The sequence below is a fragment of the Dendrobates tinctorius genome, unplaced genomic scaffold (genome assembly GCF_039654945.1).
Source record: "Dendrobates tinctorius isolate UK_male_01 unplaced genomic scaffold, ASM3965494v1 ptg000028l, whole genome shotgun sequence".
NCBI classification, from domain to species: Eukaryota; Metazoa; Chordata; class Amphibia; order Anura; family Dendrobatidae; genus Dendrobates; species Dendrobates tinctorius.
Window position 1 is genome coordinate 63585787 of NW_027361696.1, and position 144179 is coordinate 63729965.

Below are 144179 nucleotides of genomic sequence, written 5' to 3' on the forward strand. Positions count from 1 at the left end.
CTCGACACTGTCTCCTCATCATTCTTCGCTGCTTGACCATCAGCGAACGTCTCCTGGGCCTAGAGCGGAAAGGACTGTTCCTCGGCTCTTGACAAGCAACTTCTGGTCTTTGAGCCGTGACTGGTGTAAGACGCAGATCCTGGTCTTGACCGGCTTAGTTGGAACTCTAGGTCTTCCTGGACCCTTGTCAAGCAGTGACCGGCACCCTGGTGATGCAGACTTCCCACTGAGGCCTGTCACGCTGGATGGTCTGCTCCTCTCTCTGTCGTTTGGCATGCAGGGCCTTTATATTACAGAACTCTGTCCTGCGAGTCACTTGACCAAGTCCAGTACATGAAGGTGCTCCCCATGCAATTCTTCCAGTATAGATTGGTTCCACCTAATTGCGCCATGCCAACAGATGGCAGTCTTTCCTCACTATGGTTACATCCTTCAAGGGCTCTTTAGGGGTATCACTGCTTTCTCTTACATATACTGTAGATCACATAAAAAATGGAGATCGCCTGCTGTAAGGGACCCTTGTAGATCAATCATTCATCCGACAGCTATCTCTCTCAACTTCCAATACACAGGAATGCAAAACTGATCTGAGTGCTCCTGAGCTCTCTGCGAGAGAGACTCCTCCGGAGACATCTTATCTTCAGAAAAACAAAAAGAATCGCTGTAGAAATTTCAACAACTGGATCCCTCTCTTTCCCAAATCATGAGATGCCAACAAAATTGGTGGCTTTGGACAACTTTTGCTAAGTGTATGAGCGCTTTTAAGATAGACCATCAATATCAGATTGGTGGGAGTCCGATTCTCTGCAACCGTTGAGGTTGCCTATTTGACGGGGTTGCAGCTGGTGGAGACCTCATTATACCGCCATCATTTGCCTCTAACAGCAGCGACTAGAGATGGCTCTGATCACTGTTGTGTAACCACCTGATTCCACTATTAATTTTTTTTTTTTTATAAAGAAACTTTTATATGACTCCAATGTGAATGCATGCATAATATATTACTAACATGATTACAGGTTCAAGTCCCCTACGTAGACTAAAAATATAAGTGAAAGTTTATTAAAAAAAAGTTTGAAAAATAATGTATAAAAGTTTGAATCCCAATCCAAAAATAAATTAAAAATGAACATATTTGGTAATGCCGCATTTGAAAATATGAACTTGGTGGGTGGGAATTGGCGGTTTTTCTATCATTTTGCATCCCACTCCCAAAAAAATCTGAATAATTAGAGATGAAAATGTTTTACGTGCCCCGAAATGGAACTGATTAAAATCACAGCTCGCCATACAAAAAAAAAAGTGCAGAATAGTTATGAAAATAGAGACACAAACCAAATTATATTTATTCATTTTTTTTTACAAAGTTTAGATTCTTTTCCAATTTTTCAGCACGTTTTATGGGGCAATGAATGGTGTCATTCAAAACTAAAACTCGTCCTGCAAAAAAACAAAAACAAGCTCTCGTACAGCTATTTCGATGGAAGAATGAAAAAGTGATGGCTCTTGGATGATGGGAAGTAAAGAAAATAATAGTGCAGTTTCACCCGAAAATTCATTCAGTCATTAAGAGTTATTGAGCCTTGCAGTATGGTCAGGGATATAAACCAAAGTAAAGTGTCCTCAAAATAAAATTGGTAAAGCCGTGGATTACATATTTGCATGTCATAAAAATACATACTGTATCTACTATGCTTTTGTCCAGTTTGACTCTTACAGCAAAATTGTAAGAAATCGGTTGGGTTTCCTCCTTGTGCTTATTCAGGTGGGGCAGAGATTTCACATCCTTTAGTGCAGTGACAAGTGTCGGGAGTGGCATATATAACCTGGTGTAAGTTAGATTTCTGTTACTCCACATCACACCAGTATGGCTGCTGAAGAATGGATTTGACTTTGGGAACAACAACATTCATTTCACTGTTGAGCAGCACCTTTCCGGGACAGTAAAGCTGAGACTTGTGGGTTTCAGGGTGGGGTCACTTTCTTTTTTAATGTTAGATCAAAGCAGAGTGGTGCAAACATCACTAAACATAGCTAGATAGAAAATTATTCTATGACTTGCACATACATTCTAATTTTTGTAAAATTTGTAATCTTCAAATAAACTATATAGACAAAAGTATGGAGACACCACACATTACACCTACAGGAGTTTCCCTGACCTCTCATTTGAAATCCGTAGACATTAATATATAGCTGGTTCCCGCTTTACAGGTATAAGGCTCCCACTCTTCTGGGAGAGTTTCTACAAGATTTTGGAGTCTGTGGGAATTTTTGCCCCTTCATCCAGATGAGCATTTGTGAGGTCAGACCCTGATGCTGGTGAGAGGCCAGGCTCACAGTCTCCGGCCTAGGTGTAGAATGGGGTTTTGGTTCGGACTCTGTACGGTGGTCATATTCTTTGACCAAACTCCTCCAACCATGTCTGTATGGACCTTTTGCACTGAGCTCAGTCATGAGGAACAGAAAAGGGTCTTCACCAAACAGCTTACACAAAGCTACAATTGTCTACTATGTCTTGTGCTCAAGTATTAAGATTTCCCTTCACTGAAACTAAGGCGCCTCGGCCAACCTCTGATAACAACCCATAGCATTATCCTCCTCCACAATCTATACAGGAGCATAATGCAGTCAGGGGTAACGTTCTACTGGTGTTTACTAAACTCAGACTCCTTCATCAGATCGAGAAGTGTGATCGTCACTTGACAGAACACATCTTCCAGAGGCCAGTGGTGGCAGCCTTAAGGGGGCTTTACACATAGCAATATCGCTAGCAATATCGCTAAAGCGTCACCGATTTTGTGACGCAGCAGCGATATTGCTAGCGATATCGCTACATGTGATACTTACCTCCGACCGGCTCCCCCGCTGGCTATCGCTGATCGCGCGAGATCGGCCTGGTCCATTTCTCGTCGTCGGCTTCCTGCTGGTGCCGACGAGCGAGCCATGGACGCGGGCGGAAGACGGACACCCTCGCCGCGTCTGAAAGGTAAGTATCAACCGCCGACTGCTGCTATGTCGCTGGTGAGTTCTGCCTGTTTGGCAGCTCACTAGCGACCATTTAGCGATGCACCAGCAATCCTGACCGGGTCGTATCATGGTCGGGATCGCTGGTGCATCGCTAAATGTAAAGGGGCCTTTACTTCATCTGACACTCGGCATTGTGCCTGGTGAGGTATGGCTGAATGCAGCTGCTCGGCCATGAAGCTCACAACGGGGGCGCAGTGTTTGTGCTGATGTTATATGAGAGGAGGTCTGGTCTTTGCAGTTATGGGGTCAACAGAGTGTTGACTTTTCTGCCCTCTACTCGCGGGTTGGGGTCCACTCACCAGACCAAAGCCATTGTCTACTGGTTTTACATCCATATACCTTTTTCTCTACTCTTTCCTACAAAGTGGGATATTGCTATAAAAAAAATTATTATTTGGGTCAATGGATGTTATCTACCTACATAGTTGCCTATTTCCATGCCTTCGTAAAACCTTTCCGGTGTATAAGGTGCCGCTGATAGAAGACACGAGTGCAGTCATATGTAGAATACCCTGATTCCTCAGCTCGTGTACTACTTCAATGACTTAACTGAAGAGCTAGCAATCAAGTGCACGTATATCGTGCCTGAACAGGCGCTCTACCTCCATCACCGATTCCCCTCTGTCACTACGAGGCTGCGGGAATCTCAGGGCTGCAAACACGGCCGTGTGTGTGGGATGGCATTATATGACTGCATTAATGTCTGAAAGTTGTGACCCGAGGCTACACTCTTATCTACCCCCTACCATCGGGCCCCCTCCCCTCTCCTTGAACCCTCCCCACAGCACTGGCAATTAGCGCTCCTCCTGTTCACTCCAGTGCCCTGATTCGAGGTGACCGCACTACAGTTCACATTGACAGCTTCCTGGCGCTCAGGGGCACAACTGTGTACAGAGGCAAAGGATGGCGAGAGAGCGAAAGGGAGAGGGGGGCATTTTTCAGGACGACAGTGGGGATGGATTCGGGGAAATGTATTCCAGGGTGCAAGGTGCTATGTAATATTGCACGGTTCATTTTATTACTGAAGGAATTGTACTTTTACATTTTACACCTAATTTAATCAGATATACTCCGGGTAAACACATTCGTAGGTTCATTCGCGACGTTCGTTTAGGTGGCGCTAAGGCTCGTTAGATTTTTTTTTCTGCCGTCTCTTTGTCTGAATGCTTTCTTGAGCCATTTAATTCAATTTTTATAGCTGCGGAAGACAATGTTGTCATCACGTGTGTGAACACTTGTCAGATGATTATTGTACATTTGCCAGATAGGTTACTTCACCTCAGTTTCTTCATTAAGATAATCACTGCCCCCATGTAGGGTTAATAGATCAGTCATGTATATCCAGACAGCTGTGAAATAAGAGCCGTGCAATCATGGCCACAAGCTGATCCACAGACTGCAATGATAACAATGCAACTTTTTCTCCCCGAATCATCCCTTAAAGGGTTTTTCCCATTTTTAAAAATGAATATTTTCAGATAGTACTTGTAAAAACAAGCACTTTTGCAATTTACTGCCTGTTATAATTTTCTCCTGTTCTAGATTGTCTCTTCAGAGAGGAAAAGGACTAGAACGCTAGTGCATATCCCACAAGCTTTGGGAGATCCCCGCCTCTCTCTTGTGGGATATGCACATAAAGCCATTTTGCCCAGCGTGCCCATACCGGGCAGCGCCTTTCTGAATCCTGCTCATGTAGCTATTGTTCACATGATCAGGTTTAAATACATTAGATAGGACTGCTCCGAGAAGGGTATACCGTGGCGTGGTGGAGTGGCTTCGTATACATTTTTTGCAAAAAATGTATAAACTAAATACCCTGTTTTTGTTATCATATTTAACCAGCACTTGCTGCTTACTGTTACATACAGTATATTTTACAACAGAGTATTCATGCACGTTTGTCATACTGTGTGTTTTTTCTGTGTCTCAGTCTTTGGGTGGTGTGAACATTGTCTTATTGACCTGTTCATTTTTGTGCATGTCCCATGTGTTTTTAATTTATTAGGGTCTTGGAAAATTGCGCCTTTTTACCAAAGTTTTCATTTTTTTTTCACCACTAAAATAAAAAAGAACCTAGACATGTTTGGTGTCTATGGACTCGTAATGACCTGGAGAATCATAATGGCAGGTCAGTTTTAGCATTTAGTGAACATGGTAAAAATAAAAAACAAGTGTGGGATTGCACTTTTTTGCAATTTCACTGCACTTGGAATTTTTTTCCCATTTTCCAGTAAATGATATGTTAAAACCAATGGAGTCGTTCAAAAGTACAACTCGTCCCCAAAAAAACAAGCTCTCACATGGCCATTTTGACTGAAAAATAAAAAAGTTATGACTCTGGGAAGAAGGGGAGCAAAAAACGAAAACGCAAAAACGAAAAAACCTCCGGTCATGAAGGGGTTAAAGTATAACTCGTCCTGCAAAATAACAAAGCCTCATACAGCTATGTTGAGCAAAAAAAATAATGGTCACTGAAATGCAAAGAGAAAAAAAATCATACAAAAAATGTCTGTTAAATGTTTTCTTTAACTGTAGTGAGTCACTGCTGTGGGCAGTGATTAGTTGCAGCGGTCACATGTCCCTGGGTTGGGACATCATTGCCATAACAGGAAATAGAGATAGGTGCGCCGCTCTGCCTCCATCTCCCACCCTGCCTGCAGTGCACGCTGGTATCTAGGGTAAACATTGGGTTTCTAAGGGCCCTGCGGCCCTTAGAAACCCAATATTTACGTTGGTAACCAGCATGCTCGCTGGTCCTGATCGCTGGAGGGGCTGTCTTTGTGACAGCTCACCAGCGATCAGCTAACAATGTCCCAGCGATCCCATCCACGTCGGATCGTTGGTGGGATCGCTGGGACATCGTTATGTGTAACGGTACCCTTAGTTTAATACAGGACTGTTGTTACTTTACAATCTCATGTGTTGATTAGTATTACCCATTGTCTCCCTGAGAGAAGTTTCCCTTTTCTTATAATTAAATTGCATTATTGTTAACCCTTGCTCTGCATTCGCTGCGTTACTGCATCCCGGTACCTGCTTACACTAATTCCCCTCCTTCTACTTTGTTTTACCCCATCCTCCACTTCCCGGTGTAATCCTCTGTTGTTTGGGTGAATATATTTGTATAATTGGTATTTTCCTTTACCCTGTTCAAATTACCTTGTTAGTCTGGTTGGTGTATTACGGTACACTGCTACTCCTCTATTCCCTGGGTGGGGGAAGGGTACAGACGGAGGGCGGATTCAGGAGCTAAGGCAAGGTACTAGCCCCGACATCATCACCATCAGAAATAATCCGTGGACCAGGTCAAGCCAAGGGCACCCATAGCGTTAGGGACAGGGAAGGAGCCCCTGGTCCCAGGATACCCGACAACAGTTGTGACAATCTAGTGAAGCTGTGAACACACTAGAAAAGGAAATATCACTGTCAATCTCTACAGTCACAAAATTCCATCATAAATGTGAATCTCAAAGGTTTTTCTCAAGACGCAAAACACTGGTAACACTCAAGAAGAGAAAGGCCAGATTTGATTTTGCTAGAAAACATCATCGGCAACGCATGGTGGAGGCAGGGCCGGTTTTAGGCAAAGTGGGGCCCTATGCTAACATATTTCACATCACACAGAAGCATTTCGATTGTATTTATATGCGCTGAGTTCAGGCCGCTAAATGAGTGTGATCGACAATATTGAAACAGGAAAGATGTATATCTTTGTACCGTGTTAGCCAGTAGATAGAAAAATATTCAGAATTGAGAGTCCTCAGTGGTTGATACCTTTTAATGGCTAACTGAAAAGATGGTAACACATTGCAAGCTTTCAAGACTACTCAGGTCTCTTCTTCAGGCTAGACTAATACAAAATCTGAAGAGTCACATATTTATGCACAATACAACACAGAAAAAATGCAATGGATAAGACAAGTGACGTGAAGCAGAACTATCAATATGGGAGAGGGAGAAGCATAAATATTGGACCAGTGCATAGATAAGGAGTTCGGATGTTTTATAGTCCTCTGATTGGGGTCTCCTAATGTGTTGTGATGCCCCCACTAGGTCTTGAAAGCAAATTCCTTAATTGCTGTAAAAAGACATAAATCCATGCGACACATTCATTCCAGCACTGAGAGTGTCAAAGGTCGTCATAAATTTATACTCCCAAACACGCCTCTCTCTCTGAGATGTGAAGTTACCTTTCAATGTATTAGTCTAGCCTGATGAAGAGACCTGAGTAGTCTCGAAAGCTTGCAATGTATTACCATCTTTTCAGTTAGCCATTAAAAGGTATCAACTACTGAGGACTCTCAATCCTGAATATTTTTCTTTCAATACCAGTAATTTCATATCCATGGTGTTGTGGTCCATCATACAAAAATGTTTTGCCACAGGTAGATCCATTCTTTTTTCTCTTATTGTGTGACGATGAGCATTCATCCTTGTTCTAAGCTTTTGCCCTGTCTCCCCCACATACAGACCCCCAGTTGGACATTTAGTACAAATAATTAAGTACACCACATTAGATGTAATGCAGCTGAAAGTACCTGGGATCTTGTAGTCCTGATGTGAGTTGGGGATCTTTATCTTGTCCGTGGTCATTATAAATGGACAAGTTTTACATTTTTTCTGGTTGCAAGGAAAGGTTCCTGCAGCTGTTGGAGAGGACAGGGAGCTTCTGACAATGATGCTTCTTAAATATGGGGGCTGCCTAAAACACAGCAGTGGGGGGTCTGGAAAAATGGATTGTAATCGGGCACCCTTACTGAGCAGGTATCTGGATGGGTAGAGGGTATTCTTAAACCACTGGTGAAGGATACAACTAGCTACATTCAGGACACAACTGACCTATTGAATAAACTAGCAGCAATAGGTCCTCTACCAGAAGGAACCATCCTGGCCACCATAGATGTGGAATCTTTGTACTCTAATATCCCCCACCAAGATGGATTAAATGCCTGCAAATTCTTCATGGAAAACACAGGGACTGATGCTGATGCTGTGGTGAAACTTATAAAATTCATCCTCACCCACAATTACTTTGAATTTGACAACAAGATCTATCTACAAGAGACTGGCACAGCTATGGGAAGTAAAATGGCTCCACAGTATGCAAATCTTTTCATGGCCAAGCTTGAAAGCGACTTTTTGTCCTCATGCCCCATCAGGCCTCTGGCCTACTACCGCTTCATTGATGATATTTTAATCATCTGGACGGAGTCTGAACAACAGCTAAAGACGTTCCACAAACAGTTTAATCAATTTCATCCCACCATCAATTTAACACTCAACTACTCCAGCACTGAGATTAACTTTTTGGACACCATCATTAAGCTAAAAAACAATGAAATAGAGACATCTCTGTATCAAAAGCCAATCGACCATCCAACATACCTTAAATGGGACAGTTTCCATCCAAAACACATAAAGAACTCTATTATCTATAGCCAAGCCATCAGATACAATCGTATATGTTCCAACCCCATGGATAGAGACAAACACCTTGGTCGCTTCAAAAAGACCTTTTTGAATCAGGGCTACCATCCAAGAACAATTGAAAACCAAATTACAAGAGCCACCAGAATGTCAAGGAATCACCTGCTACATTACAAAGCTAAAGAAGAAAATAACCGGGTGCCTCTAGTAGTCACCTACAACCCAAATCTGGAAGTGCTAAGGGGAGCTGCACGGAAATTACAACCTTTACTACAAAAAGATGCCCGATTACAATCCATTTTTCCAGACCCCCCACTGCTGTGTTTTAGGCAGCCCCCAAATTTAAGAAGCATCATTGTCAGAAGCTCCCTGTCCTCTCCAACAGCTGCAGGAACCTTTCCTTGCAACCAGAAAAAATGTAAAACTTGTCCATTTATAATGACCACGGACAAGATAAAGATCCCCAACTCACATCAGGACTACAAGATCCCAGGTACTTTCAGCTGCATTACATCTAATGTGGTGTACTTAATTATTTGTACTAAATGTCCAACTGGGGGTCTGTATGTGGGGGAGACAGGGCAAAAGCTTAGAACAAGGATGAATGCTCATCGTCACACAATAAGAGAAAAAAGAATGGATCTACCTGTGGCAAAACATTTTTGTATGATGGACCACAACACCATGGATATGAAATTACTGGTATTGAAAGGTAACTTCACATCTCAGAGAGAGAGGCGTGTTTGGGAGTATAAATTTATGACGACCTTTGACACTCTCAGTGCTGGAATGAATGTGTCGCATGGATTTATGTCTTTTTACAGCAATTAAGGAATTTGCTTTCAAGACCTAGTGGGGGCATCACAACACATTAGGAGACCCCAATCAGAGGACTATAAAACATCCGAACTCCTTATCTATGCACTGGTCCAATATTTATGCTTCTCCCTCTCCCATATTGATAGTTCTGCTTCACGTCACTTGTCTTATCCATTGCATTTTTTCTGTGTTGTATTGTGCATAAATATGTGACTCTTCAGATTTTGTATTAGTCTAGCCTGAAGAAGAGACCTGAGTAGTCTTGAAAGCTTGCAATGTGTTACCATCTTTTCAGTTAGCCATTAAAAGGTATCAACCACTGAGGACTCTCAATTCTGAATATTTTTCGACAATATTGAAGTCATTCAACACTGGTTTCCCGGCCTCTTTCCACCGTCTGAAAAAGAATGATGGGGACAGAATATTCACTAATGGATGACTAACAGATCACCATACAGTATCATGTTATCAACAACACATCTACAGTTTATACCCCATAGTCCTCCATATAATATAATGTGCCCCATAGTCCTCCATATAGTATACACTCCCTAACAGAAGTTATGTCACTTATCCATGTTATGTAAATAAAAGCTTATAACCTGATGTTAAATTTATCCATTGGTTGTATAAATTATTCTTTTGAAAGCTGAAACCCTCCGAAATGTGGTTTAGGTTAAGAAAATAAATTTCCATCAATGCAGAAATATTGATCATTTAATGGACACAGAATGGTCAGATTTTGGCAAGACAAAAGTTTTGTCACCCACAGAAAGTAATGTGATATTCAAACAAATAATTAATTTAAAATACAAATATATGTTGCATAACATTGGTGAATGAAGTTGTGGTGCTATTAGAGTCATATTTAATATTTTGTGTGACTTCCATGAGCTTGAAGGACTGCATCCATGCGGTTCAACAATGATTCATACAATTTATTAATGAAGTCATCAGGAATAGCAAAGAATGCAGTCTTACATGCCTCCCTGAGTTCATCTAGATTCTTTGGTTTTGTCTTCCAAGCATCTTCTTTCATCCTACCCCAAACATGCTCAATGATGTTCATGTCTGGTGACTGGGCTGGCCAGTCCTTGATCACCTTCATTTTTTTTGCCTGGAGGAACGTTGTTGTAGAGATGGATGTATGAGATGGAGCACCATCTGGTATGAGATGGAGCTGCAGAATTTGACCCCTTTTATGATTTGGAATATAAGAGGTAGCTAATACTTCTTGATATTTTAGGCTATTGATATTGCCTTCCACCTTGCAAATGTTTCGCACATCCCCGTACTGAATGTAACCCCAGACCATTATCTTTCCACCACCAAATGTAACTGTTTTCTGGGTGTATTTTGGATCCATACGGGCTCCAGTAGGTCTCCCGCAGTATTTGCGGCGGCTGCGGTGTAATTCTACTGAAGATTCATCAGAGAAATCCACCTTCTGCCACTTTTCCAGCGTCCATCTGTTTATCAGGCTGTGGGACTTTGCAAATGCCACACGGCTTTTTATTTGCCTTTTGTTTAGTGCTGGCTTCTGGGCACTGATTTGACAACGAAGGCAATTTTGAGACAGAATCCTACAAACTGTTCTAGTTGACACAGGGCCTTCAGGTGACCAGGCCTGTTGGAGCTCTGCTGCAGTGAAAGAGGGGCTTGCTTTGGATTTTCCAACCAACAAACGTTCCTCCTGAGCAGTTGTCTTGCGGGGTCTGCCGGACCTGGGCTTGTCAAATACATCTCCAGTCTCTTCAAATCTTTTTTTAATTCTTTGTACTTGATGCTGAGACGCATTAAAGGTGCCAGCCCCTCTGCAGTGGATCTGGTCTTTAGCCTCTTGATAATCCAGGCTTTGGTCGCAGGGTGGATTTTTGGCATGTTGTCAGAGCTCAAGTTGCAGCTCAAGTGAAGGTCTGGGGTGCTGGGTTTCTTTTTATATTTACCCACTAATTAACCGATCATTTACTGAGCACAGGTGAGGATGTAAACTAGGATTGGGTGCATTATATGATCAGGCGACAAAACTTTTGTCTTGCCAAAATCTGACCGTTCTGTGTCCATTAAATGATCAATATTTCTGCATTGATGGCAATTTATTTTCTTAACCTAAATAACATTTCGGAGGGTTTCAGCTTTCAAAAGAATAATTTATACAACCAATGGATGAATTTAACGTCAGGTTATAAGCTTTTATTTACATAACATGGATAAGCGACATAACTTCTGTCAGGGAGTGTAATACACTCCTGAGTCCTCCATATAGTATAATACACTCCTCATAGCCCCCAATATAGTATAATACACTCCTCATAGCCCTCCATATATTAAAATACACTCAGTCCTCCATATAGCATAATACACTCCTCATAGTGCTCCATATAGTATAATACACCGCCAGTCATCCATGTAGTACAATTCACTTCCCACAGTATAATGCACCCCATAGTTTTTCATATAGTATAATGTATTCCCCATAGTCTTCGATACAGTATAATGCAGCCCACATATAGTATAATGCAGCCACCGCACATAGTATAATGCAGCCACCTCAGGGTATAATGCAGCCTCACCATACAATATAATGTAACCCCCTAAAGAATATAATGCAGCCCCCCTCTTATAGTATAATGCAGCCACCCTTTAGAGCATAATACAGCCACCCCATAGAATATAATGTAACCCCCATAAAACATAATGCAGCCCCCCTCATATAGTATAATGCAGCCCCTCCATAGAATATAATGCAGCCCCTTATATAGTATGCAGCCCCTCCATAGAATACAATGTAGCCCCCTCTTAAAGTATAATGAAGCCCCCATACAATATAATCTAGTCCCCCATAGAATATAATTCAGCCCCCCATAGAATACAATGTAGCCTCCTCATATAATATAATGTAGCCCCCTCATAGAGTATGATGCAATCACCCCCATAGAATATAATAAATATAATACAGCCCCCCATAGATTATAATGTAGCCCCAAATAGAATATAATACAGCCCACCTCCCCATAGAATATTATGTAGCCCCCCATATTATATAACAGCCTCCCCCATAGAATATAATGTGTAATGTACCCCCCATGGTATATAACACAGCCACATAGAATATAACACAGTCGCATAATATATAGCACAGCCCCACCTGATATATAGCACAGCCCCACATGGTATTTAGCACAGCACCACATGGTATATAGAACAGCCCACCATGGTATATAGCACAGCCCCACATGGTATATAGCACAGCACCACATGGTATATAGCACAGCCCCACATGGTATATAGCACAGACCCACCATGGTATATAGCACAGCCCACCATGGTGTATAGTACAGCCCGCATAGTATATAGCACAGCCCCACATGGTATATAGCAGAGCACCACATGGTATATAGCACAGCCCACCATGGTATATAGCACAGCCCCATATGGTATATAGCAAAGCCCCACCATGGTATATAGCACAGCCCACCATGGTATATAGCACAGCCCGCATAGTATATAGCACAGCTCCAAATGGTATATAGCACAGCCCGCATAGTATATAGCACAGCCCCACATGGTATATAGCACAGCCCCACATGGTATATAGCACAGCCCACCATGGTATATAGCACAGCCCACCATGGTATATAGCACAGCCGCACAGTATATAGCACAGCCCCACATGGTATATAGCACATCCCACCATGGTATATAGCACAGCCCACCATGGTATATAGCACAGCCCCACATGGTATATACCACAGCACCACATGGTATATAGCACAGCACCACATAGTATATAGCACAACCCCAAATGGCATATAGCACAGCACCACATGGTATATAGCCCAGCCCCACATGGTATACAGCACAGTCCACTATGGTGTATAGCACAGCCCCACCTGGTATATACTGTAGCACAGTACCACATGGTATATAGCACTGCACCACATGGTATATAGCACAACCCCACATGGTATATAGCACAGCCCCACATGGTATTTAGCACAGCACCACATAGCATATAACCCTCCCCCCGTGAATGGCCCCACAGTCCAGTACTCACTGTTACATTAAAAAAAAACACAATCCTCACCTCTCCTCGTGCCCGCACTGCTCCCGGCTCCTGTCTCAGCGACTGCACTGCCTGGCACACAGTGAGTGCGCGATGACGTCATCTCACACCCGCCGTGTCAGAGGCAGAGCGGGGAATGATGGGAGAGGGAACGTCAGCTGACGCTCTCTCCATCATTGCATTAAACTATACCGGTGTCGATGTAGTTCAATGCGGCGGCGGGGGGAGTCGGCCCTGGTGGCAGGCGGGCCCCCTGGGTCACAGGCCCCATAGCGGCTGGGGGCCCCTGGGGGAGTGAAGGCTCTAGGCAGCTGCCTGGTCTGCCTGCCACCAACGCCAGCCCTGGGTGGAGGCCATTGGACTTGTATGGCTGCCTTTGGTACTGGCTCACTAATGTTACGTACAGAGCTATATATTCTCAAATTCAGCCAGAAGACGGCGCTTCATGGTACAAATGGTTAAAGGGGTGGTCCAGGCTTGAAATTCAAGTCTGCAGTCACTTTATGTGACTGAAGACTTGTTAATCCTCACAGTGTGAGCAGTGTGTGCTGTCAGGATTCTCTGATACAACTGTGGGGAGCAGGCGGACGTGTGATTGCAAGTATGTAATTTGCATATATGCGGTCAGGTACCATCAACAATGACAGGAAACAGTGGTAGAGGTGATGACACAAAAAATACAACTTTTTTCTTGAGGAGAGAACGATGAAATACTGTTAGCAGCGGATTATTCAGGATACTCTCCAAGCGTGTGAAAACAGAGCTTGTTTATTCAGCATCTACAGCAGGCTGCTTCTCTCATACACAGACACAGGAAAAAAAGGAAATACAGTCACATGCTCTCCCTGTGTGAGCCTCTGGGAGGTTTGTTTTTGTTCTAACTTTATGAACAGTATACAATTCTAGCAACTAAACAGTCATAGACAGGAATGGAATTGTTGCACCTAACATATTCCATCAAATACATTATGGAACTTAAAGGTATGCGGTAAAGCAAGGCAAAATTATACGGGATTGACGATGGCTACGATCTTATAATGACCGAGAAACCAGGAAACCAGTTTCCAAGACGGAACCTTCAGCTTAATGTTCCTAGAGCACAACCACGCCAAGTCAGTAACACACAGGTCCAGATCCACTAAACGTCCCTGATCAGCCACACTCTTATATTTGGATCCCATCTTCTTCAAATTATTCGTAACCCCCTGCCATATGGTAGTAATAAAAGATGAAAACCGTTCTTTCTCAGGTTAAACAGAAGGGCGATAACTATTAAATCAACTAAACTGAGGATGGAACACAGATGTCTCGAAAAACAGAGACTTACTAGTCGATTCCTGACAACTAGAGTTGAGCGATTTTGGTCGGATCGGGTTTCGTGAAACCCGAATGAAACAAAATTTGAGTCGGATGAAACTGGTTCGACTATGGCAAAAAAATATTCATCCACTCAATGCCGACTTTTGTTCCCCATTGACTTGCATTGGGGTCGGGTTTTGGATGAAACTCCGACTTTTTTTTGCCCTAGTCTGACCAGTTTCTACCAACTCAAATTTTGTTTCATTCGGGTTTCACGATACCTGATCCGACCAAAGTCGCTCAACTCTACTGACAACGATTATATTTACCATGAATTCAGCCAACGGTAAATAGGTAACCCAGTCCTCCTGATTTTCAGATATGAAACACCTGAGGTACGTCCCTAGATTCTGGTTAACCCGTTCAGTCTGCCCATTAGCAGTGGGTGAAAACCTGAAGAAAAACACAAATGAATCCCCATACGGGAGCAAAATGCTCTCCAAAACTTGGAGACAAACTGCACCCCCCAATCAGAAACAATATTGGTCGGGATCCCAAGCAATCTAATTATTTCCCTGATGAATACTTGCGCCATTGATTTGCTGTTCGGTAATGCTGGTAAAGCGATAAAAAGACATTTTACTGAATCTATCTGCCACCACCAGTATTACAGTATTCCCTTTCGACACAGGAAGATCCGTGATAAAATCAACCGACAAGTGAGTCCAAAGTCTGCTGGGACTCTCCAACGGTTGGAGAGCACCCGACGGGCGAGTATGAGAGGTCTTAGAATGTGCACAGACAATGCAGGCGGCTACATACTCCCGGACATTCTGATGAGCACCTAGCCACCAAAAACGCCAAGTAAGCAGGCCAGCTGTGGCTTTATTACCAGGATGTCCGGCCAACACTGAATTGTGATGTTTGCTGAGGACTCTTGGCCGAAGATTAACAGGAACAAACAGTTTAACAAGTTTACAGGTAGCAGGGGCGCCCCCTATGTGTCAATAACCTCTCTTTCCAGATCGGAACATATAGAAGCCATAACAACCCCTTTTTGAAGAATAGGTACCGGTTCACACTTATCTCTTCCCCCAGGAAAGCAAAGAGATAAGGCATCTGCCTTAGGGCCCCGTTACATGCTTCAATGTCCCAGCGATCCCACCAATGATCCGACGTGGATGGGATCGCTGGGACATAGCTAGCTGATCACTGGGGAGCTGTCACATAGGCAGACTCACCAGCGATCAGGACCAGCGAGCACACTGGTATCCAGGGTAAACAGCAGGTAACTAAGCGCTGCGCGGCGCTTAGTTACCCGCTGTTTACCCTGGATGCCAGCTCCCAGCGTCTGCTGTATGGCGCTGGGAGCTCGCTGATCGTTAGTCTGTCGCTGTCACACGCAGCGATCTGTGCTGCCCAGCGGGAGACCAACGTTAGATTTATGGCCCAGACCATTAGGCAACGATTAACGATCAGTCAACTGATCGTTGCTACGTGTCACACGTAACAATGTCGTTTCGACATCGCTGCAACGTCACCAAACTGGTGACTTTGCAACTATATCGTTCACAATATCGTTGCGTGTAACGGGGCCTTTAATGTTTTTGTTCCCCGGCCTATAAGAAACAAAAAAGTTAAACCTGATAAAGAACAATGCCCATCTTGCCTGTCGAGGCGTTAGACCATGGGCGGACATACCCCCGGTTCAACCGTCTGCACCGGGGCCCAGAGCCTCCAGGGGGCCCTGCAAGGCGGCTAATGATAAGGGCAATCTGGCCGGTTTCTCCAGGCCAGAGGCTCTGGGGCCATTGGCCAGATTGCCCTCGTGCAGTGGCGGGCAGGGAGCGATCCAAGCAGCTCCGCTGCCTGCAAGAGTTGCAGGAGCGGAGCTGCAAGGATCCGTCCTGCCCGCCGCCTGCACTTCCTGTCTCTGACACAGAGAGGAGCGCCGCTGAATGATGTCATTATTCAGCGGCCGCTGCTGTGTCAGAGCGAGGAAGTGCGGGCGATGCAGTGGACAGGTGAGAGGAGAGAGGTGAGGTGTGCGTGTGTGTGTGTGTATGTATGTGTGTATGTCTGGGTGTGTCTGTGTGTGTAGGTGGAGCCTGGCCCTGGAGGAGATAGGGACATGAGGAGAAGGCCGTGATGGGAAGAGAAGGCCATGATGCCTGGGGTGATGGGAGAAGGCCATGAGGGGGTAATGGAGAAGGCCATGATGGGGGTGACAATCTGGTCTCCCTCTTTTCCGTTCTGAAACTTTCCGACCTTCTTTTGTCGGACCGATTGTTGAGCCAGGCCCGCGATACACGGGGGGCTGAGCCAAACCGGGAGCAATCATGCTCCGAGAAGCTCACGGCTCACTCGCCAGCGCATACGCCACCATGACAATTCCTTCAGGTTGGGTTAGGTCCATCCGGACTACTCTATGGATGTGTACCTCCCACTGCTCTCCCCTTCTGTCACCCTCTTAATGTCATGACCGAGGCCCTGACCTACCAGGTCATTGTCAACGTCCTCCTAACCTTCTGGGGTTTACGTCTGGTACTCGGGGTCTGACTTAGGGACTGTTGTCTGCTCTCATTCCATCTCTCTCTTCTATCCCGTCAATTTCAGTCATGGTCGGCGTTGTCCTCTTTACTCACAGTACCCGGGACCTGTTGAACATTTTTTTTTTTTAGATAACACGTCAACATTTCAAACTTGGCTATATATACTAAACACAGTTTTTTTTTTTTTTTTTAACTATACATCTTATGCTTGCTTCTAACCATACTAGGCTATCACTCTGTAAATTTTCCATTTAACACTTTTCAAACATCTTCAAAACCATCTATAGCTTTAACTATGCCATGCTTAATTCTTTCAAAGTTAATTAATTTTTTTTTAACCCCTTTCTGCCATCAGACGTACTATCCCGTCCATGTGCCCTGGGACTTAATTCCCACGGACGGGATAGTACGTCATAGCGATCAGCGGCGATGTGTGATTATAACAGCTGACACCCGGCGCAATGTGTCAGGGGCGGTCACAGACCGCCCCCGACACGTTAACCCCTTGTACACTGCGATCAAACACCATCGCGGTGTACCGGGGGTTAAAGGGAAGCATCGGCAGGGAGGGGGCTCCCTCCGTGCTTCCCTGAGCCCCCCACAGCAGTGCAATGTGCAGCGCTGCTGCGGGGGGCTCTTTCCCTACATGCCCCCGGATCCAAGATGGCGACGGGGACCTTCAGGGGCCTGTAGGGAGCTGACTTCCTCACTGCCTGCAAAGCGCAGGCATGAGGAAGTCTGCAGCAGTGCCTGTGACAGATCGCTGATCTGTCACAGTGATCTGTGATGTGACAGATCAGCGATCTGTCACAGGACAGTGATGTCCCACCTGGGACAATATAATAAAGTTAAAAAAAAAAGTGTAAAAATAATTTTTAAAAAATCGCTAAATAAATTAGTAAAAAAAAAAAAATATTCCCCAATAAATTCATTTTTTGAAAATAAAAACAAAACAAAACAATAAATGTACACATATTTGGTATCGCCGTGTCTGTAACGACCCGCCCTATAAAACTGTCCCATTAGTTAACCCCTTTAGCGAACCCCTTAAAAAATAAAAATAAAAAACGAAGCAAAAAATAATGATTTATTATCATACCACCGAACAAAAAGTGCAATAACGCACGATCAAAAAGACACATATAAATATTCATGGTACCGCTGAAAACGTCAGCTTGTCCCGCAAAAAACGAGCCACAATACAGCGTCATCCGCAAAAAAATAAAAAAGTTATAGCTCACAGAATAAAGCGATGCAAAAATAATTATTTTTTATATAAAATAGTTTTCATTGCATAAAACCGCCAAAACATAAAAAAAGACCTAAATGAGGTATCACTGTAACGATACTGACCCAAAGAATAAAACCGCTTTATCAATTTTACCACACGCGGAGCGGTGTAAACGCACCCCCCAAAAGAAATTCATGAAACGCTGGTTTTTGTTCATTCTGCGTCCCAAAAATCGGAATAAAAAGCGATAAAAAAAGTCACGTGCCCGAAAATGGTACCAATAAAAACGTCAACTCGTCCCGCAAAGAATAAGACCTCACATGACTCGGTGGGTCAAAATACGGAAAAATTATTGCTCTCAATATGTGGTGATGCAAAAACTATTTTTACAATAAAAAGCGTCTTTTAGCGTATGACAGGTGCCAAACATAAAAACCGCCATAAATAGTAAATCAAACCCCCCGTTATCACCCCCTTAGTTAGGGAAAAATAATAAAATAAAAAAAAGTATTTCCATTTTCCCATTAGGGTTAGGGGTGTGTTGGGGTTAGGGTTGGAGTTAGAATTGGGGGTTTTCCACTGTTTGGGCACATCAGGTGCTCTCCAAATGCAACATGGCATCTGATCTCAATTCCAGCCAATTCTGCGTTGAAAAAGTCAAATGGTGCTCCTTCCCTTCCAAGCTCTGCCATGCGCCCAAACAGTGTTTTACCCCCACATATAGGGTATCAGCATACTCACGACAAATTGCAAAACAACTTTTGGGGTCCAATTTCTCCTGTTACCCTTAGGAAAATAAAAAATTGGGGCAAAAATATCATTTTGTGGAAAAAATGATCTTTTTATTTTCACACCCGGGCATTATAAACTTCTGTGAAGCACTTGGGGGTTCAAAGTGCTCACCACACATCTAGATAAGTTCCGTGGGGGGGTCTAGTTTCCAAAATGGGGTCACTTGTGAGGAGTTTCAATAGTTTAGCCTTCCTCTAGTGTTAGCTTTCTGTTACTCTTTCTTATGTGAACGGGTCGGTTTTGACCCGTGTCTTAAATCACCTCTAGGATACCCTAAAAACAGTTATTTATGATCCAATTTGTTTCTTACCTCTTAGTTACCTTGTTAGGGTTTCTCATCCATGGAAGGATTGATTTTTATATTTTTGTTGTGGTCCCCTGGGCCTTTCATTTGAGAGCATACCCTTCATTTTCAATATAAAAATATTGTCAAATGAACCTCAAGAGAATAATATAAACTTAAAAAAGTTTGTTATATTACCTGACTATTACTGAAGGGTTTTAGAACACATTTCTTAAATGTAAAAAAAATATACATATATATATTTTATATTATTAAATCTAGTAACATCTATGGTGTTACGGGTCAATTTTGACCCATATCTAACTACTTTATGAAAAAGGCAAAAAACAGATTTTTTTTATAGAACTTTAATACAAATAAAAGATGAAAATTATATAAACATTAATAGCAATAATAATAAAAAGTAGCTTTTCTAGGTCAAACAAACAAACAACAATCAATCAAGCAAATCAAATCAACAGAAATGAAGTACTAGTTTTTAGATGCATTAGTATTTAGATGCATGTGTGGCAAAAAGTGACACTTTTTGTGTGTTCTTTGCAGAGGTATTTTTTGCAGGCGAAGCACGATGTGTTTGTCTTTCTGTCCATATTGCTAGGGCAGACCTGACACCTCTTTCTTTTAGAATCAGGTGGTCTCACTGGGGTTGTGGCTGTTGTGGTTGATGTTGAGGCAGGCCTGGTTGAGGAGGATGCTGGTGATGATGCTCTTTGTGTTGCTGTGGGTGTGGACGAAGCACTTGTTGAGCTCTGGAGTTGTCGGACCAAGGCTGCAGCGGTTGGGTCTCGGGGCACTCGTTCCCTTTGGTCAATGTGCGCCTTGACAAGGGATCTTCCTAGTTCCTCAAGAAACATCCTCCGCTTGTTTTTTTTCTTTGAATTCCATCCTTGGTGAATGTGGGTCCACAACACAAATGAATTGCATGCTGACACATCAAGGATGTTGTAAAATACAACCATTGGCCATCTCCTAGTCATTCGCTGGCAAGTGTAGGTGGCAGTCAGCTTGTCCAGGTTGTCCACTCCTCCTTTGTTTTTGTTATAGTCCAGGATGATTCTGGGCTTTTTGTCACTTCCTGATGACACAGCTGCATCTTTGTGAAGTGTGGACATCAGTACCACATTCCGTCATTTTTTGGGGCAGTATGAAACAGCAGTGGTGGTGTCTGTAAAAACAAACTTTGAGGAAAGTGGAGCCCTGTCCTTCATCTGCAACAATTCAGTGGGCAGCTCAGGTTTGTTTTTTTTCACTGTGCCCACCATGGTGATTTTCCTCCTGAGAAGTTCTTGTCCAAGGTCATACCTGGTAAAAAAAATTGTCACAAGTAATGTTGTGACCCTGCAGTCCAGTAGTCATATCGAGGACTACACGTTTTCCTTGGTTTTTTTCAGGGATGCCGCTTGCAGACTTGCCTGTGTAAATCTGTAGATTCCATGCATAGCTAGTTTTTGCATCACAGGCTGCCCAGATTTTTATGCTGTATTTGCCTGGCTTACTTGGCATGTATTGCCAGAAGGGGCATTTTCTGCGGAAAGGGAGAAAATGTTCGTCTACTGTCACCTCTGGCCCTGGGTTGAACATCAGTGAAAGGAGCTGCACCCATTTCTCCCAAACATCCCTGATGGGAGCAAGTTTGTCAGATTTTGTTCTGGTGTCTCTGTTGTCAAATCTGAGGACTCTTGATATCATTTGAAACTTTTGAAGTGACATTGTTGCCCGGAAAATATTCCTGCCTGTTGATGCGTCCCAGAGACTATCAGTGGCCTCACTGCAGGATTTGTACACTCCAGCAAGGAGAAGAACACCAATGTAGGCATCCAGGACATCATCATGAAGGTCATTCCACATGTTGCCGTGGACTTTTTTTCCTTCAAGGCTTGTCATAGCAATAATGACTTTTTTTTATTGACAATGGCATAAACAGATCAAAACATGTCTTGATGTCACTTACTCTTGTCACAGCAAACCTTGTGATCCCAGGGGTCATTTTTATGACATTTGCAGCATCTGCCCTGCCATGTACATCTGGAGGTACTGAGCTCCAACTGATCTTGCCACTTTTGGATTTGAATCTTTCAGCGGGAGCAGCTTCAGCACCAGTGACCTCCTCATCAGACTGATCAGAACTGTCTGTGTCTTACGGTTGATACGCCACATCATCTTCCTCCTCAGAAACCTGTTCATCTGTATCAGTTTGCTGCTGTGTGTCCTCTGATTCATTATCATCTAAGATATAATCCAGAATTTGGCTTACATCAAATCTTCTCATTGTTGCATGTGTAAACTGGACATGTACAGTATACTCTGCAAAGTACCAACTCTAAGCTGATTTGGCCATATATGCCTGGACATGTCCCTAATTCAAGTTGTTGGAAGTAGAGCTGGCTGTGGGCTGTTGGTTTATATTGTGATTATGAGTTCAGTTTTGGGACTTATTATTGATTTTTTACTCTTATATTAGACCTGGGTCGAAATTGACCCCAACAACACAAATGTTATAATTTTAATAAGAGCATTTTACAATTTAGTAAAATAGTTTTATTTTATTGTATTTTCTTTAAAAATAAGTTCCTGAAAAAGTCAAAAAGTCTTGATGCAATAAACAAATGTATGTAGAATTTGTATGCATTTAAAACCTAAAACGGGTCGGTCACGACCCTAACACTAGAGGAAGGTTAGATACATCAGGGGCTCTCCAAACGCACATGACACCCGCAGACCAATCCATCAAAGTCTGCATTCCAAAACGTCACTACTTCCCTTCCGAGCCCCGACGTGTGCCCATACAGTAGTTTTCTCCCACATATGAGGTATCAGGGTACTCAGGACAAATTGGACAACTTTTGGGGTCCAATTTCTCCTGTTACCCTTGGGAAAATAAAAAAACTGGAGACTAATTGATCATGTTTGTGGAAAAAATACGATTTTTAGTTCCTTGGGGGGGTCTAGTTTCCAAAATGGGGTCATTTGTGGGGGGTTTCCACTGTTTAGGTACATTAGGGGCTCTCCAAAGGCAACATGACACCTGCAGATCATTCCATCAAAGTCTGCATTCCAAAACGTCACTACCTCCCTTCCGAGCCCCTACGTGTGCACATACAGTAGTTTTCTCCCACATATGGGGTGTCAGCATACTCAGGACAAATTGTACAACAACTTTTGGGGTCCAATTTCTCCTGTTACCCTTGGGAAAATGAAAAAATGGGGACTAAAAGATGATGTTTGTTGAAAAAATACGATATTTTTATTTTCACGCCCGGTCGTTATAAACTTCTGTGAAGCACTGGGGGGTTCAAAGTGCTCACCACACACCTAGATAAGTTCCTTAGGGGGTCTAGTTTCCAAAATGGGGTCACTTGTGGGGGGTTTCCACTGTTTAGGTACATCAGGGGCTCTCCAAAAGCAACATGACACCCGCAGACCATTCCATCAAAGTCTGCATTCCAAAACGTCACTACTTCCCTTCCGAGCCCCGACGTGTGCCCATACAGTAGTTTTCTCCCACATATGAGGTATCAGGGTACTCAGGACAAATTGGACAACAACTTTTGGGGTCCAATTTCTCCTGTTACCCTTGGGAAAATAAAAAAATTGGAGACTAATTGATCATGTTTGTGGAAAAAATACGATTTTTTTATTTCCATGCCTGGGCATTATAAACTTCTGTGAAGCCCTTGGGGGTTTAAAGTGCTCACCACACATCTAGATAAGTTCCTTGGGGGGGTCTAGTTTCCAAAATGGGGTCATTTGTGGGGGGTTTCCACTGTTTAGGTACATTAGGAACGCTCCAAAGGCAACATGACACCTGCAGACCATTCCATCAAAGTCTGCATTCCAAAACGTCACTACCTCCCTTCCGAGCCCCGAGGTGTGCTCATACAGTAGTTTTCTCCCACATATGGGATGTCAGCGTACTCAGGACAAATTGTACAACAACTTTTGGGGTCCAATTTCTCCTGTTAGCCTTGGGAAAATAAAAAAATGGGGACTAAATGATGATGTTTGTTGAAAAAATACGATATTTTTATTTTCACGCCCGGTCGTTATAAACTTCTGTGAAGCACTGGGGGGTTCAAAGTGCTCACCACACATCTAGATAAGTTCCTTAGGGGGTCTAGTTTCCAAAATGGGGTCACTTGTGGGGGGTTTCCACTGTTTAGGTACATCAGGGGCTCTCCAAAAGCAACATGACACCCGCAGACCATTCCATCAAAGTCTGCATTCCAAAACATCACTACTTCCCTTCCGAGCCCCGACGTGTGCCTGTACAGTAGTATTCTCAAACATATGAGGTATCAGCGTACTCAGGACAAATTGGACAACAACTTTTGGGGTCCAATTTCTCCTTGTACCCTTGGTAAAATAAAAAAATTGGTGACTAAAATATCATGTTTGTGGAAGAAATATGATTTTTTTTATTTTCACGCCCGGGCGTTATAAACTTCTGTGAAGCACTGGGGGGTTCAAAGTGCTCACCACACATCTAGATAAGTTCCTTGGGGGGTCTAGTTTCCAAATGGTGTTATTTGTGGGGGGTTTCTACTGTTTTGGTACATCAGGGGCTTTCCAAACGCGACATGGTGTCCGATCTCAATTCCAGCCAAAAACGTCAAATGGCGCTGCTTCCCTTCCGAGCTCTGCCATGCGCCCAAATAGTGGTTTACCCCCACATGTGAGGTATCAGCGCACTCAGGACAAATTGCACAATATCTTTTAGGGTCCTGTTACCCTTGGAAAAATAAGAATTGAGGGTGAAAAGATAATTTTTGTGGAAAAAATATGATTTTTTAATTGTACGGCTGTATGTTATAAACTTCTGTGAAGCCCTTGGGGGTTCAAAGTTCTCACCACACATCTAGATAAGTTACTTGGGGGGTCTAGTTTCCAAAATGGTGTCATTTGTGGGGGGTTTCCACTTTTTTGGTACATCAGGGGTTTTCCAATCGCGACATGGTGTCCGATCTCAATTCCAGCCAAAAACGTCAAATGGCGCTGCTTCCCTTCCGAGCTCTGCCATGCGCCCAAATAGTCATTTACACCCACATATGGGGTATCAGCGTACTCAGGACAAATTGCACAATAACTTTTAGGGTCCTGTTACCCTTGGAAAAATAAAAATTGGGGGTGAAAAGATCATTTTTGTGGAAAAAATATGATTTTTTAATTGTACCGCTGTACGTTCTAAACTTCTGTGAAGCCCTTGTGGGTTCAAAGTTCTCACCACATATCTAGATAAGTTCCTTGGGGGGTCTAGTTTCCAAAATGGGGTCACTTGTGGGGGGTTTCCACTGTTTAGGTACATCAGGGGCTCTCCAAACGCGACATCGTGCCCGATCTCAATTCCAGCCAATTTTGCATTGAAAAAGTCAAATGGCGCTCCTTCCCTTCTGAGGTCTGCCATGCCTCGAAACAGTGGTTCCCCCCCACATATCAGGTATCAGCGTACTCAGGACAAATTGCACAATAACTTTTGCAGTCAAATTTCTCCTGTTACCCTTGGTAAAATAAAACAAATTGAACCTGAAGTATTTTTTTTGTGAAAAAAAGTTAAATGTTCTTTTTTTTTTTAAATATTCAAAAAATTCCTGTGACGCACCTAAAGTGTAAATAAACTTCTTGAATGTGTTTTTGAGCACCTTAAGGGGTGCAGTTTTTAGAATGGTGTCACTTTTGTGTATTTTCTATCATATAGACCCCTCAAAGTGGCTTCAAATGTGATGTGGTCCGTAAAAATAAAATGGTGTTGCAAAAATGAGAAATCGCTGGTCAATTTTTAACCCTTATGACTTCCTAACAAAAAAAAATTTTGGTTCCAAAATTGTGCTGATTTAAAGTAAACATGTGGGAAATATTATTTATTAAGTTTTTTGTGTGCCGTATCTCTGTGATTTAAGGGCATAAAAATTCAAATTTGGAAAATTGCAAAATTTTCAAAATTTTCACCAAATTTCCATTTTTTTCACAAATAAACGCAAGTTATATGAATGAAGTTTTACCACTAACATAAAGTACAATATGTCACAAGAAAACAATGTCAGAATCACCGGGATCCATGGAAGCGTTTCAGAGTTATAACCTCATAAAGGGACAGTGGTCAGAATTGTAAAAATTGGCCCGGTCATGAACGTGCAAACCACCCTTGGTGCTTAAGGGTTTAAAAGGCATAACATTTTTCCTTTTAATCAAAACATAAATATTATGAACATTGGTGCTCCCCCTTCCTTTGAGGAGAGTACTCCCCTGTATGCATCCCCGCTACACCAAGAGTGGGCACTTATTACCCAATTGAGGACTTCAAACTGTCCCTAAGTCATGCAACAGCACACAACAGTCCCGGGAGTCCATTTAGTAGGATACTTCGGGCCACCTCCTGGCGGCCGATGTTTCGCCAATCAGCAGGGAACTCCACAGCCGTGAAGTCCCCGGAATGCTTGAAATGTTCTGGGCCTCGAGTGTCCCTGATGCCCGAGACCCAGGAGTCCTTGTCTCTTTTTATGGAGGCTCATACCCTTCAGGGTAGGTGATGACTGCTACCGCATAGCAGCCGCAGGGGCAGTATTCGTTGTAATAGGAGACCGGGTCTGCCTCCCGCAGAGCCTGTCCATGTCTGATGGGAGTCACATTGAGGTAGTGTTTGTGGCTGGTGGCGAGGTCCTGGATGAACCCATTGCCTTTTGCGGTGTTAATATGCACAAGCTGCCCATATAATTGAGGGGTAGTCATAGCTGCCTCTTCCTTCTCGTGTAACAGTGCCCACACCTCCCACTCTTTGGCCTCCTTCGGCTCAATAATCTCCGCATCCCAGGCGGAGGGTCCGGTGTAGGCCGCAGAGTCCAGTGGGCGGGCCGCAGTCGGGGTCAAGAATGGGGCAGAGGCGGCTGCGGACATTGGGGAGCAGGCCGCAACCAGAGTCACGGACGGGACAGAGGCGGCCACAGGCATCGGCGGGTAGGCCGCGGAGCAGGCAGCAGCAGGGGCCGAAATGGCAGCAGGCCCCGATGGATAGGCCGCTGCCGGAAGATGGAGCGCGGCAGGGGCGGCCACAGGTCGGTTCCGTGCCGGCGACATGGAACAAGGTGCCGCTGGGCGGGGCGGCTCAGGATCGCTGACAGGAGCCACAAAGTCATCCAGGGCCTGGGTCGCTGAAGAATGGGAGGTCAGGCGGGGAGGCCGGGGGCCGGTGTCAGGGCCCTGGGGCCTGTCTTGTACACGGGGCATGGGGGCGGGGTCTGCCTGCAGTGCCGCCGGCTGAGCCGGAGTAACGCTCACCTTCTCCGGCACCGCGGCTCCCGACAGTCCATCCCGCAGCTCCTCCAGCAGCCGATGTTCTTCACCCCGCTGTCCGGCAGGGCCAGCCTCCAGGCCCGATGACTCCGCACGGACGGTCGGCAACAGCTCCTCTAGCAGCTGTTCCTGGTAGTCCAAGGTGGCTGCAAACTCCTGTGCTTCTTTTTGGCGCCAAATCGCCACAGCCATTTTTAACACGGCCTTTTTTTTTTGCTCCAGATCCACCTGCAGAAATCCAGCAATTCACAGTCCAGTTTGTAATCCACAGGAAAAGATCTTCAACCTGTTCAGCTTGGGTCCTTTGAATCTTCAAGGCAGGCTTACCGCTGAAGATGTTGTATTTGCGTGAAGATCCTGCCGACTACGCCAAATGTAGGTAAGGTGGGGGGGCAACCGACAGGGGGGGTGGTCCGTTACTGACCGCAGACAGACTTGAGACAGAGACAGGATCGTGTCCAACAGGTCTTCTTTATTAATCAGTCAACAGCTGCGTGACAAACTTCGCAGCCTCCCTCAGCGGCTGCTCGACAACTTCCGCAGCCTCACACTGCAGCTGCTCGACAATCCCTACAGCCGTACACAGCAGCTGCTTGACAATCTCCACAGCCACACACAGCAGCTGCTCGTCACTCTCCACAGCCGCACACAGCAGCTGCTCAACGATTCTCTCAGCTACACACAGTAACTGCCTGACTTCGTACACAGACCCGGGTACCTTCACTTTCTTTCGTTGACAAATGGACGTCCCTCGCGGCTCTGTCACTGTGGCTGCCCTAGGCCTACCACAACAGCGCCTCACCAGTCCGAGTCCATTCGGTTTAGTGGTACCCCAGGCTGTCTCTGTCTGTGGCCTCTCTTTGCTCTCTGTCTGTGGCCTCTGCTGTCTCTGTCTGCGGCTAATCCTGTCAGGGCCACCCCCCCCCCGTAACTGGCACAACTGTCAGTCCTCTCAGGAACTTCCTTTTTCCTCAGCCGTGCTTCTTGTTTCCTGTGCTCCCTTCGCTGACTGACTCTTCCAGAACCTTCCATCTGCCTTTTATCACCTTCTGGTCTGGTAACTCCGCCCCCCATGACTCAACGGTTTTTCTTAGCCAATGGCTGGTGTTCAGTCCTAACCTACAACCCTACAACTCTCCACTGCCCTCTAATGGTCAAACCCCAACATTAAGCTTTGTTCTCTTTATCTACAGCTGTTTTCCATATCTCACTCCTACACTGCCTTACACCCTTTGTCTTCCTATTACAGACAGGTTCGTCCGTCAGTCCACCTTCCCTACACCAGCTCACCCCAGACCATCTCGATTGGGTTCAGGTCTGGTGACTGTGGAGGCCAGGTCATCTGGCGTAGCACTCCATCACTCTCCTTCTTGGTCAAATAGCCCTTACACAGCCTGGAGATGTGTTTGGGGTCATTGTCCTGTTGAAAAATAAATGATGGTCCAACTAAACGCAAACCGGATGAAATAGCATGCTGCTGCAAGATGCTGTGGTAGCCATGCTGGTTCAGTATGCCTTCAATTTTGAATAAATCCCCAGCAGTGTCACAAGCAAAGCACCCCCACACCATCACACCTCCTCCTCCATGCTTCACGGTGGGAACCAGGCATGTAGAGTCCATCCGTTCACCTTTTCTGCGTTGCACAAAGACATGGTGGTTGGAACCAAAGATCTCAAATATGGACTCATCAGACCAAAGCACAGATTTCCACTGGTCTAATGTCTATTCCCTGTCTTCTTTAGCCCAAACACGTCTCTTCTGCTTGTTGCCTGTCCTTAGCAGTGGTTTCCTACCTTGAAGGCCTGCTGCACAAAGTCTCCTCTTAACAGTTGTAGTAGAAATGTGTCTGCTGCTAGAACTCTGTGTGGCATTGACCTGGTCTCTAATCTGAGCTGCTGTTAACCTGCGATTTCTGAGGCTGGTGACTCGGATGAACTTATCCTCCGCAGCAGGGGTGACTCTTGGTCCTTTCCTTGGGCGGTCCTCATGTGAGCCATTTTCTTTGTAGCGCTTGATGGTTTTTGCCACTGCACTTGGGGACACTTTCAAAGTTTTCCCAATTTTTCGGACTGACTGACCTTCATTTCTTAAAGTAATGATGGCCACTCGTTTTTCTTTACTTAGCTGCTTTTTTCTTGCCATAATACAAATTCTAACAGTCTATTCAGTAGGACTATCAGCTGTGTATCCACCAGACTTCTGCACAACACAACTGATGGTCCCAACCCCTATTTATAATGCAAGAAATCCCACTTATTAAACCTGACAGAGCACACCTGTGAAGTGAAAACCATTTCCGGTGACTACCTCTTGAAGCTCATCAAGAGAATGCCAAGAGTGTGCAAAGCAGTAATCAAAGCAAGGTGGCTACTTTGAAGAACCTAGAATATAAGACATATTTTCAGTTGTTTCTCACTTTTTTGTTAATTATATAATTCCACATGTGTTAATTCATAGTTTTGATGCCTTCAGAGTGAATCTACAATTTTCATACTCATGAAAATAAAGAAAACTCTTTGAATGAGGTGTGTCCAAACTTTTGGTCTGTACTGTAACTTGCGTTTTTTTGTGAAAAAAATGGAAATTTTTGCGAAAATTTTGAAAATTTTGCAATTTTCCAACTTTGAATTTAAATCACAGAGATATGACACACAAAAAATTTAATAAGTAACGTTTCCCACATGTTTACTTTACATCAGCACAATTTTGGAACCAACCTTTTTTTTTTCCTTAGGAAAAAAAAAAGGGTTAAAAGTTGACCAGCGATTTCTCATTTTTGCAACACCATTTTATTTTTACGGACCACATCACATTTGAAGTCACTTTGAGGGGTCTATATAATAGAAAATACCCCAAAGTGATACCATTTTAAAAACTGCACCCCTCAAGGTGCTCAAAACCACATTCAAGAAGTTTATTAACCCTTCAGGTGCTTCACAGGAATTTTTTGAATGTTTAAAAAAAAAAAATGAAGTTCCCTTTCCTCTCCAACAGCTGCAGGAACCTTTCCTTGCAACCAGAAAAAATGTAAAACCCGTCCATTTATAATGACCACGGAAAAGATAAAGATCCCCAACTCACATCAGGACTACAAGATCCCAGGTACTTTTAGCTGCATCACATCTAATGTGGTGTACCTAATTATTTGAACTAAATGTCCAACTGGGGGTCTGTATGTGGGGGAGACAGGGCAAAAACAGAGAACAAGGATGAATTCTCATCATCACACAAGAAGAGAAAAAAGAATAGATCTACCTGTGGCAAAACATTTTTGTATGCCTGATCACAGCAACATGGATATGAAATTACTTAAATTGAAAGGTAACTTCACATCTAAGGCTGGTTTCACACTTGCGTTTTTTTGCGCTTTTTTTTAGCGCAAAAAAAGCATGCATTTTTTTCCCTATACTTTAACATGGGTGCGCATATGTGCGCATACACATGCGTTTGTACGCGTTTGTATGCGCATGCGTTTTTTTGTAGTGTGCGCTCGGGCGCACAAAATGCATCCTGTTGCATTTTTTGTGTGTCCGACTTGCCCCAAAAAAACGCATGCGCACGCAATGCGTTTTTTTTTACAGCAAAACACCCATTAAAGTCTATGGGTGCGCATACGTGCGCATTGTAATGCGCACGTATGTGCAAAAAAAGCATGCGTTTTTTTTAAAAAGCACCAAAACCCGCAAAAAAACGCACACAAACGCATGATGCGTTTTTTGCATGCATTTGTGTGCGCAAAAAACGCACAGCAAAAAAACGCAAGTGTGAAAGTAGCCTCAGAGAGACAGAAAGGTTTGGGAGTATAAGCTCATGATGACCTTTGACACTTTCAGTGCAGGAATGAATGTGTCGCATGGAATTATGTCTTTTTACAGCAATTAAGGAATTTGCTCCTAAGACCTTGTGGGGGCATCACAGCACATTAGGAGACTCCAATCAGAGGACAATAAAACCTTCACTGCTTATCTATGAACTGCTCCAATATTTATGGCCATAACTGTCTGTCACTCCCCCATAATGATAGCTCTGCTTCACGTCACTTGTCTTATCTATTGCATTTTTTCTGTGCTGTGTTGTGCATAAATATGTGACTCTTCAGATTTTGTATTAGTCAATGCCTGATGAAGAGACCCGAGTAGTCTCGAAAGCTTGCAATGTGTTACCATCTTTTCAGTTAGCCATTAATAGGTATCAACCACTGAGGACTCTCGAGTCTGAATATTTTTCTATCTACCGGCTAACACGGTACAAAGATATACATCTTTCCTGTATAAAAAAAATGAACATTTAACTTTTTTTAACAAAAAATTAATTCAGGTCCAATTTTTTTTAATTTTACCAAGGGTAACAGGAGAAATTGGACTGCAAAAGTTATTGTGCAATTTGTCCTGAGTAGAGTGATACCTGATATGTGGGGGGGGGACCACTGTTTTGGCGCATGGTAGAGCTCAGATGGGAAGGAGCGCCATTTGACTTTTTCAATGAGAGCCCCTGATGTGCCTAAACAGTGGAAACCCCCCACAAGTGACCTCATTTTGAAAACTAGACCCCCCTAGGAATTTATCTAGATGTGTGGTGAGAACTTTGAACCCCCAAGGGCTTCACAGAAGTTTATAACGTACAGCCGTACAATTAAAAAATCATATTTTTTCCACAAAAATGATCTTTTCACCTTCAATTTTTATTTTTCCAAGGGTAATATGACCCCAAAATTTATTGTGCAAATTGTCCTGAGTACGCTGATACCCCATATGTGGGAGTAAACCACTATTTGGGCGCATGGCAGAGCTCGGAAGGGAAGCAGCGCCATTTGACTTTTATGGCTGTAATTGAGATTGGACGCCATGTCGCGGTTGGAAAGCCCCTGATGTGCCAAAACAGTGGAAACCTCCCACAAATGACACCATTTTGGAAACTAGACCCCCCCAAGGAACTTATCTAGATGTGTGGTGAGCACTTTAAACCCCCAAGGGCTTCACAGAAGTTTATAATGCCCGGGCGTGAAAATAAAAAAATCATATTTTTTCCACAAACATGATCTTTTAGTCCCCAAATTTTATATTTTGCCAAGGGTAACAGGAGAAATTGGACACCAAAAGTTGTTGTCCAATTTGTCCTGAGTACGCTGATACCCCATATGTGGGAGAAAACTACTGTATGGGCACACGTCGGGGCTCGGAAAGGGAAGTAGTGACGTTTTGGAATGCAGACTTTGATGGAATGGTCTGCAGGTGTCATGTTGCCTTTGGAGAGCCCCTGATGTACCTAAACTGTTGAAACCCCCCACAAGTGACCCCATTTTGGAAACTAGACCCCCTAAGGAACTTATCTAGATGTGTGGTGAGCACTTTGAACCCCCCAGTGCTTCACAGAAGTTTATAACGCCAGGGCATGAAAAGAACAAAATCATATTTTTTCCACAAACATGATCAATTAGTCCCCAATTTTTTTATTTTCCCAAGGGTAACAGGAGAAATTGGACCCCAAAAGTTGTTGTCCAATTTGTCCTGAGTACGCTGATACCCCATATGTGGGAGAAAACTACTGTATGGGGACACGTCGGGGCTTGGAAGGGAAGTAGTGACGTTTTGGAATGCAGACTTTGACGGAATGGTCTGCGGGTGTCATGTCGCGTTTGGAGAGCCTCTGATGTGCCTAAACTCTCCACAAATGACCCCATTTTGGAATCTAGACCCCCCCACGGAACTTATCTAGATGTGTGGTGAGCACTTTGTACCCCCAAGTGTTACACAGAAGTTTATAACGCCCGGGCGTGAAAATAAAAAATCATATTTTTTTTTCACAAAAATGATATTTTTGCCCCCAATTTTTTATTTTCCTAAGGGTAACAGGAGAAATTGGACCCCAAAAGTTGTTTTGCAATTTGTCCCGAGTAGGCTGATACCCCATATGTGGGGGTAAAACACTGTTTGGGCGCATGGCAGAGCTTGGAAGGGAAGGAGCACCATTTGACTTTTTCAACGCAGAATTGGCTGGAATTGAGATCAGACGCCATGCTGCGTTTGGAGAGCCCCTGATGTGCCCAAACAGTGGAAACCCCCCAATTCTAACTCCAACCCTAACCCCAACACACCCCTAACCCTAATCTCAGCCCTAACGTTAACCCTAGCCCTAGTTGTGAAAATGGAAATAAATAAAAAAAAATTTTAAATTTTATTATTTTTCCTTAACTAAGGGGGTGATAAAGGGGGGTTTGATTTACTATTTATGGCGGGTTTTTATTTTTGGCAGCTGTCACACGCTAAAAGATGCTTTTTATTGTAAAAATAGTTTTTGCATCACCACATTTTGAGAGCTATAATTTTTCCATATTTTGACCCACCGAGTCATGTGAGGTCTTATTTTTTACGGGACGAGTTTACGTTTTTATTGGTACCATTTTTGGGTACCTGACAATTTTTATCGCTTTTTATTCGGATTTTTGGGACGCAGAATGAACAAAAACCAGCGTGCGTTTCATGAATTTCTTTTGGGGGGGCGTTTACACCGTTCCGCGTGCGGTAAAATTGATAAGGCGGTTTTATTCTTCGGGTCAGTACGGTTACAGCGATACCTCATTTATGTCTTTTTTTATGTTTTGGCGCTTTTACGCAATGAAAGCAATTTTATATAAAAAATAATTATTTTTGCATCGCTTTATTCTGCGAGCTATAACTTTTTTATTTTTTCACTGATGACGCTGTATGTCAGCTCGTTTTTTGCGGGACAAGATGACGTTTTCAGCGGTACCATGGTTATTTATAGGCGTCTTTTTGATCGCACGTTATTGCACTTTTTGTTCGGCGGTGTGATAATAAAGCATTGTTTTTTGCTTTGTATTTTTTAAGGGGTTCGCTAAAGGGGTTAACTAATAGGACAGTTTTATAGGGCGGGTCATTACGGACGAGGCGATATTAAATATGTGTACTTTAATTGGTTTTTTTTATTTCCAAAAAATTAATTTATTAGGGAATATATATTTTTTTTATTTAGCGATTTTTTATAAATTATTTTTACACTTTTTTGTTTTTTTTTAACTTTATTACATTGTCCCGGGGGGACATCACTGTCATGTATCAGATCGCTGATCTGACACACACAGCGCTGTGACAGATCAGCGATCTGACACAGGCACTGCAGCAGGCTTCCTCATGCCTTCCTGCAGGCCCCCCGCGGCCATATTGGATCCGGGGACCTGCAGGGTAGGAGGCCCCCCCAGCAGCTCCGCACATCGCGCTGCTGCGGGGGTCTCAGGGAAGCACGGAGGGAGCCCCCTTCCTACCGATGTGTCTCGAATCCCCCGGTACAATGCGATCATGTTTGATCGCAGTGTGCCAGGGGTTAACGTGCCGGGGGCTGTCCGTGACCGCCCCTAACACATAGTGCCGGGTTGTCAGCTGTGATAATCAGCTGACACCCGGCCGCAATCAGCGGCGCCCCCCCCGGAGCGCCGCTGATCGCGATGACGTACTATCCCGTCCCCGGTTATATGGGCCTGGGGCCATAGACGGGATAGTACGTCATATGTCAGAAAGGGGATAATATGGGTTTTTGCCCCCTGTGGCCGCTGGTGTTATTACAAGTTTAGTGAGTCTGCAGGTGGGCTTCCCCCCCCCCCCCGGTGGCGGCTGGTGTTACTGCATGGTGATTAATTTTCTATGCAGGTGGGTGCCTCTCCCTCTTCCCTTTATGAGGCCACCTGGTGCTGCAGATCACTGTTGGTAATACTGGTCATTTGCTAACCAACCTTGGTGAAGACTGGATCTACCTGGTGCAGAAGGGGTTCAGCTTACCTGGAACAGTGGTGTTTCTGGGGGATGCTGATCGAGTGTCTTACTCTGCTGCTTGGAGCATTGGCAGCAGATAAAGCTAAGTTTTGGTTTTTAGTTGCTTTAACCCCGTGGTGTCTGTTTTATCCTTCCTTTGGTTTTTGGTGCAGGTCACTTTTTTCCCTGTCTCACCTCCTGGGGAGGGGTTTGGAGGGCTAAACAGGAGATAGGGACAGGTCAGTGACTTGGGTCTCACTACCATCAAGTGTACCCCCAAGTTAAGGAAAGTCAGGGCATCCCCTTAGCCTGAGGGGCAGTTCAGGGGCCCAGGTTCCTCGTCCCGTTTTCCCACTACTGCCCTGTGACAATACCTGAAGCAAAAAAATCTTGTCCAAGGGATCGGAGAAAAAAACAATGTGCTTTGCTATACCCCATCCCTCTCTAGCTCCAGCAAAAGTTGGAAAAGTTTTGCGTAACTAGTGACATCATAATTTAGATAATTTTACTAACTTTCTATTTAAGCTTTGTGACTGCCTTGTCCACCCTCTGCAATATCACAGTGCAGCTACACTATACTTGACTACTCTCACTAATTATCTAGAATTTAGCAGAAACAAGAATGTTCTCCTGCACTCCCAGGAGTCCTCATGCAAAGCTATACTTAGAACACCCCCAGAGCGTGCTTTGATGTGGTATATGTGAATGTCAAATGTGGCCAGCACCGATTATTTTGAGTACTGGTTATGAGGAGCACTCTACTGGCACTGGTTATGAGGAGTACTCTTCTGGCACTGATTATGAGGAGCGCTCTACTGGCACTGGTTATGATGAGCACTCTATTGGCACTGGTTATGAGGAGTACTCTTCTGGCACTGATTATGAGGAGCACTCTACTGCCATTGGTTATAAGGAGCTTTTCTGGCATTGGTTATGAGCATCTCTTCTGTCACTGAATGTGAGGAGCACTCTCATGAGAAGCACTCTGCTGACATTGGTTATGAGGAGCACTCTCCTGGCATTGGTTAGGAGCAGCTCTACTGGCACCGGTTATGAGGAGCACTCTCATGAAAAGCATTATTCTGGCATTGGTTATGAGAAGCACTCTGCTGGCATTGGTTGTGAGGAGCACTCTGCTGTCATATGTTGTAAGTAGCACTTTCATGACAAGCACTCTAATGATATTGGTTTTGAGGAGTACTAGCATTGGATATGGGGAGCAACTTTACTGGCATTTGTTATGGCGAGGAGCTCTACTGGCATTGATTTTAAGGAGCATTCTGTGGCAATTGGTTGTGAGAAGCACTCTGCTAGCTTAACAGATGTGGAGTACTCTACTGGCATTGGTTATGAGGAGCAGTCTACTTGCATTGGTTATGAGGAAAACTCTGTTGGCACTGGTTATGAGGAGCAATATGCCGAAATTCATTATGAGGAGAGCTCATCTTCCATTGGTAATTAGGAGCACCTTACTGGCACTGGTAGGAGGAGCACTCTATTTACATTATTTATAAGGAGCATTCTACTGGCATTGGAAATGAGCACTCTAATGGCAGAGGCTATGAGGAGCACTCTAATGGCATTAGCTATGAGGTGTGCTCATCTGAATTGGTTATGAGCAGCTTTACTGACATTGGTTGTGAAGAGTACTCTAGTGGCATTGATTATGAGAAACATTATTATTATTATTATTATTATTATTATTATTATGCATTTATATAGCGCCATTTATTCCATGGCGCTTTACATGTCAAAAGGGGAATTATAGAATTATATAGGGCGGCACGGTGGCTCAGTGGTTAGCGCTGCAGCCTTGCAGCGCTGGGGTCCTGGGTTCAAATCCCACCAAGGACAACATCTGCAAGGAGTGTGTATGTTCTCCCTGTGTTTGTGTGGGTTTCCTCCGGGTTCTCCAGTTTCCTCCCACATTCCAAAGACATACTGATAGGGAATTTAGATTATGAGCCCTTCGGGGACAGTGATGCTAATGTGTGCAAACTGTAAAGCGCTTCGGAATATGTTAGCGCTATATAAAGATTGTTTGTTTATTATTATAGACAAGTGTAATATATACAAGAATAATAAACAAGTGTAAGACAAGGGACGCACAAGTACATATGGAGAGGGGACCCTTCCCGCGAGGGCTCACAGTCTACAGGGATGGGTGAGGATACAGTAGGAGGGGGTAATCAATTATGCCGTAATTGATTGTGAGAAGCACTCTACTGGCAGACGAAATGTGGAGCACTCTGCTAGCATTGATTATGAGGAGCACTCGACTCTCATCATTTATGAGTACTCTACCGGCATTGCCTAGGAGAACTCTACTGGTATCGGTTATGAGGAGCACTCTATGAGCATTAAAATTTATGAAGAGTTCTCATCTGCTATTGGTAATTAGGAGCACTTTACTGGCACTGGTGGGAGGCACACTCTGTTTGCACTAGTTGTAAGGAGCATTCTTCTGGCATTGGAAATGAGGAGCAATCTAATGGTATTAGCTATAGGTGTGTTTTTCTGCAATTAGTTATGAGGAGCACTTTACTGGCATTGATTATGAGGCGCATTCTAGGAAATGACCACTCCACTAAAATTGATTATGACAAGTATTCTGCTGGAATTGGTTGTCAGAAGCACTCAACGCACATTTGTAATGAAGGACACTCTACGGGCATTGGTTCTGAGGAGCACGCTAATGGCATATATTATGAGGAGCGTTCTGCTGATAGTATGGCTGTAGGCTGATTGTTAGCACTATTGCTTACGGTGCATTCTTTTGGCACTGTGTATCGGGAGCCCTTTGCTGTCAATGTGAATATGGGGCACATTACTTGCATTATTGCATATGGGGTGCTCTGTTGAGAGTTTTTATATTGGGCACTTTATTAGTACTATCTCTCATTAAGAGACACATTAATCATACTATTAGTACAGTTTATAGGGAGCACTGTGCTGGCATTAATGCAGGGCACTCTACTGGCACTCCTTATATGAGGGAACATTGCTGTGAGCGTTGTTTAGGAATATAGTTTGCTGACACTATATTGAGGTTACACAGACATTATTTAATAAGGATCCCTCTCCTGACATTGCTTATAGTGCTCATTATTGCTGACACTCTATAGATGGGACATTCTGCTGGCACCATCTTTTGTGCTTATGGCGCCGTTAATGGATAGACTTTGGCGTCGCTTTGTTTCTTGCACCACATACCCTGTCCCATGTGGTACAGTAACCTCCTTGCCCCCACAAACACTCAGCCCTTTAAATTGCTCCTGGCCTCTTCTGGCCATGAAGACCTATACCTGGTGTTCAATTCATGGCAAAGACCTTAAGAATTTAAGAAAGGAAGATACCGTTGTGAAATTGTCTGTCGATATTTGTCACATTCAAGGGCTGCCCCCAGATTGTGCAGGTCCATAGGCAACTGCCCAGAGTGTCTTCCCCTAGATCTAGCCATGGTGGAACTTTACTTCCGATACTCCAGATTTTTCGCACCATCTACACTGTGACCGGCTTTGGCAATTATCAAACGTAGAAGTGATCATTTTTCTTCAATACAGTTTCTCTTTCCCTTGAAATCATATCATACCACCCTCAGACATCACCTTGGTGGAAAATCTCAGCTGCACATTTGATACTGTAGGTTTCTTCTCCGTTGAACCAGCCGCCATGATATGGGAAGGATTGTACATATAGCAAGGACACTGGAGTTTGTGTCTTTAAAACCAACACGAGGGCGGCCTGGGACGGCGAGCCTTGGATGTCGCGGTGATGGTTATTGTCTATGACATCCTTCCTCTCTCTGCCTCGCTCCTGCCTCTCCCCGCTGCTCGCCCTAGGGCCAGGATTCTGCTCCTGTCGCCTAACACCCATTCCGCTGCGCCAGCTCCCTCCGATGCGGTGTCAGAGGCAGAGCACAGGATGGGTGAAGGGAAGGGAGCGAAACAGAGAGGTTATTTTTATAGAGAACATGACCTTTCATCAAGGCCCTGGAAGGAAACGGGAGCATGAAAGAGCAATGGGGAATGTAAATACATATATGCTCTTTAACCCGTGGCTACTGGGGGACGGCATACTGATTTCTGGGCCAACGAGCTTAGAAAAATCAAATATATACAACTACATTTTGTCATAGCTAACAACCATATATATCCGAATTACAAGTCAAGGAACTGCAGCTGTGAAGGCGTTAATAAAGCAACGCATTAGGTATAAATAGGGAAAAAAGCTAACCTATGGCAGATATGATGTCGATTTTGCATCCGGATTTGAGGGATGTGACAGCAAAGTGGAAGAATGGCTTACTTCTACGATGCTGATAGGGAGGAATCTGCAGCAAAATTTGCAACAAGTCAAACTGTCAAGTCCACCGTAAGCGACTGCCTTATACCTTTGTTTTCCACTCGAAAGCAACAGAGATATAGAGTTTTGGTGAAGATTTATCAAAACTGATACAAAGACGAAGTGGAGCAGATGTCTATAGAAAACAGCTCTTGTTTAGGACCAGCTAGCGGTGCTGTTTTTCCCAGTAAAATGACAGGTGCCATAACATAACCCTGCAAGTCCCATTCTAAGTCTATAGGGACTGCTAGCGCCATCGGTGTCCTGAAATCTATCAATTTCCTTGGTCTGATGCTAGTATGAAACAGAACAATGGATGTGATTAATGCAGAGATTCTATATTTTGAAAGAAGGCGTAAATCCATCATGTGAAAACTGTAACCTAACATGACCCAGAGGAAGGCAAACTCCGTAAGAGGCATCAGACTAGTTACCTGGATCAACGTCCCATCACAAAATCTAGTACCCGTAACCTGTATTATATTATTCAAGAAATGTATCCAGGACCTTCTTGTACTTTTTTGTGAATCCAACATCATATGGCAGACACTTCCTCTGTCTTACTGCTCATACTGTAAACAATCTATAGTCTCACTGCTCGTACTGTAATGAATGGTTATGATTAAGGGGCATCTTTAGCCCTGAAACGAGTAAACCGGTGTCTGGGACCTCTGCTATCTCTGCCATTTTTTTTGCTGTCGGTTGTCCATGTTTTTATATGAAGATTTTGGAATAAAGCTCATTGGAGTGCAACCTTTTGGTGCTGGATTTTTTACTACTGAATGAATCCATAGTCTCACTGCTCGTACTGTAAGAATGCATAGTCTCACTTCTCGTACAGTAGAGAATCCAATAGTCTCACTGCTCGTACTATAAACAATCTATAGTCTCACTGCTTGTACTGTAAAGAATCCATAGTTTCACTGGTCGTACTGTAAAGAATCCATAGTCTCAATGCTCGTACTGTAAAGAATCCATAGTCTCAATGCTCGTACTGTAAAGAATCCATAGTCTCACTGCTTATACTGTAAATAATCCATAGTCTCACTGCTCGTACTGTAATGAATAGTTATGATTAAGGGGCATCTTTAGCCCTGAAACGAGTAAACCGGTGTCTGGGACCTCTGCTATCTCTGCCATTTTTTTTGCTGTCGGTTGTCCATGTTTTTATATGAAGATTTTGGAATAAAGTTCGTTGGAGTGCAACCTTTTGGTGCTGGATTTTTTACTACTGAATGAATCCATAGTCTCACTGCTCGTACTGTAAGAATGCATAGTCTCACTTCTCGTACAGTAAAGAATCCAATAGTCTCACTGCTCGTACTATAAACAATCTATAGTCTCACTGCTTGTACTGTAAAGAATCCATAGTCTCAATGCTCGAACTGTAAAGAATCCATAGTCTCACTGCTCATACTGTAAAGAATCCATAGTCTCAATGCTCGTACTGTAAAGAATCCATAGTCTCACTGCTCGTACTGTAAAGAATCCATAGTCTCACTGCTTATACTGTAAATAATCAATAGTCTCACTGCTCGTACTGTAATGAATAGTTATGATTAAGGGGCATCTTTAGCCCTGAAATGAGTAAACCGGTGTCTGGGACCTCTGCTATCTCTGCCATTTTTTTTGCTGTCGGTTGTCCATGTTTTTATATGAAGATTTTGGAATAAAGTTCGTTGGAGTGCAACCTTTTGGTGCTGGATTTTTTTACTACTGAATGAATCCATAGTCTCACTGCTCGTACTGTAAGAATGCATAGTCTCACTTCTCGTACAGTAAAGAATCCAATAGTCTCACTGCTCGTACTATAAGCAATCTATAGTCTCGCTGCTTGTACTGTAAAGAATCCATAGTCACAATGCTCATACTGTAAAGAATCCATAGTCTCACTGCTCATACTGTAAAGAATCCATAGTCTCAATGCTCGTACTGTAAAGAATCCATAGTCTCACTGCTCGTACTGTAAAGAATCCATAGTCTCACTGCTTATACTGTAAATAATCCATAGGCTCACTGCTCGTACTGTAAACAATCCATAGTCTCACTGCTCGTACAGTAAAGAATGCATTGTCTCACTGCTTATACTGTAAATAATCCATAGTCTCACTGCTCGTACAGTAAAGAATGCATAGTCTCACTGCTCATACAGTATTATTACTATTATTATTATTATGAAATTATTTGAGCACTTTATTGTATGGCATGGTTATTTCATCTCCGTCCATTGTATTATCTTTTCCAGTTCATGATGGCGATGGCAATATCATGTATGGATGAGGCTAACATATGGCACTGTTATTTTGGCACAGTAGCTCCTAATACAGTTAGAGTAACCTATACCAAATAATGCTTATTTAAAGAGTAAAAAAAAACCTTTATTGTTTTATAATAATTTTGTCCAGTATGGGAAATAATTAAAATGTGCTAATCACTTTATTAGGGAATATATCTTCAAATAGCTTCCAGACCCCGGCTATTGTTTGGTCTATTTGCCTGTCTTCAGCTGCATTGATATCAGAACTTACTCTTTAGGAGTACAGATGATGGCAGTGATGGGTCAGCACTCAGCTCCTGTCTCCTCCTCTGAGTTTAGTGCTTAGTAGAGCAATCAGCTTCTCCCTTGAATTAGTGAGACACAAAAGCTGAACTGACTCATCACTGCCATCATCTGTCCTGGGGAATAGCAAAGATTTCATAACTTTGCAGATCACTTTATTAGGGGATTTGTCTTCATTTCTGTAAAATCAATGCACGTAAGTGGCCTCCAAACCCCTGCCTTTCCTCGGTCTATTCTCCTGCCTTAAGCTGCATTTATATCAAAGCATGCTATTTGGAGTACAGATGATGGCAGTGATGGGGGGCCAGCTCAGGGTCTGCATTTCCCCAATCTATTCCCCTGACTTCAGCTACATTTATATCATGTAGACCTCATTTTTAGTATAGATGGTGGCAGTGATAGGTTAGTTCAGCACCTGCTTTTCCGCAGTCTGTTTTCCCTGACTTCAGCTGCATTTATATCATGTAGACCTCATTTGGAGTACAGATGATGGCAGTGATGGATCAGTTCAGCACCTGCTTTTACCTAGTCAGTTTCCTTGCCTTGAGCTGCATTTATAACAGAAATACCTCATTTGGAGTACAGATGATGGCAGTGATGGGACAGCTCAGTATTTGTGTATCACTAACTCTGGGCAGAAGCTGCTACAGGAGCTGCCCCATCACTGCCATTATCTGTACTCCACATGAGTACATTCTGATATTAAATAGGGGAAAAATGTTTTTTTGGAAACCACTTACCTGCATTTTTATTTACAAGAATGAATACAAATTCCCTAGAAAAGAGATTTACAAAGTTCCATAACCTGATGAAATTATTGACAAAAAAATGAAAGTTTAAATCGGCAATATATGGTGCAGGGGTTTCTAAGGTTCAGAGCATCGTCTGACATTGGTCCGGCCACCAAGAGCCATTATGAAGTTTTTGTTCCATCCTCAGGGCACAGCCTAGAACCCCGAGTCTTATTAATTGTGCCGACGACTTGCGGTATTATATAAAATACACCACACACGCCCTGTAACGTGCGGTTACACTACAGGAAATAAACACCAGTTGTTAAAGAGAGAGCAGAGTTTAATAGGATCACAGTGCAGAACATGGGGCATGCTATACACTAATAATGCACAGCGGGGGGTGATGCATGCCAGACGGACTGGATCTGATACAGCATGGGGTTCTGGGGAAATCAGACAAAAACAAAGCAGCAGGTTCAGATGCTGAACCGTGACAACCTGGGCTCCGTAAGGGGACATTTCCCAAACATTACACGGAAGAACACACAAAAAACACATTGAATACAGCTGTATACACCATTATATCAGCAGAGTGACGGACACCAGTGGAATACTATTGGAGATGTCACCAAATTGGTGGGGTCTTTTTTTTCTTAATTCTGGCAATTTACAAAAAATTAAAAATAAATAAATAAAAAGGTTTTTTTGTTCTGGCGATTTACAAAAAAAAATAATAAAAAGTTTTTTTATTCTGGCAATTTACAAAAAAAAATAAAATAAAGAGTAGCAAAAACTATATATGTCGGGAATATATATGTTTCATTTTCTTTATGTTACAAAGATATGCCATATTCTTATGATCCGTGATTTTGATTTTGAGAGACCTATTTTACTATTCAGATTTTATTGACAGCTTGTGTTTACTGTAAGCGGCAAAGAAAGAAAAATGATGGAAACTGGAAAGCATCAGTAAGCAGGCTGACAGATATTACTACTAGTGATGAGCGAGCGTGATGGGATAAGGTGTTATCTGAGCATGCTCGGGTGCTAACCAAGGGTCTTCGGCATGCTCGAATAATATGTTCGAGTCTCCGAGGCTGTATGTCTCGCGAATGTTTGTTAGACAATCCCTGAATATGCTGTCAAACAGCCACGAGATATGTGGGGCGCCTTACATCTTTACCGCCACAAAAGGGTTAAATATGTACTGTTCTGTATGTGTTTTGTGAGCAATGGGAGTTATGCTTTCTCTGCTAGAGACCACAACACACACAATTCACCTCACTCCCTCACTTGTCTGAAGCTTAGAGCTTTGCAGACACAGCCTAACTGGGAGGGGGAGGGGCAGAGCTGTTGTTTCAGTGAAGAAGAAAGAGAAAGAATGCTCCTGGAAGCCATGATGACATGTGGTCCCTCCAGGAGTAAAGCTAATAAGAAGAATCAGGGAATCAGCCCCTAGGCCTTCCATGCTTTCAGAGCAGGGTGGTAAGCTGAGAGACTGTGTGAGATTCTACAACCAACAGCAAAGTGTGTCCCCCAGAAAGACTGCAGAAAACTAGGATCAGTGAAGGATTTTGCAAGAAGAGCTTCACACAGGAACCAAGCTGCAAGTTGCCCGAGGAGGAAAACACAGTGAGTAGAGGTTCCAAACTCTGGGAAGCCTTGGTCCCTGAAGGGATTAGAATAGCAGGAAGCCTACACTGAATCACAGCAGAGAGAAGGATAACTCCCATTCTGCAGAGCAGACTGTAACCTGGTGAGAGTTGTAATATCTCCTCTGAACTGCACCTGAACTACAGTGAATGATAAAGTGACTTTCCTTGTCTCCTGCCTTATTACCCGTGCCTTCTACTACCATCATAATCTCTGGGGGCCTGCCCTGGTTGGAGAGGGTTAAACATCTGCACTGCCATCACCATCTACTCCCCCAGGGATCATCTGCAGTGCAGGCTATATTACAGTTGAACACTCCAACTGGTGTCACGAATCACTACATAAACTTTATTCCTATCAATACTCCCCTTTTACATGACTGCCTGGGGCCACAGACCAGGTCACTGCCACTGTGACACATCCCTTTAAGAAGACCGGCCCGGTACCGAGTATCCCACGGCCCCTGGGGCGCGTCACATGCATCCGCGGGGACTTGAACATATTATTCAAGCACGCCGAAGACACTCAGTTAGCACCCGAGCATGCTGAGATAACACCTTATCCCAGCACATTCGCTCATCACAAGCTTGCTGATGGTTTCATATTGTTCCCATCCTGATTTGCACATGTCTTCTAAGTTAGATTTCTCCTGACTGGTGCATTAGATCTATACAAAAAAGGTATTGTTTTTATTGAGTGACAAGCATCTACACAGTCGTACCACATCTTGACAGGTTCCATCTCTTAAGCTCTCCTTAAAGGAGTTTTTTCAAGTTTGGAAGTTGTTCCCCATCCAAGGGTTTCCCCGTGTTCTTAAGAAATGGGTCTCTAAAGAGTCCCATTTATATGGAGCAGTGATTGATCATGTGCGTTGCCGATCCAAGATGGGAGTTGCGATCGACTAGTTTTCAGCACTCCCATAAGAAGGACTGAAGCCGCAGAGCACATGATTGATCACTGCTCCAATCACTTAGAAGGTTCTCAGAATCCTGGGGATCCCAGCGGTCGAACTCTCATATCCTATGAATAGAAGATAGCTTCCAAACCTGAGAATACCCCTTTAGAGGAAACATACCACAAGATTTTTACTAAACACCATAAAGTTACATTGCTTTCTGATAACTTGTAAAACAATGCCAGGATTTAAAAAGTGGTAAAATAGCTGTAATCATAAGACATCTGGGGGGTGTTAATGCGGTGAAGAGTCACAGAATACGGGGTGTCTTCACCACCATTCTTCCATGATGATTTCAAATTCAACACAGCTACTGTTGAGTTCACATTCCCAGTAGGACGGGAATTTGACTTCTCCACACAAGCACCACCCAGATGACTCATGGTTACGGCTATTTTTTTGTTGGTGGCACCTCTTTAATAGAGCTCAGCCCTAGAGTTGGTGCGAAGCGATTCACAAGACCTGATCCATCGGCCTTGCCAGTAATTTATGGCCGTTGGATGGAAGCCGTCTATTGCCAGACCGAATCCCCGGTTCCTCTTTGGAGTCACCGGCTTAGTGTGATGTCGTCATTGACCAGAGCCTTGGATGTTGTCCGTCCTCAGGGCTCCCTTTCAGATTACTGGCGTGGCCGGTAGACAGAGTCCTGCCAATCGATTCGCACCAATGATAAAAGGTCTCCTATTCTCAACCCTCAAAAAAACATTGTGCACTACAAAAAACCCCTAGAAGCTCTTCGATGATTCTTTTCCAATGAAGAACTCATATTCTATCAGTCTCTAACTTTTCTTTGTAGCTATGTGTTGCCATCTTTAACCTCCCATCTCCATACCACGTGGCTTTCCAGATGACAGGTCAAAAAATATGCAAAGTGCAGTAATGTGACATCAAATTAATCTTGAGATTTGCCCAATAGTTATTCCACGGACCGTTCCTTGTCATAAATCAGTGTAAACATCTCAGGAAAAAAAACAAGTAACCTATTTCCATGTACATGACATGTCCACATATGTGCAGTGAAAAGATGCTTAAAGTGCGGCAGATACTGGATGATGTCCAGAGAACATACTTTTTTTTTTGGCCATTTGGTAGTTTGGGACGGCCGTAGACCGGAAGGTGGCTTCATCAGGTTTTTGGCAATGAGTAATGGTTACATGTCATGGGTTATCCATATCCAGCATCTTTTTCCAGTTGCCCAAGCTTCTGGTAGCTTCTGGTAGACTGAAAGACAACTATCATCATTGGTTGTTTTTACAGAAATATTTTGTTTCACCCTTCCATGTTCGCAGAAGTTTTATTGCCAACTACAAAAGTTAAAGAAGACTTTCAAAAAGACTTCAGGTGGTCCAAGATGTCCGCTTCTTTTACAGTCGTTGTCCACCAAGAGTCACCCTACATATGTCCCTGGCACCAAAGCAAAGCTATGCCAGAGCAATTGTGTAGAGCTTCATAAAAGTAGGTCCTCTGTATACAAAAAAAACACACATAGTACAGAAAAAAGTCATTTCACAACAGCGTCCATTACTCAGTAGATTATTTTTGAACTTGCCTTGGATAATTATCAAGAACTTGTGATTTCAGGGTCATTATTATAGAAAAAGTAAAATGAAGGTTATCTCCAGATCGAAAACTAAAATTTCATTTTAGGGGGGCGTTAAGCCCAATCTTCCCACTCGCCCTTGAGTAAATTGCTTGATTTTTAGTTTTGATGCCATTTTCTACAAGTTTGAGATAATGGATAACTGGTTTGGCTACACCTGGGCCATGAAGATCTCAAATGGTGATCATTAGTGGACTTGATTCCCCACTTGAAGCTCCCCATACGCTTTAATGGAATGTCTAGGACTAAACTACTTTTTTATTATGTGCCTAAAAACTAACAGGCAGGTAGTTTCTAACTAGTTAGCAACTACCTGCCTGTCCTATCTGGCGCTGGCTCGGAGCTGTGACTGAAAGCTCCTGCCGGCGATTTAGCTGCACCACATCAACAGAGCAGCTCTTCTGATTTTGATCTGCGCAGTCGACGGGGTGTGACTGCCAATGTCATGCTGATTGACAGCCAGTTTCCCACAGTTATGCAGCTATCAATCAGCATGACATATACAGTCTGTCAACAGAGTGGAAGAGAAGCCACTGCTCTGTCTGCAGAAGCTTTCAGTGATAGTTCTGTGCTGGCAGAGGAACAAGCACCTGCATGTTAGTTCTTAGGCCCACAGTAAAAAATTAATAGAGCCCTGAATGACCCTTTTATGATAGTTGTTGGCCAAATGCTCATTGGGCTGACAGTTCCTCCCAAATAAATGCATGATTGGCTGAATTTGCATTAATCTCAGTGGAAAGAGGGCGTATTCTTCTGCCTGACACTTTCCTTTGGCAGCAGCTTATCTACCTTAAAAACAAAAGGAATGGAAATGTTGAAATCCATCATGTCTTAATTTTATTTCCCCAACATAACAGGAGCAAATCAGGTCTCCACCAAACACATCAGATATTCAACTGGTCCTGCTAAAATCTGCCAACTTTTATCTAAAGTATATGACCACCTTAAGAACTGGTTCTTCAAGAGGCCCAAATTCTCACCATCAAAGAACCACCATTTTTTTTAGGTACTAGGTATTAACTGCTGACCTTCAAGTTGTTTTTTTCAATGCAAAAATCCTTTATAAACCCATTATAGATTTTTTTTTCCTCAGGCATCCCAAAGTATATCTAGTGATGAGGCTCAAATCTTGGGCACTTAAACTTGAATTTTCTATTTTATTTTTTTTTGGGGGGGATTAAACACCCAGACTAAATATCCAATTCACACCCAATTTGCAAAAATCTAAATATCTATAAAAAAAAAAAGCATTGGGCACCATCTGAGATAAGAAGTAGAGACAGTAGAGTTCTAGTCTATACTACTGCATGAGGTGGTGTAATGTTAGAAGACATTCTAGAGATACATTAACTGATTTCCTTTTTTTTTTTTGTAGGGGGTTAAATCTTGAAGAAAAACAAAGCACTATTCTAAATACCAGGAAGTTCTCTAAAACCAGTCGGAGGTGCGGATGTTTAGACCTGAACTCAACAATATCCAACTGTTCCTCAGCTCTGTTCTGCAGAATTAGGATCTTTGACTTCTGGCTGTAGAAAAAAAGTATTTTCACAGTAAATTTTCACCTGAAACTGATGTTCTATGGGAACATCACCTAATAAACATGAAAATTGGGGAGTGGATTTAAGCTGCCATGTTGGGGACAGTTAAGAGAAACCATTGTAGACTTCTTATGGTTGGGTGCCTTTGTTTCGAAGTCCTGTTTAAGAAAGCTGGTGAATATAAGGAGTCCGTCTCCATTTTTCCCGTAGAGGTCTGTAGACTCATGACAGTAATTGATGATTCCCTTACACAAGTCTATGAGCTGCCAGTCTTAATCCAGACTTGTCCTTTGTCTTCACTGAAGCCTTGGCCAGTATTGGGTGAGATCTGGGTCTCCTCCCGGTACTTGGACAGGAACAGAAACTCCTGGAGAGATCAGACCTGTAGGAGGAAGTAGACATTACTGATAATTTTACAAATATACAATTTTAGAATAGAAGACTGTCCTGAAAATATCAGTTTTATCCTTTTTGGACAATCGATGTCTATAGGCCGTGGTTTGATCAATGGAGATGATAGATGTGGGTGTCAAGAGTAGGGGGCATTGGAGTAAAAAAACAACACAAAAGAGTGGTTCTGCTTTGGGCAACTCAGCAAAACATGTAACATGGCTTCCTATTCTTTTGATTAGGCTTCATGTAATGCCACATTATTCCAGTATTGGCCGCTGTATGAGAAATGTGCAGCTTTTACTAGTGATAATAGAAGATCACTTGGGTTTTCAGATCGCCTACCTAATTTGATCAGCTGATTGACAGTAGGTCCTCATTTAAGGATGGATTATTCAGATAGGACATCTTTGTAAAAGCTATTAACATGAGACTTAAAAAAAATGGTAAATATATTATCCCTCAAATGTTTGCATTTCATTACTACTTATTGATGGGTTATACAGTCCCGGAAGGCTAATCAATGGCCAATGTGCCAAACAGCATGTTCATGCAGATAGAATCTCATGGTCAGCATCAATGGGGAGCTATCCGCTGAGATCCTCTATAGTAACCACATGGTTGGTCCTCAAAAAATCAACAGCCAATGTGCCACACGCCATGTCCAAGCAGTTAGAATATCATGGTCAGCAGCAGTGGTGATCTATCCTCTAAGATACTCTATAGTAACCACATGATTGGCCCCTGAAAAATCAATGGATCACCAGTAAGCAGCATTGTCCAGATTGTATTGGGTATAGTGCTCCTCTGGAAGAGTTTCCATAAATGCCAGCATGAGGTCCTACATGGTTTGGTCAAAAGTCCATCATGGGACCAATTGGAGATACTTGCCCACCTAGCTCTTCTCAAAAAGGGATTTTTGGTATGTTTTGGGGAACACTTACCTGTAGAGCCACTGGCGCTGGACCCCAGATTTTGGTTATTCATGTGAGTTTGGAGTTGAGGAGGTGTATAGGCATCATAACTGCGGACACTCACTGAAGGACTTGGCGGGATCATGCAGGAATAGGAAGAGGTCTGACTGGCTACCGGCTGGGGAGAATTAAAGAGAATACATGATTCTTACAAATATGGGAACAGAGTGTGGGAGCCCACCATATATATAAGATGGAGTTATCTGGTGACTTTAGAAAGTCTTGGCATCTAAGAAGAAATGTTTGAGCTTCTACTCACTTGAATGGGAAGGTTATTCGGCATGGTGAAGCTTGGCAAAGGAGGAAGAGACCCGTAGCTGTTTGTGATAGCTGCTTCACTGCGGCTCAGCATTGACCCTAAGGGAAAAGTTATAATTACGCGACCATGGGGTACAAGCAGAAGAGCCGGAAAGTTGACCGGAGTGACCGGGCTTTTCGGGCTGAGTCTTACAAGCTGCAGACCTTCCCTTCCTCCTAATTCACCAATCGGAAGATGTTTTACTGCCTGGTCTGTCATAAAAGGCGCTAATCAGACCACGATTTTGCGCTGTAAAATCAGACGAGCTCAAAAATAAAAACACAAATTCTCCTATCACTGATGGATTCTCGGTTAACTCATTCTGAAGCCAGTAATAAAAATAAAATGTTTTTTAATAAGACCCAATTTCAAAAATGTTTGTTTAGTCCCAAATACATGAATTTAAGTAAGAAAAATAAATTATCCCCAAAGGTGGGCAACCCTTGAGGTGATCAGAAGTTCTGCCTTCAGTAGGAGTGGCTGTGCAAATGCAAAAGTTACACACCCCTAATGCCGCCCTTAGCCCCATTAGGTTACAAGCTTCTACAGGCAGGCTCCTCTATAGCACCTACATTGTTCACTGCTTGTTTTGATTGGACAGCACTATGGAATATGTTGGCGCTATATAAATAAAGTCGGCCCTTTTCTTTCCCTTTCTTACCCGAGCTGCTGGGCTGCGGTATGGATTGGTAGACACTGCTGGTGAAGGAACTGTTGATGGAAAGATGGCTGGAGGCATTACCCGCTTGTCTCCTCTGATTTCGGAGTTTTTCTTCTCGTCTCCATTTTGCTCTCCGGTTGGAGAACCAGACCTTTAGTAAAATGGTGGTTAATATTTTTATATCCATGCCTATATTTAATTTTTCATATAAAAAAGTTTTTTTGCAGTGGGTTTTAAAAAAATTAATTTTTAGCGCTGGAAGTTAAAGTGGCCTGAGACCTCCAATGATCGCTCAAAAATCTCCTCTATAGAGTTTTGCTCCTGTATGGATGCGTGGATACGCGTACAGGCTCAGAGGCGTTTTTGGAGCATAAACAGAGCAGAAACTCTCCAAATCCTCTTCCAAATTTCAAAACGCTTCAAACACCTTGAGTTTCTGCTCAGAAAACTCAACAAATTCCGTGCGCACTTTGCCCCAGGGAAGTTTTGGAGGAGTTTTTCTTTTTTTGAAACAGTTTTGAAATGTTTTTTTTGCAGAGTTAGCTTCCTGGTGTGTTTTCTGTAGCCTTCTTTTTGGAAAGTGCCCAGTGTTTTGTTTTTGTTTGCTGAGTTTTTGGAGCAGAAACCGTGAGCAGTTCAAAAACCACCAGCTTTGATTGGAGAGTATCTGTTCTGAAAACTGTGAACACTCTCTTGGCATACGTGCACAGAGAGTTTTCTTTAAGAGTTGGCGCAGAATCGCAACCGATACTCTCCAAATTCACCTCCAAAATTCCTCTACAACTTTTCTTCCGGATTAGCAGTCTTCTCATTGGACAGTTGGAGCAGATTCCATCAGGATCAGCTTCAAAGGAATGTCATGCAATTTTTTTTTTCCAGACAACGCGTTTTTCAGAACCACTTCAAGAAAAATAAAACTTCTCAAACTCCTTGTAGTCCAGGGTATTTGCATATGAAGTCTTTTTGCAGAGTTTTCAGAACAGAAACTGAGTGGAAACTCAACATTTTTGAGGAGTTTTGAGATCTGGAGAAGGATTTGGCAGAAACTCCTTGAAAAACTCCATGGGCACATAGCCACAATTTGTTTGGGAAATTCACTTTGACCATGTGCACACTGTGTCTTTTTGCTGAGTTGTCGGAGCAAACACTGAGCAGAACAACCAAGTTTTTGAGGAGTTTTGAGATTTGGAGGAGGATTTTGAGTGTTTTCACTCAGTTTCTGCTCCAGAAACTCCTTGAAAAACTCCATGTGCACGTAGCCTCAATTTGTTTGGGGAATCCACTTTGACCATGAGTCTTTTTGATGAGTTTTCGAAGCAAAAACTGAGCACAACTACAAATTTTTGAGGAGTTTTGAGTTTTTCATAAGGATATGGAGCATTTCTGCTCAGTTTTTGCTCTGAAAACTCAGCAAAAGGACTGTACTAGAGAACTGCCATGATAAATGGATAGCTTGCACCAGGATACTTTCATGGAAGGTTTCACTTGTACTGACTGTGATACTAATTTTAAGCCGTACCTGGATTCGTGCTTCAGGCAGGTCGATCTTTGCCGCCAATCTCTCCCTGGCAAAGACATCGGGGTAATGTGTCCTCTCAAACTCTTAAGAGGGAAAAAAACAAGATGCTAAGAGATCATTGCCATATGGACTTTTACTAAAGATTTGACAACTTTCTTACATCTGTTTCCTGCCATTCTTTACCTACACAATAGATTATAGTGTCCAGCCGAGAGGATGACAATGTCAGGAGGTGTAATGCTAGACACTATAATAATGGTCCTGTATGTGCTGTGCTGAAGCATTAGCTTTTCCTATACTTTTATATAATAAAATGGCCAAAACAAAAAAACTAATATAATGTCAGAAAATGTTAAAATTAAACTGTTACATAATCACCAACAAGTACACATCTACATACAATATATAATACAGGATCCACCGTTCATAATAGGTGATGTCACAGCTCACCTCCTCCTGCACAATGGCTGATAAAACCTCTATATACAGTATATAACACAGGAGCCAACATTCACAATAAGTGATGTCACAGCTCACCTTCTCCTGTACAGTGACTGATAACACCTCTATATACAGTATATAACACAGTATCCAACATTCACAATAGGCAATGTCACAGCTCACCTCCTCCTCCTATACAATGAGTGATAACAACTCTATATACATGATATAACACAGGATCCACCATTCATAATAGGTGATGTCACAGCTCTCCTCCTCCTGTTCAATGATTGATAACACCTCTATATACAGTTGATAACACAGTATCCACCATTCACAGTAGATTATGTCACAACTCACTTCCTCCCCTTGAGTGATGTACAAAGAGGTTTAACCTCTTAATGCCCAATGACGGACATAGCACGCGATGAGTGGGTGTCAGTTTCCACATCATGACCTGCTATATCCGTCATGATGACTTTGAACATGTAAACATGCAGCGACGGTTCTGTACCGACATGCCGTCTGTCCCCACAATAATAATTTAAAAAACAGATATATATATTACAAAAATAAATACACATTTTTATGTAAAAAAAAGTACATATATTTGGTACAGTATCTCTGCATCCAGAACGACCCAATCTATAGAACTGTCGCACTAGTTAACCCCTTCAGTGAAAACCATAAAAAATAAAACGTGGCAGACTATGATTTTTCAACATACAGCTGGCAAAAAAAGTGGAATAACATGCAATCAATAAGATGAATGTAAATACAAATGGTATAGCTGAAAACGTCAAAACAAAACAAACCGCCATATAGCTCCAAAAGCAGAAAAATTAAAAAGTGATGCAAAAATAATCTTTTTTTCCATATAAGCTTTTATTGAGTAAAAGCACCTAAACATAAAATAATGTGCATTGTAACACCCTGATTACCCTACTTTCGGCATTGCTAGTGAATTGCTACGAACCATGCTGTGCCTGAATCAGCAGAACCACCGGAGCACAACGCTTTGATTTCATCATCCGCTCTTCTTACCATTATTCTTCCCTCAAGACATTAAAAAATTACATGAATAAGGTATCTTAAAGGGAATCTGTCACCCTTTTTTTGCCCTATTATCTGCCGGCATAGACATCGGGGGCTTGTCTATAGCATTCTGTAATGCTGTAGATAAGCCCCCGATGTAACCTGAAAGAGAAGAAAAACACGATATATTATACTCACCAAGGTGGGCGGTCCGGTCCGATGGGTGTCGCGGTCCGGTCCGACGCCTCCCTTCTTCATGCGATGACGTCCTCTTCTCCTGTCCTGAAATGGCTCCGGCGCAGGCGCATTGCTCTGCCCTGTTGAGGGCAGAGCAGAATTCTGCAGTGCGCAGGCGCCAGACCTCTCCCGACACCTGCGCACTGGGCAGAGCAATGCGCTTGCGCCGGAGTCATTACAGGACGGGAGAAGAGGACGTCTTTGCATGAAGAAGGGAGGCGCCGGTCGGCGACACCCATCGGACCGCCCACCTCCGTGAGTATAATATAACGTGTTTTTCTTCTCTTTCAGGTTAAATCGGAGGCTTATCTACAGCATTACAGAATACTGTAGATAAGCCCCCAATGTCTATGCCGGCAGCTGAAAGGCCAAAAAAAGGGTGACAGATTCCCTTTAATTCTGCGCTCCCAAATCCAAATGTCCACTCCCTTCTGAGCCCCACAGTGTGCATAAACCACATATAGCATCCACATGTTTGGCAGGGGTATAATTTCCAAAATGAGATCGCTTGATCCTGCTCTTCTAGTGCTTAGGGGCTCTGTATATCGAATCCACAAACTATTCTAGGAAAATCTGCTCTCCAGGAGGTAAATGGCGCTCCATCTCTCCCGACTTTCGCCGTGTGGCTAAAGTAGAACTGTACAGCTACAAATGGGGTATTGCCATTTTCAGCAGAAATTGTATAACAAATTTTGGAGCAATTCTTACCTATTTCCACTTGTAAAAATGTAAAATCTGGGGCTTTTTTTGTGGTAGAAATGTAATATTTTTTTTCTTCACTGCCCAATGGTATAAAATTCTGTGACACCTGTGTTGTCAATATGTTCACTGCACCCTTAGATGAATTCATTGAAAGGTGTAGTTTGTAAAATGGGGTCACTTATGGTGGGATTCTGCTTTTCTGGCACCTCAGGGGTTCTCCCAGCACCCGCAAACCATAAAATTTGCAGTATAACATGGCGCTCTTTCCCTTCTGAGCTTTGCACTGTGCCTGAAAAGTATTTCCCTATTACTGTACATCATGAGAAATTTCACAACAAAGTGAGGGGTCCATTTTTTCCTATTAGCTCTTATAAAACTTAAACATTTGGGGCTAAAAAACATTTTAGCAGTAAAAAATTATTCTTTCTTCACTAACCAATGGTATAAAATTATGTAAGGCACAGGTAATGTCAATGTAAGGAGGAACATGCAAAACACAAGCCGCGGAGACACCATCACGTTTCTCAACGCAAGCAATGACTAGCCAGGTCTTTCCCCGGGAAGGAACAACCACGGGAAGGGCAGCCTCCAATGAAGGAAACCACCTATGCCAAAACATGGTATCCATCCACAGACAGCTGTTTCGGGGTATTACCCCTCATCAGTGTGGAGTAGGAAACTGGCTAGTAGGAGCAATGCCTAGTAAAAGACTGTGAAAAATGAGGATGAATGAACTCATGGAGATCAAGATCCAACACTGCGGAGACACCATCACATGTTTCTCAACGCAGTGATTCTAGAGCATTGCCCTCATCCCTTATGGGAAATATGCAAAAACATGTAAAACAACAGCTGTGGAGACACCATCACATGTTTCTCAACGCAAGCAATGACTAGCCAGGTCTTTCCACGGGAAGGAACAATCACGGGAAGGGCAGTCTCCAATGAAGGAAACCACCTATGCCAAAACATGGTATCCATTCACAGACAGCTGTTTCGGGGTATTGCCCCTCATCAGTGTGGAGTAGGAAACTGGCTAGTAGGAGCAATGCCTAGTAAAAGACTGTGAAAAATGAGGATGAATGAACTCATGGAGATCAAGATCCAACACTGCGGAGACACCATCACATGTTTCTCAACGCAGTGATTCTAGAGCATTGCCCTCATCCCTTATGGGAAATATGCAAAAACATGTAAAACAACAGCTGTGGAGACACCATCACATGTTTCTCAACGCAAGCAATGACTAGCCAGGTCTTTCCACGGGAAGGAACAATCACGGGAAGGGCAGTCTCCAATGAAGTAAACCACCTATGCCAAAACATGGTATCCATCCACAGACAGCTGTTTCGGGGTATTCCTCATCAGTGTGGAGTAGTAAACTGGTCAGTAGGAGCAATGCCTAGTAGAAGACTGTGAAAAATGAGGATGAATGAACTCATGGAGATCAACATCCGACACTGCGGAGACACCATCACATGTTTCTCAACGCAGTGATTCTAGAGCAATGCCCCCATCCCTTATGGGAAATATGTAAAAACATGCAAAACACAAGCCGCGGAGACACCATCACATGTTTCTCAACGCAAGCAATGACTAGCCAGGTCTTTCCACGGGAAGGAACAATCACGGGAAGGGCAGTCTTCAATGAAGGAAACCACCTATGCCAAAACATGGTATCCATCCACAGACAGCTGTTTCGGGGTATTGCCCCTCATCAGTGTGGAGTAGGAATCTGGCCAGTAGGAGAAATGCCTAGTAGAAGACTGTGAAAAATGAGGATGAATGAACTCATGGAGATCAACATCCAACACTGTGGAGACACCATCACATGTTTTTCAATGCAGTGATTCTAGAGCATTGCCCCCATTCCTTATGGGAAATATGTAAATACATGCAAAACACAAGCTGCGGAGACACCATAGGTGGTTTCCTTCATTGGAGACTGCCCTTCCCGTGGTTGTTTCTTCCCGGGGAAAGACCTGGCTAGTCATTTCTTTGGTTGAGAAACATGTGATGGTGTCTCCGCGGCTTGTGTTTTGCATGTTTTTACATATTTCCCATAAGGGATGGGGGCATTGCTCTAGAATCACTGTGTTGAGAAACATGTGATGGTGTCTCCGCAGTGTTGGATGTTGATCTCCATGAGTTCATTCATCCTCATTTTTCACAGTCTTCTACTAGGCATTGCTCCTACTGGCCAGATTCCTACTCCACAATGATGAGGGGCAATACCCCGAAACAGCTGTCTGTGGATGGATACCATGTTTTGGCATAGGTGGTTTCCTTCATTGGAGACTGCCCTTCCCGTGGTTGTTCCTTCCCGGGGAAAGACCTGGCTAGTCATTGCTTGCGTTGAGAAACATGTGATGGTGTCTCCGCGGCTTGTGTTTTGCATGTTTTTACATATTTCCCATAAGGGATGGGGGCATTGCTCTAGAATCACTGCGTTGAGAAACATGTGATGGTGTCTCCGCAGTGTTGGATGTTGATCTCCATGAGTTCATTCATCCTAATTTTTCACAATGGAAGACCGGGCTGCGGGTACCTGTACTGAGCCGGGTACGGAACTGTTGAGGCTGCCTCCTATGTTGCCTGGGGAAAGGGAGGAATGACCGGACCAACCCCATGACCTGGGTAGGAGGGGCAATATAAAAGGAAAAACGCACACAGCAGCGGGGGGTCTGGCGCGAACAGGCAGCACGCAGCAGGGTGAAGATCGTGCTCTGCCTCCTGATTACCGGCGCTGCGACAGGCTGCAGTTGTCCGTTCCAGTCGCAACCATCAGGGCCAAGAGAGAGAGGTGTTGCGCACCCAGAGACTGTGAGTACTGCACACGCGCGCATGAGAGAACGCCGAGTACCGGACAATCGTTTGCAGCCTTCCCTGCCATTTGCTGGACGCCAGCCCACGTACTACCCCGAGAGTGCTGTGGCCTGGATTGCTTTGCTCAGCGGAAGGTACCGGAGAACGACCGCTGCCGCCAGAAGATGGATCATCGTTCAAAGAACCCCCTCTGTGTACATCTGCGATGGAGGAGCAGAAAGGACACAATAAGTTTAATAATTGGACTGCCATTATTTTACACTTGTTGGTTCTTCTATCTATTCCTTAACCATTTAGCTCCTTGTGAGGAAATGATACCCTATTTAATTTAACTGTTACATTTGTTAACCCTTGCTATACCTCCTGTCTGTCACTGCATCCCGCAACCTGCTTACACTTGGCGTAGTTGGCAGGATGCAGTCCGCAAGCACAGAGGTGGCAGACCAAGCCGTGGGTGTCCCAAGGGCCAGTTTACTGCTGGGGGCCATGCTCAGCAATCTCTCAAAATTCAGAGGGAGCAATTCACTGTTATGGGACTGGTCCGAGCTGGTTAACGGCATGCTAAGAATGCACCCCATGACCCCCGCTATGCAGGCGGAGATTGCTGTGATGGCCCTAGACGGGGAAGCCATATGTTCTGTCATGTTCCGGCCCCCACACAAATAGAATACTTTTACCAAGGTGTTACAGATCTTGGAAGAGATGCATGGGGACCCCACGGATGTCGGTGAATTGCGGATGCGCTTGTTTAGCTTCTTCCAAAGGGAGGGGGAGTCTGTCACCCCATACATGAACGCGCTGCAGGAGATCCACGCTGCGATTGCTAAGCGGGATGATGTGGGCGTGGGGCTCCCTGATCTAATCTTGAGAGACCAACTAGTGGCAGGCCTCAGGGATGTGCTGCTCAAACAGGCCCTGCGGGAGCGCTTGTGGTGCAATCTATGCCGGTCTTTTCTGGAAATCGGGGCGGAAGAGTGTACGCGCTAGCAAGAGCGAGGGATGATAGCCTCGACAGGGAAGGTCCGGAGCAGGGAGGTATCCGTTCCAACCACAGCTGAACCAGGTTGGATTAGAGAAATCCGGAAAGAAATCCAGGATATGCGAGAAGAGTGGTCTGGCTTAAGAAAAATCCCCTTGAAGCTCCGAACGCTTCCGGAGGCAGAACTAACCCTGAGTCCCATCAGGAAATGGGGCAATCCCGAGCAGAGAGACATCTGACTTGTTTTAAGGTGTAGGGACACTGGACATTATGCCCAAGGATGCGCAATACAGGATAGGCCACTGACCCGTCGGCTGTTAAACTAGTGGGCTCCGTGGCTGGGGAACGCCACCCGGAGCCTGAGCTGCCAAGAAGGAGAGAACTAAGGCTGGTTTCACATTTGCGCTTTTGTGCGCAGCGCATCGTGCGCACCCGTGCGCATGCGCACTGCGCACCTATGTTTAACATGACGTGCGCATGGTCTTGCGCACACTTGCGTTTTCGTGCGCGTGCGTTTTTTTGTCTTTTGCGCCAGGCACGCCAGACGCAACATGTTGCATTTTTTGGTGCGCCCTGTCTCGGAAAAAAAACGCATGCGCACGCTTGCGCACGGAATGCGCAAAAACAACACATTGAAGCCTATGGGAACGCATGCGTGCGCATGGTCTTGCGCACGGTTGCCTTTTTTTGCGCATGCGTTTTTGAGTGAAACAAGTCTAGAATGTTCTCTAGACAATGGAAAAAATGTCACACCTAAAAACGCATGTGCATAAAAAAACGCAAACGCATGCAAAAACGCATGTAAAGCGCAAGCAACGCTGCGTTTTTTTGACGCATCAGCGTGCGCATGACGTTAAAAAAAGCGCGTTTGTTTTGCGTTTTTCTTTGCGTTTTTTATGCGCACGATGCGCTGCGCAAAAAAACGCTAATGTGAAACTAGCCTAAGTCCCACAAGTTTAGTTTCCATGTGACCCTTCATATGGACTGAAATGGATGGATGGGCCCTCCGTTTGTCTAGTTCCCAACTGGCCACCATGCCAGAAACTTATTTCAGACATCATTTTTCTGAGGCAATGCGGCCTGAATGGAGTCCAGTGATCAAGTTGACGGCGACCAACCAATTGCCCATCCCAGTCGCAGGGGTGGTCTGGATGCAAATTACCGTGTACAGCAAAGATGTGGGCCAGAAAGGAGTAGTGTTGACCGCTGGAGACCCTGGCAATGGCCCCACAGTGATTTTAAGGATGAATGTGCTAAAGGAACTCGGGACCCTCCTGGTCAGTGAGTCACCAAATGTTTTTCTCAATCGATGGAGCCCCCGCACTTCCCAAAGGAAGGTGTTCCAACAGATCATACGGGTAGCCCAAGCCCAAGAAACATCAGGAGAAGGAAAAGTCCTGGGGAAGGTGGTTGTCCCATCCACTGCCAAACTCGTTTTACAGGCTGGCCAGACGGTGCTCATGCTGCCCGTGAGAGCTTGTACACCCCTCGAAGGAGTAGAAGTCCAGATAAAGCCAGCCCTAATCAAACTGCCTGCAGGGCACCTCATTTCTCAGACATTAGCCACCGTCCACGACGGTAACGTAGTGGTGCAGTGTGTCAACCTAGGGGAGGACGATCTCACGCTCTCACCTAAGATTGAAGTGGCGCAAGTACTGGGAATGCCAGAAGAACTGATGCAACCAGAGGCCATTCAGTTAGCGGTGAAACAAGGAGATCCATGGACTGTAGCCATTACCGTGTCCGCAGAGCCCTCGGCCAGCACCATGAAAGAAGGGCCCCGTATCCTGGACCAGATGCGGGCGGAATTGATGGGACTCTCATCACAACAGGTGCAACAGGTGGAAGTTATGCTGGGGTGTTACCAGGATGTCTTTGTCCGTCATGATGATGATTTCGGGTGCACCACAGCCATGACCCAGCAAGTTCAAACAACAAAAATGTGTTTAATGTCCACAAAAAAACACTCACAGTGCACAACACGCTGTATCCTCCGGATCGCAGCCGGGAAGCAACAAAACAGTTCGTGGCCAGTTGCCGTGAGCGACCGTGCTCCCCAGGTAAGAAAGGGGTGCCAGACCTTGGCTCAGCTTGGCCCTGTGTTGCCTCGCACAGGGAGCTCTGCAGACCACTGCTCTGTCTCTGTGCAAGTCAGAACTGACCCACCCAAACCCTTTCTGTAGGGTTTTTTTTCTTTTCTCCAATCTGGGCCATAGGCCACTTATAAGACCTGGGCTGGAGGAAACGGACCGGACCCCACTACCTTCCTGCAGTCCTTTTCAAAAATAAAAGCCCATACCGGGTTTTCCTGAATAAACTCCTTGGTCCAAATAACTTGACCAGGCTCAAACTCACTTTTATTCTGCCCTGTGAGTCACAGGCACACTGCTGCGACGACAGGGCACTCCAGCGGATCTAATACGCTTCTGAGCGCATTCTTGGGGACACATAGAGACTCTCACATATGACTCCGGTCGCTGCCGCACAGCAGATACTTTTGAGGAGCATCTCCGACGGTTGGAGAAGGTGTTGAGTCGGCTGAAAGTGAAACCACCTTTTCAGCAAACAAATTGAATACCTTGGACATGTTGTATCCGCTGAGAGAGTGAGACCAGCGTGTGAGAAGACAGCGGCAATACAGGACTGGCCCACTCCAAAGAAAGTGAAGGACGTGCAGGCCTTTCTGGGGCTTACGGGGTACTATCGACAGTTTGTGAAGGACTTCACTCATTTTCTTAATCCACTGCTTGAGTTATTGAAAGGAGTGCTGTCTGGTGCGAAGAATTGGACCATCCAGTGGAGGATAGACAGGAAGAAGTCTTTCGAGCCCTGAATATGGCCCTGATTGAAGCACCCGTACTGGCCTATGCAGACTTCTCTCAACCTTTCATCCTTCACACCGATGGAAGTCTCCAGGGACTAAGGGCTGTATTGTCACAGATGCAGGATGGAAAGGAGCGAGTGATTGCCTATGCGAGCCGTCCCTCTATGACTCAGAACGAAACCCGGATAATTATAGTTCTTTCAAGTTGGAATTACTGGCGTTAGTGTGGGCGATGACCAAGAAGTTCGCCGAGTACCTGTCCGGATCTGAAATCTTGGTACGCACTGACAACAATCCACTAGCCCACCTAGAATATGCAAAATTGGGAGCCTTGGCCCTTATGGTGAAATACCGATATAAGATTGCATATCGAAAAGGGGCTGAGAAAACACATGCCGATGCTCTATCCAGAGTGACCCACAAGCGCCCTGAACTTGACTGGGATGAAGAGATGGAGGCAGAAGAAATCCTAGGGTCCAGGAACCTCGCCAGGACGTTGGCGCCGATGCAGGGACAGGTAGAAGAGGCGTCATCCTGTTGGGATGACCACGATATGACTGAGTGCAAATTCAACAGGAAGACAGAGAACTCGCTCAGTTTAGACAGTGGGTGACCCCTGAGATGACTCCCCAGTAGAAGTGAACGAGACGCTTTTTCCTCAGGAATGCTGATTGCAGAATGCAGATTCTCCGGCAGTGGGAGAGGCTCCAATTAGAAGATGGTTTGTTATATCAGAAAATGTAGTTCGTACTGGAGTTGGGGGTCACCTGGCAAGTGGTACTCCCAGAAAAGTTGATCAGTGAGGTGGCTGTGGAAGCTCATGCCAGAGGGGCTCACTTTGGTCTGGAGAAGACATTTCAGTGGTTACAGAAGCTGGTCTTTCATCCCTGTTTGAAGACTGCAGTAGAAGAGGCCTGTCGACAGTGTCGAAGTTGTGAATTAGATAAACCCCCAGAACAGAGAGCCCCTACGCAGACCATTGTGACCTCTGCTCCTCTGGAACTGTTAATGATCAACTACTTGACCGTGGGTCCATCTCGGATACAAACAGTGTCTTGTGATGACTGACGACTTCACCAAGTTTGCTGTGGTGACTCCGACTTGGGACCAGACGGCCGAGTCAGCTTCGTAGGCCATGTGTCGAGATTTCATCCAAGTGTACGGTTGTCCGAAAAGCATTCATTCCGATCAAGGCACTTGCTTTCAAGGTCGAGTGATGGAGGAGCTCCACCGCCTGTATCATATTGAAAAGTCCCGGATGACACCCTATCATCCACAGGGGAATGGAGCCTGCGAGCTTTTCAACCGGACACTGATTCAGATGTTGACTGATTCAGATGTTGAGAATGTTGGAAGAAGATAGGAAAGTTCGTTGGCCTGAGTAGTATGTAGCCGAGTTGGTCTGGGTGTACAACAACCTAGTGCACAGCACAACCGGATACACGCCATACACCCTGCTGTTCGTCCGAAAAGGACAAGAGATTACCGAGCTGGACTTGGACCCAGAGGAGGATTACCCACAGATGGGGATGTCTACCTGGGTCCGTGAACATCGACACCTCTTGCAGACTCTACATCGATTGGTACTGACCAAGTTTCGGGAGCTTGAGCATCATGACAAGGCACCCCTGCGAGGGACAGCTATCAAGGATGCTTGTCTCGGATGAGTATTGGTCCGAGACAAGCGACCTCGAGGCAAGTTAGAACATCAATGGGAAAAAACTCTGTATCGGGTGAAACGGTGACTTGGATCTAATGCTCCCGTCTACGAAGTTCAACCTGAAGGGGAAGAAAGGGCCCCTACCCGAGAAGTCCACCGAATCATAGTACGTCCAAGTGTCCCCGAAATTCCCACTCCAGCGGCCTTCGATTGTGATGAAGAACCATCTGGCTCATCCTCTGACCTGAACGGTCCGCTACTCACCGGCCCAGGGGAAGTGCAAGAACCTGGAATTCCAGAGATGGCTGCTCCATTGAACTCGGACGTGTCTCCGTCCTCGGCTGCCCAACCTGACTCGACTGCCCAACCTGACTTGCACCGCACAGAACGAACAACCGCTGGAAAACTTCCCAATCATTAAGAACAAGACCAATTTGTTTGGGAGCGGATCATTCAAGAGATGGAGAAGTGTCAACGTCTACTGCAAGAACTCTCACCCGTGGAATGGCGAGCTAAAGGAGAGTGGGAGTGTAAGGAGGAAGACCGGGCTACGGGTACTTGCACCGAGCCGGGTCCAGAACTGTTAAGGCTGCCTCCCATGTTGCCTAGGGGAAGGGAGGAAGGACCGGATCAACCCCATGACCTGGGTAGGTGGGGCGATGTAAAAGAAAAAATGTGCGAAGCAGTCGGGGGGTCAAAAAAAAAAAAAAAAGAAAAAAAAAAGGAGAGAAAGCATCACTGCAAAAAAGCGCACATTGCACCAATTATAATTAAGACTGAAATAAGTAATTTTTATTGATACAAAAGAGTTATACACAATAAAAACATGATAAAATCACAAAACTATGGCATCCATAGTACCCATAGTACATATCAACACATACAGTCATGGCCAAAAGTATTGACACCCCTGCAATTCTGTCAGATAATACTCAGTTTCTTCTTGAAAATGATTGCAAACACAAATTCTTTGGTATTATTATCTTCATTTAATTTGTCTTAAATGAAAAAACACAAAAGAGAATGAAGCAAAAAGCAAAACATTGATCATTTCACACAAAACTCCAAAAATGGGCCGGACAAAAGTATTGGCACCCTCAGCCTAATACTTGGTTGCACAACCTTTAGCCAAAATAACTGCGACCAACCGCTTCCGGTAACCATCAATGAGTTTCTTACAATGCTCTGCTGGAATTTTAGACCATTCTTCTTTGGCAAACTACTCCAGGTCCCTGATATTTGAAGGGTGCCTTCTCCAAACTGCCATTTTTAGATCTCCCCACAGGTGTTCTATGGGATTCAGGTCTGGACTCACTGCTGGCCACCTTAGAAGTCTCCAGTGCTTTCTCTCAAACCATTTTCTAGTGCTTTTTGAAGTGTGTTTTGTGTTATTGTCCTGCTGGAAGACCCATGACTTCTGAGGTAGACCCAGCTTTCTCACACTGGGCCCTAAATTATGCTGCAAAATTTGTTGGTAGTCTTCTGACTTCATAATGCCATGCACACGGTCAAGCAGTCCAGTGCCAGAGGCAGCAAAGCAACCCCAAAACATCAGGGAACCTCCGCCATGTTTGACTGTAGGGACCGTGTACTTTTCTTTGAATGCCTCTTTTTTCTCCTGTAAACTCTATGTTGATGCTTTTGCCCTAAAAGCTCTACTTTTGTCTCATCTGACCAGAGAACATTCTTCCAAAATGTTTTAGGCTTTTTCAGGTAAATTTTGGCAAACTCCAGCCTGGCTTTTTTATGTCTCGGAGTAAGAAGTGGGGTCTTCCTGGGTCTCCTACCATACAGTCCCTTTTCATTCAGACGCCGACGGATAGTACGGGTTGACACTGTTGTACCCTCGGACTGCAGGGCAGCTTGAACTTGTTTGGATGTTAGTGGAGGTTCTTTATCCAACATCCGCACAATCTTGCGTTGAAATCTCTTGTGAATTTTTCTTTTCCGTCCACATCTAGGGAGGTTAGCCACAGTGCCATGGGCTTTACACTTCTTGATGACACTGCGCACGGTAGACACAGGAACATTCAGGTCTTTGGAGATGGACTTGTAGCCTTGAGATTGCTCATGCTTCCTCACAATTTGGTTTCTCAAGTCCTCAGACAGTTCTTTGGTCTTCTTTCTTTTCTCCATGCTCAATGTGGTACACACAAGGACACAGGACAGAGGTTGAGTCAACTTTAATCCATGTCAACTGGCTGCAAGTGTGATTTAGTTATTGCCAACACCTGTTAGGTGCCACAAGTAAGTTACAGGTGCTGTTAATTACACAAATTAGAGAAGCATCACATGATTTTTTGAACAGTGCCAATACTTTTGTCCACCCTCTTTTTTATGTTTGGTGTGGAATTATATCCAATTTGGCTTTAGGACAATTCTTTTTGTGTTTTTTCATTTAAGACAAATTAAATGAAGATAATAATACCAAAGAATTTGTGTTTGCAATCATTTTCAGGAAGAAACTGAGTATTACCTGACAGAATTGCAGGGGTGTCAATACTTTTGGCCATGACTGTAAATATCATACATATAAGCACATATAATGTGAGCATATGATCCAGCAACACTGTGGCACTATAGCAGTATCCCTCCCTATTCCTAGGCTCATGAGGACTATATAACCCTAGACAAGGCCCAGCCCATAGATGAATTGGAGCAACCAGGGCCGCACCTATAATGAGGCCATTTGAGTGAGCTGCTCAAGTGGCAGGCAGCAGGGGGCGGCATTATGCCTTCTGCTACCAGCAGCACCTACAATTTAGCCTGCACGGTGGTGCTGCTTGTAGCGTGCAAAGGCTTGTAAGTGTCAGTGATGAGATCACAGGAGGGAAGGAGTCAGGGCCCCCGATCATGTGACCCCTGACTCATCCCCTCCTGTGACCTCATCACAGGCCCTGTGTGCATCAGCCCTCGGTCTATCAATTATCTCCGCCCCTGCTCTCCTCTGCCGCTACGTTCTATTCTCGGCCAAGGACCTGTGATGAGGTCACAGGAGGGGAGGTGTCGAGGTCACACGATCAGGGGCCTCAGTGTATGCATTGTCTCTAGCAAGACTCTGCTGTGCTGGTTTGTCATGCTGAATGAAGCAAGTTTCTGTGTGGGGTCAGGAGGGGTTTACAGGGTGGATGTAGTAGAGCCGCACGTGTGTGAGGTGTACGGAGCAGAGCCATGTGTGTGCGAGTTGTACGGAGCGGAGCCGTGTGTGTGAGGTGTACTGAGCGGAGCAGCACTTGTGCGAGGTGTATGGAGCGGAGCCGCACGTGTGTGAGGTGTATGGAGCAGAGCCATATGTGTGCGAGGTGTACGGAGTGGAGCCATATGTGTGTGAGGTGTACGGAGCGGAGCCATGTGTGTACGAGATGTACAGAGCAGAGCCATGTGTGTATGAGGTGTATGGAGCGGAGCCGCACGTGTGTGAGGTGTACGGAGCAGAGCCATGTATGTGCGAGGTGTACGGAGTGGAGCCATATGTGTGTGATGTGTACGGAGTGGAGCCATGTGTGTACGAGATGTACGGAGCAGAGCCATGTGTGTATGAGGTGTATGGAGCGGAGCCGCATGTGTGTGAGGTGTACAGAGCAGAGCCATGTGTGTGCGAGGTGTACGGAGTGGAGCCATATGTGTGTGAGGTGTACGGAGTGGAGCCATGTGTGTACGAGATGTACGGAGCAAAGCCATGTGTGTATGAGGTGTACAGAGCGGAGCCTCACTTGTGCGAGGTGTACGGAGCAGAGCCATGTGTGTGCGAGGTGTACGGAGTGGAGCCGTGCATGTGCGCGGTGTACGGAGCAGAGCCACGCGTGTACGGGTTGTACGGAGTGGGGCTGTGTGTTTATGGGGCGTACAAAACAGAGCCGTGTGTGTATGAAGTGGAGCCGCGTGTGTGCGAGGTGTACGAAGTGGAGCCATGTGTGTACTGAGTGGAGCCGTGTGTGTGCAAGGTGTACAGAGTGGATCCGCATCTGTACGGAACGGAGCAGCGTGTGTACGGGGTGTACGGAGTGGAGCCGCGTGTGTATGGAGCGGAGCCGCGTGTGTGCGAGGTATATGGAGCAAAGTCGCATGTGTACGAGGTTTACGGAGTGGAGCCATGTGTGTACGGAGTGGAGCCGTGTGTGTGCGAGGTGCACTGAGTGGAGCCGCGAGTGTACGAGGTGTACAGAGTGGAGCCGCATGTGTACGGAGCAGAGCTGGGGGTGTACGGAGCGGAGCCGCATGTGTAAGGGTTGTACAGAGTGGAGCTGTGTGTGTATGGGGCGTACAAAACGGAGCCCTGTGTGTACGAAGTGTACGGAGCTGAGCCGTGTGTGTGTGGAGCAGAGCCGTGTGTGTATGGAGCGGAGCAGAGCAATGTGTGTACAGAGTGGAGCAACGTGTGTATGGAGTGGAAACGCGTGTGTACGAGGTGTATGGAGCAAAGCCGCATGTGCACAAGGTGTACAGAGTGTGGCCACTTGTGTAAAAGGTGTACGGAGCAGAGCCGCATATGTACGAGGTTTAGGTGGAGCTGTGTGTGAGAGGCATGAAAAGCGGAACCGTGTGTGTATGAGGTGTGCGGAGCCATACGTGTACAAGGTGTATGGTGGGGAGCATCCATACCTCCCAGCGGGACAGTCCCGATATTGAGAGAGAGTCTGCCCCGGCCGGGAGCTTACTTTTCCCGCAGACACAGGAGTACACGGCGGAAACCCTGAGGAGCACTTTAAAATTCGCACATGACGTTTCACCGGAAGTGACGTGCTAGAAGCTGACCAGAAATGAGGGAATTTCGGGAGGAGATTGTGACGGAACCACGGAGGCACTTCAGGGAATGCTTCAGATCCATCACCGTGTCCTCCGACAGCGCGGACAGCGGGATTGCCTTGGACTCGGGGATACCGGCCATGTGAGCGGATCATGATATATCCTGCATCGGGAGGCTCAGGTGGACACTACAATGGGAGCCGGGCTGCTATAGTATCTTTATAGAATCTTTCTTTCTCTCACTGTTCTTTCTTTCTCTAATCTTTCTTTTTTTCATTCTCTCTCTCTGTTCTTTCTTTCCTCTCTTACTCTCTCTTCTTTCTCTCTGTTCTTTCTTTCCCCTCTTCCTTTATCTCTCTCTCTGTGTTCTTTCTTTCTTTCCCCTCTTTGTTTCTCACTCTAATCTTTCTTTTTCTCTCTGCTTTTTTCTTTCTCTCTCTGTTCTTTCTTTCTTTCTCTCTCTCTGTTCTTCCTTTCTCTCTCTCTGTTCTTTCCCCTCATTCTTTCTTTCTCTTGCTCTGTTCTTTCTTTCCTCTCTTTCTATTTTTCTCTCTGTTCTCTCTCTGTTCTCTTTCTTTACCATCTTTCTTTCTCTGTTCTTTTTCTTTCCCCTATTTCTTTCTCTCTCTGTTCTTTCTTTCCCCTCTTTCTTTCTTTCTTTCTCTCTCTGTTTTTTATTTATTTCCCCTCTCTTTCTCTCGCCATCTGTTCTTTCTCTCTCTCTCTGTTCTTCCTTTCTTTCTCTCTGTTCTTTCTTTCTCTGTTCTCATTCTTTCCGCTCTTTCTTTCTCTCCCTGTATGTTCTTTCTTTCCCCTCTTTTTTTCTCTCTCTCTCTGTTCTTTTTATCTGTCCCCTCTTTCTTTCTCTCTGTTCTTTCCTTCTTTCCCCTTTGTTTCTTTCTTTATGTTGTTTCTTTCTTTCCCCTCCTTCTTTCTTTCTTTCTCTCTCTGTTCTTTCTTTCCCCTCTTTCTTTTTCTTTATATCTCTGTTCTTTCTTTCTCTCTCCCTCCCTCTGTTCTTTCTTTCTTTCTTTCTTTTTTCTCTCTCGCTATTCTTTTTTTCTGTCCCCTCTTTCTTTCTCTCTCTCTCTCTCTCTTTTTTCTGTCCCTTCTTTTTTTTCTCTCTGTGTTCTTTCTTTCTCTCTATTTCTTTCTTTCTTTCTCTCTCTTTCTTTCTCTGGTCTTTCTTTCTTTCCCCTCTTTCTTTATCTCTCTCTCTTCTTTCTTTCTTTCTTTCTTTCTCTGTTTTCTTTTTTCTCTCTCTCTGTTCTTTCTTTCTTTTCCTCAGTACCAGTCAGTGTGCCCACAGTACCGATAGAATAAGAGGGGTAGGAAACTAGGTGGCAGTGGTCACATTGGGCCTTTCATACTTTTTACTGGTGTATAATCATATGCGCTGAGCACCCCCATCAAGTGGGCCAGCCCCAGACAATAGGGTACAAACAAATCACTATTACTATCAGTCCAAGTGGACAATTATATATGTAAAGTTAATGATGTCCCTGTGCCAAGCAGTGCGGAGGATCAGAATACACTGAGGAGACCAGAGCAGCGGGGTATGGTGAAAAGAATGATATGGGGCCCATTATGCTGTATGAAGTAATATATGGGGCCCAATATACTGTATAAAGAATTATATGGGGCCCATAATACTGTATGGAGCATTGTGTGGGGATAGGGGATGACTTTCTGTTTGTTGTGGATCTGACCGCTGGGACCCCCATGATCCTAGGAAACGCAGCTTTGAAGAGCACCATGTAAATGGAGCTGTGGTCAATCATACGCACTGTGGCGCCATTCACATGTGGCTCTTCAAATAATTCCTTAAAGAGAGTGATGAGAGGATGACAAAGTATAGCAAAAATTCACTGATTGGGGCTGATGAGTGCTATAGTTTGTGGGCTGGTGGGATTTGTGTGGCAGGGCTGCTGCATTTTTGTCCCAGTCCAGCCCTGTACCAGGCCTATTATTGCCATTAATGACCCCTGCTCTGGATACTTCTGTGTTGTTCTTGTATGTGCGTGTGATGGCGCTGACATCCTTGTGTTTGGACACCTTTTTTTTTACTATTTATCTAAATCAAAATGTCCACTATTGTACTCAGTTTTACAATATAGATATAAAAATTTACTTTGTGTGCGGGGGGGGGGGGGGCGTCATTTTGCTGTTCGCCTCAGGCAGCGGAGAGGCTAGGCTCACCCCTGGGAGCAACCACACACAAAAATCCATGTTATATGATTTTCATACCAGGACCCAAATAAGCACATATAGCAAGAAAGGGGGGAAAAAGTTAAACCCTCCACATATCGGTGGTGCCAAAACACATAGTATCAGAAACTGCCATAAAAACGATCAATATCCGTAATGAAAATACAGATACACGGATGCCATACCCAGGACCATTACCCCACGCGTATCGCCGTAAGTAGTGGGGGGTCTGGCGCAAACAGGCAGCGCACAGCAGGGTGAGGAGTGTGCTCTGCCTCCCGAGTACCGGCGCTGCGACAGGCTACGGTTGACAGCTCTGGTCACATCAGGGCCGAGAGAGCCGTGTTTTGCACCCAGAGACTGTGAGTACTGCACATGCACGCATGAGAAAAGGCCAAGTACCGGACACTCGCTTGAGGCCTTCCTTGCCATTTGCTGGACACCAGCCCAGGTACTACCCCGAGAGTGTTATGGCCTGGATTGCTTTGGTCGCACAAGTTCATGGACTCATGGGCTCAGGGGAAAGTACCGGAGACCGACCGCTGCCGCCAGAAGACAGATCATTGTTCAAAGAACCCCCTCTGTGTGCATCTGCCGCTGCCGGTGCTACAATCCTTGCGGGATCATCTGCGGTGGAGGAGCATAAAGGACACGATAAGTTTAATAACTGGACTGCCATTATTTTACACTTGTTGGTTCTTCTATCTATTCCTTAACCATTTATCTCCCTGCGAGGAGTTGATAATTAAACTGTTAAATTTGTTAACCCTTGCTCTGCCTCCTGTCTGTCACTGCATCCCGCAACCTGCTAACATCAACATGCTCACTGAATCTTTAGATGAATTCAATGAGAGATGCAGCTTGTAAAATGACGTCACATATGGGGGGTGTTGTGAATTCCCTTGTTCGGACTTCTGAGCTGGAGCTCTCTCTGGTGGTTACTGGGAGTACTGGAGCTGGCCAGTCTGATGGAAGTTTGCCTCCTGACGACGATGATTGGGAATCTGGGATTATTGGCTGGGAGCATATAAGTGAGCAGGCTTCCCTTAGTGGTTGCTGGTAATTTCCTCCTTGTGCATTTTGAGCTCTTCAGTCTTCTGCCTGATCTGCATGGTTCAGTTCTGTGATTCTTTTGCTACTCCTTTGCATCAAATCTGGTTGTGCCTTCTTTTTGCTTTCTGCTTTGTTGTGAGGGTTCAGCGTACTCCCTGCTGGGGGCAGCACTGGGCCCTGCTCCATATGTTACAGTTTGTGCTAGTTTGTTCAGTCCCCTGTTATATTAGTATGTTTTGCTTTGCTTCCAGTTCACACCAGAGTGCTGATCTAGCGGGGGTGAGGTCGTGTGGCCTCAGGTTTTTTGTATATCAGATGTGTTGGATTTTTTAGGGTTTTTGCGTGATTGCAGACAGTATCTTTTCTGTCCTGTCCTATCTAGACAGTTTGGGCCCCATCATTTGCTCAGTCTATATTCTGCCTGTGTTTGTGTTTCATCTTGTCTCACCGACAATATATGTTTGGGGGCTGTCTATTCCTTTGGGGATCTGCTCCGGGGCAGTTTAGATTTCACCTTTCTGGCTTTAGGCTTAGTTAGTTCTTCGGCTGTGCCAAGGCGTCTAGGGCATCATAGGAACGCTCCACGGCTACTGCTAGTTGTGTTGTTAGGATCCGGGGTCTGCAATCCGCTGAGTTACCAACCTTTCCTTATTTTCCTGGTGGCTTAGCCTGTTCCTGCCATCCTCAAAACTGTAGACTCTAGGGTACTCAAAAGAAGGAAGGAATTGTAAAAAAAAAAAAAAAAAAAAAAGGATGTCAGAATTTTTTATATATTTTTTCCTCTTTTTCTCTGGGGCCGTAGGAGGACTTTTTCTTTAATGGAGACTAAGCAATTGTCCGATCGTGTTGATCAGCTCGCTGCTGAAGTGCGGGGAATTTCTGCCTACCTCGCTCAATCATCTGCTGTAGAGCGAAAGATCCCTACTCCTGATGTGTTTTCGGGAGATCGGTCAAAATTTTTGAATTTTAAGAATAACTGTAAACTATTTCTTGCTTTGAAGCCTAAGGGTCTGTGCACACGGTGCGGTTTCTACTGTGGATCTGCCGCTGCGGATCTGCAGCAGAACTGCAGGTGATGTACAGTACCATTATAGCCTATGTAAAAAAAAAACCGCTGTGCACATGTTGCTGGTTTTTCCGCGCGGTTTTTGTGCGGAAAAAAAAAAGCAGCATGTCATTTCTTTTGTGCGGCTTTGCTGCAGTTTTCCACCTGCTCCATTCTACAAATCCGCAGGTGGAAAACCGCAGTGGAAAACCGCACAAAAACAGCAGTAAAACCTCAAAAGAAAGGAAGAAATCAGCAGGAAAAATGCAGGTCATTTGACCTGCGGATTTAGTAAAATCCATGCGGAAAAATCCGCGGGAAGATCCGCACCGTGTGCACATAGCCTTATTCATCGGGGAGCTCGGTGCAGCAGGTTAAAATTGTTATCTCCCTGCTGCACGGCGATCCCCAGGATTGGGCTTTTTCTCTGACACCTGGAGATCCTGTTCTGGCTAATGTAGATGCGTTTTTTCAGGCCCTGGGGTTGTTGTATGATGAACCTAATGCTATTTATCAAGCTGAGAAAACCTTATTGGCATTGAACCAGGGTCAGGATGCTGCGGAGTTATATTGCCAGAAGTTCCAAAAGTGGGCAGTCCTTACTAAATGGAATGATGATGCCCTAGCAGCTCTCTTTCGGAAAGGTTTTGCAGAAACTGTAAAAGATGTTATGGTGCGATTTCCTGTCCCCTCTGATCTTAACGACTCCATGTCATTAGCCATTCAAATTGATCGACGTTTACGTGAACGTAAAGGTATGCAAGAGGCAGTGCCGCCTTTTGAACGAACTTCTGAACCCATGTAATGTGATAGGGTTTTGTCTAGGGCGCAACGTCAAAAGTTTAGAAGGCGTAATAAGTTATGCTTCTTCTGTGGGGACGCCTCTCATGTTATTTCTGTCTGCCCTAAGCGAGAAAAACGTTTTGCTCACTCATTTGCCGTGGGTAGTGTACAGCCTAAGTTCCTGTTGGCGGTTACCTTGATCTGCTTCTTGTCTACATTTTCTGCTAATTCCTTTGTTGATTCAGGAGCAGCTTTGAATCTGATGGATCTTGACTTTGCCAAATGTTATGGTTTCCCCATGGTGCCCCTGCGGACCCCTATTCCCTTGAGGGGGATTGATGCTACCCCTTTGGCGGAGAATAAACCCCAGTTTTGGACCCAGGTGATAATGCGGGTCGCCCCGGACCATCAAGAGAATTGTAAATTTTTGGTGTTGCACAATTTACATGATATTATTGTACTGGGTTTTCCTTGGTTGCAAACCCATAATCCTGTTTTGGATTGGAAATCTATGTCTGTGGTGAGTTGGGGTTGTCAATGTGTTCTTCGTGACACTCCTGTTTTCTCCACCTCTCCCCAGTCCCAAGATGTTCCTGATTATTTGGCTGATTTTTCTGATGTATTTAGTGAGGAGTTAAAAGTGCTTGTTGGTTTACCAAACTTGACCTCAGGGGGCGTATAATCTTATTTGCATCAAGCACGGGGATGAATGGAAGACGGCGTTTAATACTCCGGAGGGACATTTTGAGTATCTGGTGATGCCTTTTGGGCTCACTAATGCCCCTTCCGTCTTCCAATCTTTTATAAACGATATTTTCCAGGACCTTGTGGATAAGTTTTTGATCATTTATCTAGATGATATTTTGATTTTTTCCAGTTATTGGGATTGTCATGTGGAACATGCCCGCACTGTGTTCCGGATTTTGAAGGAAAATACTCTGTATGTTAAGGGATCGAAATGTCTTTTTGGTGTACAGAGGATTTCGTTTTTGGGATTCAGTTTGTCCCCGTCTGCTATTGAAATGGACCCGGCCAAGGTACAGGCCATTTATGCTTGGGTTCAGCCCACTTCTCTGAAGGCTCTTCAGAAGTTTTTGGGTTTTGCTAATTTCTACCATAAATTTATAAGTAATTTTTTTGGTATTGTTAAACCTCTGACAGATTTGACCAAAATGGGCGCTGATGTGGTGAATTGGTCTCCAGAGGCAGTCTCGGCATTTCAGGAGCTTAAGCAGAGATTCACTTCTGCTCCGGTTCTACGACAACCTGATGTTTCACTCCCATTTCAGGTGGAGATAGATGCTTCTGAGATTGGTGCAGGAGCCGTTTTGTCTCAAAGAGATCTGGTAACCTCTAAGATGAATCCCTGTGCCTTCTTTTCTCGAAAATTTTCTCCATCTGAACGTAACTATGACGTGGGGAATCGGGAATTGTTGGCCATGAAGTGGGCATTTGAGGAGTGGAGACATTGGTTGGAGGGAGCTAGACATCAAGTTGTGGTCCTCACCGATCACAAGAACTTGATTTATCTTGAATCAGCCAAGCGCTTGAATCAGACAGGCTAGGTAGGCCTTGTTTTTCACGCGTTTTAATTTTGTGGTCTCCTTTCTTCCGTGCACTAAGAATGTTAAAGCGGACACCCTTTCTAGGAGTTTCTTTGTGGATTCTCTTGATGTGACCGAGCCTACTACCATTCTAAATGAGGGTGTAGTTCTTTCCGCCATCTCTGCCGATTTGAGACGTGCCCTAGAGGAATTTCAAGAGGATAAACCTGGACGATGCCCTATGGGGAAATTGTATGTCCCTGACCAATGGAGGAGAAGAGTAATGTCTGAAATTCATTGCTCCGTGTTGGCTGGTCATCCAGGTATCTTTGGTACCAGACATTTGGTGAGTCGGTCTTTTTGGTGGTCTGCTTTATCTCGTGATGTCAGGAATTTTGTGCAGTCCTGTGGGACTTGTTCTCGGTCCAAGCCCTTTTCTCATGCTAGTGGTTTGTTGATGCCCCTGCCACTGCCCAGGAGGCCATGGACTCATATCTCAATGGATTTTATTTCTGATCTCCCTGTCTCTCAGAGAATGACTGTTATTTGGGTGATCTGTGATAGATTTTCTAAGATGGTCCATCTTGTACCACTCCCAAAGTTGCCATCGTCTTCTGAGCTGGTGCCCTTGTTTTTACAACAAGTGGTTCGTTTGCACGGAATTCCTGAGAACTTTGTGTCAGACAGAGGAGTCCAGTTTGTTTCCAGATTTTGGAGAGCTTTTTGTTCCAAACTGGGAATTCAGTCTTTCTCCTCTGCATTTCATCCTCAGACCAATGGGCAGACTGAGAGAACAAACCAGACTTTGGAGTCCTATTTGAGATGTTTCATATCTGCTGATCAGGATGATTGGGTCTCATTTTTGCCCTTGGCCAAATTCACACTAAACAATAGGACTAGTTCTGCCACTTTGATGTCTCCTTTCCTCTGTAACTTTGGGTTTCATCCTCGATTTTCTTTGGGGCAGGTGGAAGCTTCTGCCTGCCCAAGTGTGGATTCTGTGGTAGAGAGAATGCAGCAGATTTGGGACCAAGTAGTGGATAAGTTGTCCCACTCTCAGGAAAAGGCCCAATGGTTTCCCAATCGGCATAGGACCATTGGTCCCCGGTTTAAAGTGGGTGATATGGTTTGGTTGTCCTCAAAAAAATATTGCCATGAAGGATGCATCTCCAAAATTCAAGCCAAGGTTTATTGGACCTTATAAGATTTTGGAAATCCTTAACCCCGTTTCTTTCCATTTGGCTCTTCCAGTTACGTTTAAGATTCATAACATTTTTCATAAATCTTTGTTGAAAAGGTTTGTGGAGCCAGTAGTTCCCATGGCAGCGCCCCCTGACCTTGTACTGGTTAAGGGTAATTTGGAGTATGAGGTAGAGAAGGTATTGGATTCTCGTCTGGCTAGACAGAGACTTCAGTACTTGGTCAAGTGGAAAGGTTATGGCCAGGAGGATAATTCTTGGGCCTCTGCTTATGTATTAATGCCAGGAGATTGATTCGTGCTTTTCACCGGTCCCATCCTGATCGGCCTGGTGGCGTAGATAAGGGTTCAGTGACCCCTCCTCAAAGGGGGGTACTGTTGTGAATTTCCTTCCTCGGACTTCTGAGCTGGAGCTCCCTCTGGTGGTTACTGGGAGTAGTGGAGCTGGCCAGTCTGATGGAAGTTTGCCACCAGACGACAATGATTGGGAATCTGGGATTATTGGCTGGGAGCATATAAGTTAGCAGGCTTCCCTTAGTGGTTGCTGGTGATTTCCTCCTTGTGCATTTTGAACTCTTCAGTCTCCTGCCTGATCTGCATGGTTCAGTTAAGTGATTCTTTTGCTAATCCTTTGTATTTAATATGGTTGTGTCTTTTTTTTTGCTTTCCGCTTGGTTGTGAGGGTTCAGCATACTCCCTGCTGGGGGCAGCGCTGGGCCCCGCTCGATATGTTACAGCTTGTGCCAGTTTGTTCAGTCCCCTGTTATATTAGTATCTTTTGCTTTACTTCCAGTTCACACCAGAGTGCTGATCTAGTGGGGGTGAGGTCGTGTGGCCTCAAGCTTTTTGTATATCAGATGTGTTGGATTTTTTAGGGTTTTTGCGTGATTGCAGACAGTATCATTTCTGTCCTGTCCTATCTAGACAGTTTGGGCCCCATCATTTGCTCAGTCTATTTTCTGCCTGTTTGTGTTTCATCTAGTCTCACCGACAATATATGTTTGGGGGCTGTCTATTCCTTTGGGGATCTGCTCCGGGGCAGTTTAGATTTCACCTTTCTGGCTTTATGCTTAATTAGTTCTTCGGCTGTGCCAAGGTGTCTAGGGCATCATAGGAAAGCTCCACGGCTACTGCTAGTTGTGTTGTTAGGATCAGGGGTCTGCAATCCGCTGAGTTACCAACCTCTCTGGTTTCCTGGTGGCTTAGCCTGTTCCTACCATCTTCCTCGGTGACCCATTCATAACAGGGAGGGTTCTGTTCTGGCACCTCAGGGGCTCTGTCAATGTGACGTGGCACCCTCAAACCATTACAGCGAAATCTGAACTCCTATATGGCGCTTCTTCCCTTCTGAGCTTTTCATTCTGCTTCAAAAGTAGTTTCCGACCACAGGTGGGCTATTGGCGTACTCAGGAGAAATTGTACAAAAAATTGTACAGTGCATTTTCTCTTTTTATCCTTGTAAAAATATAAAATTGGGGTTAAAAGAACATTTTTGTGAGAACAATGTGATTTTTTTTTTCTATTTTCATGGCTCTACCTTATTAACTTCTGTTTATTAACTTTTTGCTTTTTGTTTTCTCTGGTTAATGGTCATGTGTTAATATGCACTTACATTGTGCATACACATTAACTTACTTTTTCTCAGTTCAGATTTGTTTTTTATTCATTTCATTGTGCATTCAGTGCATATATGGGTGTGACCGCCCTCTTTCTGAGCTGGGAAAGCCATCCAGTCTGGCCTAAGCTGTTACAAGTGGTTCAGCCGCTCGACCCTTATTCACATTCACGCCACTTGGCAAGTGAAAAGGTTTTAAATACTAGAGTAGGGACTGTCCCACAAGGGTTGCCGTGACGTGGCGGGATGGCTTGTACATTATTTTGATCAAAATTATGTTTACTAAATACCCTTATTATTATTATTACCTTTATGCATTATTTGCAGTATATTTTTTACTTTTAATTCAGGATATTTGTGTTTTTTGCTTTTTGTTTTCTCTGGTTAATGGTCATGTGTTAATATGCACTTACATTGTGCATACACATTAACTTACTTTTTCTCAGTTCAGATTTGTTTTTTATTCATTTCATTGTGCATTCAGTGCATATATGGGTGTGACCGCCCTCTTTCTGAGCTGGGAAAGCCATCCAGTCTGGCCTAAGCTGTTACAAGTGGTTCAGCCGCTCGACCCTTATTCACATTCACGCCACTTGGCAAGTGAAAAGGTTTTAAATACTAGAGTAGGGACTGTCCCACAAGGGTTGCCGTGACGTGGCGGGATGGCTTGTACATTATTTTGATCAAAATTATGTTTACTAAATACCCTTATTATTATTATTACCTTTATGCATTATTTGCAGTATATTTTTTACTTTTAGTTCAGGATATTTGTGTTTTTTGCTTTTAGTTTTCTCTTATTAACTTCTGTGAAGCACCTGGGGGTTCAAGGTGATCACCACACATTTTGATACATTTCTTGAGAGGTCTAGTTTCCAAAATTAGGTTACTTGTGGGGGGTTCCACTGTTTAGGCACATCAGATGGTTTCCAATTGTGACATGATAACTGCTCCTGATGCCAGCCATTTTTGCATTCAAAAAGTCAAACGGTGCTCCTTCCCTTCCGAGCCCTGTCATGCACTCAAACAATAGTTTCCCCTCCCCTTATCGGGTATCAGCATACTCACGAGAAATTGCAAAACAACTTTTGGGATCCATTTTATCCTATTACCCTTGTGAAAATAAAAAAATGAGGCTAAAAGAACATTTTTGTGATAAAAATGTGAATTTTTATTTTCACGGCTCAACATTATAAACTTCTGTGAAGTACCTGGGGGTTCAAGATGCTCACCACACATCTAGATACATTCCTTTCGGGGTCTAGTTTCCAAAATAGAGTCACTTGTGCGGGGTTTCCACTGTTTAAGCACATCAGGGGCTCTCCAAACGCGACATGACAACTGCTCATGATTCCAGCCAATTTTGCACTCCAAAAGTCAAACGGTGCTAATTCCCTTTCAATCCCTGCCGCGCACCAGACAGTAGTTCCTCCCCACAAATTGGGTATTGGCATACCCAAGAGAAATTGCACAACACATTTCGGTGTCCATTTTCTCCTGTTACTCTTGTTAAAATAAAAAATTGTGGGCTAAAAGAACAATTTTGTGAGGAAAAATGTGATTTTTTTTTTTATTTTCAAGATTCTACGTTATAAACTTCTGTGAACTTCCTGGGGATTCAAAGTGGGTTACACACATCTAGATACATTCCTTGAGGGGTCTAGTTTTCAAAATAGGGTCACTTGTGTGAGGTCTCCACTGTGGGCTCTCCATACGTGACAAAGCGTCCGCTATCAATTCCAGCCATTTTTGCCTTCAAAAAGTTATATGATGCTTCTTCCCTTCTGAGCCCTGTCGTGCGCCCAAACAGTAGTTTTCCCCTATATATGGGGTATCAGAGTACTCAGGAGAAATTGCACAACAAAGTTTGAGATTACCCTTGTGAAAATAAAAAAAATTGAGGCTAAATAAAAAATGTTGTAAAAAAGTAAAGTATTCATTTTTCCTTCCACATTGCATTAATTCCTGTGAAGTACCTGAAGGGTTAATAAACTTATCAAATGTGGTTTTGAGGACTTTTCGGGGTGCAGTTATTATAATGGTATCAATCTGAGGTATTTTTTGTCATTTAGGTCGCTAAAAAAATGGTTTTGTAAATTTTGTTGGAAAAATAAGAAATCGCTGGTCAACTTTTAACCCTTCTAACTTCCTAACAAAAAAAATATGTTTCATAAAATTGTGCTGATGTAAAGTAAACATGTGGGAAATGTTATGTATTAACTATTTTGTGTAATATACCATAACTCTCTGGTTTAAGGGCATAAGAAATAATAGTTTGAATATTGTGACATTTTCAAAATTTTCACGAAATTTCCGATATTTTTACAAAGAGACGCAAGTCATATCGAACAAATTTTTGCCATTATCATGAATTACAATATGTCACAAAAAACAGTGTCAGAATCAGTGGGATCTGTTGAAGTGCTCCAGATCTATAACCTCGTAAAGTCACACTAGTTAGATTTAAAAAATGAGGCCTGGTCATTAACCTACAAAGTGTCTGTCACGGTCCCGGCTGCGCCCTCCTCCCGGCGCGCTCCTGTGGCCCGGCGCGTCCCCGCGCCCGGCTTTCGTGTTCCTCAGCGTCAGGCGCCTGCGCGCTGTGGGGATCCCGGCACTCTGCCTCCTGGGAGTTATGACGCGGTGGCGCCGCCAGGTAAGGTGCCTGACTGTCGACTTCGGTGACGCTGTCTCCTGCAGCGCTCACTGTGACTCAGGCCGTGCCTCTTCTCTGCGCCTCTGCCGCGCCATCTCTGACCGCCCTCGCCCTGTCTCTCTGCCTTCTCTTGCCACCGCAGTCTCCTGTGTCTGTCTCTGACCGCCTGTCTCTTGCCTTGTCTCTCAGTCTGTGTCCTTATCCGTTTCTCCTCTCTATTGCAGCCTCCTGCCTGTGCCACCCGCTGTGTTCGTTACACAACCCATCCTCCGTTATTCCCAGGCCCGTCTCTGCTACAGCCCTGACTCTCTGAGTATCCTCTCCAGGCTTACCCCAGTCGCCCCATGGGTTCCGGCCATCACGGTTCTACCCTCCGTGGGCCTGCACCTAACACTCCCTGTATAGGGGGTGGTCACACCTGGTCCACTCGCCCTCGGGGGCTCTGGAGCCGTGACCCAGAGGGTCCACTTCCAGGTTGTTCTTCATTGCCCCCGTTACAGCAACCGTAACAGTGGCTCAGTCCTAAAGGGGATAAAGTCAACAAGTGTTTCCTTCTTTTCTCTCCTAGGCTGTGCCTCCCCCTCATTTATGGTGCCCAAGGCAGCTGCCAATTAGCCTGCTCCTCATCCCATCCTAACATTAAAGGGGTCCCTGGCTTTTTTCCATCCAGTGCTGTATTTTTCTGACTACATAGACCCTTTGATGGAGAGGGTCTTCTATAAATACCTTTTAAATAGTAATTCAATGCTAATAAGAGAACGGTAATAGAATGAAGAAGTAGGAAATAGAGAATAGAATTGATTTGCTAAGTTTATTAATTCTTCTAATTATACATGGAAAAAGTTTCAGTTCCTTGAAGATATAAAATAAAGCTAATACTTGAAGGTTCTCTACTTCTCCATTTACGGTCCTGCGCCTGCAGCTTTTCCGGGTAATGTCACCCTATCAGACTGGGAGGAGACATCCTGTGACAGGTGCTTCATTCACACTTCCTCTTTCTCAGGCAAGTTCTTGCATAATCAGCAGGCTTTGTTTCATTAGAAGTTACTTTTCAGGTGAAATACCTACAAGATGCCCTGCTGGCGTGTGCCTGTCAGTAGCCACCGTGAACCTGCACCAGAACCACTTGCCCTACTGCCATGCGTGGGCACCTACTTCTATAAACAAAATTCAGATTTGCAAGTTCCAAGTTTAAAAGAAGCAAAAACAATAATTTTGGGAATTTGGCAAATTTCATCCCTTTACTACATTTTGGGACTATGATAAGAGGGAAAGGTTTCTATGTAAGCAGGTAGCGGGATACAGTGACAAACAAGAGGCTAAGGTTAACAAGAGGTTAACAAATTTAACAGTTTTATTCTACAGGGTAATAAACTCCTCACAGGAAGATAAATGGTTAAAGGGTAGATGACAGAAACAACAAGGGCAGAATAACAGCAGCCCAGTTGTCAAACTTATCATGTCCTTTATGTTCCTCCTCCGCAGATGATCCCATGTGGGTAGCAACGCTGGCAATGGCCAGAAGGATGTCCACCGAGGGGGTCCTGTAAATGATGATCCGTCTTCTGGCGGCAGCGGTCAGTGTCCAGTGCCTTCCGCTGAGCCCCTAGTCCATGAACTTGTGGGGCCAAAGCAAACCAGGCCACAGCACTCTCGGAGTTAACCGTAGGCTGGCGTAGAGCAGATGACAGGGAAGGCCACAAATGAATGTCCGGTACTCGGCCTTCTCTCCTCTGCACCTGTGCAGTACTCACAGTCTCCCAATGCTCAGCATCTCTCTCTCTTATACACCCACTGGTGGCGACGGGAGCTGGCAATCGCAGCCTATCGCAGCGCCGGTGCTCAAGAGAAGGAGCCCACTGCTCACCCTGCTGAGCGATGTATCATCGCACCAAAAGCCACGCCGCTGCACGCGTTGTTGTTTTTATATTGCCCCTCCTACCCGGGTCATGAGGTTGGTCCTGCCCCTCATTCACTCCCCTGGGCAACATGGGAGGCAGCCTCAACAGTTTCGGACCCGGCTCAGCACAGGTACCCGCAGCCCGGTCTCCCTTCTTACACCTACACAAGGACAGACATCTGTCTGAGATGGGTTAGTGAATCGTGCATTGAGCAGGGGGTTGGACACGATAACCATGGAGGGTCCTTCCAACTCTAACATTCTAGGACTCTATGGCATTCCTCTCCTCCTCTTGGTTGTGCCTCTATATGCCTCCGATTTATATAGATGAACACAGAGGTGTTTTTTATTTCTCACTGGCTCACGTGGAAATTATTAGAAGACATATTGTGCAATGTTCTATCACGTTGTATCACATATTGTCATAATGTGAAACGCATGACTTTGTCAGAACAATATTTATTGGGGTTGTCAATTATTGGATAACCCTTTTTAATGGCCCCTGGGAGGTGAGAAAAGATACCTCCTAGTACTCAGTACTGCATCTCTCGTCGGTATGTTCGGATCAGCATCACGTGAGCTCAGCAACTAGCAATCGGTTGCAGCGTTCATATTTTATCCGAGTGGAAATAAACCTATGCACATGCTACAGAAACAACTTACATCATAACAGTTTCATGAGAAAACACCCCGTTTAAATAAGTAGGTTGGAAAAATGCAAGTGTAAAGGCCCCGTCTCACTAAGCAATCTCGGTAGCGAGATCGCTGCTGAGTCACAACTTTTGTGAAGTAACAGCGATCTCACCAGCGAGATTGCTGTGTGTGACAGCGATCAGCGAGCGGCCCCCCTGCCGGTATCGCTGATCGCTGCAAGAAACCTCTGGACATTTCTTTGGTCGCTGGTCTCCCGCTGGCCAGCACACATCGCTGTGTGTGACAGCGGGAGACCAGCGATCAGGTGTAAAAAATAATAAAAAAAATAAAAAATATAGTTATTCTCACCTTCCGATGTCCCGTTCAGCCATCCCGCCTCTCTCCACGCTCCGGTCCCAGTGATCCTTTGCACGAATGACCGCGAGACTTTGTTATCCCGCGAGACCGTGACATCTCGCGGTCATTCATGCAAAGGATCACTGGGACCGGAGCGTGGAGAGAGGCCGGAAGACTGCGCGGGACATCGGATGGTGAGAATAACTATATTTTTTATTTTGATTCTATTTTTTACAGGATGGCCAGCGATGCCGGGCGCTCGACATCGCTGTGCTGATCGCTGGTGAAGCTGTCTGTGTGACAGCTCACCAGCGATCACATAGCGACTTACTAGTGATCCTGACACCTTGATATCGGTGTCGGGATCGCTGGTAAGTCGCTTAGTGAGACGGGGCCTTAACACTACATGAATGGGTCTTATCTTGGACATTATAGGACAATCGCAAAAATAATTATGGAAAATATATGAGAGAGAAAACACACGAAAAAAGTCCCATACAACAATTTATCAAAATTACCAAGATGATTTTATGAGAAATAACAGGAATATAGGAAAAAGGGTGGTATATAAGTCAGTTATGACCATAAATAGCATATGGATAAAAATACATAGGGTACACCACAGGTAATGGACAAAGGGATATAAAAAATTATTTATCCATGCTTAATACAAGAATTAAATATTCAACATTATCCCACAGTAATATTTAACAACCAGTCAAGGTATGTAGACTAAAAAGACAATTATGGCCAACACATATGGTGGCGTCTGCCACCAAATGAGGATAAGTATTGTAATCACACTAAATGAAGTCACTACATAATATTACCTATTAGACTGGTCTAAAGTAGGAGTCCACCAAGGAGTACCCTCCCCGACGTACGTTTCGGCTAAATGGCCTTCTAGCCGAAACGTACGTCGGGGAGGGTACTCCTTTTTTCGTGTGTTTTCTCTCTCATATATTTTCCAGAAACAACTTAAGGCCAGTCACACTAAGAGATATCGCTAGCAATATCGCTATAACTAGTGACGTTATAGCGATATTGCTAGCGATATCTCTGTGTGTGATACTTACCTATGACCGGCTCCCCTGCTGGTTATCGCTGATTGCGCGAGAACGTTCAGGACTGTTTCTCGTCGTCAGCTTCCTGCGGCGCTTCCTGCTGTGAAGACGAGCAACGCGTGGAGCCGGGCGGGAGGACGCAGGATCGCCTGGTGTGACAGGTAAGTAGCGACCCCCGTCCCCAGCGATGTCGCTAGTGAGATCTGCCTGTGTGGCAGCTCACTAGCGACCACTTAGCGATGTACCAGCGATCCTGACCGCATCATATCGCTGGTCGGGATCGCTGGTACATCGCTAAGTGTGACAGTACCTTTACATGTAATTGCAAACATTTTTCTCAGCTTATCTGTGGTATGTGAATGGAAGAATCAAAAATGACGTCACTTCTCTAAATTGACCCCTAATGGTGGTAAAGCCCCCTCATATCCTTTAGATTGTTGTCAGACGTGTGGTGATTGCAGATACGCAGGATGCAGTGACGAGTCGCGAAACAATTTGGTGCTTACTAGAATAACGTTTATACGACTAGAGGGAACTTTCTTCAGTCAAGGCATGATCAACAAGGAAAGGGGTAACACGGGTTGCCCTCGCAGGGGCTCGATACAAGCAAACACAAAACTTGAGAACACGACTACTCCCGGCAATAGCCGGTCACTATAGGGCCCCCGTATGGCCGACTACGGGTCCGTAATGATACAGTCACTTAGCTGTCCAGACGTCCCACGCCGTTCGGGATGGTGGTCCGTCGGCGTAGTAGTTGCTGGGCCCAGTTGCTGAGGCGTTGGCGGAATCTTCGCGCGCTCTGGCGCACTGTTGATCCTGGAGCCCCACGGGCCCCAGCGGAGTCCTTGGACGGATAGGCCGCAGCCCCTGGACTGGGGCAAGCGGCAGCGATGTCGGGAGCCGAATGACAGGCCACCTGCGCAGCTAACGGCTGCGACGGGGAATCCACGGCAAGCCGAGGCTCAGCCCCTGCTGCGGATCGGAGTGGGACAGTGGTGGCCGCCAACGACACTGTACTTGCCGCGGCCACTGGTGAGAGCGGGGCGGCTGCGGGTGGCGGGGGACAGGCCGCAGCCGCAGGCTGAGGAGAGGCGTCAGCGGCCGCGGGTGACCGCGGGCAGGCCGCAGCCGCGGGCTGAGGAGAGGAGGCAGCGGCCGCGGGTTGGACTGGGGCTGCAGTGGCCGTGGGCTGTAGTGGGGCGACGAGTTTCAGCTGTTCGTCTTGGCGCAGTCTCTCTGGGGCCCTCAGTGAGCATCTTGCCTGGCCCTGGTAAGTTACTCTTTCTTGCAGTTGCTCCCTTCGTCTCCAGCTGCCTCTGTCCCGGTCTGCAGACTCATCACCCTGGGAATTCCCCGCCCTCTTTATACTGGTCCCTCCCCTAGCTCTCCTGTCTGTCACAACGGTCCGTCCCTGAACTCTGACCCCCGGTAACAGTTTCCCCCGGAACCTGGATGACGGCTCCTTTGGTTCCGGCCCAGACACTCGATGGGGGGGACTGTTCCTCCCACACTCCCCCGCCCTGTAGGCTCGCCAGTCATCGGGCGAGAGTTTTCGTAGACTCAGTTTAGCTTTTTGGGACGACAGTCCTTGTCGCCATACGAACTGGTCCTGTTCGTAACGTTCAGGGGGTTTGCCAGCTGTTGACCGCTCGGAGCGTCTAAGTTCGACCGGGGTGGAGCTTTCTGGGGTGGTGGATGGTGGTGGATTGGTCGATTCTGGCAGGCTGACTGGATCTGCTGTAATGTCATTACTTGGAGGGCCTGCGGATGTGGCTGGGAAGTCCTCTTCGTCATCCAGGTCATAGACCGTTGACGGGGGGTCGGGGACCTGAGTGATCGGCTCGGGTCATATGGGATCAGTGGACACACAGGGGCGCAACATATTTCGGTGCACAGTACGAGTGAGGGGTGCACCATCTCTTTCCGATTGTATTTCATACACAGGCCCGTCGGGGCTTATCCAGCGCAACATTTGGTACGGTTTCTCCTCCCACCGTGGTTCTAACTTGTTTTGGGGGTGCTGATCTAATATGAGTACCCGATCCCCAGCCTGGAAGTCAATTGGTGGGGACAGCACTCCCCCTGGGTGTTCTAGATCCTGGAGCTTTGTATGGACGATTTGGTGGAGGATCTGCAGCCGGTGCCGGTGGTTTCGGACCCACGAGGATACTCCGGTAAAGGGTAGAGGTTCCTCCGGGTTTAACTCCACTTCTGTTATTCCTTTGCCTTCCCGTCCAAACAGCAATGAGTAGTGGGTGTAACCAGTCACCCGGTGCACCCTGTTATTATATACCCACACCAGCTCAGGGACGTATTCAGGCCAGTGGGCCTTTCGGTCGCTCTCCAGGGTACACAGCATTTGGATTAGTGTCCGATTGAATCGTTCGCAGGCGCCGTTTCCCTGCGGGTGGTATGGTGTAGTCCGAGACTTATCGATACCGTAGAGATGATGTAGTTCTTCCATGACTCTTCCTTGGAAGCACACTCCTTGGTCCGAATGTATTCGTTGCGGGCAGCCGTACACTTGGATAAAGTTTTTACAAATCGCATAGACGGCTGACTCCGCTGTCTGGTCTCGGGTGGGGGTGACCACGGCGAACTTGGTGAAATGATCCACCATACCGAGACAGTGCTCATACCCCTGGTAGGCCGGACCTACGGTCAGATAGTCCACCGTGAAAAGCTCGAGGGGAGCTGATGTTACAATTGTCTGCACCGGGGCTCGTTGCGCGGGAGGTTAAGCGAGCTCGCACGGGTGGCAGGTTCGGCAAACTTCTTCGACAGCAGCGTGTAAGCGTGGATGGTACACTATCTGCTGCAGCCATTGCAACGTCTTTTGAGCACTAAAGTGAGCCCCCTTTTCGTGGGCTTCCCGAGCCAGTTGGCTGAGATGGGCTCCGGGCACGATCACCTGCCATGCTGGCACAGACGCTGTTTGTGACACGGCTCTCCGATATAAAAGTCCCTTTTTGATGACTAGTTTCTCCCACTGGCGCAATATCAACAACATATCCTGGGTCAAAGTCTGTCTCTGTGAGCCAGTGGGCAATTTGCCGGTGGCCACCCATCGGCGCAGGAGCCCAACTTCAACATCTTCCTGTTGCTGCTGGATCCACTTGTTGCCGGGCTGCTCCAGCATTCCCCCTAAGGGTCCCGGATGAGGCGCTTCTTGCACGCTGGCTGTAAGCGCGGCGGTGGTGAGGGCGAATGGCGTCTCTTCTCCTTCTAATTCGTCGTCTCGATTCCTCCCTGGGGTGGTGTGTCGGATTCTGGAGAGTGCGTCAGCGTGAAAGTTTTCAGCCCCTCCTTTGTAGATGATCTTGTAGTTGAAGTTGGCCATCCGAGCCACCCACCGCTGCTCCAAGGCCTCCAGTTTGGCATTCTCTAAATGGGCTAGTGGGTTGTTGTCAGTCCGCACCACCACCTCGGAGCCCACCAGGTACTCTGCGAACCGCTCCGTCATTGTCCACACTACTGCGAGGAGCTCGAGCTTAAAGGAGCTGTAATTGTCCAGGTTGAGTTCAGAGTCATGCAGCAACCGGCTACCGTAGGTGATCACTTTCTCTCGGCCGTCCTGCACCTGTGACAACACAGCTCCTAGTCCCTGGAGGCTCCTGTCGGTATGCAGGTTGAACGGTTGCGAGAAATGCGCATACGCCAATACCGGGGCTTCCGAGAGTGCGGCTTTGAGATCTTGAAACGCATCCTCTTGCGGTTGTTGCCGCTGGACCTTCCATCCATTCGCCCCGGCTGGAGTCCCCTTCAGCAGGTCCTGCAGGGCTTGGTGTGCAAAATTCTTCACAAACCGACGGTAGTAGCCGGCCAACCCCAAGAAGGCCCGCACGTCTTTCACCGTCTCAGGAGTAGGCCACCCCTGGATGGCAGCAACCTTTTCCAGGGATGGTCTGACACCCTCCGCCGAGACGGTATGCCCCAGATATTCGATCTGGGTGCGGAACAGGTGGCATTTCTGGGGCATTACCTTCAACCCATACTTCTGCATCCGGTCGAGCACCTGCCCCAACCGCTGCAGGTGGTCCTCGAACGTGGCGGAATAGATGATGATATCGTCCAGGTATATTAACATGGCTTCAATGTTGAGATCTCCTAGACACCGCTCCATCAACAGCTGGAAGGTTCCCGGGGCACTGGCCAGCCCGAACGGCATCCAATTAAACTCGAACAGTCCCATGGGAATGATAAATGCCATCTTGGCTCTGTCTTCCTCTGACATCGGCACCTGCCAGTACCAACTGGCCAGGTCTAGAGTCGAGAAGTACGTTGCGTTCCCCAAGGCGGAAAGAGACTCTTCTATGCGGGACAGTGGATACAAGTCCTTGATGGTGCAGGTGTTCAATGTTCGGTAATCCACACAAAAACGCAGAGTGCCATCTTTTTTGCGAACCAGTACAATGGGGGCCTCCCAGGGGCTCTGGCTTTCTCGTATGACCCCCTTCCGAAGCATTTGGGCTAATAGGGTTTTCACTTCCTGGTACAGCTGCAGTGGTATTTGCCAATATCGCTCCCGGATGGGGGCTGCTCCTGCCGTAGGGATCCCATGTGTGATGGCCATGGTACATCCAAAGTCATCCTCATGACTGGCGAAAACACTGTAATCTTGTCTGAGCAATGTCTCTACCTGGAGAAGTTGGGCTGGCGCTAGGCCGGAAATTTCGGCCTGCATTCTCTCCAGGATGGCTCGACCTTTCTCCTGGGTCGAGGATACGGCCGTCTGTAAGGTTCGTACCGTTACTGCCCAAGGATCTTCGAGCTGCACCTTCAACTGGACCGCGGAGTCCGGCAGCATCTCCTCCAAAGACCTCACTAGTTTGGCTATTTCGGCCCGGGGCTTCAAGGCGATATCTTGGTCTTCCAGGTTGACACAACGCACCAGGACGGTCCCTCCCCGCACCGTGGTCAGGGAGCAGGCTACCAGGATGCCAGGGTGCAGGCGCTCTGAGTAGCATGGTTGCACCTGCACCTCCACGCCCTCCAGCGGCATCGGGGCGCGGATTAGCAGGGCACTCGCGCCTCCCGCACCAACCGCTGGAAGACCTGCCCTTGGGCCATGCGAGAACCCCACTGGCTCAGGGTCTCCTGCGTGGAATCGTTGAGGAGTAGATTGCCGAACTCCCGTAGTATGTTCATGCCCAAGATAACTGGATGATGGTCGTTAGTTTCTCCTTGGGTTAGGACCACTCCCCGGCAGCCAAGGGATTTACCACACAGTGTCATCTGGAGCCACACCACTCCGGCGACAGGGACCGGCAGTTGGTTTGCGGCTACTAGTCGTATCGTGGGCCCCCATTGGGGCCTTGCCGCTTCCGGGAAATGCTGCTGGAAGTAAGTTGCAGGTATGGTCGTTACTTGCTACCCCGTATCCACTAGGCACCGTACAGCATGACCCTCGACTTCGGCCCACACTATTGGGCACTTAGCAACCAGATCTTCGGGACTTACACCACCCCTTGTTGTGGCTTCCGGCTCCGAGCGGCGTCCCCCATACCCGGAGCCCTCTAGTTTAATGTCCACCGGGGTGGGTATCTCCCACGCCGCGGACACTCTCGTGTGAAGTGGCCCAGTTCTCCACACTCATAACACCGGGGCGGTGAGGCCCGGCCACCCCGTGTATTGCGAGGCCCCCAGGGCCCGGGATTGTGGCCAAGCCGGCCGGGCGCGGGCTCCGTTCTCTTCTTCACTTCGGCCAGCTCGCCCCGGATACTCTTCAGCTCTTGTCTCATTTCCACAATTCACTGAGGCTCTCCGACAACGTTTACGGAAGCCTCCATGCTCCGGGCCTTCCCCACGGGAACCGTCATCCCCTGCTCCTGCTCTCGCACCCGGGCCTGACTCCCCACCTCAGAGAAAGCTATGCGTGGGTTCAGTCGGATCTGCTCCCGCAATGCTTGCTTGATTAACGGATCCCGGAGTCCAGTCACTAACAGGTCACGCAGGGTAATGTCGATAGGCCCTACCCCTACTCTGTCCTTCCGCTCTATGGCTGTGTATAGCTCCTGGAGGGCGTTCATATACTGGGTGATGGTCTCTCCCTCCCCCTGCATCCGACTGAACAACCGGGCCCTCAATTCTCCCACGTTTGTTGGATCCCCGTGGGTTTCTTCCAGAATCTGCAATACCCTGGCAAAGGTGTTGTGGTGTCCGGAGGTCTCAACATCACTGACCTCTGGGCCTCCCCATCTAGCGCTATGAGTGCCACCTCAGCCTCTAAATCGGGGGTCATCGGATGCATGCGGAAGACGCCCCGCATGCACTCTGTCCAGCTCCACAACAGTGTATTGGAGCCAGAAAGCCGGGGCAAGTTACTTAGCATAGCCCCCAGAGAGATGCTGAGCGGGGGCCCCCATTATCGGCAGAACCCGCAACCCCGCTCTGGTCAGGTGCACCACCATCTGCGCTCAGAGACTGCATCCTGCCAACTACGCCAAATGGGGTACTAGCAGGTATGCAGGACGCAGTGACGAGGCGCGAGACGGTTTAGTGCTTTTAGTAATAACGTTTATAGGCCTAGAGGTAACTGTCCTCAGTCGTAGCCTGACCAACCAAAGGGGTAAAAAGAGTTGCCCTTGCAGGGGCTCAATACAAGCAAACACGAACAGAGTAGAACACGACTACGTCCGGCGGAAGCCGGTCACTATAGGGCCGTGGTATGGCCGACTACGGGTCCTTAACTATATAGTCAACTTAGCCGTCCTGACGTCCCTCGGCTTTCTGGACGGTGGTTCTCCGGCGTAGCAGCCGCTGGGCCCAGCAGCTGAAGAGTTGACCCGGGGCACCACAGGCCCCGGAGGAGTCCTTGGACAGATGGGCCGCAGTCCCCGGACTTGGGCAAGCGGCAGCGATGCGGGGTGGTGATTGGCAGGCCACCTGTGCAGCTAAAGCTGTGACGGGGAATCCGCGGCGAGCAACAGCCCAGCCCTTGCCACGGACAGTAGTGGCCGCCGACAGCACTGGACTTGCCGCGGCCACGGGTGAGAGCAGGGCGGGTGGCGAGAGACGGGAGCGAGGCGACAACGGCCGCAAGCACCGCGGGTAGGCCGCAGCCGCGGGCTGGAGCGAGGCGACAACGGCCGCGAGCGACCGCGGGCAGGCTGCAGCCGCGGGCTGGAAGGAGGCGGTAGCGGCCGCGGGTTGAAGCGGGGCAGTGACTCTTGGACGGTCGTCTGGGCGCCGTCCCTCTGATGTCCTAGGTGGATGTCTCTCCTGGCTCTGGTGAGTCGCTTTGCTCTCAGTCGCTCCCACGGTCTCCTGCTGCTTCTGTCCCGGTCTGCTGACTCATCGTGACTAGTGCTCCCTGCCCCTTTTATACTAGTTCCTCCCCCAGCCCATCAGTCCATCTTAACGGTCCGTCCCTGAACTCTGTCCCCCGGGAACAGTTTCCCCCGGATCCTAGGTGATGGTCCCCTTGGTTCCGGCCCGGACACTCGGCGGGGGCCCTTCTTCCCACATCTACACCACTGTACAATATGCTGAAATTGTGATTTCCATCTTAGCAAGTATCAGCTATCCACAGGATAGATGACCAATGGTATCACCAATACAAAGAACGGGTCTATGAGTCTGTATGGAGTGATGGCCATTTTCCCGTTCCTTGCCTATGGGAGGTACCTCAACTGTCTCTGGCAGTCCTATAGTCAATGAATGGAGCAGAGGCGCACATGTGGTTGGCGTGCATCTGAGTGTCCCAGCCAGTGATCAGCAAGTTATCACCCATTCCCTGGATAGGTGATAATTTTGCGAAGGTTGGAATAACCCTTTAACTACATGTTCCCCTTAGGCTCTTACTCCTACATGGTGGAGTAATTGGTGTCCTGCGATAGGCTATAGGTAAATCATGGGATGGGTCCTTGGAGGACCAATTAACACTTTCTTGTCAGGCTGCAGTAAGGTTACGACTTTTGACCCCTTTAAGTATTTTACTTTTAAGGCAAAGTTTGGTAAGAATCTGCCTATTACTCTGCACAAGGGAAATGGAACAAAATATACAACATAACATTCCATAGTATTTTAGGAACATTTAGGAAGAAGAGCATTTGCAAGATGTTGGGAGTTACAATATACTAGAAGGCAATGGAAAATTCTACATGTGCAGTCTGGGAGGCTGCTGAGTAAGTGCAGAGCTCCTCTCAGCTCGGAGGCTCAGCGGAAACAGTGCTGGTTTCACTCCGGCAGGTTTCCCTTGGGTGCCTTGTGGTCTCATCCGCTCTCTGCATTACTGACTCCATCCTTTTACCAGCTCGTGTGTGCAGAAGCTGCAAATTCACGCATATAAGACTTTTGCAAAATACTTTGAGCTGCTGAGCCGATCTCAAACCTCGGTCAACGGCTGCAAATTGTTTCTTAAATCACAACAATCTTTTGAGATAAAAATATATGTGAGAAGATCTGCAATGTCAGAGCACCATGGACTTCATGATTGACAGCTCAAACCTCATTCTGTTACTGGAAATCTGACAACTTTCTAATGCAAATACCATTCACATCAATGGCCAAGTGCTGAGAAGGAAAGCATCAGGCTTCCAGTAACAGGGGATCTGAAAGTCCCGCACTAGGGTGTGCTGAGATTAAAGAATTTATACACTGTGGCATCACAGTATAGAGATATTAAAAACGGGATGTCACAGTGTAGAGATAATAAGCACAGTGATGTCACTGTACATCAATAAGTAACACAGTGATGTCAGAGTACAGGGATAATAATCACAGTGATATCACCGTATAGAGATTATAAACAATGATGTCACAGTACAGGGATAATAATCACAGTGATATCACCGTATAGAGATTATAAACAATGATGTCACAGTACAGGGATAATAATCACAGTGATGTCACAGTATAGAGACTATAAACAATGATGTCACAGTACAGGGATAATAATCACAGTGATGTCACAGTATAGAGATTATAAACAATGATGTCACAGTACAGGGATAATAATCACAGTGATGTCACAGTACAGGGATAATAATCACAGTGATGTCACAGTATAGAGATAATAAGCACAGTGATGTCACAGTACAGGGATAATAAACAATGATGTTACAGTACAATGATAATAAGTACAGTGATATCACAGTACAGAGATAATAAGCATAGTGATGTCAGTACAGTGATAAAATACACAATACAGTGATACTAAACACAGAGACGTCACAGTTCAGGGATAATACACAATGTGATTTTACAGTTCAGTGATAATAAACACAGATATCACAGTACAGGAACAATACACAGTGATTCATCGGTACATGGATAATAAACACAGTGATGTCACAGTAAAGAGATAATAGACACAGTGATGTCACAGTACTGGGATAACATACAATAATGTCACAGTACAGGGATAGTACACAGAGACGTCACAGTACAGGGATAGTAGACAATGTGATTTTACAGTTCAGTGATAATAAACACAGATTTCACAGTACAGGAACAATACACACAGTGATATGAAAGCACAGGGATAATAAACACAGTGATGTCGCAGTACAAGTATAATAGAAACAGTGATGTCACAGTAGAGGGATATAAACACAGTGATATCACAGTACAGAGATATTACACACAGCAATGTCACACTACAGGGATAATAGACACAGTGATGTCACAGTAGAGGTATATAACCACAGTGATATCAAAGCACAGGGATAATAAACACAGAGATTTCACAGTACAGGGATAAGAAATACAGTGATGTCACAGTACAGAGATATAAACACAGTGATGTCACAATACAGGGATAATAAAGACAGTGATGTCACAGTACAGGGATACTACACACAGCAATGTTGCAGTACAAGGATAGTAGACACTGATGTCATAGTAAAGGGATATAAACAGTGATATCACAGTACAGGGATAATAAACACAGTGATGTCACAGTACAGGGATAATATATGTGGCGCCCCTGAGGGTCCAGTCGCACAGAGGTACTGCACCTCACCCAGAGGTGTGGTATCCCACAACCAGGTAAGGTGAGTGCACCTGACCAGATTCAAACACCCACATCCCACACACACCAGTAGTGTAGCAGAGCACCCTTTATGGCTCCCTGCTTGGAACAAGTAGAGTGCTGGCAGGTGGGCGAAGTTTAGCTTAGAGCGGGAGCAGGACAGAAAGTGAGATCAGATTCCCTCTGAGGGAGGAAAAGAGAAGGACGTGTCTGCAGCAGCTCTACAGATTAGAGGCTGCTGGACAGATTGGATTACAAAGGAAGCTCCCTGGGAAAGAAGGTTCTTCTGGGACACGGCTGGAGTGAACTCCCCGTTGGTCCCTTATCCACGCTGACTACAGGTCAGGTGGAGGGAGAAACTGGTCACAAAGGGAACAGCTCCTAGCCTAGATCGCATTCTTCAGGGTGCCACTTTGCAAGCCGACAACTTTGGTTACTTTATGGACCATCGCCCCTACCACAGTTGGTCCAACTGGAAAGGCGCTATATAGAATCACAGAAACGGTGAGGTGTTGTCTGAACAGGATTCACAGCAGCTGGCCCAGAACGACAACTGTGACGTGCTGGAGTGGAAGGAAGGAGTTTTAGCAGCAAATTGTTTGGTAACAACCAGGAAAGGCACACACTGACAGGGAAAGCTGGAAAGGTGCATTTCATCTTATCTGGAAGTTGGCTGGACCCCTCACCTGGAGGACACAGCACTGAAGCGGGCATCTGTGTGTACAGCAGAACTGTGAGTAAAGCCCATTGAACTGCAAGCCATTGTGTCCTCTGCATTCTTTCTGTGCCACTCGTCTAGCACTGCTACATCTTCCTCTCTACACTACCTCACTATCTACCAACTAATCTCTACTGCCCTGGGACTAAAGTTCTACCTGTGGAGGGCTTCAACATCTCAGCTGCTCCCAACATCTGTCCCAGAGAAGCAACACTGCAGGGCTGGTCAATCTGACCAAAAACCACAGGTGGTGTCACAAATCACTTCATAAACTTTATCCCCACCAATTCTACCCCTTTTACATGACCGCCTGAGGCCACGGACCGGGTTACTGCCACTGTGACATTTCCCATTGAAGATAACGGGCCTGGCGCCGAGTATCCCACGGCCTCTGGGGCGCGTCATATATTCACAGTGATATCACAGTACAGAGATAATAAACATATTGATGTCAATATGGAATCATCCACACAGTGATGTCACAGCACATGGATAATAAACACAGTGATGCTACAGTACAGAGATAGAAAACACAGGCGGCCATCTTGAAAGCAGGAAAACTGGACACCTGGTCTTGGCGGTGGAGGCTGCAGGAGACAAATGTAGGGCACCAGGTAGTATGACATGACAAATGTATGGTCTCTTTTCATTAGCAGGGAGGAGAGTCACTTTAGATAACGAAAAAGATAGCACCTTACCCATTCATTGAATAGTACATGTATATTATGGGCATCTATGAGCTACTTTCTTTTTATAGGTTTTGAACTAAAGAGGAAATCCCTTATAGTATCTACTTGTGCCCATCACCTGCTGATCATGTTAGTTTGTGCGCATTGGGAAACCACATGCTGAAATCAGATCTGCTTGGCCACATGGAACGTACAATTGCGGTTCCCAAGTCATAAGCCATGTCTGCAAACAGCTTCCTCTATTGACTCTTGGTGAATGTGCTCACTCGTAGCATAAATGCCAAATATGAACTTGGAGGACAGATGCTTAAAGGCTATGTACACTTTTGCACAGAGTTTTGCTTTGTTCATTTCCTTTCTAAATGCAAAGATAGGCAACTATCTAAATAGTTTTCATTAAAAATGTTCTTCCTCTCTTCTTTCAGTGTTAGAGGTAGAAGAAGGGAGATAGAGTGGATTGTACACAAATATCTGTAATATGGTAAGGGGAGAAAGATCTCAGGGAAGGCAAACTATTGAAAAGGATTGAAAGCCCATGAAGAGAAAATAAGTGCAGGATAGAAGCTGAGCTGATATATGAGCTAACAGAGACAAACAGAACTCTCACATGCAGCGTATATTACTGACAGAGACACTCCCACAAGACATAAATTTGAAACCTTAATCAACAGGATGGAAACTGAATATCAAGGGTCAAATGGGAGGCATACAACAGTATAGTAGAGCCAGACTTATTTGTGTGATCTATAACGGATTTACACAACTCAGAACTTGAGCCATTAGTAGGATCACTGCGGTACATGAACATGCGGAATAAGAACGTGAACATGGCTGCTAAAAACGATATTAGGGTATGTGCACACGTTGCGGATTAGCCTGGGGAATTTTCTGCAGAGAATCCGCATCTATTGTCAGAAAACGCAGGGTAAAATGCTTGCGGTTTTCCTGCGGAATTGATGCGGATTTTAGTGCGTTTTTGTGTGGATTTGGTTTGTGAACTTTCTCCCTTGTGCTTCTGGGAGAGAGAGAGGGAGAAGGGGAGAGAGATAGAGAGAGAGAGTTTTTATGTGCCAGAATGGAAACCGCAGCTGCGGATCCGCAACAAGAATTGACAAGTTGCGGAAAATAAAACCCTGCAATTCTGCGCGGAATTTTCCGCAGCGTGTGCACTATGATTCTATGATAGGGAAGGGTCTAGGATGGGGAACATTATTAAATAAAATGTAGAGAATCGTGGACATTTTTACATGATAGGGAACATTATACCAGGAGGGGCCCAATATGGGGGACATTATACCAGGATGGCAAACATTATACCAGGAAGGGATCCAGGATGGCGGAGAGTATTACAGGAAGTGGTTAAGATGGGGGACATTATTACATGGGGGGTAAACATGCATGACATTATAGGATATAGAGCGATTCAAGGGTCCATAGATCTAACTAACATGCAGGTCGTGGCCCAGCTGTACCTTTTGCACTGGGTCAATTGGACTAGTTACACCACTGGTCACAACAATTATAGTGGTAGATGCATAAATGTACCAAGCACGATCAAAAGGGCTGAGTTGGTGGACATTTGCCCAGCACAGAGCTGATTGAGACTCCCTTAAGACTTTATTTCTCAATGAATGTGTTTGTCCTTTGCAAAGACATCCATTAGCAACACAGAGTCACAATTCTTGCATACCACGGATTGTTTAGAAGACAAAATTAAATCCCTGTCTCATTTTGGATGGTAACCAAACGCATACCGAACCATTGTCCCTGGTTAGGCGTGTACTAGAGTCAAGCAAAACTTGAAAAGAGCGCAATCCTATTGTTTGCTGTAAGTGTTAGGGGGTGAAGAGGAAGAAGAGCCTAAAAGGGGTTACCTCTCCTGTCCGGAACCACCTAGTCAGACAGCAAGGTTGCCGGGGGAAGACTTTTTGGCCCGGACCGACTGAACTATGTGACCGTGGGGGCAGTGACAAAAGGGAAGGGGTGGTGGCCAGGAAGCCGTGCAGGGTGAGGGCGCGAAAGCAGAGTGCGGCTAGACAGATAGCAGAGTGCGCGGGACAGAGAGCAGACCGCAGCGCTGCGCTCCCAGAGAGAGAGAACCCCCCGACAAGGGACTGACACTGAAGGACGAGGCGTTGAGAGCGCCATATGTGAGTACGTGGACTCGGTAGCCTCCGTGACTAGTGGAGACTTCCCCCCTGACAGTTCAGAGACAGTGACACGAACGCGCAGTCCCGGGGACCGCAGTAACAAGCCGGAGCCCCTGAGTGTGGTAGAGACTTCAAAGTGTGCGCAGAATCGTTCCAGGCGGGGTATCATACAGAGACTCAGAGCAGGGGAGACTCAGGTTCGCATCATCTCCCTGCGCCTTGCTTTAACCCCTGGAGGTCCCAACTTCATTCAGAGTAGAGATTTTAGAGACTGCAAGCGCCGCTGTTGTCGGTGCCAACGTGGGAGAAGTAGACTCTTCAATCAAGCTTTCCCCAGACTGATAAGTTATAATTATTTGAGATTAACCGTTTTCAATGCTGCATAACTGTTTGATTTCTTTCTTCAATTCCATTGTGCTGCTTTACTGTTTTCCACTGTCACGTTTAACCCCCTTCTATTCCTCTCTGCATAGAGAGAAAATCCCTGTAAAAAAACCATTAACTCTTGATCTGTCTCAGATCTGTGGCGACATCCTCAGTACCTGCAGTTTATTACATAAGGATCCCCCATCTACGTCACTAATGGTTCCTTCATTTTTCCATTTCCAATGCCAGCATCTCATTTTTTAGGCTATGTGCACCCAGAGGTTTCTTTGAGGAGGTCAAAAACAATGAGTTCTCTACTGTCAACTGCTTCAGGAAATGATCCTTCTTTGGAGAGTTTCTGAAGGATTTTTTCATTTCCTGAAGAGTTTTTCAGGCATTTTTTGCCTTTTTTTCTTACTTTTGATTGGACAGTGCCTAGTTTGCAGTTTTTGTCATCACGTGAAGATTCAAAGAAGTGACATGGCCTTTCTTTTCTCCCACCGTTTTTGAAAATCTGAAGTGGAAGAAAAACGTTTTACGAAAGGAAGAATTTTTGAAGTGTGTACTGAATGATTTTTCAGGTGTCTATAGGAGTGGACCCTCAAAAAACTCATGTGCACATAGCCTTAGGTAGAATTTGAATGACTTAAAATCCACTGACCTTTTTCTAACGCCTCAATCTGCTCCTGGGTGAATGATGTTCGATTACGCTGAAGTTTGCGCTTCAGTTGCAACCGGATCTGGGAGTCATCCAGATCATCGTTGACTGTTCCCGCCTGATGTTCCGAATCTAGACTATTGTCCAGCTGCTGACAGCTGTCTGTGGAAAGTAAGATGTGCAAAGGAGAGGTCACATAGGTTGCTGGCCAAATCTCACATTGAGAAAGACTAACGAAGGACTTAGAACATGAGAAAATTTGACTTTATTATGGAAGCCAATAGCACAAGGTCAAGAAAATGTAACCGTTAGTTCAGAATTTGACATTTGTGAGACATAAAACACTAGTTAGAAAAAGTCCAATCCTAAGACTTGGGTTAGATTGCGATCCACTTTCCATGGCAATGTTAGAAGACACCAAAGTGATCATGTGCCAAAAGCTGATACAAAAGTTGATGGTCATCATGACCCACAAGTTGATGCAACTACAACGAGCAAAGCACAAGAGCTCCAGTAGATCTGGATATCTGGAGTCAGCATTTTGGATTTATCACCTGAAAATTGCTGGTTACACCACAACTTCCACTTTTAACATGAAACAATTTAGCACCATCATACTTCAGTATTTGGCTGTGCAACATTATCACAGCCAAAATGTGTTTGTAGTCACAGTTTTATTCTTTCAGGTCAACCAATTTGAAATAACCGGTCACATAAATTCCTGATTCGAAGAGATAATTTTGAATGATCAATCTCATTTTTAATATGATCCTGCCCAATTCCAGAACATTGGGTTGCAGATTAAAGGATTGTATTGGAATTGGTATTCAGGTGTCTTGCTGTAAGAATTTTTGATTGGTGGGGATCCAAAGTGTTGGGAGTCCCATTATTTCTGAAATAAAAGGGCTGAGACACCTAGCTGAAGGCTAAGATTCTTCAGCTATGATAGCTCTGCTTAGTTTGACTCAGTCCATACTCCACTAACCTCATGTGTTACTCACTTGTGTTGGTTCCAGGCCTTGTTATGACCCCATCTCTTTGCAATAGTATGCGCCTGGTTTCTCATTTAACCCAGTGAATTCCTCTGACATCACCACTCTAGGAATTTTAAGGCTGACTCAAGCAGAGGCCATGTGCTTGGGTATTAAAAAGTAATGCCCACAGTTGCCTCATGTTGGACATCAGTTTACTAATTCTTCACCTGGCTCAGCTCAAGCTAGGTGTCTATCATCACTTCTACTACTCTTGACTTCCATGCTACAGCCAAAATTAGTTCCAAGCTCAATCCAGCTTACTAGATGTTATGCCCATCTAACTCTTAGCAAGCAAGTTACCAATTTCTCACAACTGTTCTCAGGTCTGTTCACACCTGGCCTCTGTAATCAAGGTAATACATCTCTTCAGGAAAATCTCTTGTTTGTCCTTACAACTCTGCTATCCTGTGGTTAGCCATTACGACACTATAAGATCCAGTTTGCATACATCACTGCCAATAATCTTTGTCTTGCTGGAAGATACCAGACCGCATTCCTGTGATAAATGGCATCCCTTCTGGAAGACGACATTTTCCTACTCAGCTACTCTTCCCATGTGTATCTGCACAGCTGGCTCTCCTTTACCTGTGCTACCTGCTCTGCTTTTTTTTTCTGCCATCTTACATACTCCTTTGTCATAGTCATGCTAACTCACATGTTTTTCATCAAGAGCGGCTGTGCTGTGGTACCATTGCTATTGTTCCACACACAGACCTATCGAGTGAGCTCTTAACACCTTCTCTCGAAAGAGAGCAGATTATAGCTGATCACAGCAAAATCAAAAAGTCCACAGGGGTGTGTTTCTACCCCATCATCTCTGATTACAGCAAAAAGTGCACCAGTGAGTGTTTTTACCCCATCATTTCAGCAATCAATGATGGTCTTAGCACCCGGACCCCCATCAAAACTTATTTTTTCTTAATTAGGGGGCTGAACAATTCCTTTGATTCACAGTGTATCAATGGCTTCCAAGTTTATGGAGTGTTTAGGTAGGATTTTTTCACAACGGCATTGTCCCATAAACAAAAAATTCACACGCTAATCTGGAGAAATTTTCTACAAAAATAGCTCTAGAAATATTTCCTAGAACTGTTACTTGTAATAATAAATGCTTTTGCTATCACCTTAATAACTGCATGTTAAACATTGGGGTTTTCCAGCGGTTTGCTTTCTACAATAGTGGTAAAACGTTTAACCACCGACCTCCCCTCTGTGTGAGAGCATTTCTATGGGGAAAAATTGATTACATATGCCACAGAGCAACTTCAAAAGTCAGATTTTAGGCTTAGCGTCTCTTTAAGTTCATTAATACAAATGAGCATCTAATCATTACAACAAATAGGTTATAACTCAGTTAAGTCATTAAAATCTATAACTGTCCAATATTGGCCATATCTGGCAATGGGCTACTGTGTATGGGAATCTCACAATTCTCTGGGGGGCAAGAAGGTCCGGCACGTTGGATTTCCAACTGCCCTGACCCTTTTGTTCTCCATGTGATAAAGTCTCTGCCAGAGAAGTCTGGCAGCTGCCTTTACAGAGAACACGTCCGTGGAAAAAATTGGAGACATGTCTGATTTTATTCTGAGTGTCGAAAAAACTGAACCACACTAATAGGAGACATTCAAGTGCGGTTCGAGTGATAGAATAGTGAAGTTGGACAAAAATGTTTTCTCTCCACTCCCGAATAAAACTGATGCCGTATGATCAGAATAATCAGACCATTTTTCTCAAATGTGGAGAAAATAGTCGTGTGACCCTTCCCTAAGGGTATGGTGTCTTTCATGAGAGCTGGAAAAAAGAAACGCACAACAGACCGAGGCAACAGAGAAGACACAGCGCTGGACCTGGGGAGGGCTAAGTAATACTCTGAGTTTTTGCACTGTATCTGGTGACAATAGTTCACTTAAAATTGAAAACTCCTTTCAACAACTTTGTAAATAGTGTTAATTTAAAAATTCTACTATTTTGCAGCTGCAGAGTGCCAGTCAGTCCTTTATGTAGCTCAGGGATCTGAAAGAAAATAAAGATACAAATCTATCAGAGTGTCTCCTCCAGGCTCTGACCGCTCTAACCTCCCTTCTCTCCATGTACAGCAAGGATCTCCAGTGGATAGTTGAGAAAGGATATAAAGTCTCAGGGAGGGCAGAGAACACTGGTAGCATCCTGTGAAGAGTAAATAACTGCAAGATTAAGCTGTGCAGATACATGAGCTAGTATAGACACATATAATACGGGTGTCTTCTTATGTGGCAAAGGGGACATTGGACTCTTTCAGACATCTGATTCTGGCTGCGATTGCACCTCTGACAAGTACATTCCTGGAGTAAAATGATGTTTAAAGGGGTTTTACACGTTAAGAAAAGTGGCCCTCAACACTTTTATATACATAACATAAGAAACAGAGCAGGTAACTGCATTCCCTGGATCCAATGTCGGCTCTCCTATCTCTGGTTTTGGCTACAGTGGTGATGCCTTGTCAACCTCTAACATCACCACTCCACACAATCACTAAGCTCTGCCTTCTACATTGCTTGAGCCACCAAGCTGAATGATTGTCGGCAGCATTGTCAACATGATGTCACCACTGCATACATAACACCAAGACTGGAGAGGTGGCACTGGACCCAAGGAGTGCTCGGTTTGTTATGTTATATATATTTTCTACTTTCTTATAATGGAGAGCGCCTTTAACCCCTTTACTCCCAAGGGTGGTTTGCATGTTAATTCCCGGGCCAATTTTTACAATTCTGACCACTGTCCCTTTATGAGGTAATAACTCTGGAACACGTCCATGGATCCCGGTGATTCTGACATTGTTTTCTCACGACATATTGTACTTCATGTTAGTGGTAAAATTTCATTGATATAACGCGTTTATTTGTGAAAAAAATGGAAATTTGGTGAAAATTTTGAAAATTTCGCAATTTTCCAACTTTGAATGTTTATGCTCTTAAATCACAGAGATATGGCACTCAAAAAACTTAATAAGTAACATTTCCCACATGTTTACTTTACATCAGCACAATTTGGGAACCAAAATTTTTTTTTGTTAGGAAGTTATAAGGGTTAAAAGTTGACCAGCGATTTCTCATTTTTACACCATTTTTTTTTAGGAACCACATCACATTTGAAGTCACTTTGAGAGGTCTATATGATAGAAAATACCCAAAAGTGACACGATTCTAAAAACTGCACCGCTCAAGGTGCTCAAAACGACATTCAAGAAGTTTATTAACCCTTCAGGTGCTTCACAGGAATTTTTTAAATGCTTAAAAAAAAAAGGAACATTTAACTTTTTTTCACAAAAAAAATTACTTCAGGTTCAATTTTTTTTATTTTACCAAAGGTAACAGGAGAAATTGGACTGGAAAAGTTATTGTGCAATTTGTCCTGAGTACACCGATACCTGATATGTGGGGGAAACCACTGTTTGGGCGCATGGCAGAGCTCAGAATGGAAGGAGCGCCGTTTGACTTTTTCACTGCAAAATTGGCTGGAATTCAGATCGGATGCCATGCCACGTTTGGAGAGCCCCTGATGTGCCTAAACAGTGGAAACCCCCCACAAGTGACCCCATTTTGGAAACTAGACCCCCCAAGGAACTTATCTAGATAAGTGGTGAGCACTTTGAACCCCCAAGGGCTTCACAGAAGTTTATAACGTACAGCCGTACAATTAAAAAAAATCATATTTTTTTCCACAAAAATGATCTTTTCACCCTCAATTTTTATTTTCCCATGAGTAACAGGACCCAAAAAGTTATTGTGCAATTTGTCCTGAGTACGCTGATACCCCATATATGGGGGTAAACCACTATTTGGGCACATGACAGAGCTCGGAAGGGAAGCAGCGCCATTTAACTTTTTTGGCTGGAATTGAGATCGGACGCCATGTCGCGTTTGGAAAGCCCCTGATGTGCCAAAACAGTGGAAACCCCCCAATTCTAACTCCAACCCTAACCCTAGCCCTAACACTAGCTCTGACCCTAGCCCTAACCCTAACCCTAATGGGAAAATGGAAATAAATAAAAAAAAAATATTTTATTATTTTTCCCTAACTAAGGGGGTGATAACGGGGGGTTTGATTTACTATTTATGGCGGTTTTTATTTTTGGCAGCTGTCGCACGCTAAAAGACGCTTTTTATTGTAAAACTAGTTTATGCACTGAGTCATGTGAGGTCTTATTTTTTACGGGACGAGTTGACATTTTTATTGGTACCATTTTCGGGCACGTGACATTTTTTGATCACTTTTTATTCCGATTTTTGGGATGCAGAATGAACAAAAACCAGCGTTTCATGAATTTCTTTTTTTTTTTTTAATTCGTTTTTATTGAAAATACTATAATACAACATTCTCACAAATATACAACACAGGTCAAAGTAACATAAATGTGTAATTATGCAACCATTGCAGTATAAGCAAAGAGCTCCGGTCTTAACCCTCTCCCACCCTGGGCCCTCCCTCAACCTTTATTTGACTGGTTCAACTGTGACTCGCTAACTGTGTGACTTCCCAAGCCTGCCAATCCCTGGTAAGGCGTTATTTTTGTGGGCTAGCATTTTTTCAAAAATAAACGTGGTATTAACTGCTTGAGCTATGGCCTCTTTCTTAGGAATAACATCTTTTTTCCACTGTTTAGCTAATAGAAGTCTTGTCGTTAACACAATATGAGCCGTTACCACTCTAGAGCACGTGGGGAATGCATGTATGTTTAAGAGGAGGAGCGCCACCTCGGGAGACGGCTGGACGATCTGTCCCACTACAAGTGAAATAAGTCTAAAGGCGTGATCCCACAAAGAAGTTATAAGTGGACAATCGCAAAATATATGATTTAAGGACCCCACCTGATTACAGTTTCGCCAACATAGGTGTGAGGTGTTGGGAAACATGGAATGGAGCTTCACGGGAGTAAAATACCAGCAGAGCATCAGCTTCAAGTGTGATTCAAAGTGGGACGTACATCTAAACGTCCGTCCTGCCAATTTAATTGCTCTTAACCAGTCCTTGTCCGGTATGGCTTTACCGAGGTCTTTTTCCCAAGATATGAAGGGTATAGATTTTACAAATCTGCTCTTATGTCCCAAGGAATCATAAAGGGGTCTCAAGTCCATATCTAGGGATGAGGAAGATGAGAGGGTCCTAATAATATCACTATTAACCCTATATGGGAAGTTTAGACATTTCTTTAAAATGTATTGTACCCGGAGATATGAGAAATGGTCTTTAAAGGTCAAGCCAAACCTGTTTTTCAACTGGGCAAAAGGTAAAAGAGTGCGATCTTCAACTATATCGCTTAATACCGTGATCCCGCCTATCTTCCAATGGGACAGGTCAAGGTCCTCTGATAACACCTCCAGAAGTTCTAAAGGTACCTCGAGAGGCAATGCAGGGATGTGTGTCTGAGTGGAGGAGTGAACCTGAAGTCAATTAGACAGGGAGTGCTTAGTCAGTGGAAGGAGGGCCCCCAGGTTCCGTAGGTCAACCAGAACTGCTCATAGCACCGCCCTGAGATCGTGTGAGGGTGCAAAATGTGCCTCTATTTGGGACCACCTACTTGGGGGGTCGCAATTCCACCAGTTTTTCAACCGGCTGAGTTGAGTTGCTATATAATAATCGTTCACATTAGGAAGTCCCACCCCCCCACTGGCTTTGCGCGTCATGAATTTCTTTTGGGGGGTGCGTTTACACCGTTCCATGTGCGGTAAAATTGATAAAGCGGTTTTATTCTTTGGGTCAGTACGGTTACAGCGATACCTCATTTATGTCTTTTTTTATGTTTTGGCGCTTTTATGCAATGAAAACAATTTTATATAAAAAATAATTATTTTTGCATCGCTTTATTCTGCGAGCTATAATTTTTTTATTTTTTCGCTAATGACGCTGTGTGGCAGCTCGTTTTTTGCGGGACAAGATGATGTTTTCAGCGGTACCATGGATATTTTTATGAGTCTTTTTGATCGCGCGTTATTGCACTTTTTGTTTGGTGGTGTGATAATAAATCATTATTTTTTTGCTTCGTTTTTTATCTTTATTTTTTAAGGGGTTCGCTAAAGGAGTTAACTAATGGGACAGTTTTATAGGGTGGGTCATTACGGACGTGGAGATACCAAATATGTGTACTTTTATTTTTTTTTGTTTTTTTATTTTCAAAAAATGAATTTATTAGGGAATTTTTTTTTTTTCTAATTTATTTAGCGATTTTTTTTTTTAATTACTTTTACACTTTTTTTTTTTTTTTTTTTTACTTTATTATAATGTCCCATGGGGGACATCACTGTCCTGTTACAGATCGCTGCTCTGTCACATCATAGGCACTGCTGCAGGCTTCCTCATGCCTGCGCTCTGCGGGCAGAGAGGAAGCCAGCTCCCTGCGGGCTCCCGAAGGTCCCCGTCGCCATATTGGATCCGGGGACCTGCAGGGAAGGCGACCCCTGCAGCGGCGCTGCACATTGCGCTGCTGTGGGGGTCGCAGGGAAGCATGGAGGGAGCCCCCTCCCTGCCGATGCTTCCTTTAACCCCCGGTACACCACGATCATGTTTGATCGCGGTGTGCCAGGGGTTAACGTGTCGGGGGCGGTCCGTGACCGACCCTGACACATTGTGCCGGGTGTCAGCTGTGATAATCAGCTGACACCCGGCCACGATCAGCTACGCTCCCCCACGTGAGCGCAGCTGATCGCATTAGACGTACTATTCCGTCCTTGGGACTTAGGTCCCACGTCACATGGACAGAATAGTACGTCTAATGTAGGAAAGGGGTTAAAAGTCTTACTTGTTTTCTTGGGATGAGTGAACGTGCTCGGATAAGGTGTTATCTGAGCATGCTCGGGTGCTAACCGAGTGTCTTCAGCGTGCTCCAAAAATATGTTCAAGTCCCCGCAGCTGCATGACTCATGGCTGTTCGACAGGCGCAACACATGCAGGGATTGCCTGAGTATGCGCAGATAACACCTTATCCCAGCACATTCACTCATCACTATTGTTTACCCAAATGCATCCATTCTCTTGCCACAGGATTGGGCCAAGGAGTGTTTAGCTCATTACCCAATCAGGTCAGCAAATTTATGATCTTGGCTTCTCTATCTATTAATTAACTCAAAATATAGTCGGTCTACAAATCCAACTGAACGCTATGAGTAACTCTTATACTTTTGCATCTACGATACTAGGCACATCTCATTGTCGGAGGCAGAAAATGTACTTCCTTTATGTTTAGCCACAGACACCAACAGGATGATACAAGCTGCGCTAGTTGAACAGAACAGGTTGTCATAACCCCGAGTGGCTGGCCCTCATGGCAATAGCATGGTGGAATCAAACATAGTAGACCCATAGGCAGGAGTAGCCGACGGATGCCGTACATGTTTGCTATAGTTATCATTGGCTGCGGGGTATTCAGTGCCTCTAACGCAAGTGTCATGTCGGACACAAATTTCTTTGGGCGCAAGTCACTCACCAACACAAGATGCTTTAAGCTGCAGTCATTTCTGGTGTTAAAACCAGTCAATCACCAGTGATGGCTGCTGACCACATAGCGCTGCAGAACCCCTAGTGACCTGGATGGTGATTTAACTATTCACGCATGGGTGGAGTCACCCGACTGTCAAAGTCAATATAACCCTCCGTACATGGACTCCAGAGCAAATCATACAAAACTACAGAAACCTGGAACGTTACACTTATATCTATTATATAAAACTCAAGTGTGTGTATGTGTGTGTGTGTGTATGTGTGTATGTCCAGGATAGGCATCTGCACCATCGCAGCTACAGCCACAAAATTTGGCACAGTCACACGTCTGGACCCCGAGAGTGTCCTAGGCTACGTTGTGAGGCGAAATTTAAAACCCGCGCGTTCCAATTCACCAAACAATTTTGCCCCTATCTACATAATGGGGAAAAAGTGTGTATCAAGCCCCGCCCCTCATTATGATGTAATAAAGGTTGCCATGGAGACGCTGATGTCATCATAGGTTGCAAGCCCCGCCGCTCACTATGATGTCATAATGGTTGACTATGGGATGGAGGATGTGTGATGGGTATATGGGCACTGGACTATGGGATGGAGGATATGTATGACGGGTATATGGACACGGGACTATGGGATGGAGGATGTGTGATGGGTATATGGGCACAGGCCTATGGGATTGTGGATATGTATGACGGGTATATGGGCACTGGACTATGGGATGGAGGATATGTATGATAGGTATTTGGGCACTGGACTATGGGATGGAGGATATGTATGATGGGTATATGGACACGGGACTATGGGATGGCGGATATGTATGATGGGTATATGGGCATGGGACTATGAGATGAAGGATGTGTGATGGGTATATGGGCACTCGACTATGGGATGGCGAATATGTATGATGGGTATATGGGCATGGGACTATGGGATGGAGGATGTGTGATGGGTATATGGGCATGGGACTATGGGATGGAGGATGTGTGATGGGTATATGGGCATTCGACTATGGGATGGAGGATATGTATGATGGGTATATGGGCACAGGCCTATGGGATCGTGGATATGTATGACGAGTATATGGGCACTGGACTATGGGATGGAGGATATGTATGATAGGTATTTGGGCACTGAACTATGGGATGGAGGATATGTATGATGGGTATATGACACGGGACTATGGGATGGCGGATATGTATGATGGGTATATGGGCATGGGAATATGAGATGAAGGATGTGTGATGGGTATATGGGCACTCGACTATGGGATGGCGAACATGTATGATGGGTATATGGGCATGGGACTATGGGATGGAGGATGTGTGATGGGTATATGGGCATGGGACTATGGGATGGAGGATGTGTGATGGGTATATGGGCATTCGACTATGGGATGGAGGATATGTATGATGGGTATATGGGCACAGGCCTATGGGATCGTGGATATGTATGACGGGTATATGGGCACTGGACTATGGGATGGAGGATATGTATGATAGGTATTTTGGCACTGGACTATGGGATGGAGGATATGTATGATGGGTATATGGACACGGGACTATGGGATGGCGGATATGTATGATGGGTATATGGGCATGGGACTATGAGATGAAGGATGTGTGATGGGTATATGGGCACTCGACTATGGGATGGCGAATATGTATGATGGGTATATGGGCATGGGACTATGGGATGGAGGATGTGTAATGGGTATATGGGCATTCGACTATGGGATGGAGGATATGTATGATGGGTATATGGGCACAGGCCTATGGGATCGTGGATATGTATGACGGGTATATGGGCACTGGACTATGGGATGGAGGATATGTATGATAGGTATTTGGGCACGGGACTATGGGATGGAGGATATGTATGATGGGTATATGGGCACGAGACTATGGGATGGAGGATATGTATGATGGGTATATGGGCATGGGACTATGAGATGAAGGATGTGTGATGGGTATATGGGCACTCGCCTATGGGATGGCGAATATGTATGATGGGTATATGGGCATGGGACTATGGGATGGAGAATATGGATGATGGGTATATGGGCATGGGACTATGGGATGAAGGATGTGTGATGGGTATATGGGCACTTGACTATGGGATGGAGGATATGTATGATGGGTATATGGGCACGGGCCTATGGGATGGTGGATATGTATGATGGGTATATGGGCATGGGACTATGGGATGGAGGATAATTATAATTTGTTATAAGTAACCACAGTTAGTTACTATTCCCGGGCAGCGCCGGGCTCTTCAGCTAGTATTGTATATTATAGCTTCATCAGTGTCAGTATGTCTATATTCTCTCTATCGTTCATGTATTCCGTAATTCTAGGGTCCTATCTTCATGATCGGTATCTGTTGACTAAAGAAGAAGGCATCTAGAAAGAGCATCTCCCTCCCTGCCCTTACTGATTTACATTGACGAGCAAAAGGGTAACAGCGTTCTAAACTTATGACTTTCAGGCTCCATATCTCACCATCCACTACGGCTTGGAACATGAGACTACCATCATTATATAGACAATCACCTTGGCTATCTCATACATAAATTTAACATGCCACTATTTAGCATATGATTAGTTATGCAGATTCTTCCTGTATCCTACAAATTACAACCTGTTCTCACATTTCCTAACAGCTCGAGGTGTTATTAGGTTGATTCCCAAGTGAAAGGTCACTGGTGCGAATCAAGGAGCAGCCATGAAGATTTCCCAAGAAAAGAGAAACAGCATCATCCAGCTCATCAATAGTCATCTCTTGGCCAAGAAAATTGTCAATCTACATCATGAAGTTGAAGGAACCGTGAAGTTCGGTGGAGGAAGCCTGAATATGAGTCACAGACTGAATATGAGTCAACAGTGTGATGCAGCAGCAAAAAAGGCAAATGCAATTCTAGAATGTATTAACAGAAGCATACAGTCTAGATCACGTGAAGTTATTATTTCCCTCTACTCCTCTTTGGTCAGACCTCATCTGGAATATTGTGTCCAGTTTTGGGCACCACATTTTAAAAAAGACATCAACAAACTGGAGCAAGTTCAGAAAAGAGCAACCAGAATGGTGACCGGTCTGCAAACCCTGTCTTATGAGGAAAGGTTGCAAGATTTGGGATTGTTTAGTTTTCAAAAGAGAAGACTGAGAGGAGACTTAATAGCTGTCTACAAATATCTAAAGGGCTGTCACATTGTAGAAGGATCAACTTTATTCTCATTTGCACAAGGAAAGACTAGAAGCAATGGGATGAAGCTGAATTGGAGGAGACACAGATTAGATATTAGAAAAAACTTTTTGACAGTTAGAGTGATCAATGAGTGGAACAAGCTGCCACGAGAAGTGGTGAGTTCTTCAATGGAAGTCTTCAAACACAGGCTGGACAGACATCTGACAGGGATGATTTAGCGAATCCTGCTTTGAGCAGGTGGTTGGACTAGATGGCCCAGGAGGTCCCTTCCAACTCTACGATTCTATGATTCTATTTGGGGTTGTTTCACATCCAAAGGCATTGGATTCTTGACCAGGATCCATGGTGGTCTCAATGCTGAGCTATATGTGCGTATCATACATGACAAGTTACTTCGTACACATGAGTACTACTCAAGTCACTGTGAGTTCCCCAATAACTGGCCTAGTAGTGGAAACAGCGTCGGCCTCATCGTTCACTCGTTAGTCAATTGTGTGATAGAGGTGGGATCTGTGTGATCTCTCCAGTGCTATCCATGGCAAACTGGTAACAGAGTTTGGATCTCCATGACTCCATGCCTGTTATCCTTGACATTGTGTAATACTTTATTCCCCCCTTTGGTGGCATTGCATGGAAATTGAACACTCACTGCAAATTAAAGTTCAATCACAAATTACATCTAACATTTAAGGGGTCCCAACAGGGGGACAATTTGTCATCAGCTGTCTAAAAAGTAGAGATTGTCATAAGTGGAGGAACCTCTTTAAAGTTATGTTCTTTTTTAACAATAATACATCCTAGGGACTGTGCGGTGTATGGAGCAGCTTCGTCAGCAGCGATCAGCGTTAGAACAATAGGTGTAGCTGCAGCATTTAGGTGGCACAATTCTAGTGGGGCGTCTAATCTGGCACCTATTGAGCTATCAGAATATAAAATTATATAACCAATAAGGTAAAAGCCATAAAAAAAATAAAAAACCTCTTTTTTGGGGTCCCCTCTTCCTCAAAAAAATTGCAAAGCAAACCAACTGCATGTGTCATGATACCATTAAAACCTACATCTTGACATGAAAAAAAGAAGCCCCCACACAGGTCCATTAACAGAAAAGTATTAAAAGGTACAAATTTCAGAGAATAGCAAAGTATATAGTATATATTTTTTTACAGTGCCCAGAACTTTTTTAACCTACTAAAATAATAAAAATGTATATAAGTTTGGTATCGCTGGATTCGTACTTACTCAGATTTTACTGCACAATGAAAGCCATAAAAATGCAACTCATAAACAATGGCGAAATTTAATTTTTGTTTTATTTTTTTACCATTTCCTATTATTTGGAATATTAGGAGTTTTTTGACAATTTTAATATTGGAGTTTTTAGTGTGAATACAGCCTAAAACATTGAGTTTTATTTTACATTGTTGAGTAGTTTGAGGCTACTAACAGGAGGATCGATTTATTCGACAGATATTGGTGCAACTCCGCTGTGAAGATGCTACATCAGAACGTATCGTAACACTTTGGCGCTCATCTTTGTTATTCTTTTAATTATTTTTTATCATTGACAAAATATTTCAAAAATTACAAAAATAGAAAACGAGAACAAAAAAATGAAGCAAGGAAATTCAGACCATGTGTGATTGAAAGGGGAGCTGCAAGGGATTCAATTATTAATTCTATTTTTGGAAGCCAGGCTAACGCGCTTTGGGAAACAAATATTAAGCCAGCTTAACAAGCTTTGGAATATTACTATTAATCCAGTTTAACCCACTCTAGGAATTAATATGAAGCTAGCCTAACACCCTTTGGGAATTATATATGAAGCCAGCCTAACGCGCTTTGGGAAATAAATATGAAGCCAGCCTGACGTGCTTTGGGAAATAAATATGAAGCCAGCCTAACGTGCTTTGGGAAATAAATATTAAGCCAGCCTAACGCGCTTTGGGAAATAAATATGAAGCCAGCCTAACGTGCTTTGGGAAATAAATATGAAGCCAGCCTAACGTGCTTTGTGAAATAAATATTAAGCCAGCCTAACGCGCTATGGGAAATAAATATGAAGCCAGCCTAACGCGCTTTGGGAAATAAATATGAAGCCAGCCTAACGTGCTTTGGGAAATAAATATTAAGCCAGCCTAACGCTCTGTGGGAAATAAATATTAAGACAGCCTAACGCTCTGTGGGAAATAAATATTAAGACAGCCTAACGCTCTGTGGGAAATATATATGAAGCCAGCCTAACGTGCTTTGGGAAATAAATATGAAGCCAGCCTAACGTGCTTTGGGAAATAAATATTAAGCCAGCCTAACGCGCTTTGGGAAATAAATATGAAGCCAGCCTAACGCGCTTTGGGAAATAAATATGAAGCCAGCCTAACGCGCTTTGGGAAATAAATATGAAGCCAGCCTAACGTGCTTTGGGAAATAAATATTAAGCCAGCCTAACGCTCTGTGGGAAATAAATATTAAGACAACCTAACGCTCTGTGGGAAATAAATATGAAGCCAGTCTAACGCGCTTTGGGAAATAAATATGAAGCCAGCCTAACGTGCTTTGGGAAATAAATATTAAGCCAGCCTAACGCTCTGTGGGAAATAAATATTAAGACAGCCTAACGCTCTGTGGGAAATAAATATTAAGACAGCCTAACGTGCTTTGGGAAATAAGTATGAAGCGAGCCTAACACGCTGTGGGAAATAAGTATAAAGCCAGCCTAACGTGCTTTGGGAAATAAGTATGAAGCCAGCCTAACACGCTGTGGGAAATAAATATTAAGCCAGGCTAACGCACTTTGGGAAATAAATATTAAGCCATCTTTGTGCTTTTGGAATAAATATTAAGCCATCCTACGCGCTTTGGGAAATTAATATTAAACCAGTATTACAGGCTTTGGGAAGTAAATATTAAGACAATCTAACTTACTTTGGAAAGTAGATATTAAGCCACCTACACGCTTTGGGAGATTAATAGTAAGTCATCCTACGCGCTTTGGAAAATAAATATTAAACCATCCTACACGTTTTGGGAAAATAATAATAAGCCATCCTATGCGCTTTGGGAAATAAATATTAAGCCAGCTAATAGTAACATAGTAGCATAAGGTCCAAAAAAGATATTTGTCCATCCAGGTCAGCCTATATTCCGTCAGAATAAATCCCCAGATCTACGTCCTTCAAAAGAACCTAATAACTGTAAGATACAATATTGTTACGCTCCAGGAAGACGTCCAGGCCTCTCTTGAACCCCTCGACTTAGTTCGCCATCACCACCTCCTCAGGCAAGGAATTCCAGATTCTCACTGCCCTAACAGTAAAAAATCCTCTTTTATGTTGGTGGAAAAACCTTCTTTCCTACAGACGCAGAGAATGCCCCCTTGTGACCGTCACCTTCCTTGGTATAAACAGATCCTCGGATAGATATTTAAATTGTCCCCTTATATACTTATACTTGGTTATTAGATCTCCACTCAGTCGTCTTTTTTCTAGACTAAATAATCCTAGTTTTTCTAGTCTCTCTGGGTATTGTAGTTCCCCCATCCCCTTTATTAATTTTGTTGCCCTCCTTTGTACTCGCTCTTTATGCGTTTAGAGAAATAGATATTAAGCCAGCCTAATGTGCTCTGGGAAATAAATTTTAAGCCATCCTAAATCACTTTGAGTAATAAATATTAAGCCATGCTGACGCGCTTTGGGAAATAAATATTTAGCCCACTTAATACGCACTGTAAAATATATATATTTAGTAAGTGCAACAAAATTATGTTAAAATATAGAAAGGACAATCCCTTTAATTTGGAAAATGAATCTACATTCTCATTCTGATCATCACAGTAATCACTATATGCCATCCACCCCTAGTTAATCCATATGAGATAGTTTTCTAGTTGGGGTCTGCTGTTCCTTTAAAGGGAGTGTCCACTACTTGGATTGCCCCTTCTTAAATAAAAACAGTGTGTGTCAAATAAAAACAGTGACCACTGATTGGCTGCAGTGCTCAACTGTCATGACTATATCTATCAAGGGCCTGCGTATAGATGTATGGGTAGATTTTAAGAAGGGGGTGACAACCCCTTTAGGAGACCACTGATATTTGCCTAATGACAAGGCACCTCTGATATAAAATGAAGAAGATGTGTTACCTTGTTTTTCTGGGTTTTTTTACAGAACATGGAACATTTAATTGTTTTTTTTGCCTACGTGAAATTAATAGATAAAAGAAAACATAAAGCATAAAGCAGCAACATATAAAACACATGTTGTTAGATTAATAGTTCAAGCCCCTGTGCAAAATGTGCACATCTGCAGACAGCTCGGAAGACTGTACGCTTCCTGCCTCGACCACAGCGCAGCACCACAAGACTGTCTATTGTGAGACACGTCACCAAGATATAGTCATTGCCTTTACTGACTCAGCATGGATGGAAAATATACGAAAAAAGCTAAAATACAAAATAATACCTTTAATTTCATATATAAAGCACCATTCTTATGCAATATAATATCTCCTGGAAACTATCATCAATACATTCCCCCAATGAGCCTGTGGCTTCCCATAACTTTTACTGAAACATTTTATTTTTTTTTTTTAATTTAATCACATATGTGCACATGAGAGGTAACATCATTTTTAGATATTTCATATTTGGAAATGTTCTCCCTCCATTAGAAGCGTCAGTATTTTTTATTGTATGCTTCCTTCCATAGACTTCTATAGGCAGCAGGTGTAATGTGATCCTTCAGAGAAGACAGAACTGCAAACAGATTGGAGAAGTTTCTGAAAGTGAATGATCAGTGGGGGAAATGAGGTGATAAGTGAGGAAGGAGATATTTTTCTGTAACTAGATATATTGTACTGTTGATTGATGGAAAAAAAAGTGTAATTATTCTATCAGAGAATTAAAGGAACAGTGTAACGGAATAATAGTTTTATATGAAGAAAAAATATAGAAAATCAAACTCTCTATAGACTTCTATTGGCAACCTTTCCATTTTAGTGGGAGTCGTCTCTGTTGATTGAGACTACATGAGGCATAATTCTTGTTCTTACAGTAATGGACTAAAAATGCTTCTTTGGAGAATTCTCTTTATATAGACTTCTATAGGCAGTAGTTGTAATTTGATCCTTCAGTGAAGACAGAACTGTAGACAGATTGGAGCTGTTTTTGAAAGTGAATGATCAGTGGGTGGGAAATGAAGTGACTGATAAGTGGGGAAGGAGGTATTTTTCTCTAAAAAGATATATTGTACTGTCGATTGATGGAAAAAAGTGCAAATATTCTATAAGAGAATTAAAGGAACAGTGTAACGGTATACTTATTTTATATGAAGAAAAAATATAAAAAAAACAAAAATCTCCATAGACTTTTACAGCAGCATGCGCAATTTGATCCTTCAGCGAAGACAGATCTGTAGATAGTTTGGAGCAGTTTTTGAAATCGAATGATCAGTGGGGGGAAATAGAGTGACTGATGAGTGGGTAAGGAGGTATTTTTCTCTGATAAGATATATTGTACTGTTGATTGAGTAAAAAAAAGTGTAACTATTCTATAAGAGAATTAAAGGAACAGCTTAACAGTATACTTAATTTTATATGAAGTAAGAATATAGAAAATCAAACTCTCCATAGGCTTCTACAGGCAGCAGATGCAACTTCATCCTTCAGTGAAGACCGAACTGTAGACAGATTTGAGCAGTTTTTGAAAGTGAATGATCGGTGGAGGGGAGAAATGACTAGTAAGTGGGAAAAGAGGTATTTTCTCTAATAAGATATATTGTACTGTTGATTGATGGAAAAAAGTGCAACTATTCTATAAGGGAATTAAAGGAACAGCGTAATGTTGCACATATTTTCTATAATGTAAGAATATAGAAAAACAAGGTAGAAATAAATGAGGAGAATAGTATGAGAATAGATCGTATCAATTAGTTAATGTGACATTTATGGAGCTAACATGCATTGATCAGTAAAGCGGTGCCCTGGAACAAGTATCTGAATAGAAAAGCATTGATTTGTGGAATAACCAAGTCAGGAAGGTAGATATGAAAATGAGGATGAGTGACCTCATGGAGATCAACATCCAACACTGCGGAGACACCATCACATGTTTCTCAACGCAGTGATTCTAGAGCAATGCCCCCATCCCTTATGGGAAATATGCAAAAACATGTAAATCAATCAGCCGCGGAGACACCATCACGTTTCTCAACGCAAGCAATGACTAGCCAGGTCTTTCACCGGGAAGGAACAACCACGGGAAGGGCAGTCTCCAATGAAGAAAACCACCTATGCCAAAACATGGTATCCATCCACAGACAGCTGTTTCGGGGTATTGCCCCTCATCAGTGTGGAGTAGGAAACTGTCCAGTAGGAGCAATGCCTAGTAAAAGACTATGAAAATGAGGATGAGTGACCTCATGGAGATCAACATCCAACACTGCGGAGACACCATCACATGTTTCTCAACGCAGTGATTCTAGAGCAATGCCCCATCCCTTATGGGAAATATGCAAAAACATGTAAATCAATCAGCCGCGGAGACACCATCACATGTTTCTCAATGCAAGCAATGACTAGCCAGGTCTTTCACCGGGAAGGAACAACCACGGGAAGGGCAGTCTCCAATGAAGGAAACCACCTATGCCAAAACATGGTATGCATCCACAGACAGCTGTTTCGGGGTATTACCCCTCATCAGTGTGGAGTAGGAAACTGGCCAGTAGGAGCAATGCCTAGTAAAAGACTATGAAAATGAAGATGAGTGACCTCATGGAGATCAACATCCAACACTGCGGAGACACCATCACATGTTTCGGTGAAAGACCTGGCTAGTCATTGCTTGCGTTGAGAAACATGTGATGGTGTCTCCGCGGCTGATTGATTTACATGTTTTTGCATATTTCCCATAAGGGATGGGGGCATTGCTCTAGAATCACTGCGTTGAGAAACATGTGATGGTGTCTCCGCAGTGTTGGATGTTGATCTCCATGAGGTCACTCATCCTCATTTTCATAGTCTTTTACTAGGCATTGCTCCTACTGGCCAGTTTCCTACTCCACACTGATGAGGGGTAATACACCGAAACAGCTGTCTGTGGATGGATACCATGTTTTGGCATAGGTGGTTTCCTTCATTGGAGACTGCCCTTCCCGTGGTTGTTCCTTCCCGGTGAAAGACCTGGCTACTCATTGCTTGTGTTGAGAAACGTGATGGTGTCTCCGCGGCTGATTGATTTACAGGAAGGTAGATATAACAGGATTTAAAAATGGCTTCCTACACACCGATAATTTTTAGACACAATGATAATGCATTTAAAGGAATCTTTGAGCAGATTACTTCTTATTAAATCACTAACAATGCCAGGAAGTCAACTTAAAGGGGATATTTCACCTGATTTTTAACTGGCTATGTCCTTCATTTGGTGCCACTCCACTGATTCCAGAAGTTTTTCTTTTTATTCTATGCCCCTCCATTACAAAGTAATGCCCCCTGCAAACAAAGGTATAAATTATCCCTTCAACCAACCAGTTGTAAAGCTCAGGACTTCACTGTGGGTGTGACCGTGTTTTGATTGGTCAGTGTCAGAGGAGAAAAAACAAACACCCACAGAGAAATTTTGTGGTACACGCCCAGTTCATAGAAGGGAAAATTTGGGTATTTATTTCTAAGAGGCATAACTTTGGAATGGAGGGGTGTAGAAATAAAAGAAGAACTGTTCTAGAATCAGTAGAGCAGCGCTCAGCAATTGATCATCAACCAGGAAGGGTTTTTTTTTACATGTTTTTAAGTGGACTTCATAGCATTTTTTTTAGTTTGGAAAAATCTCATGGCGGACTTTCTTTAAAGAGAATCCATCAGCAGAAAATAACTGTTCTAACCAATCACAAGCACTTGATGCTTCCTTACTGTGACCAGGAAGTTCAGTTCACCTTCCCACTTGTTTTCCATCAATCTCCACTCTCTAGTGGCTCATGTAAAGTAAAAGCTGCCGGTCAAAGAAAGGAAGGGAGAAGTAGGTGCAAAACAAGTAGGAAGGTGCACTGAACTGCTCGGTCATGCTGGTTCTGCTGACATTTTTCCTTCACGTATTGCAGATATGTGATTTACTACAAACCCAATTATACTGATACAGTAACATTTATAAAGCTGAAAAATACAGGGGCCCCGAGGAGTGAGAATGATGTCATTTCCTCTCGGAAAGATGACAGTACCTGGATTGGGTTGGCTGGTCACTAGATTGTCCTGGTACCAGTCCTGTCGACTGCCCCAAGCTGCATTCTGTATGTTCAGCATTCTGATCTTCTGATCAGTGCCATCAGCCCCCATGGACCAACCAGCTGTGCTTGGAGCAGAGGAGGTTGTGGCAGATCAGCAGCACATCCTGCTCTGGGGGGGTCTTCTGACTTAATCTGAAAGAGAACAAAATGGAAGATTTTTAGGCTCAGCTTTCCCCCCGGGAACAATCTTGGCATAAACTCTGCACTGATTTTCAGTTTCCGATTCTGACCATTCCTTCCCATTGATTAAATTGTGTCCCAGTAATCAGCTGAAATCTCTAGAGGAGCCTGGCACTACATTGTGGGGATCACAGTCATGGCCAAAAGTGTTGGCACCCTTGAACTTGTTCCAGGAAATGAGGTATTTCTCCCAGAAAATTATTGCAATTACACATATTTTGTTATACACATGTTTATTTCATTTGTGTGTATTGGAAAGAAAAAAAATACAAAATTGGACATAATTTCACACAAAGGCTCAAAAATGGGCGGGACAAAATGGTTGGCACCTTTCCAAAATTGTTGGAAGCATGTGATGCTCTTTCAAACACACCTGTGGCAGGTAACAGGTGTGGGCAAAATGAAAGTCACACCTGAAACCAGATAGAGAAGTTGACTCAATCTTTGCATTGTGTGTCTGTGTATGTCACACTAAGCATAGAGAACAGAAAGAGAAGAGAACTGTCTGAGGACTTAAGAACCAAAATTTTAGAAAACTTTTTGTTTACTTTTGTTTTAGCTCCAACAAGAAACAAGAAACTTGATAAAAGCAAGTACATGCAAGCTATACTGCTTGTAAGAGCTGCTCTTAATCTGGCCTGATCGCGGAATCTGTCATGATCATTGCCATCTAAGAGGCTAAACTGCTGGGAATGGAGTGTCCTTGATCGGAGTAGTTGCAGATGTCAGCTGAATATCACAGCTGGCACTCGCCATGTAAACTCATCCTGTATTTCTATGGCTGGTTGAAAACTACAACTCTCAAAATCCCCGCAGACTACTACCGTACACTGTATCATGGGTTACAATTCTTTTTTTTCTTCTGATTAGTGACCATGAAACGATTCACATGATCCTTCTGATTCATGAATGCAAAAATTACAAAAAAACATTTTCCAATTATAAATAAAGTATAATCTTTGCAGATTACATTTTTCTAATATAATTTTAGTTTTAGGTCTTTAACATTTTCAAGGTCTCAGCTTGATGTCAGCGAATAGTAACTTTCTACTTTACATCCAGAGGCTTAAAAACCATTATGAAAACTTCTTACAGCTATGAGTGTGCTACAAGTCTATCCAGCAAAACCAGAGAAATGAGCCGGAGCGTAAGTTGGTGGTATATGCGCAATGCTTAAGAGCATGTTCACACTGTGGCCATTTCACAGAAAAAATCCAAGAAAATAAAATTAATTGAGCATATACGCTGTAGTAAGTAAATAAGTAAACAAGTATAAGTAAATAAGTGAACAGTAACAGTTCTTGTAAATAAATCGGGTATTTAGTTAACATTATTTTAAAAAATAAAACATCCTGCAGCGACAAGGTGACCCAGTCATGACTGACCTATCCTGTCTCTAGCATTATACTCAATTTTCTTTTTTTCTTGGATTATGTCTGTGAAATGGTCACAGTGTAAACATGCTCTTACGCACTGCACTTATAGCAACTTATACTCCGGCTCATTTCTTTAGTTTTGCTGTATTTTCTTGCACTTTGTGCAATCCAGGGTAAGGCCACCTTTTCTGAGCTAGTCATTTGACTATATAGCTTCCTATGGACAGGTGGCTGAACAGCGGGGTCCTGCCCTGCTGTGTCCTCACTCACATTGAGAACAGCTGACACAAGGTAAGATTTTAATAATGGACACTGTCCCAATTGGGTACACCTTGTCGTGGTGGGATGATTTTTACGTTTTTTGACCAAAAGAGCCCTATTTTATTTACATATACTATTTCTGTTTACCTTTTTACTTACTATAGGGTATATGCTCTATTTGTTTTGTTTTTTTTGGGTAGGGGGATTTTGTCTACTATTGTATCCAGCCTAAGTTGTTCTCTCCAGGATGATATATTTTATCAATAGTGATACATTGTAGCAACCTGAGAAAATTGTAAATATTCCATCCACGCAGAGCAACCGATAAACCATCACTCTCTAGTTGCTACGCCATGAAAGCTGATTGTGAAAAAAAATAAAATATGTCACCAAAATCAATCTCCGACATCACCTAATTTCTCTTAATCATGATTTCAAACACTTTGGTATTGGTGCGGGTCCCACAATATACAGTATGGTTATTTGCAAAGTTACTTAGTTTAACAACTGGCGCATCCACCAAAGTCAAATTTTCTAGACCAGTTTGGAGCAATATAAGGCAAAGTCACTGCACTGCCCCTCCCCCAGGCAATGGAGGACAGTTTAGAGAAAATACTTCCTGGCCTCACTTTCTAATATTAAAGAAATATTCTCTTCTTCAATCATCCCAAGCACAGAGCTCTTCTGCATCCTGACTTCCTGTTGCTCATAATTGTTAATTCAGAACGGTTACATGGCTCTGCCGCTGGTCCTAGCTGTGCCGTCTATTAGGTGCTGCAGAGGTAACGTTACCTCTGCAACATCAAAGGAGCTCGGGGGCACAAAAGCTGGACAGATCCATTAATGTTGCAAGTCCTTGCAAGTTATTTAACAATAAACTTGGAAACTGGCCACCTCCAATAAACTCCAGTCTTGAATTTTACCCATTTCAGAAGTTTAATTTCTCAATTAATAGATCATTACCTAGGTAAGTATTCCTGTAAATTCTGTATCACTACTTCTTGTATCCAGGCATATAACTACTCTTAGGAAAAAAATTTTAGGTGTTCAAAAATGCCAAGTTTTCTAGTTGAAGGCATTTTTTGAGGAGTTTTTTCCATTTCCTCAAGGATTTTCAAGAGCTTATTTTTTTTCCTGGAACGTTATTTGCAATCTTATGATTGAACAGTGCCTAGTTTGGAGCGGAATCCATTAGGATTCACTTGAAAGAAGTAACACGCGCTTTCTTTTTTCCTATCATTCCTAAAAGAATGAAGGGGGAAAAAAATTCTCTAAAAACTTAACATATGAGCAAGAGAGTGGTTTTCATCAGAAATAATTAGGAAGACTCTTTCAAGCATTTCTGAGTGATTTTTCAATCATTTTTTAGATCGTACCAGCATAAAAAAGCTCTGTGTATACCTTTACTGTAAAGAATCCTTTCCTATATTAATCATTAGAGCATAAGCTTAATACCGTACATACTGTAAGTATGGTAAGGCATTAGCCATATCTAAAGCTTTGAACACCTTCATGTCTTGGTGGCACTTTGACCCAGGTAGGAGATTACAAATTTTTGTGGGGTTCAGCAGCTTTATGGATTTCAGCAGTTCTGACCTGATGGTATTTTCCAGAGTCATTAGCCTGCAGTGTGACTATGCCGGTCATACACATTAATTGATGGTTGGCTGAACCAGCAGTCATTTCGGCCACCTTTCCTATACATAGCAGCAGTCTTTCGGTCGAGAATTCCTATATTCTCTATGAACGAGCCATTGCCTGATATGATTGGCAGCAGTTTATCTCCGGGAGACATTTTCATCAGCAGTCTGAAATCGGACGTAATGGATCATACATACTGTCGATATCGACAGGCTTGGCCAACATTAGTCTAAATGTATGTAGGGGGCTTAAGACTATTGCATACAATAAAAGCTATTTTTTCAAAAATTTTCACCAAATTTTTATTTAAAAACAGCTTTCTATTGGACAACACAAGCAGATTCACCAACCCCTGTATCACATCCACATCACACAGTACTTCGTCTCAGAGCATGAACCAGTAATCCACCGGATAGAGCGATGACGTGCCGGCCACTTACACAATGTGACAGGTCCATCTTAGAATACACTGTCACTGAAAGGAAGAATCAGCGATTGGCACAACCCTTCATATCTGCATGTGACGTTAGATTAAACATTAAACATGATTAAAAATTAGATTAAACATTAAATTTTTCAGGGTACAAAACACCTCGGATTATAGCAAGTTTGCCCCAAAAATCTGATATCAACACATTTTAGGTATTGAAGTCAATGGCTTTTTAGTATTCGTATCTGAATATATTCAAAAACGCATTTTGATTACTTAAAGATACAGATTTTCAGCCTAGAAACTAGAGAATCCTTCCAGCCCTTACTGTAGAGAACCCTTTCCTATGTCTCGCTGCAGTGAATATTTACTCTCTCATGAAATTATGCTTTTATTAGCACATCATAAATGTAAGGGTGCATTTGAGTTTAGATTTTTAACCATAGAGAATCCTTTCCATTATCTAGTTTTAGGAAGTGCTCAAATTCTCCTTATGCTATATCTATCTAAAGGGAATATTTACACTGCCCACATATCATTCTTTTACTAATGGATCATAAACGTATTGGTGCATTGATGTCATTTATTTGCGTTTAGATGTTTAACCACTTTAAGTGTAGAGAATCATTTTAACTAATTTTAGGAGGTGGTCAAATTCTCTTGTTATATCTATCGTTAGGGAATATTTATAATGCCCTCATATCATGCTATTTTCTAGTAGATCATAAATATAGGATTGCATTGATGTAATTTATTAGAGTTTAGACTTTGAACCACTGTAACTGTAGATAATCCTTTTGTGCTCAAATGCTCCACATCCTATATCTATAGGGAATATTTACACTGCCCAAGTATTGTGTTTTACTAGAGACTCATAAACGTAAGGGTGCGTTTTTTTATGTAATTTAAGTTTAGCATTTAACCACTTTAAGCGTAGAGAATCCTTTAAATTATCTATTATGCTATATCTATCTAAAGGGAATATTTATACTGCCCTCGTATCATGCTTTTCTAGTAGATAATAAATGTAGGGGTTCATTGATGTAATTTATTTGAGTTTAGAATTTGGACTGCTGTAACTGTAGAGAATGCTTTCCATTATCTATTTTTTTCTCCATATACTATATCTATCTAAAGGGAAGATTTACACTGCCTTCATATCATGCTTTTACTAGTGGATCATAAACGTAGGGGTGCATTGATGTCATTCATTTTAGTTTAGACGTTCAACCACTTTACGTGTAAAGAATATTTTCCTTTATATATTTTTAGAGGATGCTCAAATTTTCCTCACGCTATATCTACCTATTGGGAATATTTACATTGCCCTCATATTGTGCTTTTACTAGTGGGTCAAAAACATGGGGATGCATTGTTGTAATTTATGTGAGTTTAGACACTATAGAGAATCTTTTACTTATCTGTTTTTAGCAGGTACTCAAATTCTCCTCATGCTATATCTGTCTATAGGGAATATTTACACTGCCCTCATTTTATGCAAAATTTTACTAGCGGATCATAAATGTAGGGATTCCTTGATGTCATTTGAGTTTAAATGTTTAACCACTTTAATTGTAGAGAATCCTTCCCATTATTTATTGTTAGAGGTGCTCAAATTCTTCTCATGCTATATCTATCTATAAGGAATATTTACACCACCTTATTTTGTACTTTTACTACTGGATGATAGACTTATGGGGGCTTTGATGTAATTTATTTAATTCTAGAAGTTTATCCTCTAACTGTAGAGAACTCTTTCCTATATCTATTTCAGGAATATTTTTTTCTATTTTTTTAGTATGTTGTATGAAAACAGCAGGTTGTGGCTCTTTGAAGTTGGGATTAAATAATGTAAGCAACAAAAATTGAAAATAGCCATGGTGGAAATGGTTAAGGGGGTATACAGCACATAAAATAGCTATAATGTGTTTATAATAACAAGATATAGAACTTACTATTATACTTCAGGTAGCAAAGGTGCCCCAAAATTAAGATTTCTACATCTGTCCCAGGGCCTAGAGTTCCACTTAAAGGTTGTTCTCAACACATGGTGTCATGACTCAGGACAGGATGATTCTGCCTCCATCCTGGTCAGGTCAGGGTTAATTCAGTCCGCCTCTCTTTGGTTTTGGGGCGGCTATTTAATGTTGGCAGTACCTGCATTTAGTGTCACTGATACTTCTGTATACTTGGTTAGTTGTTCTCTTACAATATCTGATCAGAGGAATGAGGTTTTTTTTCTCCTCTTGGAGTCATCAGTCACTTGTAATTCATGAGTAAAATCTATTTTCAGAGAATATAGATCTTCCCATTATTGAGATAGATGGCAGTTGGTGCTTTTAAAATTTTATGGAGGAGGGAGGAGCTAAAGACAGCGGCATTCCGCTGCAAGTTCTTCTGAAATGATAGTTACAGTTCTCCATTGAACTTTATGAGCACCAATTGTCATCTCCTATCTCAGTAAGGCCTCATTCTCACTGGCGATAAAATCGGACGATTGCATTCCGATTTTTAATCGGATTGCACTCTGACCAATGTTAGTGAATGGGTGACATCTCACTTGCGATTTTTTTCTCAGCCAAAATCGGTCTGAGAAAAAAAATCGCAGCATGCTGTGATTTGTAGCGATTTTCCCCAATAGAAATCAATGGGTGCGATTAAAAAAACAGACCAAAAACGGACCATCCGTTTTTAACGGATACATCACCATTCTGTGGTATAGAACACTGTAAATGGTCCTGTAAATGACTGTAGAAAAAGAGTTGCTGGGAAAAAAAAAACGGATGAAAAACGGATGTTAAACGGATGGAAAAAAAAATTGCATAGAAATCGCATGACACTGGCATAACACTCCACCCTTTTTTCCAGTCCAGAAATCGGACCGTTTTTTTAATCGCCAATGGGTATGAGGCCTAATGGGAAAATCTATATTCTCTGAAGCCCCGTAGACTGTGAGCCCTCGCGGGCAGGGTCCTCTCTCCTTGTGTGCTTGTTTTGCTCACGTTTATTGTACTTGTCTATATTTGCCCCGTTCACATGTAAAGCTACATGGAATAAATGGCGCTATAAAAATGTATAATAATGATAATAATAAAAACAGATTTCACACGTGAATTGAATTTTTTCAGAATGAATGATCAATCCAGGAGGACAAAGAAGCAGATTTCTCTGATAAGATATATTACAAAGTTTCTTATTTTCACATGTACTATTCTTTTAAGGGGAAAAAAAATAAAACTAAAAAATTAAAACTCTTTAAGATTGGACCTGATTGCCACAGATTTCAAAGGGAACCTGTGGAAAGCTGTGCATTTTCCCTATAGTGGCCACTGCTGGATAAATGTAGTACTACATAGCACTTATTCAAATAAATGAACAGTTAAGTAATAAACAAGATTTTTTCAGTATCTCTTTGCTCTGTTTAATAAACTGAGGTTTTATGATGTCCATATGCTCAAATAGGAGTTGGTCTGATCCATATACAGTTGTGGCCAAAAGTATTGACACCCCTGCAATTCTGTCAGATAATACTCAGTTTCTTCCTGAAAATGATTGCAAACACAAATTCTTTGTTGTTATTATCTTCATTTAATTTGTCTTAAATGAAAAAACACAAAAAGAATTGTCCTAAAGCCAAACTGGAAATAATTCCACACCAAACATAAAAAAGAGGGTGGACAAAAGTTTTGGCACTGTTCGAAAAATCATGTGATGCTTCTCTAATTTGTGTAATTAACAGCACCTGTAACTTACCTGTGGCACCTAACAGGTGTTGGCAATAACTAAATCACACTTGCAGCCAGTTGACATGGATTAAAGTTGACTCAACCTCTGTCCTGTGTCCTTGTGTGTACCACATTGAGCATGGAGAAAAGAAAGAAGACCAAAGAACTGTCTGAGGACTTGAGAAACCAAATTATGAGGAAGCATGAGCAATCTCAAGGCTACAAGTCCATCTCCAAAGACCAGATTGTTCCTGTGTCTACCGTGCGCAGTGTCATCAAGAAGTTTAAAGCCCATGGCACTGTGGCTAACCTCCCTAGATGTGGACGGAAAAGAAAAATTGACAAGAGATTTCAACGCAAATTGTGCGGATGTTGGATAAAGAACCTCGACTAACATCCAAACAAGTTCAAGCTGCCCTGCAGTCTGAGGGTACAACAGTGTCAACCTGTACTATCTGTCGGTGTCTGAATGAAAAGGGACTGTATGGTAGGAGACCCAGGAAGACCCCACTTCTTACCCCAAGACATAAAAAAGCCAGGCTGGAGTTTGCCAAAACTTACCTGAAAAATCCTAAAACGTTTTGGAAGAATTTTCTCTGGTCAGATGAGACAAAAGTAGAGCCTACAGTCAAACATGGGGGAGGTTCCCTGATGTTTTGGGGTTGCTTTGCTGCCTCTGACACTGGACTGCTTGACCGTGTGCATGGCATTATGAAGTCTGAAGACTACCAACAAATTTTGCAGCATAATGTAGGGCCCAGTGTGAGAAAGCTGGGTCTCCATCAGAGGTCATGGGTCTTCCAGCAGGACAATGACCCAAAACACACTTCAAAAAGCACTAGAAAATGGTTTGAGAGAAAGCACTGGAGACTTCTAAGGTGGCCAACAACGAGTCCAGACCTGAATCCCATAGAACACCTGTGGAGAGATCTAAAAATGGCAGTTTGGAGAAGGCACCCTTCAAATATCAGGGACCTGGAGCAGTTTGCCAAAGAAGAATGGTCTAAAATTCCAGCAGAGCATTGTAAGAAACTCATTGATGGTTAACGGAAGCGGTTGGTCGCAGTTATTTTGGCTAAAGGTTGTGCAACCAAGTATTAGGCTGAGGGTGCCAATACTTTTGTCTGGCCCATTTTTGGAGTTTTATGTGAAATGATCAATGTTTTGCTTTTTGCTTCATTCTCTTTTGTGTTTTTTCATTTAAGACAAATTAAATGAAGATAATAATACCAAAGAATTTGTGATTGCAATCATTTTCAGGAAGAAACTGAGTATTATCTGACAGAATTGCAGGGGTGTCAATACTTTTGGCCACAACTGTACCCTAATAGCAGGTGTTCCATCCATATACCCTAATTGAAGTTGTCCTGATCCATATACTCTAATACGAATTGTTCTGATCCATATACTCTAATAGGAGTTGTCCTGATCCATATACCCTAACAGGAATTGTTCTGATCCATATACTCTAATAGGAGTTGTCCTGATCGATATACCCTAATAGGAATTGTTCTGATCCATATACTCTAATAGGAGTTGCCCTGAGCCATATACCCTAATAGGAATTGTTCTGATCCATATGCTCTAATAGGAGTTGTCCTGATCCATATACCCTAATACGAATTGTTCTGATCCATATACTCTAATAGGAGTTGTCCTGATCCATATACCCTAATGGGAATTGTTCTGATCCATATACTCTAATAGGAGTTGCCCTGATCCATATACCCTAATAGGAATTGTTCTGATCCATATACTCTAATAGGAGTTGTCCTGATCCATATACCCTAATGGGAATTGTTCTGATCAATATACTCTAATAGGAGTTGCCCCGATCCATATACCCTAATATAAATTGTTCTGATCCATATACTCTAATAGGAGTTGTCCTGATCCATATACCCTAATGGGAATTGTTCTGATCCATATCCTCTAATAGGAGTTGCCCTAATCCATATACCCTAATAGGAATTGATGTGATCCATATATCCTAAGTGGAGTTGTCCTGATCCATATCCTCTAATAGGAGTTGTCCTGATCCACATAAACTAATAGGGGTGGTTCTGATTCTTTTGTGCAGTTGGTCATAGAGATGCAGTTGCCAGGGCATGCTGGGAGTTGTAGTTTCCAAACAACTTAAGAGCCCCAGGTTGGAGATCCAGGATATACAAACCGCCATCCTTTACTTTGTGTACAAGCTTCCATGGATAAAACACTTTTCTATCCGAACACTTCCAGGCAGACAGCCCTCGGGATCCATTGTGTGTGGTTATTGTACTGATGTAAACTGTGACTATAAAGCGCTTAATCCGCATGATTGCTTCCTCGCAGCCTGGTTTCACCCATCAGGTTATGTTTTCCATTAGAGAAAACATCTCAGGGGGATCATTAGTAACATTCATCTCCGCAATGATTCCTCAGTGGCTTATTGTGGGGTCGGGGCTATAATCACACAATGGGGCTTAGAATAATCAAATAATCCATCGGCACATGGGCAGGAGAAAAATGGCAGCTGACTTCTCACTGCCCAAATTTTCATCTGTTGATCTGTTCTAATCAGCAAGTGAATCTGGAAGTTTGCTTTTGACATGACTTTGGAGCCAAGCGAAACTTTCCCATAATTCCCTTATGGGTGTAGATCTGCACAAATCACAGGCACAGATTCGCTGATCTCTAAATGTGTCATATAATACCAATGCACACTTTTTTAACGATGGTTTCACTCTGAAAACCACCTGAAAAAGTGTGAAACGCTCAAAAGAATGCGCATATACATTTCTATATAAAAAAAACATTCTTTTAATCACTTAACGTCTTTGGAAACCTTAACGTTTTTCTACCTTTCCCATTGACTTGCATTGTAAAGTGTACAACATCTTCAAACCAGAAAACGCATGAAAAATGGCCGGGTCACTTTCTTTTATGCACTTAGCATCTTTAGAAACCTAAAAGACAGTCTAAAGACTGAACATTTGAGCAGCGAGGGTTTTTTTTAGCATAAAAATACATATGTTCATTCTTTTGAAAGTTTCTAGCTTTTTCAGGTGGTTTTCAGAGCGAACCCCGCCTGAATAAGTGTGAAACCTTTAGAAGAATGAACATATGTATTTCTATGTAAAAACTTATTTGCTGCTCATATGTTCAGTCTTTTAAGCTTCCAAAGACTCCAAGTGATTAAAAGAAAGTGACCCGGCCATTTTTCATGTGTTTTCCGGTCTGAAGACATTGTACACTTTACAATACAAGTTACTGGGAAAGATAGAAAGGCATCCAGGAAAAAAATAAATCGCTGGGGTTTCCTGAAGCGTCTTCCTCTTGAAAATCCCACACGAAAAGTCAATTTTTTTTTCATCAGATTCCATGTGTATTTTTTACGTACCATGTGGATTAGATTTAGCAAAGTCTCAGCCATTTTTTTGGTATTGTACAATGCACCAGGCTTTCCACCCCCCAAAAAAATATCTTATCCTCGCCAATTTTTTTTTCTATTTTATTCATGGGGGTCACTTATCTGGTTGTGGGCGTAACTGATGGGCTCATATATAAGGAAGGCTACATGATTTCTAGGCTACATGGACACACATGCATATTCTAATTCTAGGTAGACATTTTCTTTCAGATGTTGTAGGAGGTCATTTTAAAAAAATTGCATTATTTTGTAGATTTTTTTTAGCCACCAGTTGATTATACTCATATATCTATAAGTAAATAAGGTTCGATGTAGCAGAGCTGGGAATGACACATTTCCTCTTGTATATTTATGTAAAACTATATATAAATAGATAGATATGAGATAGATAATAAAGAGATAAGAGAGATAGATAATTGAGAGATAGATAGATGATAGATAATAGAAAGATAATAAAGAGATAGATAGATAGATACATAATAGATGGCTAATAGATGGCTGATAGACAGATAAATAGATAATGGATAGATAATAGATAAATAATAGATAGATAGATCATAGATAGATAATAGAAAGATAGATAACAGATAGACAGCTAATAGATAGATAGATAGATAAATTTTAGATATTAAATGTATATGAAATAGAAGAATATTCAGAATTGAGAGTCCTCAGTGGTTGATACCTTTTAATGGTTAACTGAAAAGATGGTAACACATTGCAAGCTTTCAGACTACTCAGGTCTCTTCATCAGGCAAAGTCTAATATAAAATCTGAAGAATCACATATTCATGCACAACACAGCACAGAAAGAAATAATGCAATAGATAAGACAAGTGATGTGAAGCAGAATTGTCAATATGGAAGAGGAATAAACATAAATACTGGAACAGTTCATAGATAATGAGTACCTAATCATTTGTACTAAATGTCCAACTGGGGGTCTGTATGAGGGGGAGACAGGGCAAAGACTGAGAACAAGGATGAATTCTCATCGTCACTCAATAATTGAAAAAAGAATGGATCTACCTGTGGCAAAACATTTTTGTATTCCCGGTCATAGCATGATGGACATTAAATTACTTGTATTTAAAGGTAACTTCAAGTCTCAGAGAGACAGAAGAGTGTGGGAGTATAAATTTATGACGACCTTTGACACACTCAGTGCAGGAATGAATGTGTCACATGGATTTATGTCTTTTTACATCAATTAAGGAATTTGCTCTTCAGACCTTCTGGGGTCATCACAACACAGAACTAGACCTCAATCAGAGGGCAATAAAACTTTCACACTCCTTATCTATGAACTGTTCCAATATTTATGTTTATCCCTCTCCCATAATGACAATTCTGCTTCACATCACTTGTCTTATCTATTGGGTTATTTCTGTGCTGTCTTGTGTATAAATATGTGATTTTTCAGATTTTGTATTAGTCAATGCCTGATGAAGAGACCTGAGTAGTCTCGAAAGCTTGCAATGTGTTACCATCTTTTCAGTTAGCCATTAAAAGGTATCAACCACTGAGGACTCTCAATTCTAAATATTCTTCTATCTACTGGCTAACACGGTACAAAGATATATATCTTTCCTGTATGAAAGAGATAGTAAATATAAATGAAACAGGAAGAAAGATATTGGATATTCAAATGTATCTATATATTAAACAGATAGATAGGTGGTAGATAGTTACGAGAGATTGCAAGATATAACTATAGATAAATACACAGATATAAAGCTAGATATTACATATTAGGTAGTTAATTAGGTATACATGAAAGAGATGGATAGAGAGCGTCTAAAGGAGAAACCATAAATGACTTCTCGCTAATAATGCCTGTAACCCCCATATCATGATGAAGCCTGGCAGAACACTGGCATTACCTGCCTGATACAACTTGGCAGCTTTGGGGACTCTCTGAGCTCAGGAGACTCTAGCTCTCTGGCCTCCGGTCACTCAGACTCCAACCAGACTCAGCAAACAAGAAGCCCTGGCCGCCAGGCAGCCGGCAATAATCACTTGTATATTGTATTACTTCCATCCCTCTGTGCAGATCAGTGCAAATTAGACCGCAGATCTCCTGCTCCCCACACAAAAGATGGCCAATTACTGTATCAAATGGGAAGGAGACAGCTCCGAGCTCAGTTCTGGAGAGCGCCTGACTTTACTCTCAAGGTCAGAAGAGTCACGTAGATTCAATAGGAAGAAACATTCCATCCATATACAATTACAATTTAGGAAGACTCCTGTGCTTCTTCTCATAAACAAAAAGAGACAAAAAGGCCAGTACAATCCTGTAAGTAATCACACATAAAGTATGCATGTGTAGCAAAAACCTCAATTTGATTTCCTTGGCCTGTCTCTAGCAAACATCACCTCATGTCCTGTCGTAATTCCTATTTAAATGTTGCTGTCTCTTCTCAGTAATTCACTTGTAATCTAGCCTGATGAAGGGGCCTTCTGAGCCCTGAAAGCTTGCTTGCAAATATAATTTCTCTGGTTAGCCAATAAAGGTATCATACCTTGAATACTTTTCTCAAATTTTTTTGGGGGGACTTAAGTATTTATATCCACACATAAAGTATAAAGACATATCCTCATATACCTGGAAAACGGCTAAATCATATGAAACATAGATGTGCAAATATTTTTTTTTTTTTTTTCACCTGAAATCTCAGGAATTGCTGCATTCTTCTGCTTTTTTATAATTATATTTGTATTAGATTTTTGGGGGGTTTTCTTATATATTCCTAAAGTTTTAAGAAAAATATCACATCTGCTAAAATAGCTCCTTTACCATTACATACATATTACAAAATCTATCTAATTATGTATCTAATTATCTATTTATCTTGTATATATCTGTGTCTATATGTGTATGTATCTTTTATACATCTATCTACATATCCATTTATCTTCTAAAAATCTGTCAATCTACAGTATCTGTCTGTGTGTGTAGGCATGCATCCATCATCTATATACCTATCTTCTATAAATCTAGGTTTCTCTATCTACAGTATTTGCCCATGTGTAAGTATATAGGTGTCTATCTATCAACTATTATCAATCTATATATCTATTATCTATCTATCATCTATATATCTATCATCTATCTAAAATCTATCTATTATCTAAATATCTATTTATCATCTATTATCTATAATCTATCTATTATCTCTCTACTATCTATTATCTATCTATCATCTATCTATTATCTATCATGTATTATCTATTAACTATCTATGTATCACCTATTTGTATTCTGTCTATTATCTATCAATCTAACTATCTATCTATTATCTATCTATCTATGTATCACCTATCTATATTCTGTCTATTATCTATCTATTACCTATCTATATTCTATCTATCTATCATCTATTATCTATCTATATATATATATATATATATATGTGTGTCTTTCTATCTATGCAATATCCTATCTATCCCTCCATTTTTCCTTCTATCCAACCATTTATCCACCCATTATATGTTTTCTCAAATATTCTAAAAACTCCTAAAAAATAAATGTCTGTTGAAATACTTATGAACAATGAATCCATATCCATATTTTTAAAAAATGACATATGTATCGATCTATCCAAGTTCAACTTAACAGAGAGATAGATAATAGATAGATAGAAAATAGATAGATAATAGACAAATAGATAGATAATAGACAAATACAGTAGCTAGATAGATGATAGATAGATACATAATAGATAGATGATAGATAATAGACAGATAGATAGATAGATAGATAGATAGACAGATAGATAGATAGATCATAGATATATAATAGACAGATATATAATAGATAGATGATAGATAGATAGATAGATAGATAGATACTAGATAGACCGACCTATATTCTGTATATATGGGCCCACACAAGACATTTGCTTTTCCATTAGAGCTGCTATATAAGTTAATATCCAGATTATAACAAGGACCTATTAGGAATAAAGAAGAAAAGTTCCTAAAGCGTAGCCTGTGCCAGTGCAATCTCCATGGAGCCCTAGCTCTGATGCATAGTAAGTGTGCGGCTCTATCACCTGTCAGCGGCGGGAGTTCTTGAGTTGGAGCTGGCGCTCTCCACCACATATGGGTCTTCCTCACCCACAGCTGGCAGTCGCTCCAAATGACTGTGCCACTCTGAAGCAGTAATGAATAAATAAGTTCTGGGAGCTATGAAAAACCAACAGGATGGTTCATCTTGGTGACACTTGTACTAACCATTAATGTCATGTTTGAACTTAATTCTACAGAATGGTTGGGGGATGGGTGGGAGAGGGGAATAAAAAAAGAGATACAAAAAGGGAGGGAGCAGGGGAATGCATGCGGAAGGGAGGGCAGAGGAAAGAGTAATAAAGGGATAGAAGATGAGGAAGGAGTACAGCAGTCCCCGAATATCAGCCATGGTCTGTTGGGCGAAGAACGAGCCAGTAAGGTTTCTGGCAGGGCCTGTCAATTCTCGTCAGGGTCCAAACCAGGCTGCAAATACATAATCACTAAACGAGGTCTTGTATTTGACACACAGCAGTATTAGGCAAAATGCCTCTGCCAGCTGACGGCGTTAGGCCCCAGGACGGAGACATACCTGCTCTGTGACAGCAGTTTACCATGCTGGACCGTCAATGTCTCTCATCTATTCCAGTCATTTCCATTGCCTGTTGCGGAATACTAAATAACCCGAAAAGTTGGAAATATTAAACTTTTTTATGACTTGCTTTATAAACTATATGGACAAAAATATTGAGAAACGTTCACATTACACCTACAGGAGCTGTTATTACCTCCCATTCTATATTCTGAGATAATAACATGAGGTGGTCCCTCCGCAGATATATCGGCACTTGCTATTCTGGGAATAATTTCTACAAGATTTTGAAGATGTCTGTGAGAATTTTTGTCCTTTCATCCAGAAGACCATTTGTGAGGTCAGACCCTGATGTTTTTTTTGTCCGGGCTCACAGTGTCAGTTTTTGCATGCACTTGAGGTCCAGACTCTGTTCTGCCGGTCATGTTCTTCCGCCAAACTCCCCCCATGTCTGTATGGACCTTGTGCACTGGGCACAGTCATGGGGAACAGAAAAGGTTCTTCCCCAAACTGTTCCCACAAAGCTGCAATTGTCTAAGATATCTTGCATGCTGAAGTGTTACGATTTCCCTTCACTAGAACTTAGAGATTGTGTCCAACGCCTGATAACAGCCCATGGAATTATCCCTCCTCCACTATCTTTACAGCGGACACAATGCAGTCAGGGAATAACATTATCCTGACATTCAACAAACCTAGACTCCTCCATCAGACTCCAGATAGAGAAGTGTGATCCGTCACTGCACAGAACACGTTTCATCCAGGGTCCTGTGGTGGCAGTTTTACACCACTCCATCCGACGCTCTGCATTGTGCTTGGTGATGTAAGGCTTCATGTAGCTGCTCAGCCATGAAGAGCCCGGTGGGGGCGCAGTGTTTGTGCTGATGTTATGCCAGATGAGGTCTGGACTCTGCAGTTACGAATTCAGCAGAGTATTGGTGACTTTTCTGCCTTCTGCTCCTCAGCACTCGCCCTCCGCTCTGTAACATTACGGGGTCTCCATTTCGTGGCTGAGCTGCAGTTCCTTCCACTTCCCCATAATATCACTCACAGGTGATGGGGAACATTCAGAAGGGACGAAACGTCATGAACATGTGATAGGTGCCAGGGCTGTAGTCATGGCCCGCAATGATAGCTGTTTAGGCGCACCCTGGCCACCTGCCACATACAAACAAATTTCCCCTGACTCACTTGACTGGCGCTCAGGGTCTTCCCTGAGCCAGCAGGGGTTCCTTGCTTCAGTTACTTGACAAAGATAAGCAGAGTCCAGGTCCAACTTCAAACAGTTAACTATACTCAACACTTGACACAGCTCGTACAGTTCACACACGGATACAGTACACAATTCCTTATACAGGTTGACTTTCTCTGTCCCTGTGCTGTCCGTTGCCTCCTTAGGAACGCTGCCAGGTCACACTATATTTCCCAGCACCACAGCTATCCATCTGACCAACTTTAGGACTTCCCTGTCTGTCTCTCCCCAGACACTCAGGCCTCTGCCATGTAGCCGACGGTCTTCATGACATAGCTGTCCTGCATTCCTTCTCTTTTCCAGTGTTTCACTACTCTTAAGCCCTGGACGAGCTGGGCTCCTTGATAAATGTTACAGGGTCCACCCGCCCTGTCCAAGCTCTCAGGTCCTACTAACATGCCGGGAACTTGCTGGCTTACCCACGGTTGGCCCCTCCTATTTTAACTATTTACTCTACCCTCTATACTAATGTGTCCTCATCTAGTGGACTTATTTACATACTGCACTTTCCCTAGCTAATCATACATTATACATATAACAGACATTATAGTATCAACATGATAAAGGGGGTGCGGAATCATGTAATCTTGGTACACCCCCTACACTCCCCCTCTTTTAAGATTGTCATCCCCAACTAACCAACAAATAAAATTTTATTATATAAAAGAAAGTACTCCATGCAGGGAGGCAAATGCTCAAGTGAGGTAGTCCATTGCTAAGACGGAGAAAAAGAAAAACTGTGGTCAAAGCGAGTCTCTATTCCACAACAAAGTCTGTTTTGTCTTTAATAACACACAGGTGTCTTGGCATTAGTCCTCCAAAGATCACCTTTCAGTCCTGGTGGCTACCCCCCCTTTGTGCAGAGTATGGTCCCCTTCTCCGTATGTGCCTGTACCTGAAACACAGTCTGTTTCCACAGTCACACATGGTCCGTTCCTTAGTCCAAAGACCCAAAACTCCGCAAGGGCAAAGTTCTGCCTCCCAGCAGGAGGGACGCGACAGGCACAACAAAACTGGGATGGGGAAAGAAACACTGTTCAACAACGGCCCGTAACGGCCTCACTGCACCTGACTTTGGGGGTGCTCCAGGGCTCCTTTGACCACAGGGACGCGGAACAGTCCCATACAGATTTAAATTATGCAATGAGCACCATACTTTAAAGTTCAAAGATAAGGATTTTACTAGAAATTCACAGTTCAATGGCACACGTCCCATCCCACTTTATTTTCCTTTGGGCTCCATGCCCGTGTTCAGACCTATGATGACCCTGCAGCCACAGGTGTCGTGTTCTGTAGACATGGCATGGGTAGAGCTTGGCTGGGCAGAGGCCAGGGGGCAGGGGACCGACTGAGCCTGTTCGGGGTCCACATAAAGGTCCAATCATCCCCCTGGCGCAGCGTGACTGCCACTGCAAAATACCCCCGAAGGCTGTCCTCCTTATAGAAGTTGACCCAATCTCCCTCCCTCAAGGCTCAAGGGCATGCCGAATTTCACTGAGGCAGCATTTACATAAATCTTGGCATTTTTGTCCACCTCTCATATAAAGCCGTATCCATGGTCCAAATCGGTGTACACCAGCTGCCCACTGGTGCGACATCTGGCTATAGCACCCCTTCCTGGCCAAAGCAGCTCAACCCACACCTCCTTCTCCCATTGTTTTTTATGTTCCATGACCCCCGCAATCCAGGCTGCTTGTCCGAGGGATGGAAAGGGGTCCTCTCTGTCTCCTGACGGAAATGGGACAGACCGAGGAACGGGTTATCGCTATGCATGCGCCTGCTCTCCAGAGTTTGGGGTCGAGGGACAGTCCAGCCTTCTGGAGTCAGTGGCCGAGGATCACTCACCGCCACCTGCTCCAGCATCCTGGCCGCGTCGGTCTCGTGACCGACGAATCCTTCCGCCACTGCAGCTGCGCACTTAGACTTCTCCACTTCTGGTCTGAGCTCCTCCGTGGCAGTCTCTGTTTCTGGTTCACTGACCTCCAGCTCCCTTTGACGATGCTCCGGCTCACGGCGATGATGTTTCGGTTCCGGCAGCCGCCGGCACCGCTCCTCCGAAGGTATAGGGAATCGGTCGGTCTGGAATTCGTCAGCGATTCCCCTCTATTGTCTGGGCCGGGCCTTCTCTTCCTCTTGCCGCCTCTTCCATTCGACACAGCCTATGCCTCTGCAGTGACGTGTGCACGAATGGTCCATCGCTACAGGTGCCGTGTCTCGCAATGGCACCGCACAGCTGCACGCGGGGTTTTCTTCTGGGCCCCACCTGTTCCAAGGTGGGGTTGCTTCCAGCCGCTCCACCCATTTCTCTGCAATCTGTGGCAAGGGGCGAGGTCTTCTTTTCAAACTCGCCCACCATGGGGGGCACCATTCACCAGTTTAGGCCACCGGCTCTGCCAGGCAGATTTTCGTGCCATCTCTGAGTCAGGACGCCCATAAGGTTGGGTGATGGCTATTAATCGCAGTGATCTGAGATATCTGTCAATTACTGATGGTTGCTAAGTGGCGTGCCACTATGTTACCAAGACAACTGGGGACCTTCTGAAGACCTCTAGTGCCACCATCTTGGTACACCTATAAGACTTATCAACAGGCTGAGCTTCACAGGAAATCATATATAGTATAGTTTCAAGTCCTCTAAGGGAACTACAAAAAAAAAAAGTCGAAAAATGTTTTTAAAAGTATTTAAAAAAAACATAAAAATATATATCACTCTCCTTCCTTTTCCCCATTTGGTTGTAAAGAAATGTGGATTACCATGTTCGTAAAATCTGATCATTGAAAATCTAAAATTAATAAACATCATAAAGAAAAAAAATTGAACCACAGAATTGCCATATTTCGGTCACCGCAATTCCAGACAAAAAAAATGCCAATAGTCCAATTAAATAAAAAATTTAAACACGCCATGTAAAAAATAAATTTTCAGGTTAGGTCCAGCGACGGGGGAAATATAAGTGTTACGGGTTTTAAAAAATGGAGACCCAGACAAATTTTTTTTTTTTTTTACAAACTTCTGCATTTTTTAAAGTATATAAAAAAAACTTTAAAAGTTTGGTATCGTTATAATTGTACTGACCTAGAGAATCGTGTTCATTTTATTATTATTATTATTATTATTATTTTGACTGCACAGTGAAAACTGTAAAAACAAAACTCCTCAAAATAGTGTCAAAAAAATTTTTTCTGCACACAAATTTTTTTTCAGTTTTCAGTACATTGTATGATAAAGTGAATGGTTTCATTTGAAACTACAAGTCGACTCATAAAAAAAAAGACCTTTTAAGATCATGTTGAAAAAAAATGATCTCTTGGAAAAAGGGAGGGAACAAAACGGGAAAAATAGCCTCAACACAAAGGGGTTAATGTTAATTAGCATAGCGGAATGTACAGCCCTAACCCTATAAATGAAGTATTTTCTGATACTTTAACCCAAAAGTTAAGCCCTTATTGGCCCCTAAAATTATGAAAAGTGTCCAGGTAGTCATGTCTAGGGGCGTCAATCGTTCTTGACCCAGATTTATTAATTAGCTCTAAAATAATACTTCCTTCTGAATAAGCATGTGCAATATTAATTGACTCCCATGAATTTTGACATCTGCTCCTACGACCCCCGTAGAACGGCTGACCTGCATTAACAGGCTTTGCCACTTAATTAAGTGTGGGGAGAAAGGGGTCTCTTGGTATCGCTAAACATCACTGCTTTATTGGATAAAGGGGCTTAAGATGCTCACCCATTCTCCGGTAAGTGATTGTTAAGGGAGTGTGTCATCAGAAAATTACCTATAGCTTAAATCAGGATTTTTGTGTAAAATTTATTTTTTCATTTTTTTTTTTATTTTTTGCAGTGGTTTTTTTCATAGCACAATCTGCATTAAAAAAAACAAAATCTGGCCACTAGGACTATAACTTCCTATTGTTTCAGTAAATGCACATAAATATTAGCAGCATTTGCAAATTTCAGACAGGAAAACATAAAAGTTAGTTACGGGTTTTCAAAAATAGAGACACGAAACAAATTTTATTTTTGCAAAGTTCAGAATTTTGGGAAAATAATAAAATATATTAAATAAAAATCATACGTTTGATATCGCTGTAATGAAAATTGTGTTGCTAGATTATTTTGACCACAGAATGAACGCTGTAAAAACAAAACCTCAAAAACAGTGTCGAAATTTTAATTTTTGCATCAGATTTGGAATTTTTTTCTCCATTATTCAGTAAATTATATGGTATTGTGAATGATTTAGACCCTATCTTTTGTGTTGAGGCATCTAATGAGTGTGTGCAAAAGGTCATTGTGGAAGGAGGGAAAGCTGTGAAATTACCTATCGTGATTGATGGATCCTGTGTTTTCAGCTGTGAATAGAGGTGATATCTGTTATTCGAATCCTGCCTCTGATAGGAGAATGCTGAAAATATTGCCAGAAAGGAAATATGATTGTTAAAAAAAGCTCTGATGGTCAGTGTGAAATTTGCAGGTTTACTAATTTTGTTATGTTCTGTTACTGATTGTGATGAAACAATTTGAAAAATATATATACATATATGTAACACACCTGATTTAAACAATAGATCATTTTGAGTTTAGGGCCCTACGACCATTCCAATCGGCTAACAGTTGAGAGTTTTGTTTGATTGGTGGTATGTTTACACAGGCCAATATTTGGGGGAAAACGTTCTTATTAATGGTCTTTTAAACAATTATTGGCCCATGTGAAAGGGAGGCGACAAAGGAACGGGAAAAGGGGAATCAAAATCCAGCACAGAGGTAAAAATCCTTTATAAGTAAAAATCTGTTTTATTAAAGATACAAAGATACACCATTAAAAAAGTAATAGAAAAAGTAATAAAAACAACACAGAGCTGGAACACAGGAGACAGGAGTGGAGTAAGACAGTAGACTGGAACGTGGAGGGATGGCTGGAGCAGGAACACAGGAGACAGGATTAGAGGACGGAAGGAATGGAGCAGGATGGAACTGGAACACCGGAGGCAAGACTGGAGTAGGACGGAAGGACTGGAGCAGGATGGAACAGGAAGATCGGAGGCAGGACTGGAGTAGGACGGCAGGAATGGAGCAGGATGGAACAGGAACACCGGAGGCAGGACTGGAGAAGCATGCCAGGACTGGAGCAGGATGGAACAAGAACACCGGAGGCAGGACTGGAGTAGGACGGCAGGACTGGAGCAGGATGGAACAGGAACACCAGAGGCAGGACTGGAGTAGGACGGCAGGACTGGAGCAGGATGGAACAGGAACACCGGAGGCAGGACTGGAGTAGGATGGCAGGATGGGACAGGAACACCGGAGGCAGGACTGGAGTACTGCAGGGGGCACTGATAGCCGGACTGCGAGGCTGCTGCAGGGAGCACACGAGAACGGGACTGTGAGACTCCAGAGAGCACATGAAGAAGCGAGGCCCAGTGTGCTAGGAAACACAACGATCAGGCGCCTCACTCAGGGGGAAGTGGCCTGATATGCCCCTGTCTGGCCTGCCATTGGTCAGGGGATGCTTCCGGTTTAGGGCATAGCCGGAGCACAAGAAGCAGAAGGGAGGTGCGGCCGTGGCCGATGGAAGTGTAGATGACAGAACAGAGCTGGAACACAGGAGACAGGAGTGGAGTAAGACAGTAGACTGGAACGTGGAGGGATCTTATATGTATGTTCTGTATGTTATATGTTGTATGTTCTGTATCTTATATGTATTTTCTGTATCTTATATGTATGTTATGCATGTTATATGTTATATGTTCTGTATGTTATATGTTCTGTATCTTATATGTACAGTTGTGGCCAAAAGTATTGACACCCCTGCAATTCTGTCAGATAATACTCAGTTTCTTCCTAAAAATGATTGCAAACACAAATTCTTTGTTATTATTATCTTCATTTAATTTGTCTTAAATGAAAAAACACAAAAAGAATTGTCCTAAAGCCAAATTGGATATAATTCCACACCAAACATAAAAAAGAGGGTGAACAAAAGTATTGGCACTGTTCGAAAAATCATGTGGTGCTTCTCTAATTTGTGTAATTAACAGCACCTGTAACTTACCTGTGGCACCTAACAGGTGTTGGCAATAACTAAATCACACTTGCAGCCAGTTGACATGGATTAAAGTTGACTTAACCTCTGTCCTGTGTCCTTGTGTGTACCACATTGAGCATGGAGAAAAGAAAGAAGACCAAAGAACTGTCTGAGGACTTGAGAAACCAAATTGCGAGGAAGCATGAGTAATCTCAAGGCTACAAGTCCATCTCCAAAGACCTGAATGTTCCTGTGTCTACTGTGCGCAGTGTCATCAAGAAGTTCAAAGCCCATGGCACTGTGGCTAACTTCCCTAGATGTGGACGGAAAAGAAAAATTGACAAGAGATTTCAAGAGATTTCAACGCAAGATTGTGCGGATGTTAGATAAAGAACCTCGACTAACATCCAAACAAGTTCAAGCTGCCCTGCAGTCCGAGGGTGCAACAGTGTCAACCTGTACTATCCGTCGGCATCTGAATGAAAAGGGACTGTATGGTAGGAGACCCAGGAAGACCCCACTTCTTACCCCGAGACATAAAAAAGCCAGGCTGGAGTTTGCCAAAACTTACCTGAAAAAGCCTAAAACATTTTGGAAGAATGTTCTCTGGTCAGATGAGACAAAAGTAGAGCTTTTTGGGCAAAGGCATCAACATAGAGTTTACAGGAGAAAAAAAGAGGCATTCAAAGAAAAGAACAGGGTCCCTACAGTCAAACATGGCAGAGGTTCCCTGATGTTCTGGGGTTGCTTTGCTGCCTCTGGCACTGGACTGCTTGACCGTGTGCATGGCATTATGAAGTCTGAAGACTACCAACAAATTTTGCAGCATAATGTAGGCCCCAGTGTGAGAAAGCTGGGTCTCCCTCAGAGGTCATGGGTCTTCCAGCAGGACAATGACCCAAAACACACTTCAAAAAGCACTAGAAAATGGTTTGAGAGAAAGCAATGGAGACTTCTAAGGTGGCCAGCAATGAGTCCAGACCTGAATCCCTTAGAACACCTGTGGAGAGATCTAAAAATGGCAGTTTGGAGAAGGCACCCTTCAAATATCAGGGACCTGGAGCAGTTTGTCAAAGAAGAATGGTCTAAATTTCCAGCAGAGCATTGTAAGAAACTCATTGATGGTTACCGGAAGTGGTTTGTGGCAGTTATTTTGGCTAAAGGTTGTGCAACCAAGTATTAGGCTGAGGGTGCCAATACTTTTGTCTAGCCCATTTTTGGAGTTTTGTGTGAAATGATCAATGTTTTGCTTTTTGCTTCATTCTCTTTTGTGTTTTTTTCATTTAAGACAAATTAAATGAAGGTAATAATACCAAAGAATTTGTGTTTGCAATCATTTTCAGGAAGAAACTGAGTATTATCTGACAGAATTGCAGGGGTGTCAATACTTTTGGCCACAACTGTATGGTGTATGTTCTATGTTATATGTTGTATGTTCTGTATCTTATATGTTGGATATTCTGTATCTTATATATATGTTCCGTATGTTATATGTTGTATGTTCTGTATGTTATACGTTCTGTATGTTACATGTTGTATGTTCTTTTTTTTTTTTTTTTTTTTTTTTACATGCAACACATTAGCCGGATGATGGGACTACTACTGTCCCATCATTGACTAATGTGTCACTCACTGTCAGGGTAAACAGAAAGCAAAAAACACAAATATCCTGAACTAAAAAGTAAAAAATAATAAACTATAAAAAATAACACATACACATACAGCACCGCAGACCCCCCCGCACAGCCACGCAGCCCCCCTGCCAGACAGACCGATGACCCACGGACGGCCCCGCAGCCCCCCGCAAGACCCCGCCAGACCGCCTGACAGCCCGATGACCCCCACACAGGCCTGGTAACCCCACGCCAGACCCCCCCCCCGACAGCCCAATGAGCCCCGCACAGACCCCCTGACAGCCCGATGACCCCCCGCACAGGCCCGGTAACCCCCCACCAGACCCCCCGACCACCCGATGAGCCCCGCACAGATCCCCCGACAGCTTGATGAGCCCGGCACAGGCCCCACACATTTTCAGTGGAATGTTTGATGCATCTTCAATTATAATATACAGTAGGTGCATCAAAGTGGTGTGGTTTTCGCTGCAAAATCTCTCTAAAAAAACGCTTAAGAAAAATAATCAAAACCACAAAAGTTAATGACTGTTCTTTTTATTTTTATCTACTAACTACTTTTATGAACCAAAAGCAGGCTAATATCAAAGCTCATCCATCACAACAAGATATAATACCCAAAGAAAAAATGGATTAAAGAGCAATAAAGTAAAAAATATATATTTTTACTATTATTTTCTTCCAAAAAAGGAATAATAGAATACAAGTAATGAGTCAATCAAGAATCACAATATATATTCCTTTATATATTGTGATTCTTGATTGACTCATTACTTGTATTCTATTATTTCTTTTTTGGAAGAAAATAATAGTAAAAATATATATTTTTTACTTTATTGCTCTTTAATCCATTTTTTCTTTGGGTATTATAACTACTTTTATGCTAAGTTTCCGTTAATTCCAGAAAAAAAGAAGAGGGCCCAGTACTGACCTTTGTGGTACCCACCATGATACCCTGTCGGTAATTGTTACCCACTCAGAGTGTGTTTCTTTAATAACCACGTCCTACACGTCCTATTATCACTTCCTTTTCTCTGAGATCTACATCTTCTATTGTTTTGTATACTGGAGGCATTTTTGTTGAAATTCTTGGTCTGAGTGTCATAACCTTGAAACCTGTCTTACTATTATTATATTACTATCATTTTAATATATTGTTATTATGTGTTTTATACTGGTGTAAGACTTTTAGTATTTCTTTGGCATGACATTTTTACGTTTCTCTTTTTCTTTATGACTCTCCCACTTGAACTCTCTAATATATTATGCCATACGGATGTGGCTTACGGTACTTTTTTATTTCATGAACTTTTAGTTAATGTGATTAAATACTACTTTACTTGGGACGCAATCATGGGATTGCTTCTATATTTTCCTGCAGCACAACATACTTGGTCAACATCATTTTTGGAACAAAAGTTAAAGGGGTGTCATAGTTGTATTTTCCCTGTACTTTAAGACAACTCAATCCCATGTGATAGAGAAATTACTGGGGTTGTTTCCTTTCAGTAAACGTTAATCCCCAGCTGCAGGTTATTCTGAAAAATTTACTGCGCACTACTCACCTTTTCCAGGTCCAATGGTGAGTCTTCGCCTATGCTTCCGGTGTCTGGCTTTGGCCGTGTCACTAACGTCACTTCAAAAGTGCAGCAGCTAATCAATGAGCTCAGCGGCTCTGAGTGGAGGGTTCCGTCTACATCCAATATTAGATTAGTGGCCAGTGTGAAAACAATAAGACTTTATGGGAGGTTGGGTGGGGGCTGACAGCCATACTAAATGGTCCTGCTGCCCTTATCCCCC

General features: G+C 43.7%; 1 protein-coding gene across 1 annotated transcript; it reads right to left on the bottom strand.

Moving 5' to 3' along the window:
* Positions 1-42528: 42528 nt before the first annotated feature.
* LOC141085456 (paired box protein Pax-6-like) lies at positions 42529-118496 on the bottom strand. The gene is made up of 7 exons (XM_073570829.1): positions 117780-118496; positions 97864-98022; positions 51798-51880; positions 50279-50429; positions 49579-49676; positions 49290-49437; positions 42529-48337 (listed from the first exon to the last, which is right to left on the bottom strand). Exons 1-7 carry the CDS (start codon positions 117892-117894, stop codon positions 48252-48254), a joined length of 840 nt encoding a protein of 279 aa, XP_073426930.1. The 5' UTR covers positions 117895-118496; the 3' UTR covers positions 42529-48251.
* Positions 118497-144179: the final 25683 nt, after the last annotated feature.

Bases quoted from the DNA above. Each gene is read 5' to 3' on its own strand.
- LOC141085456 (XM_073570829.1), bottom strand. From the start codon at position 117,894: ATGGGGGCTGATGGCACTGATCAGAAGATCAGAATGCTGAACATACAG. The intron at 51,881-97,863 runs GTCAGTGGATTT...TTCCCTCTTAAG, and splicing joins GATTGAGGCGTTAGAAAAAG to AGTTTGAGAGGACACATTAC. The intron at 48,338-49,289 runs GTAAGTGTTCCC...TTCCTCCTACAG, and splicing joins CAGCGCCAGTGGCTCTACAG to GTCTGATCTCTCCAGGAGTT.